This window comes from Girardinichthys multiradiatus, chromosome 7, assembly GCF_021462225.1.
Source record: "Girardinichthys multiradiatus isolate DD_20200921_A chromosome 7, DD_fGirMul_XY1, whole genome shotgun sequence".
NCBI lineage: Eukaryota > Metazoa > Chordata > Actinopteri > Cyprinodontiformes > Goodeidae > Girardinichthys > Girardinichthys multiradiatus.
Window position 1 is genome coordinate 25,331,409 of NC_061800.1, and position 110,477 is coordinate 25,441,885.

At 40.2% G+C, this 110,477-nt stretch overlaps 5 protein-coding genes across 8 annotated transcripts; 4 read left to right on the forward strand and 1 right to left on the reverse strand.

Moving 5' to 3' along the window:
* Positions 1-1,833: 1,833 nt before the first annotated feature.
* Positions 1,834-3,845, forward strand: LOC124871192 (claudin-10-like). Its single transcript, XM_047370290.1, has 5 exons — positions 1,834-2,162; positions 2,765-2,926; positions 3,003-3,084; positions 3,170-3,274; positions 3,411-3,845. The coding sequence occupies exons 1-5, from the start codon at positions 1,943-1,945 to the stop codon at positions 3,565-3,567; spliced, it is 726 nt and encodes a 241-aa protein (XP_047226246.1). The 5' UTR covers positions 1,834-1,942; the 3' UTR covers positions 3,568-3,845.
* A 17,653-nt stretch (positions 3,846-21,498) lies between these two features.
* LOC124871189 (claudin-10) lies at positions 21,499-23,915 on the forward strand. The gene is made up of 5 exons (XM_047370286.1): positions 21,499-21,799; positions 22,476-22,637; positions 22,744-22,831; positions 22,921-23,028; positions 23,102-23,915. Exons 1-5 carry the CDS (start codon positions 21,568-21,570, stop codon positions 23,286-23,288), a joined length of 777 nt encoding a protein of 258 aa, XP_047226242.1. The 5' UTR covers positions 21,499-21,567; the 3' UTR covers positions 23,289-23,915.
* A 1,194-nt stretch (positions 23,916-25,109) lies between these two features.
* On the forward strand, positions 25,110-30,314 carry LOC124871190 (claudin-10). The gene is made up of 5 exons (XM_047370287.1): positions 25,110-25,417; positions 26,968-27,129; positions 27,206-27,287; positions 27,372-27,479; positions 27,563-30,314. The coding sequence occupies exons 1-5, from the start codon at positions 25,186-25,188 to the stop codon at positions 27,735-27,737; spliced, it is 759 nt and encodes a 252-aa protein (XP_047226243.1). The 5' UTR covers positions 25,110-25,185; the 3' UTR covers positions 27,738-30,314.
* Positions 30,315-31,705: 1,391 nt separating this feature from the next.
* Positions 31,706-44,393, forward strand: dnajc3a (DnaJ (Hsp40) homolog, subfamily C, member 3a). 2 transcript variants are annotated; one of them, XM_047370273.1, is made up of 12 exons: positions 31,706-31,985; positions 33,188-33,298; positions 33,395-33,519; positions 33,652-33,726; positions 36,439-36,591; positions 36,689-36,870; positions 37,304-37,423; positions 37,762-37,867; positions 37,957-38,077; positions 42,821-42,953; positions 43,297-43,445; positions 43,868-44,393. In XM_047370273.1, the coding sequence occupies exons 1-12, from the start codon at positions 31,904-31,906 to the stop codon at positions 44,017-44,019; spliced, it is 1,509 nt and encodes a 502-aa protein (XP_047226229.1). In that variant the 5' UTR covers positions 31,706-31,903; the 3' UTR covers positions 44,020-44,393. The 2 variants fall into 2 exon arrangements, with proteins under 2 accessions (XP_047226229.1, XP_047226230.1); XM_047370274.1 differs by having other exon boundaries at positions 31,719-31,840.
* Positions 44,394-44,709: 316 nt separating this feature from the next.
* Positions 44,710-107,869, reverse strand: uggt2 (UDP-glucose glycoprotein glucosyltransferase 2). 3 transcript variants are annotated; one of them, XM_047370249.1, is made up of 42 exons: positions 107,678-107,773; positions 107,528-107,580; positions 107,147-107,291; positions 105,906-105,988; positions 105,662-105,792; positions 103,703-103,815; positions 103,397-103,574; positions 101,093-101,189; positions 100,939-101,011; positions 99,995-100,095; positions 98,331-98,430; positions 97,814-97,874; positions 96,680-96,771; positions 96,416-96,566; positions 90,822-90,941; positions 90,540-90,625; positions 90,272-90,407; positions 89,899-90,030; positions 89,642-89,806; positions 88,130-88,253; positions 87,943-88,041; positions 85,558-85,652; positions 84,905-85,111; positions 81,817-81,948; positions 79,709-79,839; positions 79,416-79,508; positions 79,227-79,329; positions 78,293-78,372; positions 74,553-74,742; positions 74,278-74,436; positions 74,081-74,166; positions 68,972-69,056; positions 68,746-68,828; positions 68,432-68,455; positions 60,698-60,799; positions 60,522-60,606; positions 59,352-59,534; positions 59,015-59,175; positions 50,424-50,538; positions 50,189-50,305; positions 46,534-46,675; positions 44,710-46,373 (listed from the first exon to the last, which is right to left on the reverse strand). In XM_047370249.1, the coding sequence occupies exons 3-42, from the start codon at positions 107,269-107,271 to the stop codon at positions 46,351-46,353; spliced, it is 4,563 nt and encodes a 1,520-aa protein (XP_047226205.1). In that variant the 5' UTR covers positions 107,272-107,291; positions 107,528-107,580; positions 107,678-107,773; the 3' UTR covers positions 44,710-46,350. The 3 variants fall into 3 exon arrangements, with proteins under 3 accessions (XP_047226205.1, XP_047226206.1, XP_047226207.1); XM_047370250.1 differs by lacking the exon at positions 107,528-107,580 and having other exon boundaries at positions 107,678-107,869; XM_047370251.1 differs by lacking the exon at positions 68,432-68,455 and having other exon boundaries at positions 107,678-107,772.
* Between the last annotated feature and the right edge of the window lie 2,608 nt (positions 107,870-110,477).

Sequence of the window (110,477 nt, forward strand, 5' to 3'; positions counted from 1 at the left end):
TAGGGAATGACATATACAAGTCCTGCACAGTGGTCAGAGGGATTTTAAGCCATTCTTCTTGCAGGATAGTGGCCAGGTCACTACGTGATACTGGTGGAGGAAAACATTTCCTGACTCGCTCCTCCAAAACACCCCAAAGTGGCTCAATAATATTTAGATCTGGTGACTGTGCAGGCCATGGGAGATGTTCAACTTCACTTTCATGTTCATCAAATCAATCTTTCACCAGTCTTGCTGTGTGTATTGGTGCATTGTCATCCTGATACATGGCGCCGTCTTCAGGATACAATGTTTGAACCATTGGATGCACATGGTCCTCAAGAATGGTTTGGTAGTCCTTGGCAGTGACGCGCCCATCTAGCACAAGTATTGGGCCAAGGGAATGCCATGATATGGCAGCCCAAACCATCACTGATCCACCCCCATGCTTCACTCTGGGCATGCAACAGTCTGGGTGGTACGCTTCTTTGGGTCTTCTCCACACCGTAACTCTCCTGGATGTGGGGAAAACAGTAAAGGTGGACTCATCAGAGAACAATACATGTTTCACATTGTCCACAGCCCAAGATTTGCGCTCCTTGCACCATTGAAACCGACGTTTGGCATTGGCATGAGTGACCAAAGGTTTGGCTATAGCAGCCCGGCCGTGTATATTGACCCTGTGGAGCTCCCGACGGACAGTTCTGGTGGAAACAGGAGAGTTGAGGTGCACATTTAATTCTGCCGTGATTTGGGCAGCCGTGGTTTTATGTTTTTTGGATACAATCCGGGTTAGCACCCGAACATCCCTTTCAGACAGCTTCCTCTTGCGTCCACAGTTAATCCTGTTGGATGTGGTTCGACTTTCTTGTTGTTATGCTGACATTACCCTGGATACCGTGGCTCTTGATACATCACAAAGACTTGCTGTCTTGGTCACAGATGCGCCAGCAAGACGTGCACCAACAATTTGTCCTCTTTTGAACTCTGGTATGTCACCCATAATGTTGTGTGCATTTCAATATTTTTAGCAAAACTGTGCTCTTACCCTGCTAATTGAACCTTTACACTCTGCTCTTACTGGTGCAATGTGCAATCAATAAAGACTGGCTACCAGGCTGGTCCAATTTAGCCATAAAACCTCCCACACTAAAATGACAGGTGTTTCAGTTTCATTGTCCAATCCCTGTATATATACAGAACTCAGTGATGAAATGTTGCTTGCAGTATCTACCCACAAGATGGCGCTCTGATTCACAACAAAGCAATATAAATCCATTGTTTGGCATTAAACAGCGTCTGTTATTTTATGTTCGGAACATTGCTGATAATCTCAACATCTCATTTCGTTGAACTGACAGTATAACTCATCTGTTTGTAATGGAAATCAGAGACAGAATGTTAATAATTCATCTAAAACCTGGTTTTTAGGTCTAAGAGGAAGCTGAAACACTTAAGTTGAGCATTAATCAAAGGTCCTTCTGCAAGGTGATAAAGGGAAGGTGACATTTATATTCTCTTGGAGAAAAAACGATAACTGAATACTGACAAAGTTCGATATAATACAAGAAGCAGTTTCACAGCTGCCCAGATGCTTTTTTTTCTCATTGATGGAAATTTGCTTCTGCTTTATAACTTTTCCATAAACGTCCTTATTAACAGCTTCACAAACTATCTATGTTCTCCAGTTTTAATCCCAATCAGTGAAGCTCTGAGTCACAATGATTGTGTGAGAGGACTGACCATTGGCTACCTGTTGATGTTTAGGTCCAAACTCCGCCCTTTAGAATATAACTGTCCACAACACATTAACTATCAAGCTTTCACCATCCATTGAACAAATTCAGGCAGAGCAAAAGTACCTTTTCCAAGTCATTTACCCAGCCAGAGAACGATTCATTATTTTTAGCCCCTGCCAGCTGAATTAACATTGCAGGCGGTGTGAAGACGTCATCCCTGCAAGATGGGCAGCATGTTTCAGGAGATCATAGCCTTTGTTTTAGCTACGTCGGGCTGGATACTGGAGTCTTCCACCGTGTCGATGGACGACTGGAAGGTCTCCTCAGACGATGGATCTGTAATTACCTCGTCTTCCTTCTTTGCCAATCTGTGGAAGCACTGTGTGACTGATTCAACAGGGATCTCCAACTGCAGAGACTTTCCATCAATGCTGGCACTGGATGGTCAGATCTTTTTTTTTAAAGATGATCTGTTATTCAATTTAACTGCTCTCATACCTCATGTTCAACAATTTTAATTTGATTTATAAGCAGCTCAAATGTTTATTCAACCTTTTGCCTAGTGCTTTACAAATGGTTAAACATCAGCTCATTTTCTTGTTCACAACTTTGTCAAAAAATTGAAGTTCAAGTTCATTGCCACCATAAAAGATATCATGACACCCAAAGAAAGTTTTCAATGAAACTCCCATTTACCCCCAAATGTGTCAATGTTTACCCTTTGTTCTTGGAGCTTGAAAGCCATAAGGGTGCCTCAGGCAGTTTTGGCCACGGATGACTACTTTAATGGGTTTACTTTAGAGGTAATCTTAGCCTCCAAAGCTGATCCTGGTGACAAATTTCATACCACCAAAGTCACCACAATGCCACAAAGTACCTGGAAACAGTAGTGGTCATCTGTAACAAATTGTTCTTCTTGCTTTATGTGTAAATACAGTTTAGAAAGTCAGTAACTTGCTGTGTTTTAACATGAAAAGGAAAAGCACCAAATGAAGACAGAAGGCTCGTTAGATTGTAAACAGGTCTGCTTTGCTTTTGTTTTGCAGGTTACATCCAGGCTTGCAGGGGATTGATGATCACAGCCATCTTCTTGGGCTTTTTCGGTTCTGTGTTTGCCCTGGTTGGGATGAAATGCACCAAAATTGGAGGAAGTGAGAAGAATAAAGCCAGGATCGCCTGCTTTGCTAGTATAGAATTTATTCTTAGTGGTAAGTGCAGATAATCATTCTCAGCAGCAGAATTTTCCTTGAAGCTGTTTAGTCACTCGTTTTTTCTTCTCCTCAGGAGTCTGCTCACTTTCTGCCTGTTCTCTCTATGCACATCGGATAACAACAGAGTTTTTTGACCCAATGTTTATGTCTCAGAAGTGAGTTTTATAATGAAGGTTTTATGTGTTCTTCAACAAAGACAACTGAGAGACATAATTTTAAATTATCTTTGTGCGTTTTCAGGTATGAGCTGGGAGCTGCTCTCTTCATCGGCTGGGCAGGTGGTATCCTCTGTATTCTGGGAGGCAGTGTCTTCTGCTTCTCAGTTGCAGATTCTTTTTCAAGAAGGTTAGTGTCTGCAACCCTTTTTCTGTTTGCATCTTGCATTAGAATATTTTTTAAAGCAACCTCTATGTGATTCATGTTTGTTAGCCCTAAAGGAGTTTGCCTTGTAAAGATGAAGCTGCGCTTTTTCTCTTTGCAGCCACAGTAAGGCAAATTATATCTACAGACAGACTGCCTCACATTCCCATATCACCGCCTACACGAGAGGGCAGGCGAAGCCTGTAAACGAAAGGCCGGCGGCAGATAACAGCAGCTCCTCCAGGATGCAACACTTTGATAAAAATGTATACGTGTAAGAGAGGTGAATCCAAATCCCTTTCACCTAAAGCATTTGGTGGAGTTTAAGTGTTTTACCCTCAGCATGTAAGATGCAGCAGCAGTGGTGGGCTCAGTCTAACAGCTGCAGAGGTTAATGATACAGATTTGTGCCTCACCAGGATTTTAGTTTTAAACTATTAGATTTTTTTAAGGCATGTTACTTTTAAGGTTTTCTGATATGGTTCGCTCAGTGATCTTTTTTATGCCTTTTATAGGTTCTGAATAAAAAAAAACAATAAAACTGGTCCAAAAAGGAGCCATTCTGATCAATTATTGTCAAAATTCTCTGTGTTGTATCTTTGTGTGATAGACCAAAAAGGCAGACAAGCATGGAGAAAAGCAGAGTGGGTTCGAAACTCCTTCTTTAATTTAAGAGAGTCCACTTACATGCAGGCAAGGTGCTGGATGACAAGATAATCCTGATTTCAAGGCAATTTCAAAACTAGAACTAAACAGGATCCGGAGCAAGAACGAAATCCAAAGAAACATCTCACGAGGACATGGAAGAGACATAACGACACCGCGTGGAACAAAGGACAAAGGCAAAATTAAATACAGACAAAGGTGGACATGAAACAATAGGGCAGGTAATCAGAGGAACAGGGAACAGGTGAGACAAGGAGGCAGGGAAGCAGAGAGAGCAGGTGAACCAGATAGGGACAAATGAGGACATGGAGGAGCTAGATGAAGAACAAAACTGTAAACACACCCAGGGACCAGAGCACGGGGGGAACATATCTATAATAAATAATAATAATAATAATAATACAAACACAGTCAACAGAAGAGAACCTAGGAAACAGAACCCAGAAACGAGGACTAACCAAACAATAACACGAAAAAAAAAACACCTGACTAAACGTAACTAATTACAGAATCAAAACCACATATAATAAACTGAACATAACCTAAAAAATAAGACACCAGAATGGGAACTTAAAGACTAATAATACTGGACAGCAACCACCTAACTAAAACGTAAACAAATACAGAACCAAGAGACACACCGTGACACATACTCTATAAAATAAAGGCCTTCATATTTTAAACAGGGACAATTGAAACATTGGTCTTAACACTACTGCTGGGACTCAGTGATGGAAATAGATCTACTTTATCCTTTCAAAATAAAATGTATTAATGTTTACAAAATAAAAGCCTCAACATTCCTTAGTTAAGGCCTACCATAGCAATAAAGGGGGGGCAGTGAATGGGCTTGCTTCACTGTCTTCAATGCCATTGCAAAGAGTCACCTATTATTATCCACATCTAAACTGGATTGTTTATATAGTATATTTATTGGGGCCTGCCATGGCAAGGAGGCATGGAATGCCATTGCAAAGTAAGGTGAAACAAGAACAGGTCTAGGTGAATATCTTTGCCTTCTACCCTCAAACCTGATGCGAGCTAAGCCTAACTCAACCAGTTTGGCTTTGGTCCGAGAAGCACGCACCAAGAGGCAGGCCCCGTTTAAATTTCTTCTGAAATTTCTAGTTATTTTTATTATTATAAAGGAATTATAAGTTGAAGAGGCCAACGTGCCATTGAATTTGTGAGACACATTTGCGTTTTACAAATAGGTTGCACATATATTGAATGAAAATGCTTTCTATTCACAGAAGCATATTCATTTACAGATGGAGCCCTTATAGCAGTATGAATCCAGTCCAAAGTTCTGTATACATTCAGAAATTGGCTCTTCGCTGCAAATGTGAGCCACAGTTTAGGGGAACTTTATATATCTTTGCAACATACGGATAAGGCCGTCCTATACAGGTCCTTCTCAAAAAATTAGCATATTGTGATAAAGTTCATTATTTTCCATAATGTCATGATGAAAATTTAACATTCATATATTTTAGATTCATTGCACACTAACTGAAATATTTCAGGTCTTTTATTGTCTTAATACAGATGATTTTGGCATACAGCTCATGAAAACCCAAAATTCCTATCTCACAAAATTAGCATATCATTAAAAGGGTCTCTAAACGAGCTATGAACCTAATCATCTGAATCAACGAGTTAACTCTAAACACCTGCAAAAGATTCCTGAGGCCTTTAAAACTCCCAGCCTGGTTCATCACTCAAAACCCCAATCATGGGTAAGACTGCCGACCTGACTGCTGTCCAGAAGGCCACTATTGACACCCTCAAGCAAGAGGGTAAGACACAGAAAGAAATTTCTGAACGAATAGGCTGTTCCCAGAGTGCTGTATCAAGGCACCTCAGTGGGAAGTCTGTGGGAAGGAAAAAGTGTGGCAGAAAACGCTGCACAACGAGAAGAGGTGACCAGACCCTGAGGAAGATTGTGGAGAAGGGCCGATTCCAGACCTTGGGGGACCTGCGGAACCAGTGGACTGAGTCTGGAGTAGAAACATCCAGAGCCACCGTGCACAGGCGTGTGCAGGAAATGGGCTACAGGTGCCACATTCCCCAGTCCTGGGCTACAGAGAAGCAGCACTGGACTGTTGCTCAGTGGTCCAAAGTACTTTTTTCGGATGAAAGCAAATTCTGCATGTCATTCGGAAATCAAGGTGCCAGAGTCTGGAGGAAGACTGGGGAGAAGGAAATGCCAAAATGCCAGAAGTCCAGTGTCCAGTACCCACAGTCAGTGATGGTCTGGGGTGCCGTGTCAGCTGCTGGTGTTGGTCCACTGTGTTTTATCAAGGGCAGGGTCAATGCAGCTAGCTATCAGGAGATTTTGGAGCACTTCTTGCTTCCATCTGCTGAAAGGCTTTAGGGAGATGAAGATTTCATTTTTCAGCACGACCTGGCACCTGCTCACAGTGCCAAAACCACTGGTAAATGGTTTACTGACCATGGTATCACTGTGCTCAATTGGCCTGCCAACTCTCCTGACCTGAACCCCATAGAGAATCTGTGGGATATTGTGAAGAGAACGTTGAGAGACTCAAGACCCAACACTCTGAATGAGCTAAAGGCCGCTATCGAAGCATCCTGGGCCTCCATAAGACCTCAGCAGTGCCACAGGCTGATTGCCTCCATGCCACGCCGCATTGAAGCAGTCATTTCTGCAAAAGGATTCCCGACCAAGTATTGAGTGCATAACTGTACATGATTATTTGAAGGTTGACGTTTTTTATATTAAAAACACTTTTCTTTTATTGGTCGGATGAAATATACTAATTTTGTGAGATAGGAATTTTGGGTTTTCATGAGCTGTATGCCAAAATCATCCATATTAAGACAATAAAAGACTTGAAATATTTTAGTCAGTGTGCAATGAATCTAAAATATATGAATGTTAAATTTTCATCATTACATTATAGAAAATAATTAACTTTATCACAATATGCTAATTTTTTGAGAAGGACCTGTATAGCTGGCATGACCGCACTGTGCGTTCCTTGAGATTTTTCTTTAATTTAAAAAGAAAAAAAATCTATTCAAATTATTTTACTTTTTATTGATTTCTTACCAAACTAAATAAAATTAGGAAATGTTCTTTTGTGTCAAAACCATCTGCTGTCATGATGCGGGTTTTAAGTAGGACCAATGTGCAAGTAAGGAGATGCCAGGAGCAAGACGACTGAAAGTAAGTTGAGATTTATTTGCTCTCACTCGGAACCTAAGCAGGGCAGCCAGGACCAAGGAAAATAGAACCAGGCCAGGATACAATGTAGCAGACAAGACCAGGCATGGCTATGACACTGTCTAGCAAGACATCTAACATGACGAACCAGAGGGAAACTAAGGCAACAAAGGAACTTAAATGCAAACAGGAAATGCAGGGAAAACACATGAACAAGACCAGGTAATCAAGGAATAAAAGAACAGGTGTGGAACAGACTGCATGGAGATAGGGGGAGTGAGACCAATTAACATAACACAGAACAGAAGGACCATACTAAGCAAATAAACAAAAACACAAGCACAAAACATAGACACGGGTTGGGCATGACACCTGCACGTACAACTGTGTGCTGTAAGGGTGAGCGCATGTGCGCCCTAAACTAAAATTTAATTGGTTAGTTTACTTTTTTACATCCGGCTGGTGGCGCCTTTTCTTCCCAAATGTAGGCTACATACAATAGTAAAAGTGCTCCTGACTATGCCAGTGTCCATTGCCTCAGCAATGGCTGTGTGTGTGTGTGTGTGTGTCTCGCGCTGCTGTGGCATGTTTGTGACCTTCAGGTGCATGGCGCGATGTTGCTATTCTTGTGTCCTACGCGCTTCGCGAAGGAGGCCTGTATTTGTGTGGGTCATGTGTAATGTTTGGTTTTGTGCGCCATGGGCAAGATGTGCGTCGGTGGTGTAGTACCGCGGTGAAGTTAGTTTGAAGTTGGATATTGGATATACAAGCTCCGCGGATTCAGCGGCGTCAGCCTCCTATTTGGGCCGGCACGGGCAGGTTGATTTCGGGCAACCGTCCTCTGCCGTCTCGCTGCTCCTACACACTGTGGTTCCCTTAGGGACCGTCAATAAATGTCGGAACCAAACACCCGGGGGAAAAACAAAATTATAACTTTCGTGCCTTGAGAACAAGTGACACAAAGTCAATCATAAATCATCCAAATAGACTGGAAGCAGGAGGCACACTCATTCTTTTCTGATTTAAATGCATTTCCTATTTTTTAATAATTTTTGTATTTTATAATTCACTATTTTTCTTCAGTAGCTTGCAGGTCATGTGACCAGTTGCCACAAAATCATTCATAAATCATCCAAATAGACTGGAAGGAGGCACACTCTTTTTTTATTCCATTTTAAGCCTTTTTATATTTTTCAAGAATTTGTTTTGTCCAGAAATTGTGATTTTTCTTCAATAGCTTCCAGGTCATGTGACGTACTGACACAAAATCTGTCTGAAATTGTTCTAATAGACTGGATAGATGAGGCACTTTCATTTTTATTCCATTTTAAATCTTTTTACATTTTTTAGGAATTGTTTTGGTCCAAAATTAGCATTTTTCATCAATAGCTTCCAGGTCATGTGACCGATGGACACAAACTGTCTGAAATTGTTCTACTAGTCTGGATAGATGAGGCACACTCAGTTTTATTCCATTTTAAATCTTTTTACATCTTTTAGGAATTGTTTTGGTCAAAATTTGTGATTTGTTTTTCAATAGCTTCTAGGTCATGTGACGTACTGACACAAAATTTATCTGAAATTGTTCTACTACACTGGATACATGAGGCTCACTAATTTTTTTTCCATTTTATGTCGTTTAGGCACACTATTTTTTTATCTGGTTTTAATGCATTTTCTATTTTTTATACATTTCTTTCATCACAAATCATGATTTTTTCAATAGCTTTTAGGTCACATGACCCAGTGATACAAAACTAATGTGAAATCATTCTACTAGACAGAATAGATGAGACACACTTCTTTTTTAATTCAATTCAGTTCAATTCAATTCAGTTTTATTTATATAGCGCCAATTCACAACACATGTTGTCTCAAGGCACTTCACAACAGTCAGGTACATACATTCCAATTAGTCCTAACAATTGAACAGTGCAGTCGGAGTTAGCTTTTTATTCAATTTGGATAAAAAGTTTTTCTATCTAAGGAAACCCAGCAGATTGCATCCAGTCAGTGACTTGCAGCATTCACTCCTCCTGGATGAGCATGTAGAGACAGTGGACAGTCACTGGTGTTGACTTTGCAGCAATCCCTCATACTGAGCATGCATGTAGCGACAGCGGAGAGGAAAAACTCCCTTTTAACAGGAAGAAACCTCCAGCAGAACCAGGCTCAGTGTGAGCTGCCATCTGCCACGACCGACTGGGGGTTTGAGAGAACAGAGCAGAGACACAAAGAGAACAAAGAAGCACTGATCCAGGAGTACTTTCTATGGGAAAGAAAAGTAAATGTTAATGGATGTAGCTCCTTTAGTTGTTTCACCTAGAAAGAAAGAACAGATAAACTCTGAGCCAGTTTTCAAGGTTAGAGTCTGAAAGAGAGCACATAGAGTTTGTTACAGTTAAGCTCAGTCAATCGCCATGTCTAGGAGAGAGAAAGGGTTAAACACTAAAAGACAGGGCTATGTGGATCATCGATAGAGGGTGAGCATTAAGTTTTTGCCAGCAGAAGCTCAGACGATTCCCCTCTCCAGAAAGGTGTCACAGGTAGACACAGAGCCAGGCCAGGTGTAGCTTCTAGGAAGAGAAAAGAAAGAACAAAGTTAAAAGCTGAAATAACAGCAAAATAATGCAAACTTGGAGAGTAGTGTGAGAATGTAGCGAAGAGGCTGAAAGTGGTCGTTATGTCCTCCAGCAGCCTAAACCTATAGCAGCATAACTACACAGATAGTTTCAGTTCAGATTATTTTGTTAAACGGCGCTTATTTACAACAATGTCGTCTCAAGGCACCTCACAAAGGGTCCCACTGATGGTCATTGTTATACTAAAAACCACAAGGATTGGGATACCTCTCTCTGTCAGACTGATCCACAACCATTGGAAAAGAGAAGGGGTCATACAAGTAGCAGAAATGGAAGGTGTGTTCGCACCTCAACTATAACTGAGCTGGTTTAGGCTAAACCTGATTCCCCCTTACTCCAACCAACAGGGAGGGAGGAAGGCTCCCTCCCTGATAACCTAAGCTACTCTAACTATAAGCTTTATCAAAAAGGAAAGTTTTCAGCCTAGCCTTAAAAGTAGACAGGGTGTCTGCCTCACGGACTAAAGCTGGGAGCTGGTTCCACAGGAGAGGAGCCTGATAACTAAAGGATCTGCCTCCCAGACTACTTCTAGAGACTCTAGGAACCACCAGTAAACCTGCAGTCTGAGAACGAAGTACTCTGTTAGGAACATATGGAACAATCAGATCTCTGATCTATCATGGAGCTAGATCATTAAGGGCTTTATATGTGAGGAGGAGAATTTTAAATTATATTCTAAATTTAACAGGGAGCCAATGAAGGGAAGCTAAAATAGGAGAAATATGATCTCTTTTTTTAATTTTCATCAGAACTCTTGCTGCAGCATTTTGAATCAGTTGAAGGCTTTTAACTGCATTTTGTAGACATCCTGATAGTAACAAATTACAATAGTCCAGCCTTGAAGTAACAAATGCATGGACTAGTTTTTCAGCGTCACTCCTGGATAGGATATTTCTAATTTTGGCAATGTTCCAGAGGTGAAAGAAGGAAATCCTAGAAACCTGTTTAATATGGGATTTAAATGACATGTCCTGGTCAAAAATAGCACCAAGGTTTTTCACTTTATTATCGGAGGTCAATTTAATGCAATCCAGGTTAAGTGATTGACTAAGCAGTTTCTTTTTTAAAGACTCCGGTCCAAAGACGACAACTTCCGTCTTGTCTGAATTTAGAAGCAAAATATTTAAAGTCATCCAAGTTTTTATATCTTCAAGACATGCTTGTAGTCTATCTAACTGGTTGGGCTCATCAGGATTTATGGATAAGTAAAACTGAGTATCATCAGCGTAACAGTGAAAATGTATCCTATGCTGCCTGATAATTTTACCTATTGGAAGCATATATATAGTAAAGAGAATTGGCCCAAGTACTGAACCCTGTGGTACTCCACAATTAACCCTGGAGTTTAAAGATGATTTATCATTTACATGAACAAACTGGAATCTGTCAGACAAATAAGATTTAAACCAGCCTAGCGCTGTTCCCCTGATCCCTACAGCATATTCCAGCCTTTCTAAGAGAATATTGTGATTGACTGTATCAAATGCAGCACTGAGATCTAACAGAACCAGAACAGACACAAGTCCATTATCTGAGGCCATAAGAATATCATTAGTGACTTTCAGCAGAGCTGTTTCAGTGCTATGATGAGCTCTGAAGACTGAATGAAACTCTTCAAACAGGTCATTGCTGTGTAAATGCTCACACATTTGATTAGCAACTATTTTCTCAAGAATTTTAGATAAGAATGGAAGATTGGATATAGGTCTGTAATTTTTCAAGTCATGTCGATCAAGTGAAGGTTTCTTAAGTAAAGGTTTAATTACAGCTACCTTAAAAGCCTGTGGTACATATCCCTTTACTAAGGATAGGTTAATCATATCTAAAATGGGGCTGGTAATCAGAGGGAACACTTCCTTAAATAATTTGGTTGGGATTGGGTCTAACATTCAACAAGTTGAAGTTTTAAGAATTTGTGTAATCACAATTGATCATTTTGATTAAACATAGGATTATAATACATACTGTAATCAGTTACAAGGTAATTCTCAAAGCTTACAAGCTACAGTCAAATGTAAAACATTCATTTTAGCAGATCACACCTGCTTTTTTGAAACTGTCCAGCTTTACTGTATAAGTCTTCAATGCATGAACCAGTTTCTTGGTATATCTGATTGAGTTAACCTTACTTTGGAAAAAGAGGGGCCCAGACGTTGTCCCTTCACAAATCAAGGGTCAAAGCAGGGAGGTATGTGCAGGAGAGGTATGTGTGTGATTGTATTTTTTAAGTTCATGTTTCATTTATTTGTCAACATTTACTTCAATATGACGCCAAAAGTTTAACAGACCAGTTTGGCCTATTCTTCTTTGCACAACATCTCAAGCTCCATCAGGTTGGATGAGAGAGGTGTGTGCACAGCTATTTTCAGATCTCTCCAGATGTTCCATCAGATTCAAGTCTGGACTCTGGCTGGGCCACTCCAGGACATTCACAGGGTGGTTCTGAAGCCACTCCTTTGAGATCTTGGCTATGGGCTTCGGGTCGTTGTCCTGCTGAAAAATGAACCGTCGCTCCAATCTGAGATCATAAATGCACTGGCGAAGGTTTTCATCCAGGATGTCTCTGTACATTGCTGCATTCATCTTCCCCTCTATCCTGACTAGTCTGCCAGTTTCTGCTTTGAAAAACATCCCCATAGAATGGTGCTGCCACCACCATGCTTTACTGTAGGGATGGTATTGGCCTGGTGATAAGCAGTGCCTGGTCTCCTCCAAACATGACAAATCTTTGTGTAATCAGACCAGAGAATTTTGTTTCTCATGATCTGAGAGTCCTTCAGGTGCCTTTTGGCAAACTCCAGACAGGCTGCCATGTGCCTTTTATTAAGGAGTAGCTTTCATCTGGCTACTCTACCATACAGGCCTGATTGGTGAGTTGATGCAGAGATGGTTGTCCTTCTGGAAGGTTCTCTTCTCTCCACAGAGGAATGCTGGACCTTTGACAGCGTGACCATGGGGTTCTTGGTCACCTCCCTGACTAAGGCTCTTCTCCTCCAATGGCTCAGTTTAGATAACCGTCCAGTTCTAGGAAGAGTCCTGATGATTTCAAACTTCTCCCATTTACTAATGATGGAGGCTGCTGATTGTGGTGACACATCCTTAAAATGTGGAAACCTCTAAGTGGTTTGAAAACATATTTTAACAATGTTTCACCACACGTTTTAGTCTAGTTGTCATTCTTAAAACACTTCTAGAAGTATTCATACCCCATAGGTTGTTCCACAAGTGATGCTGTACTACCACATATTCCAACATATTTTCTCTTTATTAAGCAACACAACGTGCACTGAAAAAAACTATTCATAGATATTACATGTTTATCTGCTTTAATGCTGTGAAACCACAAATTACAATGCATTTTAGTGGGGTTTTATGTGATGACCAAAACAAAGTTCAATGATAAAAACACTTTGTTTGCTGCTGTTAAACTAAGCAAAACCTGAAAAGTGTGGCCTGCATGCGTGTTTAGCTCCCACCCAACACTCATAGAACCATTGGGTTCTTTACAGCTCCAAATGTTTTGTCAATATGTTTCTTTCAGTTTGAGGATGTAATAATGTCTCAAACAAATCTTATGGATTGTCCACAAAAAAGACATGTCCTTTCTAAAACATGAATATGGTTTGATATAAACCCTGGATCACCAGTGACCTGAAGGACCTGCTTAACAAGAAAAAAAGAGCCTTCATAGAGGGAGACAGAGAATTATTGAGGAGTATACAGAAGCAACTTAAAATCAGGATAAGGAGGTGTACAAGAAGAAGAACAATATCAGAGATGTGTGGTCAAGGATGAAAAAGATCAGAGGCTTCAAGCAGAACTAAGATCTGTGGAGATATATTATGTGTGTGCATTTTTATTATTATGTTCATAACCAGTGTGGGAAATAAAATGTATAACCTGTGTTAGTGGCCTGCAGAATTGTATTGCACAAATTTGGCCTTGAGTGTGGTGAAGCAGAAAAATAGTGAAGAACTGTAGGGGTGGGAGAAGGATGTGAAGATTAACGGGCCAAACACTCCCTTCTTATATCAGTAGATACGAGTGCAGGTGCTGGGAGACAGGAACATGTCCTAATATGGTAGGCAGGAAAAGTTTGTATGTGACTATATGTGAGAAAAAAACTGTAAACAGGGCGCTGCCCATTTTCATGTGTGTTTTAATAAAAGCAATGAGGCCAGTGAGAAGCTCCGAAGTCGTCTCGGTGTGTGGTCAGATCACAGAGAGCTTCCCTGGTCCAGGTACTTTTGAATTCAATACAACAATGTCTGAGTGTTATTTCAATGGGTGTGAATTCTTTCAGCTTACGGTGAATAAACGAGCACGCCAAAGACATCTCGGAGGGGGTGCTTCAACAGATCGGACAGATGGATGTCTGGACAGAGCTAATAAACTGAACACATTCTTCAATAGGTTCAGTTCAGAAACAAGCTCAGCATCCTCCTCTCCTGCTCACAGCCAAACACACAACCCACCCTCCTTTGACCCACAGCTTTCTGTCACACCTTAAATGTTTTATCTTCCACCTCAGCCATGGACCCTTCTGCTTCTGCCTTCAACCATATCAGAAGATGCTGATGCTCCCTTTGCCTCCCGCTTCCACCTGTGTGTCTCAAGAAGTCAAGTGAAGATGCAACTGGAGAGACTGAACCGGAATAAGGCTGCAGGTCCAGATCAAGTCAGCCCTAGAGTCGTGAAGGGCTGTGCAGAGCAGCTGTGTGGGATTCTGCAGCACCTCTTCAACCTTAGCCTGGACCAGAAGAAGGTTCAGGTGTTGTGGAAGACCTCCTGTCTTGTTCCGGTACCAAAGAAAACTCACCCATCAGTCCTTGATGACTATAGACCTCTTGCCCTGACATCTCACATCATGAAGGTCCTAGAGAGACTCCTGTTGGCCCACCTGAGTAAGCAAACAATAAACTATCAGGACCCCCTTCAGTTTGCTTATCGCTGTGGAGTTGGAGTTGAAGATGCCATCATACACCTGCTTCAACAAACCCACTGTCATCTGGACAAAGCCAGCAGCACTGTGAGGATCATGTTCTTTGATTTCTCCAGTGCATTTAATATAATCCAACCTGATTTGCTTTGTCAGAAACTCCAGAAGACTCAGGTGGAGGCCTCAACAATCTCCTGGATTAAAAACTACCTGACAAACAGACCACAGTTTGTGAGACTGAAGGGTTGTGAGTCCAACCAGGTAGTCAGCAGCACAGGAGCACCACAGAGGACTGTACTCTCACCATTCCTTTTCACTCTGTACACCTCAGACTTCCAGTACAAGTCAGACTCCTGTCATCTGCAGAAATACTCGGATGATTCTGCAGATGTGGGGTGGATCAGAGATGGACAAGAAGCTGAGTACAGGAAGGTGTTGGACCGCTTTGTGGTATGGTGTGGAATGAAATCACCTCATCTTGAACGTGAATAAAACAAAGGGGATCATTGTAGATTTTAAGAGAAACAGTAATAGGTCAGACACTATTTCCATTATGGGAGAAGAAGTGGAGTTGGTGGAGGAGTATAAATACCTCGGTTTTCACCTGGACAACAGACTGGAGTGGACATACAACTGTGAAGCCGTCTACAAGAAGGGACAGAGCAGACTGTACTTCTTGAGGAGGCCTACGACCTTCGGTGTTTGCAGCAAGATGCTGTAGATCTTATATAAGTCTGTTGTGGAGAGCGTGATCTCTTCTGCCATCATCTGCTGGGATAGCAGCATCAGAGCCAGGGACTTAAAGAAGCTCAACAAGCTGATAAAGAAAGCTGGCTCTTCTCTGGAACCTCTGGAGATTATTGTGCAAAGAAGGACTCTTCATAAAATGAAGAACATTATGGAGAACGCTGAGCATCCTTTTCATGAGACTGTCCTACAACAACAGAGTGTCTTCAGTCAGAGGCTTCTTCAGATCTGCTGTAAGACAGACCGCTACAGGAAATCCTTCCTGCCCACAGGCATCAGCATCTACGATAAAAACAGATCCAGTGTGATGACTGATAGATGACAATGCAAAGAAAGGATGGAAATGTCCATCATGCAAGTAAGGTGCATAGTGTGAAGTTTGTCCAATAATGCTAAAAAGAAATTATGTAAATTATATGTTGGAAATAAACCTGTAGATCTGTTAGATTGCTTTAAGACTCATCTGTCATGTTTAGTAGAATGATTTAACATCAGTTTTGTGAAAGGCATGTTACCTCAAAGCTATTGACAAAAAATAGAAAATGCAGTTAAATCAGATAATTATTCAGTCTAATAGAATTATTTAACAGTAGTTCTGTACCACTGGGCCACGTGACCTAAAAACAATTGAAAAAAAGACAGGATTTTGATGAAAGAAATGTATAAACAATAGAAAATGCATTAAAATGAGATAAAAAAAAGAGTGTGCCTCATCTATCCAGTGTAGTAGAACAGTTTCAGACAGAATTTGTGTCAGTGGGTCACATGACCTGGAAGCTATTGAAGAAAAATGCTGATTTTGGACTAAAAAAACTCCTAAAAATGATAAAAAGGCTTAAATGGAATAGAAAAGGGTGTGCCTCATCTATCCAGTCTAGTAGAACCATTTCAGACAGATTTTTTTGTCAGTGGGTCACATGACCTGCAAGCTATTGAAGAAAAATTGTGAATTTTAATATAAAAAATGCATAAGAAAATAGGAAATGCATTTAAATCAGACAACAATGAGTGTGCCTCCTTCTTCCAGACTATTTGGATGATTTATGATTGATTTTGTGTCAATTGGTCACATGACCTGCAAGCTATTGAAGATAAATAGTGAATTTTAATATTAAAAAATTTATAAAAAAAATAGGAAGTGCATTTAAATCAGAAAACAATGAGTGTGCCTCCTTCTTCCAGTCTATTTGGATGATTGATGATTGGTTTTGTGTCAGTGGGTCACATGACCTGGAAGCTATTGAAGAAAAATCACAATTTTTGACCAAAAAAAAACCTAAATAATTTAAAAAGACTTAAGTGTGCCTCATTTGTGTAATCTTGTAGCATGGTTTACCATTGGTTTTGTTTCAGTTGGTCACAAGACAAGGAATTTATTTATTTTTATTTCCCAAGAGTGTTTGGTTCGGAAACTTATTGACGGTCCCTACGTGAATCAACGCGCGTCGGAAAAGGGAGGGACTTTGGCAAGCCAACTGTGCCACAAAACGCCACTTTTACCACGCGTCTGGTTAAAAGGTCACGCAAAAAACGCCGGTTTAAAAGTCAGAACGCCGTAAAATATGGCGAAAATCCCATCAAAACGCCGTTTAATGCGGCGTTTTAAGAGCACCCGCAGAACGCCGTAAAAAACGGCGTTTTTCTGGTCACTGAACGCCGCTTTTTATGCGCGACGACGTTCAATGTCCCGAGAAAACGCCGTTTTTTACGGCGTAAAAAGTGCCACAGAACGCCGGAAAAAACGGCGTTTTCTCAAACTAAGCAAGGCCCTGCCCACACTCTTCTTATACATTAAATTTAAACTCCAGCCACCCAATAAGAGAAGTAGAACTGCAGACCCAACTAATTCATAACAGATAAACTGTGCTGAAATGAGATCTGATGTTTCTTTCTGATAAATGTCATATATTCTCCAGCACTCAGTGTCAGTGTTTGCTTCTGTAATTATCTCAATATTAATTTTAATGTCTTTAAAGTCAAAAGAAGAGAAAAAATACACAATAACTGTCTGAGACAAGTGAAGATCGACATGCAATTTTGATATCCGAATTGTAGCTGTAATACTATTCTCCTCCACCAGATGGCATTCGCACGGGAGCTAGGTCTGCAGAAACGCTATTTGTGGACATTTGGTGGTTGTAATGTTATTAAATACAGAAAAATGTATCTTGTATTCCGTGTTTGCTGTTATTTTTTGAACAATTACTAGAAAGATTCTTAATCTATGACTTGGCATTAATAAGAATCCTAAAATAGAAATTCTCTATCTCATTATTTTGTTTTTTTTACAACTCAGAAAAGGTCCTAATAAAATGATCAATACAACTATCTGATGTTCAATAACACAACTATTTTTTTGTATTTTTACTAATATAATGACCAATTCCCATATCTCATTACTGGAATTATCATGTTACATATTTTCAATGAAAGCAAGGCAGCCCAAAAAGGCATGCACCTGCAGTTCCTTCTGCGTGTCACAGTCCTAAATAATTATCCAGGTGCTCTTTATCTTTACTCATACATGTCTCTCAAAGTGCAAATACAATACTACAGTACAGACATCTTTTCATCTACACATTTATTCCCTCACTTGTACATTAAGTAGGCCTATTCTGTTTTTGGTTGGTTATAATCTGGTTAAATACAGGAAAACAAATGTGTGTTGTGTTATTATTTTTATATAAAGGTTTTTGTTTTGCCTTTTTTTTATTTCCCACCGTTTATTTCTATGATTTATTCATGTATTGTGTATTTTATTCTCTTCTTTTGACTTTAAAGACATTAAAATTAATATTGAGATAATTACAGAAGCAAACACTGACACTGAGTGCTGGAGAATATATGACATTTATCAGAAAGAAACATCAGATCTCATTTCAGCACAGTTTATCTGTTATGAATTAGTTGAGTCTGCAGTTCTACTTCTCTTATTGGGTGGCTGGAGTTTAAATTTAATGTATAAGAAGAGTGTGGGCAGGGCCTTGCTTAGTTTGAGAAAACGCCGTTTTTTCCGGCGTTCTGTGACACTTTTTACGCGGTAAAAAACGGCGTTTTCTCGGGACATTGAACGCCGTCGCGCATAAAAAGCGGCGTTCAGTGACCAGAAAAACGCCGTTTTTTACGGCGTTCTGCGGGTGCTCTTAAAACGCACGTTTTGATGGGATTTTCGCCATATTTTACGGCGTTCTGACTTTTAAACCGGCGTTTTTTGCGTGACCTTTTAACCAGACGCGTGGTAAAAGTGGCGTTTTGTGGCACGGTTGGCTTGCCATAAGAGACAGAGAGCAACTAGCCGAAATCTGAGTGCCTGAATCGCATCAACCGTGAGCTAGATGCCGCTAACTCCGCGGAGCTTGAATATCCAATAAACAACTTCAAACTAACTTCACCGCGGTAGTTGAAGTTGTGTTTTTGTGGGTCAGGTGCAGCGATGGTTGTGTGCGTACCCTCCGATAAAATCCCGCAGGCGCCCCTGACGGTGAAATACCAACCTGTCAGTCAGCTCCCTCTGAAAAGCTCCGCTTGAAAGGACTGTAGCGTAACTAGAACTTTATGGCACCGGCGACGCACGGTTCCTCTAGATTTCCCTCTGTAACACTGGGGCCAGCTCTGAGGTCCAAAATATCATCAGTAATCATCATGTGCCAGCAGGTCAGTATGACCACCGAAAAAAACGCTCCCTCTACGAAGTCGGATCTGACTTCGTCCATCGGGGATCTCCATTTGTGCCAAACTCCCATCGTTTCACGATTCCGCGCAACTTTACGCAGTTATTTATGGACATGTGTTATTGTTGTTGTTTCTTGTTTACCTTGTCCACTTTAGGAATCATCAAAACTGACTTGTTAGGAATTAATCTGCTGATCCGACACCGAGTTTTTTTCCAGTGAGAATGAAAGTGCCCCTTAGATAAGTGGTTCCCAAAATGGCGGAGACACCAAGTGGGGGTTCGCAAGATGATTTCCAAAATCAATGTGATGTGACCCCTGAAGTGTATGGAGGGCCAAAAGGGACACAATTAATTAAATAAATATATTATCACCTAAATAAATATTCCATGAAATAAATAAATGTACTATTAATGTCATATTGCAGAACCACTCAGACAGGGAGACCAAAACAGTTTTTAACTTGGTTTATTTGTCCTTAAAACTCAGGTTCGGGATGTAGGACTTACGGCTGGGACTGGCACGTTCTGCAGAGGAGAGGCTCAGTTAGACGCAAGCTTATTGAGATTGGATAAAGGTGCAGAGAGGAGATGATGGTGCTTACTTTTCAGGCTGCGGTAATGTTCTGGGGAGGCGTTACGATACCGGCGTTTCTCCAGGTGGTGATCGGTTCTTTAGGATCCGTGAAGACTGCTGGTTCGTGGGAGAGCGGGCAGGCAGGGGTTCAAAGCTGCTTGGTTCTGGTGGTAGTGACTTGAGGAGGGTTTCCAAAAGCGAGGTTATCTTCAGAGAACTGCAGATTAATCCAGAAAGCGGATTGCCTCGAGAACCTGGGAGAGACAGCAACAGAAACAGGCTTAGGGCTGGTTAACTTGGAGTCTTTAGCACGGCTAGTCATCAACATTACTGGGAACTCAGAGCGCTCGAGGTTACCAACTACATGGACCATCAGGTGAGGAATGCTTGTCCATCCGCTCCTTTTAAACACTGCCACCGAGGATTGCTGACAATCTGCCCACAGCAGAGCTCCTAGTGAAATGGCAATTAAATTATGAAACTCTGTATGTATTTATTAAATAAATACATATAGAGTGTGAGAATAACATGTATTTTTTTGGGGTTGCCAGGTCACCAATAGGGGGTCGCCAGTCTCTGGAACTGTTATTTTGGGGGTCACAGGCTGAAATGTTTGGCAACCCCTGCCTTAGATGATTCACATGCATTTTATGCTCCTCAGCACACAGACCGATGTACTTTTACATCTACAGGTGACAAACACAGAGGCAGCTTTACAGTTTACATCCGACTGAGGTTGTTTCCATCAGGCTAAATGAGATTGAGTTTCATTGCTCAGGTTTAAACCATTAAACCACAAACTCATGAAAAGACATCAGGTTTGATGTTCCATGAATTAAATAAAACTGAATAGTCATATTTCAGTGTATTTGGGTGAACTCTAGTTCTCTGTAGATTATTATAGTCGATTGAAAAAGTTTGTGTGGATTTCCGTGCACTTTCATGCAACTTTAATTTTGCACATGCCGAGTTGTGTGTATAACATTGCGCCGCAAGGTTTTTGTGCGTACACATGCTTCATACATACGTGACACCCCTAGTCATTGATGTTTGCCATGTTGGTGAAAAACATGAATAAATTCCACCACGTGCATTAGCACAGGAAGAAGGCGTGCTGCTGGGTTTGCAACCTTCCCCCTTGTTGGTGGCAGAATATAGCTACAAAATTTCACTGATAAATTATAAAGGCAAGCAAAAATGAAAAATAACAGCCAAACTGAATGAAAATTGGTTTGTTTTACATAGCATGGCCTGCAATAGCACAACTACACAATTAGCTGTTACAGGAAGTGAGAAAAATTATCAATGTTAAACGTCTGTGACCAGTTTCTTCAAAATTAAGACTCAGAGGAATGTTTATGATATTTAATAATTTTTTTTCCAAGTTAGAACCAATTAAGTATACAATTTAGGACATGCAACCTTATGTTAATAACAGCTTTCATGAATAAAGTTTGCAACATGAAGGCCTATAAAACTGTCATTCACTGTCTCTTTAACACTGAGATTGATGTAGGAAAATTTATTTCCCAGAATACCAGCTTTGGATGTACCCACAGCTGTTCTTAAAAATTGTCTTTCCATGTGCACATCATCAGACGCTCCTCTCTTACACAGGGTCGCCTGAGGTGGTGTGAAACAATCAAAACTAAAAGCATTTTCCAGAAGGTTTACTATAAACATTTCATCCAATGTCAAACAGCCCTCACCCACACGAAAAGCACAAATACACTGTCATCCTCTCCACCTTCTATCGTGACACGTGAGACCCTTCAGACTCAAATGTCAGTGTGTGAGCTCCATTTTTTTATCTACACACTCCATTAGCAGATTTCTTCAGTTCAGCAATGAAAAAACGTTTTATCCAAATATTTGGCTTCTTAATCTGCTCCTTGGGATGGGTATTTGTCCTGTGCACCATGGCGATGGACTACTGGAGAGTCAGCCAGGTAGGAGGACAAGGTGGTTCCTTTATAATTAAGGTATCCTGGTACTGGTCCAATCTGTGGAAGGACTGTTCAACTGATTCCAAATCAATCACCTCCTGCAAAGACTATGCAGTCCTCTGGAATGTCAGCTGTAAGTTGTAACACTAAAGTTTGTGCACTGTAAAATATTCTGTTGTTTAACAGTGTGAGAAGTGTGAGAAAATACTGTATACATTGAACTGTGATTCATCAGCAGCAAATAGTCTATGACAGTGTAATCAGTCAGCTAAACGCTCAAATGGCTTTAACAAATAACATGAATAAATAATAACACGGTTTTATTCCGTTTCTAAATGCTCTAAATTCAAAGTTTTGCAATGTTTTTTGTGTATATTCTTATTCTTACTATTTTTAAATGACACAGACCTGCAATGTTCAACAGAAATCACTGCCAAACTAACTAACTAAATAAAAATGGGTAATCCATCAAGCTATCCATCGTGTATACCCAATTATCCAAGCAGGGTCGTGATCGGAGGTGGGGTACACCCTGAACAGGTCGCCAGTCCATTACAAGGCACCATAGAGACACACAGGACAAACGACTATGCACACACACGCATACTCACGTCTAAGGGAAATGAGGAGTGACCAATTAACCTAACAGTGGTGTTTAAGGACTGTGAGAACTCAGGTATTCTTGGAAAAAACATGCAAGCCCCATGCAGATAGACTCCAGGCCAGGATTTCAACCCAAGACCTTCTTGTTGCAAGGCAACAGTGCTACCAACAACATTTTTTATTTCATATTTTTGTGTTGCGGACAGATTATGTCCAGGCAGTGAGGGGGTTGCTCATGTGCGGCCTGACGATTGGATTCTTTGCAGTCGTGTGCTGCTTCATTGGGATGGAGTGCACATATATCGGCGGAGCAGAACCGACCAAAGACAAACTGGTCTTTTCGGGAGTTGTTTTTCATTTTGTTGGTGGTGAGTACAAGAGCTGCGGGTGGTTTTTTTTTTTTTCTGTGAAAAAATAGCAAAGATGTTTTGCCTTCATTTAATTTCTTGGTTTCGACAAAACGTTTGCACACAGGTGTGTCAACTCTTGCTGCCTACTGCTTATACATCAACAGAGTCGCCAGAGCAACTTTTGCTAGCAACTTGCCAGCGGGACAATTACGGTATAGCTTTTTATTTTAGGAAAATACTCATCAAAAAAGTTTGTATTATTCAAAATGTAAATTTTTATTTTTTTATACTTTTATTTTAGATATGAGTTAGGACCTCCCATATTTATGGGTTTGGTGGGATGCTTTTTAATCTTCTTTGGGGCTGTGTTGTATGCAGTGACGGTCATCAGTGTAATCTGCCCTGACAGGTACCTAAATCACTCATCATTTGTTTATTCCTATAAAGTAAGTTGACCATTAATTTTATGTTTTGCCTTCCAGAAAAGTGATACAGGTATACGGTGGACCAACATACATGCCCTCTGCCTATAGAGGAACAAGTATGAACACAGGATACTACGAGCGCTCCCAGCTGTATGGATCCTATGTCTCAGGACGAGCAAGCAGCAAGATCTCAAGGCTTTCTCAGGCTACACCAAGACTGTCAGAAAGAGATGCATTTGTGTAGTGCTGAAGATCATTCATGACTTGGGATGTTCTACAATGGGGTTCTAAAAAAATGTATGTCTATATTGCATTTTTTAGTGATGACATTTTTTTCTGTGTTAAAATGCACAGTAATGCAGGTTCTCACAGCTGCTTTTTGTTTTATCAATTTGTCTATAGTCTGTCACATAATTTGGTGTATTAGTGCCAAGGAAGGCCTCCTAGAAAGATTGAATGCTTGCATTTAACCACTTTTAAATAACAAAAATAAACCAAATCAGGGTCAGTTTGAGGAATGATAGTGTTTATTAGCATAAACGTTAAATAATTTTTAAATGTGAAAAATGTCAAATACTGTTTTACTTGCAAGTCTGAAGTCATGGCTTTTTAATTGAAAAAAGTAGGTATGCTCTATGTAGTCTCTGCCTCAAGGTTCAAGTATCTCGGTGTATTGCTCATGAAATGATGGTAGGATGGAGATGGTAGGATGGAGATAAACTGACCAATCAGGGCCTATTCTGCAACAATGCTGGTGATTTTCCAATCGATCATGGTGAAATAGCTAAGCCAAAAGGTGAAACTCTGTATTTTCTGACCCTCAACTTTGGCCATGAGATGGATGGATGGATGGATGAATGGATGAATGGATGGATGGATGGATGGATGGATGAATGGATGGATGGATGGATGGATGGATGGATGGATGGATGGATGGATGGATATGATGTAACTCACTGCTCAGGGACACTTCTGAAAAACAATCAGCAAACACAGTATGCAGCTGCCTCCACACATAGCAATACATGTTTTTTATGCAAATACATGCAAAAGTAAAACAAATAGAAGATATAAATCATTTGAGCTTAAGAGGAGATGGAACATCAAGCTTGTTTTAAAGCTAGAAACTGATTTAACTGCTGTGCATCAGTATAAACCTAAACAGTAGAGTTTTCACTACATGTTTATATTTTCATCCAGGTAATAGCAGACCACAACTCATCACATTCAAAAACAACCTGGCTATTTATTAAACTTTTCCTGTAGAACAAATACTCAAGATATCAAATCATCAACCAATGAAACCTTTTTGAGCTTTCAGAAATAAAAACAAGGAGCCTTTTAATGTTGAGCATCCAAAACCTTTTCTCAAACAGAAAAGGAGGGCATTTTGCTCCAAGAAAGATATCTGTCTTGTCAGTTTTGAGACATACGAGTGAGCATTAAGAAAATCTGGTGCTCTTTTTAATTGAATATGTTTTTAATCATGATATTCAACTTTCAATTACAGTTTGGACAGCTTTCATGGACAGAAATTAACTGTCCCACATATGATAAAAGTCAACAATGTTGTTTTTTGCTCGAGTTTTTTATTTGCTAGGTTACACTGTCTGTAACATGTATACTGTGCTTGTATGATTACCACTGTCCCTAGAAAACCTGTTATTGTTATGAGTTTTTTGAGTTTATGAGTTATTTCCCATATAATAAAAAGGGTTTGTTGACATTCAGTGAGCGTCAATTTGATTTGTTATTTCTTCAATGTATTTAGCAGAGCTGCATGCACATCACTATAAATCATCACTTGCTTGAGCATAACGACTCATTCCTCAGGGTGTAATCTTTGACACATTTGACTTTTATAAACTTTCTGAGGAAAAAGCTGGCAAAACTGAATCATGCTGGAGGGCTCCCGAGTATAAACATCACACATATTAGCTCAACTGATCTTTACAAAACACAGAAAGTGTATTTCAAGGAAAAACATGCGATGATGTACACAATCTGGGCTGTTTGTGTGAGTGTGTTTTTCCATCTGGGAACATAGGTGACCAGGGAGCTTTGAACAGGTCTGAAACAGAGCTGTCCCACAGTTTCAGGAGTCTGGATTGTTATTTCTCATCCGAACCTGGTAGGTCAGCATGGGTTACAGGACTGTGGTGATGTACACAGAGATAGGCTGCTTTGTGGTCTGTGTGGCCGGATGGATCCTGGTCTGTTCCACGCAGCCTACTGAGATCTGGACCTGGTCTGAAGTCAGCAGTATTGTCATAACATCAGGGAACTACTACTCCAATCTGTGGAAGGACTGTGTTTCAGACTCTACAGGAGCATCTGACTGCAAGGAAATCCCATCACTGATGGCGCTGAATTGTAAGTACAAAATTTGTCATCACAGTGACTAATTTTAATGTATCATACTGGGCATGTTTTATGTAACAAATAACCACAAAGTAGTGCATAATTGAGACATGAAAGACAAGGGACGACATGTATTCAGTCCTGTGAGTGGATGTCCTATGAGTCCTATTTGATAGAACTACAAAGTTTTCAAGTATGTTTCTACCAGTTTTACAGAGGTAGAGACTAACGTTTTGCTCTTTCATCTTTAAAAACTATCTCCAGCTGGGTCAGTCTGGACTGATGTGGTCTCTGAACAGCAATTTTAAAGCCTTGCCACACATTCCCCATTAGATTTAGTATTAGCCATTCGAATACAAGAATATGATTTGATCTAAACTAGTGTTTCTCAAGCCTTCTCCTCAGGACCCAATGTCCTGCATGTTTTAGGTGTTCCCTTCTGCTACATACATTCAATTCAATTCAATTCAGTTTATTTATATATCGCCAATTCACAACACATGTCGTCTCAAGTCCCTTCACAAAAGTCCGGTACATACATTCCAATTAATCCTAATCATTGAACAGTGCAGTTAGATTCAGGTATTTATTCATAAATCCTCTTCACTGACAAAAATGAATGAGTACTTAACAGGTTTCCACAGCATGTGATGGCATGCTGAGGATAAATGCAATTATTTGAATCAGGTATGTTTCTCTAAAACATGAAGGACTGTGGGCCCTGAGCACCAGGGTTGAGAGCCAGTGATCCAAACTTTCCCACCTCAGTTCTGGCTGTATGTTTAGGGTCATTGTCCCGCTGGAAGGTGAACCTTACAAGTCTCAATTTTTTTTCCGCCTCAAACATGTTTTCTTCCAGTATTGCCTTGTATTTAGCTCCATCCATCTTCCCATGAGCTCTGACCAGTTTCCCCTTCTTCTGCTGAAGAAAAGCATCCCCACAGCATAATGCTGCCACCACAATGTGCCACGTTAAAACAATGTGTTCAGGGTGATGTGAAGTGTTATTTTTCAGCCACACATAGCATTTAACTCATAGGCCAGGGAGTTTAACATGGCTTTCTTCATGCCATTCTTCAATAAAGGTCAGATTTATGGAATGTACAACTAAATTTATCCTGTCAGATTGTCCTACCTGAGCTATGGAATGTGCAGCTCCTCCAGAGTAACTATGGGCCTACTTCTCTGATTAATTCTCTTCTTGCCTGGGCTCTCAGGCTAGGTGGATGCCCATGTCTTGGTAAGTTTGGCAAGTAGATTATTTACAAATTAGATGGCTTCTGTAGTTTATTTGCCTAGATTGTGTTGAAGGGGATCATAGCAATGGGTGCTAAATAGAAATGCACGACTCATTTTTTAGAAAACCATGTATCCTTTTATCCTTCCACTTTTTCTATTAGGCACCACTTTGTGTTGGTCTAACAGAAAAGGTTTGTGGTTGTTACAGGACAACATGTGAACAAAATAAGGCGGTATGAATATTTTTCCAGTATGCTGTTTCATAGCAAGAAGTATCTAAGTTCAATACAAAAACATCTTGAACTTTTTCTTCTTTTCAACAGGGGACATTCACATGTGCCGAGCTCTCATCATCATCTCTATTATCTTGGCCTTCTTCGGATCCATCTTGGTCTTAGTGGGAATGAAGTGCACTAAGATTGGGGGCTCAGAGATCACCAATGCAAAAGTAACCTTTGCTGGAGGGATGAACTACCTTATAGGAGGTTAAAAACCCCGAAAGATCCCACTGATTTACACCTAATCATTAATACTTAAAGTAATCTCCCTGTATTATTTCAGGCATGTGTGCAATGGTGGCGTTCTCATATTATGCAAACAAAATCAGATCAGAGTTTCACGACCCATACTATAATCAACAGAAGTATGTACAATACATTAAATATTCAACATACGTTTGTCTGCAAATGAAAGTCAACACCTCAATAGTTCTTTTGTCTGCTTCCAGGTTTGAGATAGGTGTTGGAGTCTTCATCGGCTGGGGTGGTTCCACTTTACTTGTTTCTGGAGGCCTTATTTACAGTGTTTTAGCAGGGAGGGAAGCCTTCAACTCAAAGTAAAATGCTAATTCTGAATGTTTTTTAAACCTTTGCCCTTTTCAATGTTTTGTAAAATGCAACTGTAACTTAACCCTCACAGACCAGAGAAATACTCCACCACCCGGTACCCTGACTACACGTTTGTTCCATCGAGAAGGAGCTACGCGTCATCAGCTCGCACAGAGATCACAGGAACCAGGAAATCAAGGGGTTCAAGCAGAAGCAGCATCTCTGCCATTTCCAGCACCACCAAGCAGACGCCCAGCAATGCTTGAGTCTGACTTTTCTTTAAAGTAGGGAAATGATCTACAATGCCATGAAAAAGTATTTGCTCCACTTACAGAGTGTATCTGTTTTTGCTTTTTTGTCATATTTACATGTTTCAGATCATCCAACATATTTTAATATCAAACAAAGATAGCCTGAGTAAATACAAAACATAGTTTTCTACTGATGATTTCATTAATTAAGGTAAAATCATGAATTAACTGACTAATCTGATTTTTAACCTAAACTTTTGGTGTTGCTTCACTAGTCCCACCTAGGAACTGAAAACTGCCAGACTTACAGATAAATCACTTAAACAGAACCTGTCTGGCAACACGGAGTAGGTTAAACAATCTCAATTACATCATGCTTTGATCTAAAGAAATTAAAGGACAGATGAGAAACAAAGTCGATGATATTGAAAAGTCTGGAAGGAGTAACAAAGTTATTTCTAAAGCTTTGGGACTCCAGGGAACCACAGTGAGATTCATTATCCACACATGGAGAAAATACGGAGAAGTTGTGACACTTCCCAGGTTCAAGGTTGAAGGCATATGTATTATTCTCAAGAGGGAATATGTTGTACAGCAGTCATTAGAAAACAGAATATAACAAACAAACAAAGAATGGGCCAGCGTTCCAACATTACCCATGTGTGTCCTGTTAGATCTGGCAAAAAACAAACAGAATTAAAAAAAATAACACGATGCCTACAATCAAGCACGGTGGTGGTAGTGTGATTGTCTGGTCCTGCTTTGCTGCTTCAGGGTCTGGACGACTTACTGTAACTGATGGAGCCATGAATTCAATATTTTCATTTGGAGCTTTACCAGAAAATCCTGAAGGAGAATGTCCACCTATCAGTCCTTGACCTTAACCACATTCGGGTTATTCTGCAGAACAATCATCCAAAGCACACCAGCAAGTCCACATCTGAATGGCTCGACAATAATCAAAATTAAGCTTTTGGGGTGGCCTAGTACAAGTCTGGGCTAAGTCACATTAAACAGGCCCTTCATAATTACAAATGATGTGTTTATATTTTTATGGCTAAATTTAAACAATTTTGCGAAAAAGAGTGGACCAGAATATTCTCTACAGCTATGTAAAAGAGTTATTGTCAGGGATCACAAACACTGACAAAAGCAATTATCTGGTTTAGGGGCAAGTAATTTTCACACAGGGCCAAATCAATTGCTTTTTGTATTTATTTATTTGGGTTATCTCGGTCTGATATTAAAATTTGTTTGATGATGCGAAACATTTAGGCTTCAAGAAAAGCAAAACCAGAGAAAGTCTTTAATAGGGCAAATACTTTTTTACAGCACTCTATCTCCATGAAAAGCTATGCTTTCAAAGTAATATAATTTCATAACCTCGGTTGGATTATACGTATTGTCCTCATGAACCATAAGAATTTATAGGCCAGAAAATCTAAATGTTGCCTTTAAATACTTTAATCAACCATTGTAACTTGAAATGATTTTTAAGGATTACTTATATTCCCAAAAGCAACAAATTCCTGTTACTAATAACAAGTCGTTTTTTGAATGCCTACAATTTAAATGAGTTAGAAGCAATCAATAAGTTAGGCAAACCGATTTTTGTTTGTTTTGTTTAGAACGTTTTGCTAATGGATCAAATTTGTGAAGATAATACAATTATTTTTGTCTAATTGTTTTGTGAAAACTTTTAAAATTTGCTCTAATTTAAGACATATGTTTGTTGTTTTAGATAAACGCTGGAAAGTTTGCAGCACCCCTTACAAAGATGCCTTAAAAAGCCTCAAAATAAATTAATATTTTACTGCAATAACATAAACTGAACATTGTAAAAAAGTCCAACCTTTAGTTCATGTACATTCATCGAGAAATATTTGTTTTTTGACCAAAGATCACCAGTGCTACTTTTAAATGTGTACTCTATTTTTCTAAGTTGATCGGAACTTTGAACGGTGAACTTTTAAAGTAGTAATGAATGACTTTCTGTTTTCCTGGAGAACAACTAACACCTGAGACAGAGGCCCATTTCTCTTAGCCACTCTTCAAAATGGGAAAGACAAGACAACATGGCATTCGAGAAAGACATGTTTGCTGATCTACTGTCAGAGCAATGCTTAAAAGGTTTGCTGGAACAGCTGAAACTGTGACAAACAAGGCTCACCTACAGGTGGGAGGATTGTTAAGGAAGCTAAAAAAAGAAAACTACAAACCTCCCTGTTAGAGCTGCAGAGCTGTCAGTGAGAGATTATATTAATGCAATAAAATATTAACTCATTTAAGTCTATTTAGTTTTTACACATCTTTATCAGGGGTACTAAACTTGCAATATCTTGATTTTCAAAAGACGTGATCCATACTGATTTAAGATTTACAGTAATACATCTTAAAGCAGAGGAAAATGTGTTTGATTAACTTAACGGTTTGATAAAACACTGCAATGCTGTGCAAGAACTTTAAGATTAATAATTAATGGACAAGAAATGTTTATGGACTCAAAGCAAAGTTGTGTGTACTTTGCTGCAAGGCTTCAAACAGAGTGGAGATGGTTAACTCAAAGCAATAAATAATTTATTCAACCTGCAATCTGAAAGGTATCCCAAAGAAATCTCAAAAGTGAGCCTCTGTATTTCTTTCAGGCCCCCTCATACTCTGATACCCCTAAACAAAATCCACTGCACCCAATTGACTTCAGAATTCACCTATGTAGTAAGCAGAGTGTGAGTGTGTGTAATTTTATTTTTTGTGTAAAAAAAAAAATGTGTGTGTTCTTGTGAGAAAACATTTTTTTGTTTAATTCGAGTCACTTTATTAATATAGCACCAATTCAAAACACATGTTGTCTCAGACACTTTGCAAAAATATTAATTCATTTACAAACAGATTCCAATTCAAGTACATACATGGCAAACTACTCCTGGTTATCAAACAATGCAGTCAAGTTCAGTGTATTCTTCAAATCGGTTAAAAAGTTTTTCTATCAAAGGAAACCCAGCAGATTGCATCGAGTCAGTGACTTGCAGCATTCACTTCTCCTAGATGAGCATGTAGAGACAGTGGACAAACGCTTTCATTGACTTTGCAGCATTCTCTCATGACAGTAGAACAGACAGCTCCCTTTTAATAGGAAGATACTACCAGCACAACCAGGCTCAGTGTGAGCGGCCATTTGCCACAACAGACTGGGGGGTTGACAGGAAAGAGCCTGTACAAACAAAACCATCAAGACCAAGGAATACATCAGACAAGTCTAGAATAAGGCTATAAAAATCCACAGCTTAAGTGGAAGAATCTGTAGACAGGACAAATATGAGTGCTCTCCACAAATCTGGTCTTTATGGAAGAGAGGCAAGAAAAAAGCAAAACAAGCCATATTTGCAGTTTCTGCAAGCCACTGGCATGTGGATGAACCAAACATTTGTTGAAAAAGGTCCTCTTCTCAGATGAGACCAAAACGGAACTTTCTGGCCTACATGCGGAGCTAACACTGTGAACAAACCATCCTAATGGTGAAACATGGTGGTGGCAGAATCATGCTGCGGGGTTGCTTTACTTAAGCAGGGACACGGAAGCAAGCCAGAGCTGAGGGGATAGTGGATGGAGCTAAATACAGGCCAGTTCTGAAAGAAAAACTTTGAGGGGCCTCAAAGGACTTCAGGATGGCATGGGAATTTACTTCCCAGCAGCCTCCACATAATCTCAGTTTCATGTAAAATAAAATGGCTTAACTGACGTGTTCCTACTTCCACAACAGCTGAAGGAGTTAGAACCAACATGCATCCAATAAAACTCTTCCAGTAATTAGCAACGTTCACTTTACACTATATTGTGGAAGTTTCTTGGTCAACTAACGCGGAAAGTGGGGTAGATACTATCTAACCCGGACCACGCACACTCCCGCGCACGCGCTGGCCGTTTTGTGCTGCCGTGGCCGATCTCCGTTGAGCCAACCGACGTGGGCGGGGTTTCACGAGCAAGCCAGCCAATCAGCGGCCCCCACGACCGGACAGCGAAGCGTGCTGCTGTGCTGCGAAGGCCGGGGCGAAAAGGGAAGCTATGCACAGCAGTGGAAAGCAACACATGGGATTGCTGAGAGCTAAACCAAACATCTGGTAAATCATCGCCTGACAGCCTGGGATATACCGAGAGAAGACCCGTGAGCTTCAAATTCAGCCATGGTTTCCATCGACCATGTAACTCACAAGATACTGACTTACATCCCATATGTTCTTGTTTTGATTGACATGCGATATGAGGGTAAGAGTTGCTAGTTAGCTTTGCCTCTGTTCAGACATTTAAGGTTACTTTCTGTCTTCGTAACGGTGCCATTAACTTTAACGTGATCCATTTGTTTCGGTCCAACTGACCTGTGCTTGGATTGCTGACAGCGTTAGCTTGCTAAGCCGCTAGCTGTTTTGGCTCACCTTAAGCTAGATAATTAACAGTGGTTTAGCTTGCTTTTGTTTGGAAGTTGCTCTCTGGGTTTGAGTCTGAAAATAATAAAAACTAATATTATTCTCTGGTGACTAAGTACATGAAATATGCGGTGTTTTACCGTGGAGAAAGTCTGCTAAAGAGCTTCACAGCTGGTGGGATAAACACTCATGGCTAAAGGAGTGACAAAAAAATAGTTTTTACATAAATGTTACTGTTTCAGTTTTATGGTGGCAATTTGCACTGGTTTTCGGTAAAGAGTGATCAGAAGACAAATGTCATACAAAACTCTTATTTGCAATGTATTTTATTGTGTGCTGTTTAAATAATCTACTAACTTTAGTTGAATTACCTTATTGTTAGCTCAGAAGAAAGTGTTAATGAGGGCAGGGCACCTCACCCTTATCAAGAGTCATTTTATGAAGTCTCTAAAAATATATTGTATAAAGTATTTAGCTCACGAGGTCCTGCATCAGTTATGTCATTGCCTACAATTTGCTAGCTGGTTCTCTTCTGCTCCATTTGCGCACATAAACATAAATGCTCAACAAAGCCATTCACATTACATATTTTAGTCATCAGAAAACAGAACAAGTTTGATAAATTGAATAAGACGTATTTGCTAATTGCACACAATGCATAAAGCTGCACCTTCATTCTTCTGCTTCTGCAAATTCACACCTGGTCTCAGTCCCTGCCTGCAGCAGGTTCTGCACATTAACAACTATTGTGTTTAGATAAATGGGAGAGGCAAACAGGATCAGTAATAAGTTCCCCCTGAGACAGATATACAGTGTGTGCATAATTATTAGGCAAGTTGTATTTTTGAGGATACATTTTATGACCACAGTTCTTTCAGTCAATCCAAAATTGTAATAAACCTCAGACCTGGATATTTAAAAAAATTAAAGTCCTTGCACTCAAGCAGCAAGCTTTGGAAAAAAAAAACATTTTTGTTCATTTTAAAACCAAGCCATGACTTCATGCCTGTACATACATTGATAATTCTATTTTTGTGTTTCTAGGAGTGAAATGTGGGAAGGATGGAAGTGTCGACAATCACATGGAAATGGGGAAGAAACTGCTTGCTGCTGGACAGCTGGCTGATGCCCTCTCTCATTTCCACGCTGCTGTGGGTGAGTAATGGAAGTAAAAAACATATTATTTTGCGTTGTTACTGAATGAAATGTATTTCCAGAAACGTGTGGTTGTATTTTCTGTCATTTGCTCAGATGGAGACCCTAAGAACTATTTGGCGTACTACAGGAGGGCTACGGTGTTTCTCGCAATGGGAAAGTCAAAGTCTGCACTGCCAGACTTGAGCAGAGTCATTGAACTCAAACCAGACTTCACATCTGTGAGCTTTGTCTTCTTAAGCCAGAAATGATTTATTTCACTCATTATTTTGTGTCATTCTGCACTGTCAGCTGGTTTAGTAATTCTATATTTGCAGTAGTTCACAAACTAAGGTCTCCGTTTCTCTCTAAAGGCACGTCTTCAGAGAGGAAACCTCCTTCTGAAGCAGGGAAAGCTGGACGAAGCAGAAAGTGACTTCAAGAAAGTGGTAGGTACAGGCATTCATTTAGTTTGAACTAAACACAAGACTTCTCCAGGAGGGGTCAGTGTTGCTCTGTTAACTGTTTTGCCATCAAAGCATTAGTTAAGCAATGTACTGAGTGGATTTGCCTTGCAATGTCTGCATGACTGGCTCAATATTAGTAGTTTTACTGTAACGTTCACCAGAAGTTTTACCATGCTTGGTTTTCTGTGAGGGTGTCTCAGTCGCCTGTAAAAGGAAATAAAAAACATATTGTATAGCCTTCAGTTTAATCCGTGTTGCCCTTCAATCATCGGGTTTCCTGTCGCCTCTGTCCTTCTGCACCATTTTTTAGAGACACAAAATACTCAGATCCCATTTGTGTGGCAAAAGCATTTGGGTTCATCCAACCCTCATTTGTAGTTTGGATAAGATTACATTTATTAAACTGAGGCTGGAACAACCGAGGGGTGCTGAGGTATCTTGTGCAGATAGGCTCAGGATACTGGGGCCTGCAGTTTAGAACTGTTCACTTGTAAATAACGATGAGAACGATATCTGCTTCAAGATTAGATCTGAGTAACTGTTGTGATTCTTTTTACAGCTTTCATATCGTAAGCCTGACCTCTGTACAAATAATCTTTTGTATTTATACTTTTAAAAATGGACTGAAAGGACTGGAAAATCTGGAAAGGTTTGAAGTATTGAGATGAATCATACTGCCATTTTGTCATAAGCCTGTAAAATTGTCCCACCTCGTCTCATCTGTTGACTCATCCTGCAGTTTCAAGCGGGTTCCTTCAGTCTGGATTCGTTTCCCATTCTGTTGGATGTCAGTAGGTGCTTAGATTACATCATGTCTCATTGGCTTAGGGTACATATTTCGTTCATTTTGCTGAGTAGTTCCTTGCCTCGACATTTGACTGCAATGATGCACGTTTCTGAGTTTAGTCCTGCTTCTCTGTTTGGCACGCTGTACCGTGACTCCAGATGGCGGATCCGGAGGAGGGCAATATGCTTCAGACTGATAAATACACTTCAAAATGTGATGTTCGCATACACTTTTCATCAGCATCTATGTTGTAATAATTTATTATTCAAATGATAAAAAAACCAAAGAGATTAGAGAGGAAAATGTAGGTTAATTGCTTTCAATACAGTCAAGAAATCTTCACCAATGATGAAGATGGATCTTAATGCTAGTGAGCTTCATCCATTATAAAACCAGTGTTTATGTTTGGGATCATGGTCCTGTGTGGAACACCCAGGCGTGTCAAACTGTTAACCACTGGACCAGAACTACCCTTAAATAAAACAGAACTGGCTAACTCAGAAACCCTCATGGCTCAAGCTCACCATGACTGGGAAGCTCCTGAAATCACCAGTGTCACTGTCCACAGTGAGGTGGATGTTTTCTATAACAATATACTGAGATGTTGGTGACCACGACACATGCTTCTGCTTCAGATTTGGCACCTTTAAGCTTGACTGAAATTTGTAGCTGCCTGTATAGACGAGCCAGATGTTTTCTGGGGGAAAACGTTTTAAAGTTAGACGAGTCAAAGATGAAGCTATTTGGCCACAATAAAAGAACGTTGTTTGAAGGAGTCAATGTGAGACTTTTAAGCATCAAGCATGGTGATGGCAGCATCATGCAGTGGGTCTTTTTAGCTGCCAGTGGCACCTTTGCATGTACAAAGTGGATGTACTAGTGAAGGTGAAACTCCAAATACTTCACCTTCACCCCAGATCAATAGCTACATGGTAGAAACATGGACAGGAATGGCTGTTCAGGAAAATTATCCCAAGTGCACGACAAAATGGTTTGGAATGGATAAAACAGGCTAACAATAAGCTTAAGCAATGACCAAGACCTCAGCTTTTATAGGAAATTATTGGACTTTGTTTAAAAGCCAAGTGTGTGCCATTAAATCAAATATATTCTGATAAGGTCAAACACCAGAAGTATGCCAGAAACGTGATGGTGACAGAACGCCTGGGGTTAAAGTGCAGATTTTCTACGATACATTTATTAAAATAGAGGGGGGTGTATTGGAGCCTTAGGAAAACCCACTACAAATTCTAACTTGTCCAAAAAAGAAAATGTTTTTAAAACAGACTCGAGATGTTGTATAATCATTCCACCCTGGAAAAACAATGTCTCAATGTTAAAACTGCTCATGGCACAGAATTTCATTTTAATTTGCTGCAGTGTTTCCTTCTTACACACCAGGATGAGCTGCCGTCCATTAGGAGAGTAGATTTAAGATGGTGAAACCTTTTACTGTAATAATGTCAAGTAATCTGGCCAGAGGTGGACACTGTCCTGCTGCTTCAGCAATCCACAGCTGTGGTCTAACCTAATGCATCACATTTATGCTCCTCTCTAAGCTTAGCTAGCAGGAAACTCTTGAAAGGATAGTCGAGTCATTTTTGCAGCAGTTCAGTCATTAGCAGATATTGCTTTTGTAAATATGATGAGAAATGTTACAGCTAATGGGTTTAGGGAGCCCTGCCCAGAGAGGAGGCAGACACTGGCAGGAAAATCTCCCCTGGAGTAGAACTCCTCCTTGAATATGTTGGTGACATTAGAAATCAATTTTCATTAAGATTATTTGCCTGCAATATTTCACATGCTGATCTTCCTCCTCCAGCTTGTTTTTCTTCAGTCACCCATGTGCTGTAATTTAAACATTACTAAAAGCAATACATTTAATGCCTTCCTTTAAAATGTTCCAGCTGAAATCCAAACCCTCTCACAAAGAAGAGAAAGACGCTACGAGCCAGCTGGCGAAGTCCGATGAACTTCAGCGGCTGGTGGCCCAGGCGCGCCGCAGCTACGGCAGCAAAGACTACATGACAGCTGCTGCTCAGCTTGATGCTGTAATTGAGGTAAAAACCATTGTCCCGTTGCTGCTGTTGCTGCAGCAGCGTGTTGACAGTTCCTGTGTAGAGTTGGCAGCAAATGTTTGCATTCGGTCATTTTCAGACCTGCATTTGGGACGTGGCCTCTCGTGAGATGCGAGCAGATTGCTTTATTCAGATGGGAGAGATGGAGAAAGCCATCGGCGACCTCAAAGCTTTGTCCAAGTTGAAGAACGACAACACACAGGGTTTCTACAAGCTCAGCACCATCTACTATAACCTTGGAGACCACGAGATGTCACTGAAGTAAGGAGGGCCTTTTGTGAGTTTTCTTCTACCACAAACACACTTATTGAAATGATGGTTGGTAACATTAGCTAATAATCTTTATTCAGCCAACAGTTTTTAATGATCGAACCTTTTTTTTTACATTGCAACATTAAACCTCAGCTACAAACTGATGAATCTTACCGACAGACTGGTGACTTCTAAAGGTAGTTTAGTGAAAGGGGGCAGATTTATTTATAAAACACAATGTTCACCCCACAAAAATTAGAAGTTTGTGGTTTTAATGTGAATGTGAAAAATGCTGCTTGAATGTGCTGCTGTCTTTTCTATTAAGGCCAGAAAATCAGTCATTCCAAGCACCTGGTGCAGTGTAAATGTAGCAAGAAACAAGTGAAACATTTCTGTGATAACAACGAAAGAGTAAAGTCGGCGCGTCTCCTCTGGTCCGCAGTGAGGTGCGCGAATGCTTGAAGCTGGACCCGGATCACAAGCAGTGTTTCAGTCATTACAAACAGGTCAAGAAGCTCAACAAACAAATCCTGTCTGCAGAAGAGCTCATCCGAGAGCAGAGGTTTGTGTTTTATACCCGTCGTTTTAGAACTGTGTGCTAGCTTGTAATGGTTCTGATAAAATGCTTCAAGGGGCATGAATGTGTTGGAACAATGACATATCTCTGCTGAATACCAGGGCTTACATCAGCTGTAGACTGTCTTTAATCCTGAAGCACTCCCACTTTCTGGTTTCACAAACAGGCGAACAAATCCCATGTTAATGTGGATGGCTGTCACATCGAATTTGACTTAATGTCTGATATTCATGAGACTGCAGAGAATGATGTTGGTGTGATGTTTTTGGATGCTGCAATCCATGCAGCATTCTCCTTGCTGACGCGTCTTCCTGCTGTTGAAGGTATGAAGACGCAGTGAGTAAATATGAGGACGTAATGAAGACTGAGCCCAATGTTCTCCAGTTCTCCCTGCTAGCCAAGGAGAGAATCTGCCACGCACTGTCGCAGGTCGGAGTCCTTCCTGATGGCACACAACTCACTCTGTACATTTTATGAGAAGATGTTCTGAACCATTTTATTTTTTGTGGTCTGATTAGGCTCAGCAGGCGAGCAGGGCTGTCTCGGTGTGTAGCGAAGTCCTGCAGTCGGACCCTGAGAACGTGAACGTGCTGAAGGATAGAGCTGAGGCCTATGTTCAAGATGAACAGTATGAAAACGGTAAGCCTCTTAGCTGGACCTATTTTTATTTTTTTTACATTTTAACGGAATCAGTGACACTTTTTTTCTGCTGAGTTTATTTTTCTTTGTCAGAACTCTTTCCTTAAAACAAAATACACTTTTTTACAGTTTGTGTCGTTACAACCACAAACTTCAATGTATCTTATTGAGGTTTTATGTGACAGACCCAACACAGAAGAGTTAATCATTCTCAAGTGGAAGAAAATAAATTGTAGTGCAAACAACTGCCTTCAAAACTCACCTGTTTAGTAAATAAAGTTGGCCTTTGTGAGATTTAATTTATGATTAGTCATTCTGTAAACGCCTTGGAGGCGTATTAGAGAACATTACTGAAATAATTCATTGTTTAAAGTAAGTCCAAGAAGTCCGATTTGCAGTTTTCCTAAAGAACAGAAACATGACAGTGGCAGCATCATGCTCTGGGGATGTTTTTCTAAAGCAGGGACAGAGAAACATGTCAGAGTTGACATGAAGGTGATTGGACCTAAATGCAGGACAATCCTGGAAGAAAATCTTCTTTCCTTTCAGCAAAAGATTTAAGACCAGGGTTGAGGTTCACTTTCCAGCAGGATAACGAGGTTAAACTAACAGCCACAGCTACAATGGACAGGTTTAGATATACAGGTCCTTCTCAAAATATTAGCATATTGTGATAAAGTTCATTATTTTCCATAATTTAATGATGAAAATTTAACATTCATATATTTTAGATTCATTGCACACTAACTGAAATATTTCAGGTCTTTTATTGTCTTAATACGGATGATTTTGGCATACAGCTCATGAAAACCCAAAATTCCTATCTCACAAAATTAGCATATTTCATCCGACCAATAAAAGAAAAGTGTTTTTAAAACAAAAAACGTCAACCTTCAAATAATCATGTACAGTTATGCACTCAATACTTGGTCGGGAATCCTTTTGCAGAAATGACTGCTTCAATGCGGCGTGGCATGGAGGCAATCAGCCTGTGGCACTGCTGAGGTCTTATGGAGGCCCAGGATGCTTCGATAGCGGCCTTTAACTCATCCAGAGTGTTGGGTCTTGAGTCTCTCAACGTTCTCTTCACAATATCCCACAGATTCTCTATGGGGTTCAGGTCAGGAGAGTTGGCAGGCCAATTGAGCACAGTGATACCATGGTCAGTAAACCATTTACCAGTGGTTTTGGCACTGTGAGCAGGTGCCAGGTCGTGCTGAAAAATGAAATCTTCATCTCCATAAAGCTTTTCAGCAGATGGAAGCATGAATTGCTCCAAAATCTCCTGATAGCTAGCTGCATTGACCCTGCCCTTGATAAAACACAGTGGACCAACACCAGCAGCTGACACGGCACCCCAGACCATCACTGACTGTGGGTACTTGACACTGGACTTCTGGCATTTTGGCATTTCCTTCTCCCCAGTCTTCCTCCAGACTCTGGCACCTTGATTTTCGAATGACATGCAGAATTTGCTTTCATCCGAAAAAAGTACTTTGGACCACTGAGCAACAGTCCAGTGCTGCTTCTCTGAAGCCCAGGTCAGGCGCTTCTGCTGCTGTTTCTGGTTCAAAAGTGGCTTGACCTGGGGAATGCGGCACCTGTAGCCCATTTCCTGCACACGCCTGTGCACGGTGGCTCTGGATGTTTCTACTCCACACTCAGTCCACTGCTTCCGCAGGTCCCCCAAGGTCTGGAATCGACCCTTCTAGACAATCTTCCTCAGGGTCCGGTCACCTCTTCTTGTTGTGCAGCGTTTTCTGCCACACTTTTTCCTTCCCACAGACTTCCCACTGAGGTGCCTTGATACAGCACTCTGGGAACAGCCTATTCATTCAGAAATTTATTTCTGTGTCTTACCCTCTTGCTTGAGGGTGTCAATAGTGGCCTTCTGGACAGCAGTCAGGTCGGCAGTCTTACCCATGATTGGGGTTTTGAGTGATGAACCAGGCTGGGAGTTTTAAAGGCCTCAGGAATCTTTTGCAGGTGTTTAGAGTTAACTCGTTGATTCAGATGATTAGGTTCATAGCTCGTTTAGAGACCCTTTTAATGATATGCTAATTTTGTGAGATAGGAATTTTGGGTTTTCATGAGCTGTATGCCAAAATCATCCGTATTAAGACAATAAAAGACCTGAAATATTTCAGTTAGTGTGCAATGAATCTAAAATATATGAATGTTAAATTTTCATCATGACATTATGGAAAATAATGAACTTTATCACAATATGCTAATATTTTGAGAAGGACCTGTAGTACACTGTGTGTTAAAATGGCTTAGTCTAACTCGGACTCTGTGGCAAGATGAGAACATTTACGTTTACAGATGCGCTGCACCCAGTCTGACTGATCTGAGTTACTTTTCAAAGCAGAATGGACAAAAATGTCTGGTTCTAAATAAAAAGTTGCAGCTAGAACTGTAAAGGGGATTACTATGGAGGATTGATTGTGGGGGCCGATATGTAAACTATAAGTAAAATAAATATTATGTTTCACTTTTAAAAACTTTTTGTATCAAAATAATATACTACTTTAACTTTCCCGAGTAAAATAGTTGATTTGACATAGAAAAACTTTTTTTGTGATGCCTACCTGTCAGGCTACAGTGTGCTTTTCAGATGTTAAAACTAAGGTAAAAAGCTTATAAGAACTGCTGTTTGTTTGACTGCATGGCTCCATTCTTCTACAAAAACCTCCACTGTCGACAACAACTGTAGTAAAAGAGGGTTAACACAAGGGGTCCCTGTTACATCAAAGAGTGAATGCAGTGGACAGTTAAACTTTATTATTTCAAGATCGGGTTCTACCAGAGTTCTGCACAGATTCTTAGCTTTTCCTAGGATTGCGTGCCTCTGAACAGAGAGATCGCCACTCTTCCTCCAGATGCTGGGACCTTGATTTCCCAAATGAAATCAAAAATATTTTCATCTGAAAAGAAAACTTTGGACCACTGAAGGAACAGTCTTTTAAAAGAAAATAAGAAGCTATGTTTTAAATTCATGTGTTCAAGCCTGATTGAGGATGGAGTGAGTCAGTGGATTTTACTTTTACGCCAGCCAACAAATTATAGAGGCACTAGTTGTAAAGGTCAGTATGCACATAAAGGGAGTAATGGCTATAAGAAAACACAAGGACATGAGTTAAAGCTGTCCGCTCCTTTTTGTTTAGTTCCTTCCAGGTCCTGTCTCTCAAAACCAACCCTCAAACCTTTTCTAATTAAAAGAAAGGATAGCACAGCACCCAGTAAATAAGATTAATCTTTAAAGACCCCCACCATGTCTGCAGGAGACCCTCACTGTGCCGTCATTAACGGTACCCCAACACATCAGCCGTCAGAGCACATGGGTGTTTAATTCACCTGGGTACGCCTCGCAGGGTAAACAAGGCTCAAAGCATCCAGACATGTGCACACAAACAGCCTGAAGCCGTCTCGGCTTCTTGCTGAGTACGTTTATATCAGGAGAGAAGAAGCTGCAGATGGAAGCTATTAAATTATTGTGACACCTATAAAGGAATAGCATGTAAGCCCGTGTTTATGTTGAAGTGATGGGAGCTATGAAAGGTTAGTAATGGCAGGTATTTTGGTATTTCTCTCTTAGAAGTTGCAGTACTTCCTGAATGTGGAAACCTAGTTTGTGTTATTTAAAGGAACTTGATATTTCATGTGTAGTAATCCATCTGCTGATCCCTTAAAGACCATATACTGTTTCCTTTATAAGTTCATTTAGAATATTTCTTGGCATTTTCTCATATTTCTCAGAAAGTTGGATAACTTTCCTGACATTTGCTTAGCTTATCTCTGTTGTATTTTGGTGCACACTGCAGTTTATTGAAATAAGGTAGCACAACATGTTTATTTTTTTCTACTTTCTCTGTTTTCCCAGAAAGTATCCCTCTGAATTCATCAGTTTTCTTTCAAGCACAAGCTCTTTCTGTTGCCTTTAAACCTTTGCCTGCAGTCTACAGTAGAACGCCGTTTTAATGAATCACTTCTCAGTCAGTAGATGCATTTAAATCAGCGCAGACCATGGCTCTTTGTGTGAGCCAGACAATAATGTAATTTCATTGAGCCAGTTAACATGCATTGCAGTGATTTTTTTTCCGGAGTGAAGTGGCCAGCTGAAATTGAATTCGCATGTTTTTGCATGCTGTGCTGCTGTTCTTGAAGCAGAGCTCTTAGCGTCCTGTTGTACAATCACACACAAATCCGACTTTCAGACAGTTATTGTAGGGACCGAAATAATTGAGACGTTAACCTAAACACAGCTGCACCGTCCGTATTTCCGGTGGTAAAAGGGCGGTTTGTATTTAAAGATATTGTTGCAGGACAAATTATAATTTTTTTTTTCCCAAAGCTTTGTTATGATTGTGATGTAGGAAAATGATACACCGTTCTAATTTTTTTTGATTAATGTATACCTAAAAGCTGCATTTATATTAAGATTTATTTACTCACAGGTTGACTCCATTTACGAATTGGGTGACCTCAGAAGTCAATTAGTTACACTGGATGCCAAAGTAGAGGGGACCAAATACAAATGTATCCTAAACTTAAATTTGTTTGTGCAAAAGTTAGAAAACCATGTCATATTTTAACTCCAATTGACGTGACATAAAATCCCACTAAAATACATAGAAATCTTCAATTCTGGCTTGCCAAAATGTGAAAATGGCCATTAATGCTTTTGTACAAAGCAAAACTGATCCTGCTTTGCTTTCTTTTTATATTCGTATTTCTTTTCAGCCATGAAAGACTATGAGACTGCTGCAAAACACAGCGAGAATGACCATCAGATCAAAGAAGGCCTGGAAAGAGCTCAGCGACTTCTCAAACAGTCACAAAGGAGGGATTATTATAAGATTCTCGGAGTGAAGAGGTGTGTGTGTGCTGATCACTGGATTTGGGACATTTTGTTACATTTTCCATGATTTTAGCAGATTTAGTTTAGATATTTCGGGGGAGAAATTAGAATTTTGATGTATACACAATATAACAATTTCCCTGAAAAACCCCCTACACCCAAAGACTACACAACCTTTGTGTTTTAAAGCCACCATTGAAGCATTATATTTTCAAAACACTCAGTTTTCTACACAGGAACCAGAACACCAGCTTAAACTAAAGTATTTTTAGTTTCAGCTTATGTTGACATTGAGATGTAACGGCTGTTCTTTACAACAACAAAAAAAGCGCTGATAATGCTCTGTTCATGCTCACAGAACTGCCCAGAAAAAAGAGATTATCCGTGCCTACAGGAAACTGGCCCAACAGTGGCACCCTGACAACTTCCAGGACCCGGAGGAGAAGAAAAAGGCAGAGAAGAAGTTCATAGACATTGCTCAGGCTAAAGAGGTTCTCACTGATCCAGGTTAGGAGCGAGTTCTGCAGAGTCGGACAGCTGTTAGTGCCCATCTTGCAGTAAATGTCAGCTCGTCTTGGAGGTGCTTAACGCACCAAACTGCTATTTACATTCTCCTTTTAGGTTATTGTTATCACACTTCCACACAGTCAAGCTAGGCTGATTCAAACAGCGGAAAGCTTTTTACATCCTAAAATTTCTACACTTCTCAGTCAGAATTAATCAGAATATCAGAGGAAGCAGTTTAAAAGAACTAATTGTAGGATTTTCCTCTGGAATTTAAGGAAAATATTACATATTTGCATGTCAACATTGTCCTTTTTAAAGTTAACCACAAAATTAGACCATAAAAACCAGTTAACAAATTGCTAACTCTACAAAAATGTGTTCAGTGAAATTCACTACAAACTGGAATAAATGGTGTTTTCCAGAAATGAGAACAAAGTTCGACCACGGAGAAGACCCCATGGATCCTGAGAGCCAGCAAGGTCACCATCACCCCTTCCACGGAGGTTTCCACGGCTTCCAGGGTTTCAATCCGTTCGGCTCCGGACCCTTCAACTTTAAATTCAACTTTAACTGAGAAGTGTTATTATCCAGCACCGCTGGAGTGGATTATTGTATTTCCCTCCCTATTTAAAAGGGAGATCACTGGCAAGAAAACATGTCAGCTCCTAACTGTCACAAAAATGTGTAGCGAATGGCAACTCAAACCCATATATGTTGGTAAATAAGGCAACTTCGAATGTCGTGGGGGGGGGGTACCTATATCTGCCTTGTGTGAAGCAGCTTTTCTGGCAACAGTAAGTTCACTCTGAGAATTGGATTGTTTCTACGTGTTGCAGTCTGCGATTCACATCCACTCACCTAATTAAATTGGTTCAAAACACTATTTTTTATATGAATGGATTTTTGCTGAATTGTAAATAATAAAAAAAAGCTATTTATGTACATCAATCTGGATTCGGTGAATTATTTGAAGAAGCAGGAAAATGCACTGGTTACAGTTAGGAACACTTAAAAGGTTTAAAAGCCTTTTTATGAACATAAACATTTATAAAACTACAAACTGAATTAACAGACCTGCATACCTCAGCTAGGTACTGCACACACCCACTGATGACCATGAATTTACAGACCATAAAAAGGTTTATTCTTTTGACCCACCCTCTATTCATTTAATAAACATTGCTGTTTGGTGTGTTGCCATGGCAGCCTGCCTGCACCTGTTTTTAAACATGAAACTTTAAAATGGAAAAAATACACGGCTTGATTTGAGCAGTAAAACTCCTTTTTATTCCTGAGACAACATTACTGGATCTTTGAAGAAGTCAAACAATGGGAAATAATTCACACATAAGTTAGCATTGTACAAACGACCCAGAAAACATGAGTTTTCTTTGTTCTCTGATTGGGAAGCATAAGCTGTCCCACCATCTGTCAACCCCCTCTCTGTAAACACTTTGGTTTTCCCTCACCGGTTTCCTTATCTCCGAGCATGTACTCTGCAAACAGTACCAGTTAAACTACACGCATTAGAAGCTATAAAAATGTATATATATTTAAACTTCTACCTACTGATAATGTTTTTGTATAAACGTTATCTGGATATATGAACCTACAGAGAATTTTTGGGGAAAGAATCTGGTGGGGAAGTAGGTGAAGATAGCAGGGAGAGCCATGTGTACAAAGTGAATGACCTTGCTCATAAGTGATGAGGTTGGGGAATTTAACTTATTTAAACATTCCTTGCACTGACGGGTGATCTTGCTGAGGATGCGGAGCTGATCTTTCAGAATAACACTTCATTATGTCTGTGAGTTACCTGATAATAGTAATGTTTACAGATTGAGTTAGTTTTAGCCATTATTTAAGCCATCTCTGGTTTCTCATTAAATGTAAAGATTCCTACACCGTTTTACAAATATAGGAAGGTGTGCAATTGGATCAAAGATCTGGAAAAGGAAACAGAGGTATGGAAAACATCCTAATATATAAGACTTTTATTCCCTTTCGGACTATATAAAGGATGTCCATCCATTCATTCTGAGGTCCCAAATTTAAATCCTCACCTCTGTAATGATACCTGCTTCAGATTCACAATGAACTTCTGTAACTGCATTTATAAGATTTGCCAAAGAATTAGGTGGGAAACCTGAAAATCAATCTGGGAAAGTAGGAACTGTGGAAGTCAATTAGGACAGGAAGTGCAACTGTAAGATGAATAGATGCTTGACCCTGTGGTGAATGATTTGGATCAGGGAATGCTGGACGAGACAACAGACATGCAGGTAAGAAATGAACTACTGGTACATTTAGTGTGTTATTAGAGCTGCCGAGAGAGGAGTGATCAGTTATTATAGGCGGGTTGGGTCTAACAACTCTCGGTCTGTAATGCAATTTGTAAAATCTAATAACAGTTGATGTTGGTTTGGCACCACAGGCGAATGCAACATCGTCTTCGCTTGGTTCACACAGTCAAATTAAGAACAATACAAAAACATAGCTGTGTTCATTATTTTAAATACTAGAAATCATTTACAAAATTTGCCTTCTCCACCTGAACAGTGCAACATATGCCAAATATTTCTCCTAAAACAAACATGTAGTGCTCTGAACGTTCTGTTGCCACGAGTCTCCAATAATTGCATACCGACAGTCTGACTGTAGAGCTTTGAGCCACGGCTTCCTGGCTGCTCTTTAACAATTAAATCCTGTGCAGAGTTTGTGAGATTTTTACTGACTTCAGAAGAAAGATATGACATCTCTGAAAATATCACATCCTCCTCATCCGGCTGGGGATGTAACACTCCACAGCTATGTTTAGCTGGAACTGTCTGTCTTCAAGCTTCACAGGTGGCCTGCGTGCAAAAAGGTGCTGCCTGCTTCCTCTTCACCATGCTTCTGGCAGACACTAAAGTTCATCCCGCCGGTTCTCTGCCGCAGGAAAGAAATGCCAAAAAGGAGCACTTAATACGAGAGAAGAACAATCTAGATAAAGAAAAGGTTAAATCGTGCCAGGGAATAACAGACAAAGGTTAGATTATGATTAATACAACGGAAAGCCATTGTGGAAGGATATCTTTTTCCTCTTTACCTTTTTTATTTGGTGAGGGGGTGGGTGTCTGTTCCTGGACTTGCCTCAGCAGCTTTTTTATCTCCTTGTCGTATTCTACCCACTCAGGCACGATCCTCGCTGCAGCCATCAGCTTGGGCTCTTTGGTCTTCGGATTATTACACTGCGCCGGAAAAACAGAACAACACATCGCTCACACATCACCAGTGGCACTTTGTCCATACAAAGTCAGCTCCCCGGTCCCAGCACAGTCTGCGACAGGCATTTGCACCTAATTTGATTTCCAATTTGGTTAAAAGGACATTATGCTTTGTATCTGAGTTACCAAGTGGTGACCTGCACCGCAGTGAGACAATGCTTCCTACTTCAGTCTGCTGGAACCCGTCCAGTAAACCTCTAAATTAGTTTAGGACACTGTGGGATTGCCGGCCGGTTGCCTGCTAAATGCCAAGTGCCTCGTGAACGTCGGTGGTTGGTAATACGCTCAAACATTTAATGCTTCAGCAGATACAGTTCACCACAAGATCAAAGGTAAAATATCTTTACACAAACAAAAACATGGGTTAACCCTGATGCAAGAAAGTTGGGTTGAAGAATTCACCTGTTCATTACATGATTTTGAATGAACATCTATCGAAATATTTGTCACATTAGTACACTGAAAAAAACGGACAATTAACAACGTAAAAGTCAAATTCTAATCAAAATGCGTTTATTGAAGTTATAAATGAATTGCGTTCTTCATTCAGGTATGGACTGGCCCGGTAAGGTCTGTACGTTTGTGTGTAAAAATACACCCTGTGCCAGATTTGATACTGGGTGGTGTCTGCACAAATCTATGCAATTACCAGTTTAAACTGGGATCTATGAGCAACTGAGGCAGAAAGTGACTGGAATTTAACTTTAAAAACATGCATAGGATCTTTTAATCTGTTTCATGGAAAAGCTTAATATTATTTATTATTACTTTTCTTTTATATTTTAATTTGGGTTTTTTTGTTATGTTTTTATTTACAGTATAGATTAGATTTAGGGCAATGGGTGGCTTATTAGTGTTTTTTTTATATAACACCCAACATTTAAAAAAATTGTTGGTCAGTTACTTTAAGCGTAGTGCATTAAATGCATTGTTTTTTGTTTTTTTTTCAAACTCAACATTATTTCAATATTGACAAAAACAATCGTGACTTTTTTTCTACATTGAAGCAGTTCTGGGTAGAGGTCAGAAATACTCGTACTAGTACTCATCGTCTTCCGCTTTATCTGGGACCGGGTCGTGGGGGCAGCAGACTCAGCAGAGACACCCAGACGTCCCTCTCCCCAGACACCTCCTCCAGATCCTCTGGGGCGTTTCCAGGCCAGCCGAGAGACATAGTCCCTCCAGCGTGTCCTGGTCCGTCCCCTGGGCCTCCTCCCGGTGGGACGTGCCTAGAACACCTCCCGAGGAAGGCGTCCAGTATAGATGCCCAGCTCTCTCTTCACCACAACGAACCGGCACAGTGCCCCCATTACTGTGGCAGCCGCACCAATCCGTCTGTCGATCTCCCGCTCCATTCTTCCTTCACTCGTGAACAAGACCCCGAGATATTTAAACTCCTCCACTTGAGGCAGGAACTCCCCTCCAACCTGAAGAGGACAAGCCACCCTTTTCCGGTCGAGTACCATGGCCTCGGACTTGGAGGAGCTGATCTTCATCCCAGCCGCTTCACACTCGGCTGCGAACCGCCCCAGTGCATGCTGTAGGTCTTGGCTAGAGGGGGGCAGCAGGACCACGTCATCTGCAAAAAGAAGAGACGAAATCCTCTGGTCCCCAAACCAGACCCCCTCCGGCCCTTGGCTGCGCCTAGAAATCCTGTCCATAAAAGTTATGAACAGAACCGGTGACAAAGGGCAGCCCTGCCGGAGTCCAACATGCACCGGGAACAGGTCCGACTTAGTGCCGGCAATGCGGACCAAACTCCTGCGCCGCTCGTACAGGGACCGGATGGCCCCTAATAAAAGGGCCCCCGACTCCATACTCCTGGAGCACCCCCCACAGGGCATCATGAGGGACACAGTCGAATGCCTTCTCCGGGTCCACAAAACACATGTGGACCGGTTGGGCAAACTCCCATGTACCCTCGAGTACCCTGCAGAGGGTATAGAGCTGGTCCAGTGTCCCACAGCCAGGACGAAAACCACACTGCTCCTCTTGAAGCCGGGGTTCGACTACCGCCACGCAATGTTGAAGAGGCGTGTCAACCATGACAACCCCTCAACATCCAAAGACTTGAGGTACTCAGGGCGGATCTCATCCACCCCCGAAGCCTTGCCACCGCAGAGCTTTTTAACCACCTCGGTGACTTCAGCCTGGGTGATGAAAGAGTCCAACCCCGAGTCCCCAGCCTCTGTTTCCACCAGGGAATGCGTGATGGCAGGATTGAGGAGATCCTCGAAGTACTCCTTCCACCGCCCAATAATGTCCCCAGTTGAGGTCAGCAGCCTCCCACCCCCATTGTAAACAGTGTTGGCGAAGCACTGCTTCCCCCTCCTGAGGCACCGGACTGTTTGCCAGAATCGCTTCGAGACCAACCGGTAGTCCTTCTCCATGGCCTCACCAAACTCCTCTGAGGCCCGTGTTTTTGCCTCTGCCACCTCCCAGGCCGTGGCACGCTCGGCCTCACGGTACCCGTCAGCCGCCTCAGGAGTCCCACAAGCCAACCACAGCCGATAGGACTCCTTCTTCAGCTTGACAGCGTCTCTTACTGCTGGTGTCCACCACCGGGTTCTGGGATTGCCGCTGCGGGCAGCAGCATCGACAATAGATGCAGAGAACATGGTCCACTCGGACTCTCCAACATCCCCCGGAATCTGGTCAAAGCTCTCCCGGAGGTGGGAGTTGAATACATCCCTGGCCGAGGGCTCCGCCAGACGTTCCCAGCAGACCCTCGCTATGCGCTTGGGCCTGCCAAGTCTGTTCGGCTGTCTCCTCCTCCAGCGGATCCAACTCACCACCAGGTGGTGATCAGTGGACAGCTCAGCCCCTCTCTTCACCCGTGTCCAAAACATGCGGCCGAAGGTCTGATGATACGACAACAAAGTCGATCATTGACCTCCTGCCTAGGGTATCCTGGTGCCAAGTGCACTGATGGACACCCTTATGTTTGAACATGGTGTTCATTATGGACAATCCGTGACTAGCACAGAAGTCCAATAAAAAAACACTTGGATTCAGATCGGGGAGGCCATTCCTCTCGATCATGCCTCTCCAGGTGTCACTGTCGTTTCCCAACGTGGGCGTTGAAGTCCCCCAGCAGAATAATGGAGTCCCGGGAGGGGCACTATCCAGCACCCCCGATAGGGACACCAGGAAGGCCGGGTACTCCCCACTACCGCTCGGCCTGTAGGCCGAAACGACAGTCAGAGAACTGTCCTCAACCCGAAGGCGCAGGAATGCGACCCTCTCATCCACTGGGGTAAACCCCAACACGAGACGGCTGAACTGGGGGGCAACAAGCCAACCTACCCCAGCCCGCCGCCTCTCCCCGTGGGCCACTCCAGAGTAGAAGAGAGTCCAGCCCCTCTTGAGGAGATGGGTTCCAGAGCCCAGGTCAGAAATAAATCTATCAAAAATTATATGTTTAGCATCAGGGGATTAAAAACAAGAGGGATTAAATCTTCTAGCTGCAGGACTCACCAGGTCGATGGTCTTAGCTGTAACTTTAGAGGCATCATCACACCACGTCTCGCACCACAGCCACTCCTGAGGAAGAGACTTGATGGCCACCTGATGAATCATGTTATTAGGAAGGTCCTAAAAAATATGACAAAAAAGATTAAAGCTTTTATAAATATAAATTAATATGAATAACCAGTTACATATTATCTACACCATTTGATGCAACTATATTTCATGGGTGAGTTTTATGTACCTGGTCCAGGTTTGACAGACTGTTTGGGTCTTGGCTTAAAGCTTGGTACTGACCCCGCAATCTGTCTCCAGCTGCAATTTTACGGAACTTCTTTAAATCCACCACGTACAGAGCACTGGGTGAAACACCATAGGAGACAAATGAGACAGATTCACATCTCTGCACAGGCATTCCAATAAGGCTTGTTTGTCAGATTAAAAGTCATTTTTGAAAATAACCTTTAAGCAGGTATTATACATACTTTTCATTAAGCCCACATTTCTGTATTAAAACAGTTTTTTATTGGTGCATTTACATTACAACAACAATCTTCAATTTATTTTCAGTGTACTGGGATTTTATGTGATAAACAAATACAAAGTGTATAATTGCAGCCAAGAGGTCTATGGTAACTGTGGAGGAGCTGAAAAGATCCAAAGCTCAGGTGAGAGAAACCGGAGACGAGACAACTATTTGTGCATTCCACTAATCTGGCCTGTATGGAAGAGTGGCAAGAAGAACGCCTTTGATGAAAGGAGACACAGCAAACGTGGAAGAAGGTGCTGACACCGAAGTTGCATAAACACAGAATGTGATGGAAAACTAACATGACACAACACCTTCGAGAACATCATTCCCACAGTGAAACATGTTGGTGGCAGCATCATGCTGTGGGAATACTTTACATCAGCAGGGTCACGGAAACTAGCCAGACTTGACTTGAGACTGGCGTGGATGTTCATGTTCCAATAGGACAACGACCCTAAACATATAGCCAGAGCTACAATGGACTGGTTTAGAACAAAGCATATTCATGTGTTAGAATGGTCCAGTCAAAGCCCAGACCTAAATACAACAGAAAATCGTTTGCAAGATTTGAAAGGTGATGTTTATGGATGGCATCAGTTCAACTGAACTGACTTTAATTGAGTCTTAGCTATTTTGCACATGGGCAAAGATTTCCCTCTCTAGATGCCCAAAATTGGCAGACATACATTCACTGGCCACTTTATTAGGTACACCTTGCTAGTACCGGATTGGACCCCGTTTGCCTTCAGAACTGCCTTAATCCTTGGTGGCATTGATTCAACAAAGTACTGGAAACATTCCTCTGAGAGTTTGGTCCATATTGACATGATAGCATCACACAGATGCTGCAGATTTGTCGGCTGCACATCCATGATGCGAATCTCCCGTTCCACCACATCCCAAAGGTGCTCTATTAGATTGAGATCTGGTGACTGTGGAGGCCATTTGAGTCCAGTGAACTTATTGTCATGTTCAAGAAACCAGTCTGAGATGATTGGTGCTTTATGACATGGTGCGTTATCCTGCTGGAAGTAACCATCAGAAGATGGATACACTGTGGTCATAAAGGGATGGACATGGTCAGCAATAATACTCAGGTAGGCTGTAGCGTTGACACGATGCTCAGTTGGTACTAAGGGGCCCAAAGTATGCCAAGAAAATATGACCCCACACCATTACAGCACCACTAGCCTGAATCGTTGATACAAGACAGGATGGATCCATGTTTTCATGTTGTCGACACCAAATTCTGACCCTACCATCTGAATATTGCAGCAGAAATCAAGACTCATCAGACCAGGCAACGTTTTTCCAATCTTCTATTGTCCAATTTTGATGAGCCTGTGCGAATTGTAGCCTCAGTTTCCTGTTCTTAGCTGACAGGAGTGGCACCCGGTGTGGTCTTCTGCTGCTGTCGCCCATCTGCCTCAAGGTTCAACATGTTGTGCGTTCAGAGATGCTCTTCTGCATGCCTTGGTTTTAACGAGTGGTTATTTGAGTTACTGTTGCCTTTCTATCAGCTCGAACCAGTCTGGCCATTCTCCTCTGACCTCTGGCATCAACAAGTCATTTGCGCCCACAGAACTGCCACTCACTGGATGTTTTCTCTTTTTCGGACCATTCTCTGTAAACCCTAGAGATGGTAGTGTGTGAAAATCCCAGTAGATCAGCAGTTTCTGAAATACTCAGACCAGCTCATCTGGCACCAACAACCATGCCACGTTCAAAGTCACTTAAATAACCTTTCTTCCCCATTCTGATGCTCAGTTTGAACTGCAGCAGATTGTCTCGACCATGTCTACATGCCTAAATGCATTGAGTTGCTGTCATGTGATTGGCTGATTAGAAATTTGCATTAACGAGCAGTTGGGACAGGTGTACCTAATAAAGTGGCCAGTGAGTGAATCTCAAAATGACTTCACCTACTGTGGTCAAAGAAAATGAAACAAATACGCCCCATTTATTCAATACTGATTCACATTCTACCCAATAAATGTACACATGTATGTTGTTGTAACATCAGAATATGTGAAGAACACTTTTCAAGGAACTCTATATGTTTCTAAAAGAGCACTGCAGATTCGCAGCTGAAGAAATATGCAATACTCCAACTTAATGCTCTGTTTATCAGTAATGCAATAAATGAAGTTGTGCAGTTATGATGCTATAAACAAAATGTAGCCCTGCCTCTGGAACTAGTGTGCATTAAATCGGCGATGCAGAAAATGCATAAACATGTTTTTATATTTTTTTGATCTCCTGAGACTTCCCTTTAACACTGCTGATGCTGCAGTTTCTTTAAACAAGTATAAGAAAATAGACCATCCTAAATAATCAAAGATAATAACTAATGAAAATATTTGCAATTTTGACTGAACTGCCTAAATAGTGGCAATGTGTTATTATGTTTTAAAGAATCACGTTTCAAGTTTAAGGGCACAAATGTGCAGCTGCTAAAGGTCTCCTCCTGTCTTACTTGATGAAGGGCTGCTCTAACATGTGTCATTTTTGCATTTTGTACAGATCTCCATTTCTGCAATATCCTGTTGAGTGAGGTAGGCTGCACATGTGTACAAAATGTCTGAAAGGAAACACCAGAATCCTCTTCTTTATAGGTACAGAGGTTGTAGGCAGCAAACAGCATAAACACTGCAGGTTGATAACTGTTATCGTGGTACCGATTATCTCTAATTGGAGTTCTTGGTTATTATCAACCCGGCCAATAGAAAAAAAAAAACCTGTGTGTTCTACTCTCTCTGACGGTAATTGCTTGCAGGACACATGCAGCTCAGGAGAAAAAGGATTTCGTCAGAAAGATGCAGAGAAATGATTGGTTTTTTTCCGTTGTCATCAGCTTGTGGTGAAGAGGAGAGTTAATTTGTCTCAGTTCATCCACTGGCTGGCAGCTGATTTTCCATCAAACTGACTTGGAGACGTCAAAGCCACACACTGTCAAGAGTATCTAATAAAGATCATAATTAATGACTCCAAATATTAGTCATAAATTTCCTTCCCTGATTTTTAGTCATAAATTATGGACTGCTGATGCTGTACTTGAACAGTTCTTTTTCCAGGGTGGAATGATGATACAACAAATATATCATATAATATATTGTGGAATTTCTTTCAAAACTATACATATAGAGTCAAATATATACATATATGGTTTTGCAACAATCCAGAATGCGAGAGCATCCTCCATTAGAGGCTTATACGCTTACAAATGGCGAGCTTTTGACCAGTGGTGTGAGGACAAGGACATTGTTCCATTTCAGTGCTCAATGGTCGAAGTTTTAACATTTTTGCAGGAACTGCTGGATAAAGGTCTCTCCCTTTCCACAATTAAGGTCTACTTGGCTGCCATTTCTGCCTGCCATATTGGTTTTAATGGAGCCACACCAGGTGCTCATCCTCTGGCTGTACGCTTCTTAAAGACGGTTCGTAAACTCAGACGTGTGATTAAACCCAGTTTTCCTTCCTGGGATCTAACATTGGTACTAGAAGCTCTTTGTGACCCTCCATTTGAACCTTTTGAGTCAGTAGATATGAAGTTCCTTTCATATAAGGTTGCTCTGCTTCTTGCTCTGACAGCTGCAGAGCAGGTCGGGGACTTTCATGCTTTGTCTGTAAATTCCACTTGCCTACACTATACACCTGATGGTTCCAAGTTCACCTTGCAGCTCATCTTCCTAAGGTTATACCTTCGGACCACAGCTCCATGACATTGGAGCCTCCTTTTGCATCTGAGGAACAAAGGAGGTAAGACCTTCTGTGCCCTTTATGTGCACTGTGCAGTTACATTGACCGTGCACATGCTGTGAGGATGTGTGATAAACTGTGTGTATTGCTAACCCATCAAGGGGGAAAGCTCTGTCCAGACAGAGACTCTCTCACTAGGTTGTGGAGGCCATTTCTCTAGCTTACAGCAGCAGGGGTCTCCTGTTGCCCCATGGTGTGAGGGCTCACTCCAGCAACCTCCTGGGCCCTATTTAGAGGGGTGTCCATGAATGACATTTGTGCTGTATCCAGCTGGTCACACACATTAGTAAAGTTTTATCGTTTGGACGTGACAGCCCCTTCTGTGGCTCACTCTGTTCTTTCTGCTAGGTCTGAAGTGCTGCACTAGTAAGTTGTGCATGATCCAGGTTTGATGGCTGTTCTGCGGGGCATTTATATATGTCCCTAGGAGGCAGGATTAGAGGTGGCTTCAGCCAGGACACGCAGGGCATTATATCCCATACTCATATGTTGCACTTCGTTACTCTCCTTCAAGGAACAGAAGTTATATGCATGACATTACGTTTTCCAAATCCATGAGACGACTATGGGGGTGCTGATTAATAAAGGAGGCCCTGAACCATAAGCAATACATTGAAGCGACTAAAAGTTGCATCTGCCCAAATGGACAAACCAAAGTCCTTCTGGAGAAAAGCTTTATGTACAGAATCTGGGTCCATTCCAGGAAATCAACTGGTTTAAATGAACTACCAATTCTCAAAAGAAGGATGATCAAATATAAAGTCAGAGTTATGCCACAAGTTCATTGATGGCTTTTAAAGTAACCAAAGACATGTTGCTTTATCATTTTGCCATAAAAAAAAAAAAGAATGGCTCAAATGCATAATAAAATATGTACAGTGGGCAGAATAAGTATTTGATACACTTCCGATTTTGCAGGTTTTCCCACTCGCAAAGCATGTAGAAGTCTTTAATTTGTATCATAGGTACTCTTCAACTGTGAGTGACGGAATCTAAAACAAAAATCCAGAAAAATCACATTGTTCGTTCGTCGTCTTCCGCTTATCCAGGACCGGGTCGCGGGGGCAGCAGACTCAGCAGAGACGCCCAGACGTCCCTCTCTCCAGACACCTCCTCCAGCTCCTCCAGGGGGAGCCCAAGGCGTTCCCAGGCCAGCCGAGAGACATAGTCCCTCCAGCGTGTCCTGGGCCGTCCCCTGGGCCTCCTCCCGGTGGGACGTGCCTGGAACACCTCCCGAGGAAGGCGTCCAGGAGGCATCCAGTATAGATGCCCGAGCCACCTCAACTGGCTCCTCTCGATGTGGAGGAGCAGCGGCTCTACTCCGAGCTCCTCCCGGATGGCCGAGCTCCTCACCCTATCTCTAAGGGAGTGCCCGGCCACCCTACGGAGGAAGCTCATTTCAGCCGCTTGTATCCGTGATCTCGTTCTTTCGGTCATGACCCAAAGTTCATGGCCATAGGTGAGGGTAGGAACGTAGACCGACCAGTAAATTGAGAGCTTTGCTTTTCGGCTCAGCTCTCTCTTCACCACAATGGACCGGCAAAGCGCCCCCATTACTGTGGCAGCCGCACCGATCCGTCTGTCGATCTCCTGCTCCATTCTTCCCTCACTCGTGAACAAGACCCCGAGATACTTAAACTCCACTTGAGGCAGGAACTCCCCTCCAACCTGAAGAGGACCAGCCACCCTTTTCCGGTCGAGTACCATGGCCTCGGACTTGGAGGAGCTGATCCTCATCCCAGCCGCTTCACACTCGGCTGCGAACCGCCACAGCGCATGCTGTAGGTCTTGGCTAGAGGGGGCCAGCAGGACCACGTCATCCGCAAAAAGAAGAGACGAAATCCACTGGTCCCCAAACCAGACCCCCTCCGGCCCTTGGCTACGTCTAGAAATCCTATCCATAAAAGTTATGAACAGAACCGGTGACAAAGGGCAGCCCTGCCGGAGTCCAACATGCACCGGGAACAGGTCCGACTTAGTGCCGGCAATGCGAACCAAACTCCTGCGCCGCTCGTACAGGGACCGGATGGCTCCTAATAAAGGGCCCCTGATTCCATACTCCTGGAGCACCCCCCACAGGGCATCACGAGGGACACAGTCGAATGCCTTCTCCAGGTCCACAAAACACATGTGAACCGGTTGGGCAAACTCCCATGAACCCTCGAGCACCCTGTAGAGGGTATAGAGCTGGTCCAGTGTTCCACGGCTGGAACGAAAACCACACTGTTCCTCCTGAAGCCGAGGTTCGACTATCGGTCGGACTCTCCTCTCCAATACCCTGGCGTAGGCCTTACCAGGGAGGCTGAGGAGTGTGATCCCCCTGTAGTTGGAACACACCCTCCGGTCCCCCTTCTTATAAAGGGGGACCACCACCCCAGTCTGCCAGTCCAAAGGCACTGTCCCCGACCGCCACGCAATGTTGAAGAGGCGTGTCAACCATGACAGCACTACAACATCCAGACACTTGAGGTACTCAGGGCGGATCTCATCCACCCCCGAAGCCTTGCCACCGCGGAGCTTTTTAACCACCTCGGTGACTTCAGCCTGGGTGATGAAAGAGTCCAACCCCGAGTCCCCAGCCTCTGTTTCCACCACGGAATGCGTGATGGCAGGATTGAGGAGATCCTCGAAGTACTCCTTCCACCGCCCGATAATGTCCTCAGTCGAGGTCAGCAGTCTCCCGCCCCCACTATAAACAGTGTTGGCAAAGCACTGCTTCCCCCTCCTGAGGCGCCGGACGGTTTGCCAGAATCGCTTCGAGGCCAACCGGTAGTCCTTCTCCATGGCCTCACCGAACTCTTCCCAGGCCCGAGTTTTTGCCTCTGCCACAGTCCGGGCCGCAGCACGCTTGGCCTCACGGTACCCGTCAGCCGCCTCAGGAGTCCCACAAGCCAACCACAGCCGATAGGACTCCTTCTTCAACTTAACAGCATCCCTTACTGCCGGTGTCCACCACCGGGTTCTGGGATTGCCGCCACGACAGGCACCGCAGACCTTACGGCCGCAGCTATGGGCAGCAGCATCGACAATAGATGCAGAGAACATGGTCCACTCGGACTCTATGTCTCCAACATCCCCCGGGATCTGGTCGAAGCTCTCCCGGAGGTGGGAGTTGAATACATCCCTGGCCGAGGGCTCCGCCAGGCGTTCCCAGCAGACCCTCACTATGCGCTTGGGCCTGCCAAGTCTGTCTGGCTTTCTCCTCCTCCAGCGGATCCAACTCACCACCAGGTGATGATCAGTGGACAGCTCAGCCCCTCTCTTCACCCGAGTGTCCAAAACATGCGGCCGAAGGTCTGATGATACGACAACAAAGTCGATCATCGACCTCCTGCCTAGGGTGTCCTGGTGCCAAGTGCACTGATGGACACCCTTATGTTTGAACATGGTGTTCGTTATGGACAATCCGTGACTAGCACAGAAGTCCAATAACAAAACACCACTCGGATTCAGATCGGGGAGGCCATTCCTCCCGATCACGCCTCTCCAGGTGTCACTGTCGTTCCCCACGTGGGCGTTGAAGTCCCCCAGCAGAATAATGGAGTCCCCGGGAGGGGCACTATCCAGCACCCCCGACAGGGACGCCAAGAAGGCAGGGTACTCTGCACTACCACTCGGCCCATTGGCTGAAATGATAGTCAGAGACCTCTCCCCAACCCGAAGGCGCAGGGATACAACCCTCTCATCCACTGGGGTAAACCCCAACACGAGACGGCTGACCTGGGGGGCAACAAGCAAACCCACACCAGCCCGCCGCCTCTCCCCGTGGGCCACTCCAGAGTAGAAGAGAGTCCAACCCCTCTCAAGGAGATGGGTTCCAGAGCCCACGCTGTGCGTGGAGGCGAGCCCGACTATTTCTAGTCGATATCTCTCGACCTCCCGCACAAGCTCAGGCTCCTTCCCCCCCAGCGAGGTGACATTCCACGTCCCTAGAGCCAGCCTAAGCATCCGGGGATTGGGCCGCTGAGGTCTCCACCTTCGTCCGCCACCCAATCCTCTTTGCACCGGTCCCTCACGGTTCCCCCTGCAGGTGGTGGACCCACTGGGGGATGGCCTCGCGTCTCTCGTTCGGGCTTGGCCCGGCCGGGTCCCGCGAGGAGCAACCCGGCCACCAGGCGCTCTCCGACGAGTCCCGACCCCAGGCCTGGCTCCAGGGTGGGACCCCGGCTCCGCCGTACCGGGCGACGTCACGTGCCTCGATATTGTTCATCATGAGGGGTTCTTGAACCATTCTTTGTCTGACCCATCACCTAGAGCCTGTTTGCCATGGGAGACCCTACCAGGGGCATTTAGGCCCCAGACAACATAGCCTCTAGGATCATTTGAGCACTCAAACCCCTCCACCACGTTAAGGTGACGGTTCAAGAAAAATCACATTGTGTGAATTTTATATAATAAATTAGCATTTTATTGGATGACATAAGTATTTGATACATCAGTACTCGTTCTCCCCACTGTAATTAGAACATTCATGGTCAAGAATGCATGTACACTGTCAGATGTCCAGTGGTGCTCCTACAGTCCATTTAACAGGTTTCAGTTACCTGATGTGATATTTCCTCTGTCCAAGATGCGAGGCCCAATATCCGCTCTTCCAAAAGCGATACCCATCCATTTCTTTGCGGCTGTCACAAAACGGTGTGTAGCCATAGGGAGCTCCCTCCAAGTCCAAGTCCCTCAACTCTTTCAAATCAGCCCGAACTATCTGTGCACGTTGGAGAGAGAGAAAGTGAGAAAACACTCTGGTAGGACTGGTGACACTTGAGTTTCAAAAATCTAATAAAATCTTCACACCAGCAGTGAGACTTGTACGGAACAAGTCGGACTATAAATCACACAGTGCCGTGAAACTCTTTTAAAGGTCATCAGTTTTATTCGTACCTGGTCGGCATCCACAAAAATGATCTTGTCCACAGCTAACGGGAACAGAACATCCAGGAAGAGGATCTTGTATCCCCAGATAATCCGCTGTTTTTCTGTCTGCTGGTGGAGCCAGCGGGGCCACTTGTACTGCACTAACTCGTACTGAAAGCCATACGACTTGGCCATGTGAGAGATGGTCTCCTAAAAAAGACCACAAGGAAATAGGAGAGGTTAAAAGATTTGTGTAAATGGTGTATTTTCTAATCAAAACATGTCAGGGTTCCTGAACATTTACCTGTTATTAGAATTTCATAGTTTTTCAGGTTTAAATCTCTCAAGTGGAAAACATTAACTAGTTGGGTTTTATCCTTTGCATTTTCCACAAAACATACAAGAGAACAATGCTGAAGCTGAAGTTAGTGGTAAAGGGCCATTTCCCTGTGTTATTTGTAATTTTCATTGTTTTAAATTATTATCAAATAAACAAATGTATAAAAAAATAAAACTTGTCAGGCTAGGACTGAATTATTCTACAATAACTACAGCTTATTTAATTCCTTTGATACCATGAGAAATGCACCAATCAGGCTTTTCCTGACTGTTTTGTTCGCAGGCTGACAAACCCATTCAGAGTTTAAGTAGTTTTGAATCCAACATAAATAAGAGAATTGCAAGGTTATCCCTATTTATGAATTAAAGCCTCTGTCTATGGCTTTTATCTGATTTATATTGCTAAAATATACATCAAAGTCTATGTTTTTAGACAGCTAGACTAAAATATTCCTAGTTTTGATGCATTTGATGGATAGGAAAAATGGTCAGTTTTTCAGTATTTGACCAGCTGATCATCGATCAGAGCTGATCAAGGGAAAACTGGGCAGGTATTAACTGACCGATTGATTTGTTCATCCTTCATATGTTTATGAATATTCCAGCTGAGATGTGGTAAATCAAAGATACAAGATGCAATTTAAAAAGAACTTGATGTAAAAAGATTGTATTGTTTCCCATCTAGAGAATAAAAGAAGAAATAAAGTCTGGAAACTCAAGCAGTTTTTCACACTCCATTTTCTTTTTTCATATTTCATATTTCTTTCCAGACCTGAGGAAAAACAACCATTCTTTTTCAGCCTTTTCTCCAGATTAGACTTCGTAGTAACCCTTACATCTATAGAACAAAACCAATACCTTAAAAGAAGGTGAGAGGTAGTTTTTAAGGAACCAGAACTTGACAGGTGTGTTTGTATGACGAAGAACAGACAGCATCATTATTCTGAAAGAGAGATGGGATAAGACAAGATCACCTTTTCAAGATCAGACTAAATGTAATTCACTGTGTGAAGCCTGAAAGGAAAGAAACTGACCTCAGAAATCGCTCGTACAGATGACCGGAGGCCACAGAAAATATGTTAAGAATATCTTCCTTTTTCTTCTCTCCATCCCTCTTTGAGCCACCACCTGTGATGCTGTAAATGAAACCAGAATACATGAGGCGTCTGTGTTCTGATTCATGACAACTTTTCATATAGCGGCAACAAATCAAAACTTTTGCTGTAGCAACCATGCTTTCATAAAGCCAGGGGAAATTATAGTTATGAAAGGCAGAAGAAACAATCTTCAAACAAATCATGCAGCACTGAGGAGCTGATGTGTTTTCTTAAAATAAAATAAAAATAATGAGGGTGGAAATGATGTGGAAGTCAACAAATCTGACATGATTTGAGGCATTTCAGCTCCTGCTGATATTCATCTAGCACGCTGAAATTAGGTGTTAGAACAGTTTATGAGAAATCTAATATATTCCTATGTTTACATCTTCTTAGATGATGCAAGCAGAAGATGCATAAGGTCTACAAAAAAATGATTGGTATGGGGGGTTTAAATAGAGCCACATCTGTAAAACACGTCTTTGTGCTATTAGAGCTTCAACTTGTCTCTGCCACACCAAGAAAAAAAAATAGGATGCGATTCACAAACTGCATTATCTTCCATTTTAGTTAATTGGATTAGGGGCTGGTCAAATCTACACCCAGCCATCAGCGCCTTTCAAAACTTTTACAAGCAGTTCTCTCTTCACTATAGTGCACCAACATTATAGTCATGATGTAGACATTCAGGAGTGCTTTCTACTGAGGAGAGACTGATCCTTTGTGACATGCAGAGTTGTGAGTAAATTTAGACCAGCCTTTTTTATTTACTGAATTCAATGTTCAAAGTCTTGGAGTCTATATTGAAAAAAATCCAGAACTGATCATAAATAACTTGAAGTAATTGGTTAACACCTTACTTTGTAAACTGGGACCGGTTTGTTTCACTTGATGATCATAAATGTAAGGGTACAAAGATCACATGTGGGGTTCCTCAAGGCTCCATTCCCGGGTCACTATCGATATCTACGTGCTTCCTCTAGCTCAGATTAAAGGGTGCTACAAGATCCCTTTCTACATGTATGCTGATGACACACAACTTTATTGATATGACCACAGTCTGTCACTGTCACCAAGTCAGTCTGTCCAGAATACCAATGAATCCCCCCCCCATTGCACAAGTCTTGGTCAAAACTAAGGAAATGGAAAATATCACACCAGTCATTAAATTACTAATCCAGCTCCTCAGCTTTGAACCAAAACCTGAGATCTTCAAAAACTGATGGCTCCTTTAAATCAGGAGTGAAAACTATACTATTTCTCATAAAGATCAAATACTATTTCATCAGTTCATTTTATCATGTTTTAGCTATTTGCTTGTTGGAAATAAGAATTCTATAGTTTCTTTTTATGTGATGCTCATTGTTTGTCTAATATTCAATAATGTGTTTCTTGTTTTTAAATATAATTTTCCTTGCCTTTGTTCCGTTATTGTCCTGTAATGATGTTACACAAATAGACTTGCTTTGCCTAGTCAATTTCTCACATCACTGCGGAGGAATTTTGGTTCACTGCTCTTTACCACATTTCTTCAGTTAATTAAGGTTGTAGGACATTCCTTCATGTGCAGCTCTCTTAAGGCTCCACCACAGTATTTCAATCAGAGTAAGGTCAAAACTTTGACTAGACCAATGCAAGACCTTGATTTTCTTCCCTTTCAGCAATCCTGTTGCAGATATGTTGCTGTGCATAGGACTATGTCCTGATGATGACTTAATTTTGACCAAGTCTCTAGAGAGATGACTTCTCATTTCCCTCAAGGATACTTTGGTATGCAGAAGAGTTGATGGTCTATTCAATGGCTGCAAGGTGCCCAGCTCTCGTGGCTGGGAAACCAAATCAAGTCATCACCCCTCCACCATCATGCTGGATATTTCTTATATGCTTTTTTTTACTGATATGTTGTGTTTGTTTTAGAAGTTATGTGGGATTGCAAACCTAAGTTGTTCTGACATTTTTTAAGAGAAGTAACTGTTTTAAACATGCTCTACCAATAGAGTAGTGATTTTCTTATTTGTACTTCAAAATTCAAGATGGAGCTCTTGGGTTTATTTTAGATTTCCTTTAGTATTGCATGGGCTGACCTTAGGGTGAATTTATCAGAACATCTACTCCTGGGAAGATTAGTTAGGGTCTGAAATGATTTACATAGGTAAATAATCTGTCTTACATTGCTGTAATGACTTATAACTCCAATTCAAAACAATTGCTTCTCTAACACAATATCTGTTCTTTCCTTGGCATTGAGCACACACCAAAAGGTCAAACTGCTGAAACTCTGTTTTTTCAGAGGTGGTTACACTTGCTAATGATTAGTTAGTGAATCACCTTCATTCGCAGTGTATGGCTGCTTCTTAACCTTGAATCCTAAAGAAGTCACAAGATGTACTTCGTTTCAAGAACTGTCAACACAGTCCTGGAAACTTCTCTCTGTGTCTGTATTTTTCACACAAGCTACAGCTAATTACAAAAAATGTGCTACAAGTAAATACAAACTGAAGTGTAATGTGGTATTTTTTCCTTCATATACTTAGAAGTAAATATTTTATATTACAGGCCAATGTAAAACAATTTTTACCAAGATATCTAACAAGTCAATGCCTCTTTAAATCCATTAAAAAAGTCCAGACTGCTCAAAGAAATTATCTCAATTAAATGTGATACAGTGCCTTTGGGACAATTTTATTAAATCATTTTGGCTGAATTAGACTGATAGATAGCCAGATGTTGCTGAGGATTGAGAAGAACAGATAATGAAGCGACTAGAAAAGAAAGGCGTTTTAAATTGCACGGATCTCTTTAAAGAAACGACGGAAGTGTGCACAAGTCCAGCACTGTGACGAGCAGTCAGTTAATTGCATAGCTGATGTATCAGCAAATTTGATAATGGGCTGTTTAAGTCATTTATCAAGCAAAAATTAGCTGCTTGCAGTTTTTCAAATGTGAAGATAGACCGGAACAGAAATATGTCATAGAGTAATATTGATGTGCACTCAATAGTTAAATGCATAAAAACAAAAGAGGAAAAGGGGTGCCTGGGAGCATTATCCTATACTGGTGTGCATAGAATGACCAACCTTTCATTTCCAACAGAAAACAGGAAAAAAACACTTTCAGCATCTTGCAGATGATGGAAGCCACACGGTGAGTCAATTGATTACTATCAAGCTGGAAAAATAGACTAAAATGTGTTATGTGAGATAACAGCAGACTGAAGTAAAATCTAAAGGACACTTTCAAACTCGTGAACACATTAACATGTCCTTAAAGAGCAACGGCTCATGATTCAAGGCACATTTAGTGGACAGAAATCAGGACTTGTGCTGGAGGCTAGATGTGTCTGCAGTGAGGCCGAATGTCCTTGTCTGTAACAGACTGCTGATGAGGGAAGGGGTGTCTCTCCCACACTCAATCACAACCACGGCTTCAGCCCGGGGCTCCAAGAAGACACCAGGGAAAGCGAAGGTAGGGGAGGGAGAACAGTGTCCTCTAAAACCAGCTCCCTGACAATAACATTCAGCAAGTTACCTCAACAGAAACTTTGCGATAGTGTAGAAAAACAAAGTTTTTAAACTTTTGAAAACGTTGTAAGCATTTTTCTTCCATTGTTCTTCAAAGTATGCTTCTCTGTAGAGACAACCTTTGTGTCTCTTCATCTGAAATGTTGGCTAAGCCACAACACATCAGTGGGGTCTCAGGATGTCAATGGCCTAAGATGAGTAAGCCCGCCATTATGGAGGGACTTCAGCCCAACAATGGGATCCCACAGATAAACAGATTTAGAGGGTCAGGTGAGAGCCTGCTTGGCTGAATTACCCGAGATAATCTAGACCACAGAGCTCTCAACAAATCCACAACTGTAGACAACACCAGCTGGAATCAACACAATCAACCCATAATATGCATTCATCCATTTCAAGCTTACCCTGAAACTAGAAACAAATCACTGACAAGATTCTCTGCAATACCATGCAGTTCATCATTTAAATCCCCTACAATTTTTCTGAATTTTAAAAAATGCAATAAACACATTTGAAAGATTTTGATTATAATTACCATGGATTAGCATAATGCTTAAATAATACTTACAGTGCATTGCAAAAGTATTCATAGCCATAGAGTTTTTTCAGATTTTGCATAATTAAAACCACAAACATCTATGTATTTCATGTGTTTTAGCCAAAGAGACCAAAATGTAAGTTTTTGGCCAACATCCAAAGAACTATGTGTGGTGGGAATCATGGAGGTGGTGGCATCATGCTGTGGAGATGCTTTTCTTCAGCAGGAATAGAGTAGCTGGTAGGGCTGAGTTGATGTTCACATTTGGCCCTCTTTGTATAGAAGAGTTGGCAAATATCAGTATTTACATCTATAAATCTTAGAGATATATGTCTCAACAAAGTATTCAATTCAATTCAATTCAAAAATACTTTATTAATCCCAAAGGGAAATTAAATGTTGTTGTAGCTCATATTATGAAGGTTTCCTCAAAGAGCCGTTGTAGATGCTGATGGCTGTGGGCAGGAAAGATCTCCTGTAGCGCTCCGTCTTACAGCAGATCTGAAGAAGCCTCTGACTGAAGACACTCTGTTCTTGTAGGACAGTCTCATGAAGAGGATACTCAGAGTTCTCCATAATGTTCTTCATTTTATGAAGAATCCGTCTTTCCACAATGATCTCCAGAGGTTCCAGAGGAGTCCCCAGAACAGAACCAGCCTTTTTTATCAGCTTGTTGAGTTTTTTTAAGTCCCTGGCTCTGATGCTGCTTCCCCAGCAGATGATGGTAGAAGAGATCACACTCTCCACAACAGACTTATAGAAGATATGTAGCATCTTGCTGCAAACACCAAAGGACCTAAGCTTCCTCAAGAAGTAGTCTGCTCTGTCCCTTCTTGTTATTGACTCAGGGGGGACAAATACACACTCACAACACAGGTTTATGAGTTATATTAGTATAAAACTGAAAGCAACGTATCCTTTTCCTTGAATTTCAAAATTCTCAGCTACTTTGTGTAGGTCTATCCAATAAAATCCTTAAAAAGTTTAAGATGTATGGCTACTTTCGCAAAGCATTGTATCTCAGACCTTACAGACAGCTGGGCTCACTTTTAACTTAGCAGTGAAGATCTTAGAAGAAAAGATGCTGCCCCGCAGGTCCTGTTGTTGCTTTTATAAATGTTTATTTACCAGAACCTTTCATGTTTCCCCAGGTACCAGAGCTGCTCACGATCTCTCACCTTCTGTGTGGTGTTCCCAAACTTTGGGATTTACAGCAAAAACACTAAAACCAATGGAGTTTCTCTGAATCCAAAAGGAAAGAAGAGGAAAGGATTTATTTTAATTTAAACCAAACAGAAAAAAACATTCAGAAAAAAACAATATTGCTCTTGTCCTTCATATTAGATTATTTAAAGAAAAATTAAGTAATGTATGTATAATTATGATTATTTTAAAGCAACAATATTTTGAAGTCTTTAGTGCATACTAAAATATTTTGACCCTTTTGCTAAAGTAAACCTAATGTATTTTCTTACAATCCAATACGTTAATATATTTTAAAATATAAAGCTAGTAAAGCCCAGCAATTCATACTCAGTAACGTAATTTAATATAATATCGATCCAGCCTCTCTCTATCTACTGATGGAAACTTGGATGGAAGTCTTGTTAGCACTATTTGAGACCATTTAGGCAACAAAGCACCTTTAAAAAACAACCTCTGCACTGACTGCAGCTGTCCGGTAGCTTATAGGAACGTGAATGTGGGTAAAACACAAGATATTCTATCCTTGGATTATAATTATATAGAAAGAAAGTCATGAAAATTTAATCCACCACAAAAAGATGTTTCAGTGTTGACATTATCACATTTTATCAACAAAAAGTGTGATCAATTAAAAAAAACTTATGCTGTCATATTTAGGCATGGGCCAGTTACTGCTATTAAGATCCAAAAATATTCTTAGTACTGTTTCTACTTAATGACCAATGGTGAATGAAGCTGTATGGAGCATACAGTAACATAGTGCTGCCCCTCCCCGACCTGTTGCTGCACTTCAGCAGATCACTTTCAGGTTTACTGGCTCTGTACAGTGATTGGCCGGACTGAAACTCAAAAATCCAATCTTGTTCTGATCAGTGAATGCACCATACCCAAGTGTCAACAGGTTGAGCTAAACACGTTTTAGTGTGGAAGTTGCTACTGACTGAAGAAGACTTGCATTAAGCCATTTAACTGTTAGGGAGATGTTTAAAATTTTAGAGGAAGCAGAAAAGGTGTTAGAAGCTGTTTGAAAAATAACAGTTTTTCTTACTATGGAGCCACGTCTCCCATTCTACTTTCACAGGGAGTGAGACTTCAGCAGATCACAGGAAGGCGAAATGTATTACAGCAAAGTTACTCTGTTTTATCCTTAGCTTACAGCTTCTGCCTGTCGTGGAGCATGCTTCATTTGGAAACACTGACAACCTTTCAGAAATCTCAAGAGTTAAGGTAGAGGTCAACATTATCTGGGGAACACATACAGAACAAAGAAAAAGGTCGTCACCATAATCATTTCACTAAAAGTAATATTAAACCCTGCTTTACAGCAGCAGCTTTTTCTCACACATGGTGTAAAATCGCCTCTGCTTCTAATTAAAATGAATAACTATCTACAGCAAGAAGGCTAGAAAATAATATCTGCAATGTTCTTGATCGTAGCTCTTGAAGAGAATAAAAAATGGTATCGACAGTGCCAGCGTGCCAGAACTCAGGTTGGGAAATCAGCTGCAAAACCCAAACAGTTCATTATTGATCTGTTATCTCAGTTTGTTCTGAATCTCCATTTAGTTTAGACTAATTAACGAAAACAACCCGCTGGTTTACCAGATAAACCATTTTTGGTAAGGCCTCCTTGGATCTAAACTATATAATGGAATTTACTCATAATATCCTGAGCTTTGATCAGTTTCAAGCAAAGACGACAGTACTGCTAAACTGTTGGGAAAAGCATGGATGTAAACCACTGACAAATGCTCCTCTTTTATTCTCAAGGAAACTTCTTATGTAACCGAGTTCTTCTCATCATAAAAAGTTATATTAGATCTAACTAAGATCGCAATTTTCTGCCTAAATCATTTTGGTAGAAAGTGTAGATGTTGGGTATCATACCATGAAAAATGTGTGCCCCCTTACACATTTCTTCAGCTGTTTTTCACGTTTAAATCTTTGAAATCATCAAACAGATTTCAATATCAGAGAAAGATAAACTGAGTAAATAATAAAATGGTGTGATTTTGTTATTCTTCAGTGTTTATTTGCAAGGGGACAAGAGTTAAGTATAAACTAAAACTGAACACCACAACGTTTATAGCTGTTGCTAATTTGCAAAGCACATCCACAGATGTATTTATGAAGAAAAACAGCTAACTAAACCATCCTGTTCCATGTGAAAACATGCATGCTTATCTGTGTATCACAACACCTGAATAAATGTTCACGTTATAGAGGCCAAAACTATTACCCGAGCTTTTAATACTCTGAAGAAGTCACAGGAATTACCAAATTAATGTAACTAATCACAATGTTTAGTAGAGTGGCACACAAAAATTAGAGCAGCAAATAAACATGACGTGTTAATGAATTTAACAAAGGTTTATGTGTTAAAGGGGTTCCAGCAGGACTGCCTACCTCATCTCAAAAGTGCTCCAAACACTTCACACAGCAAGCATTAAATGAGACAGGATCACACAGTTAGGAGGTGCTGGGGAAACGCGCAAATGCACACACATACCTACAGAAGCACATATTTTTTGCAAGACTAGATCTTACAGCATAATATTGCAGTCTTGATCCAGGGGAAGGGTAAGATCTCCTGAAACCGTGTTGTATAATTGATAAACGAAGGCTACATGAGCAAAACTATCAATCAAAGAGCAGTTTTTCCTGCTTGCCAGCTAGACAGAGTGTTTAAAACCAACTAGAGTTCATGAGATTGAACATACCTTACTATGGAGTCCCATATGCCTTTGCTCTCACTAGTTTCACTCAAAAGGTCTTCATTAATCTTCTCTGCTTTTTTTTGCACCTGTAAGTAAACACATAACAATCAGACTTCCACAGGTTTTACTAAGCACTGGCTAAAAGGGTTCAAACACTCACAATTCGTGAGCAGCAGGAACATCAAAGAAAGCAGCAGCGCATGGAAACTAAATATAGAAACGTTCTCACCCTAACTTTGATGATCTTATTGTGGAAACTGTTTAGCACAACTATAACCTCCTCAGCATCAGGCGGGGAATCAGTCCCATCATGCCTGGAAAGAAAAAAAACCAAAAACAAATCATTGGAAATTGAGAATTTATTTACTATCTAAGCTAAAATATATTAAATGTATTAGATATAAATACAGCATCTGCAGCCTGCAAGTGCAACACAGGTAAACCAGTACCAGCATTTAAACTTAAGTCATTTGGTCAAAATGACAAATTACCAACTTAAAAAAAGAAATAATAATCTGGAGTTATCATAGTTTATCGATGATGACTTCGATTAATAGTATGATAAACAGTTTTAATGTTTAAAACAGTTTATGCTAAGAATAATGGGAGTAGGGCGCAGCAGTAGTACCACCCCATTTCTTGTCCGTCAACTTACAAAATAATGGCCACTATTGCCACAACATTTAGAAAAAAATAAATAAATGAGAAGAGACACTGAATTGGCATAGTATTTATACCAGTTGAACTTTTTCACATTCAGTTACTGTGCAAACATGAACACCAGTTTGTTTATGATTTTATATGGTAGACCAACACAAGTAGTAGCATTGTGAAGTAGCATTGTGAAGTGGAAGCAAAATTATGCATGATTTTTATATTCATTCATTCATTATCCTTCTATCCAACTTATTCCATAAAGGGTCACGGGGGAGCTGGTGCCTATCTCCAGCAGACTAGGGCAAGAGGCAGGGAATACCCTGGACAGGTCGCCAATCCATCGCAGGGCAACACAGAGACATACAGGACAAACAACAGTGCACACACTCATTCGAACCTAAGGGCAAATTTAGAGAGACCTTACAGTCATGTTTTTGGACTACGGGAGGAAGCCGGAGTACCCGATGAGAACCCATGCATGCACGGCGAGAACATGCAAACTCCATGCAGAAAGCAGTCGAACCCAGGACCTTCTTGCTGCAAGGCAACAGTGCTACCAACTGCGCCACCGTGCAGCCCACGGTGGCGCAGTTGGTCGCAAAAATAAAAAAAATTAAATTATTTTTACAATAAAATCTGGAGTGTGGCACACATTTGTTTTCAGCCTCCTGTGTTAATAATACTTTATAGAAAAACCTTTTGGAAAAAGTCTTTTGGGCAAGGCTCCACCAGCTTTGAACATTAAGAGACTTCCCATTTTACGTTGCAAAACAAATCAAGCTTGGTTAGACTGAATGGATGGCATCTGTGAACATCAATTTTAAGTTTTGCCATCTTTCACTTTTGGATTTAGGTTTGGACTTTAACTGGGCCATTTTAATATATGAATATGCTTTGGTCTAAACAACTCCACAGTAGCTCTGGCTGTACGTATAGGGTTGTTGTCCTGCTAGAAGGCGACCTCCACTCTGGTCTCAAATTTTTTGCAGCCTTTAACAGGTGTTTTTCCACCAGGCTTGTCCTGTATTAAGCTCCATTTATGTTTACCTGACTCTAGAGGTCCTAGGTAAGCATTGGCCTCTTGGCTGCTTCTCTGATTAATGCTATCTTTGCCTAGCCTTATATTTTAGGGCTGAATGACCCTCCTGCTGAAAAAATGTAATTTTTTAACCCATTCAATGATGCACTCTGTGCTTTTTGGTCCATAGTTATTACCATAGGCAATTCCTTAGAACTTGGCTTCTGTCCCATTTCAAAACTTTGCTTTTATCTCCTGACAGACCGCTGACAGAACTTTACTTCTATCCCCTTACGCATCTGGGTGATGGGGTATTCCTTTAAAATCTTCAGACGTCTCCACAGGAGTTTAGAAATTTCTGGCACTTCAATTGCCTTCCTCCTAGAAAACGCATCTTCTCAGGAAAGCCTCACTGAACCACCGAGGGGAGGGGTCTTTGTCAGTGAACTACTGTTCACCGCACACAGTGGCGTCCACACCACTCCGTTTCTAGGGCAGAAAATCTGAAGGCAATTAGTCTCACCAGATGTTATTTAGTAGTATCAGAATAAGTGTGTGAGGAATTGCGAAATACAAATGTACAGCACACTTTTCAGAGTTTTATTTGTAAAAACCTTTGAAAACCACATTTTATTTTCCTTTTACTTCACAAGTGTTCATTACTTGTGTTGGTCTTTCAAATAAAATCCCCCCGAAAGTTTTTTGTGTGTGGTTGTAAAATAACAATTTGGCAAGGCACTGTATATTGTGATCAGAACGTCATTGGTGTTTTACTTCCAGTCATTATTTTAGTCAAATAAAACAAGCATTTTCCAAACTGAGATATGATGTGGCCTACAAATGTAAAGGTTGTACATCATGCCAATATCCATGCTTTACTCATAGCAACACAGAAAGAAAAAAAGCACACTATAGGCTCTTACAATAAAGGAAACTACAGCCGTTAATGGACAGAGTCCAAACAGACAGTGAGAGCGTGCACTTAAAAGCGGATACTGGGACAGCTGCCAGGGTCAAAAACCAGACCATATTCATTACCCTCCATCATCTTCACCTCACCATTATTTTGCCCATCACTACTTCCCAGCTGTGCTGTATATACTGGTAGATTTAATGAGAAAGTCTGTACAATATTGATTGTGTTACACAGCCTTTCACTGTAATTGTTTTAGGACTGATTTGCCAAGTAGGCAATGTATTTTGGCAGACCGAATCAGCAAGGTTTAATGGTGAAACATCGTAGAACAAGCCTGAAGGTAAGATGAGCAATTGACTATGATGCACCGCAAGCCATTACAACTCCAAATGCTTACTAAAGGCAAAAAATCTAACCTTATCACTATGATAAATGCCCCCTCCACAGTAGACCTAAGGAAAATCCCCCTCCCACATGCTCCCACATGCTCAAGTGCTGCTTGTGTTTTCCCTCTTCTGTTGTCACCAGTGCAAATCAGCCTTCAGGGCTACTGTTGGAAAGCACCAGAGATCAATCTGTATCCCTGCAATGAGAGGGGGAGAGTTGGTCATCTCATTCATCGCTGTCAAGGCGAGGCGAGGTAGCAACACAGGCTGGAGGAGGAAAATGCACACTCTGGGACTCGGGAAAACAGACGCTCCCAATAGGCCCTGATCGGCCACCTAACCAGAGCAGAGTGCCGCTAACCACAAGAATAATGACCCTGCCAAGGTGAAAAATGACATCACCTCTTAGCTTCACCTGGAGGATTGGGGGATAAATCTTGGTTGTCCGATATGATTCCAGAGGAACCGAGGGCTGTATATGCCCTAAATCTTAGGTGAAGTTAGCCAAAGAGGACGATCAGTGATTGTAAAGACAAACAGCCAGTGCCCACTCACACAGAGCACATGTTAGAAGTTTACATACACTCTAATGGACATCAACATCATATCCATGTTGAGCTTTTACTGATGTATTTAAACTATCCTTTCTTAAGGATGGTATAAATATACTACTAACAACTTATTAGTTACAAATGACCGCCATTATCACGATACTTTTTTATCATTATATAATGTCCCACCCACTCTCCATAAGGTTTAGCGTCTCAGCCACTAAGGACATACACCAGGTGTGTCCCTTAAAGGTAATCAGAGTTCATGCGACTGCCTAAACATGTTATACATGCAATCCATGAATGCACAATACAATATTACATCCACACAGTCCTTTTGCAGTAGGGATATTAAACACAAATATTGCGATGACGATTGTGATTCAATAAATTGTGCATCTCTAACTTGAATGGTTTTAAAAATGTGTATTTCGTCTGACCCAAACATTGTCAAAATTATACATTTGTTTGGGATTGTTGCCCTGTTGGAACACACAGTGCATCTGAGTTTCAACCATATAGATGTTGATTTAAAGCTGAAGAATTATTCCAGACACTTTGCACAATTCACCACAGTACCATCTGCCGCAAAACAGCCTCAGAGCATGATGCTGCCACCACCATGCTTGACACCATGCTTAAGGATTCAAGGATTTTTATTGTCATATCAGCTCACATTTACATGTTAAGGTATGAAATTCGGACTTAGGTCCCAGTAAAGAAACCTAATACTTAAGTTGACACCATGTTTGACAGTTTTTATGTCTGAAAGCCTTAACTTGACTCCCTCAAACATTATTCTTATCACTGAGGTAAAATAGCTTAGAATTTGCCTCATCTGACCATAAAACGTTTCTCCAGAAGCCTTTTGAGTTCTCCCTATGGGTACCTTATAATTTCATCTTCCGACATTATGATCAGCTTCAGCCTTGGAAGTTCCTTGGTTTTTACACATTCTGATAACTTTTCATCATTTGGGTGAAAGTCTGAGTCAGATGAATGTAACTTTGATATACTTGGATTTTCCAAAAGGAAAAAACACATAAAAGCGGTTTGTTTCATACTTAAAGCAGGCTAAAACTTAGCCTCCGAAATTATCTTGACCTTTAACCCTACTGAAAATGTATGGACTATACTTAGAAGCTTGGTCCATTGCCGGAAAGCAAACAATCTAAATGAGTTTTACCTTGTCATATGTTAAATGTCAAGCTTAAAAAAAATTAAATTGAATGCCTTATGTATAATTTGAATTAAAATCTGCATTAAATCTGATTTTTGTTTAATCAATAAGGCCTGGAAAAAGATTAGTTCAAATGCATTATCAAATGCCCAATAATAAGATGACATTAATGCAAAATTATGTGAGAAACAAATCACCCTTTGAGTTATTCCTTCGTTATATTTAAGGCAAATGGTTCAGTTTTATTAAATGAAGTAAAGAACAGAACTAATTCTGTTATTCTGTGTTGGAAACTTGCTCACTTGCAGCCTCACAAAAACAGATTCTAGAGGCTGGGGAGGAAGGCACGAAGGTGACCATCTGCATCATCTCTCCAGTCTGTCTTCTCTTTAATAGCAGCCCTTTCCACCTACCTGTCTCTCCCTGCCTCTATACCGAACAGCACTCCCTGCACTCGTCAAAACCTTGCGTAGCTACAGTGTCAGCAGCTCACCATGTTTCCATAGAGATGGGTTTTTGTAGGAAAGAAGAGGCAACTGAAAAACAGCCATGAATCTGAGACATGAAAACATCTGATGTACAGTTGTTATTGCCTAATTTTTTTGTTTGAAAACAGATTGGGATCCTCACGTGATAATCTGATAGATGTCCTCTGATCTCCCTTTACGTAATCTTAGGATCCAGGCTCCTGGATTGGCCTTCAGCTGGAAATATCCCTGCAACATTTTCTCCACATTAACCCAAAAACTTTCAGTCTAAAACTTTCAGATAGAATCATCTGCTCTGTTTTTACAACACAGTGCAAGAAAACTGAGAAGGATACTGACCAGATTAGCCATGACAATGGTGTCATACATGAGCGGGTCCTGACTCATGCCCAGGGTAAACTGTAGTCCGCGAGGTGGCTGACCAGTTGACAGGTCAAAGCAGTGGCCCTCCAGTAAGAGGTGCTCCAGTTCAAATTCTGCTGCCACAACCCCGTTAACCTGCAAAGCATCATAAATTACAAAGCAACAAAACCCTCTGGATGACAATAAAAGCACTCTAGCTCTCCCCACACCTGCAAAGATTATTGGGTAGCCATGACTAAGCACCTCTATACCTCCTGCAAGTGGATGTTGTCCAGGTCGTGAAGGCTGTGCTCTGCCTGTACCATCCAGCTCTCCGGTGTGATCATGTTAAGGGTAAGGAGGGGAGATTCTGGGAGCTCCATGAAGCGGGCAACTGGACCTGGAGATGCCGTATCGTTGGCTAAGAAAGCCACGTCGGGCTCCAAAACAAATCTGTAAAAACTGTGAAGAAAGTCAAACACATTGTGATGAATTATGTACGTGACAAGTAACAACTAAAAGGGATAGCAAAACAAATGAGAAAATAATGGAAAGCTTTAAACTACTGAATAATACTTTTTCTTTCAACACTGAAAAAAATCCAAAACTTTATTCTGTAACAAGACGAAATGATAACATCTGCTATGGTCTTCAGTCTAGGACAGCAGGAATAGGTGCACCTGTGGCAGCTCTGTCTAAGACATTTCTTTAAAGTTGAGGAATCGAATGCTTTAACTGTCAGTGCTCATGTTCAGCCAGTAACAAATATTCACAAGAAAAGTTCAGTGCAGAAGCAGCTCGAGGCTTACCTTTATGACTGATGCTTTTTTTTATTTTCCAACACAGAAAAGTTGTGAAGAAGTCTTGCAAATGTATTCATACTTCTTGAACTTTTCACTTTTATAACCACAAAGTCCAATGTATTTTATAGGGGTTTCATGAGATAGACCAACATAAAGTAGAAGATAATTGGGAAATGGGGGGAAAATAAAAAAATTTTCTTAAATAAAAAGACTGAAAAGTGTGGCACAGATTTGTGTTCATCCCCCTTTTTATCTGACACCAAATTAAAAACTATCTAGTCAGGGTCAGGGACCCATGTGCAAAAACATTTGGTTAGGTTATAAAACCAGATACCAACGTTTTGAACATCTCTCGGAGCACTGTTCAATGCATCATCCATAAATGCAAAGAGTATGGCACAAATGCAAACCCACCAACACATGGCCATCCCACTAAACTTGCAGGCCAAGCAAGAAGAACAAAGAATGAGGCAGGCGTAACTCTGGAGGAGCTAAAGAGAGTCCCAACTCAGATGGGGTATATGTTGACAGAAAAAGGTGCATCTCAAATCTTGACTTGAGTGGTAAGAAAAAAGCTATTGTTGAAAGAAAACTGTCCATCATCAGTAGACATTTAGCATAGGCCATGTAGGGGACTCGGCACACATGTGGAAGAAGGTGCCCTGGTCAGATAAGACCAAATACCAACCTTTTGGCTAACAGTTGAAAAACTAACAGTGCACATCACCGTGAAGACACCATCCCTACTGTAAAACTCAGTGTTGGCAGCATCAAGCTGTGGAGATGCTTTTCTTTACTAGGGACAGGGAAGCTGTAAAGTTGATTTGACGATGGATGGAGCACAGGGTAATCTTCAGAGAAAACTGTTGGAAGCTGTAAAAGACCTGAGACTGGGATGGTACACCCAGTCTAACACATTCATGGGTTAGATAAGCCCAGTCAAACCCCAGAACTAAATGTAACATAGAATCTAACGCAAGACCTTAAAATTGATGTTCACAAGAGACTACATATCCAATCCGACTGGGCTTGAAGTGTTTTGTAAACAATATGGGTGTAAAAAAACACAAAAATCATGGTTAGTTATGTACTTGGGTTTTAAAGTCACGGTTCCGTAAGCTTTAATCAAGAAGAATTATGAAGTATAAATTATACGATTTTCTGAAAATAATTTGATATTATGTTCTAAAAATTAAAAAAAATGGAAAGTACAGAACTGACTGGAGATTTGGTTTGATTTTTTTAAATAAATAAAGTTCCATAAGCAGACATAGCCAGTACATGATAAATTATACAACAATATAACCACTCAAAAAATGTCAATGTTGACATTTAGAAATGTTTAAATAGGACTGTGCCCATATTTGAGAGGCTGTTGTTTTGATATTTCGACAACCTAGTGTCTCAGCTGTACCTGGATGAAACATGCAGCTGTTGGATTCCTCATATTTGCATTTTGTATGAAGAGTTTTGGTTGATTGCTACAGGTACCCATTTGGACATCAGCTTATTTTTCTCCAGTATCTGTGATGTTTACAATCTGCTTTGCATTGTTTCACGTGAATAATTCAGTAAAGTGCAGAGCGTGCTACATACCTTCAATTATAAAACAAAGCTGTGTATATTCGGTACATGTGTGTACCAAACCAGCAGGGCTGTGCCAGATATTCTCAGGACGAAAACAAGTGCCGTTACACACCTAGTAAACAACAATGGCCAAGCATTTCAATATCTACTGTATGTGTAGAGCTGGAGGAGTTAACCCAAACCATTCATAGCTGTAACTACATCAAAAGGTATTTCTATAAATTATTGACTCAGAAAGGCTTAAAACAAATGCAATCTACACTTTTAATTTTTTATTTGAAAAAAGTCTGAATAAGCATGCATCATGTTCCTTTCACCTCCCTATTATGAAGTTCTTAGTGCTGGTCTTTCACTTAAAACCCCAATAAAATACATTGAATTGTGTGGTTAAATGGGTATTAAATACATTTGCAAGGCAATGTAGATAATAAAATATCAATATTAATTGGTTTAATGTGGCTAACAGGATCAGAAAACATGTTTAGTATTCAAATGGTTGATTTCCATTACAATAGTAGACTACAATTGTTGACTTTTCTAAAGTGTTCTAGAGATGAGTGTTTTCCACTGTAGCACCAAAGTGTGGTGAGGGAACAGTTATAGTTTAAAGAGCCTAAACCCAGCTCATCACAGGAAACATTAAGTTTTAATTTTATTGGTTGGGATTTGTGACCAGATAGGAACAAGACTGCACTTTTACTGTTAAGAGGTACAGCAGGGAAGATAATTAAACAACTGCTGCAGAAAGAAAATTCATGCACTCTTACTGGCAGCAGAATCTCCACAGGTGAACTTTAATACCATGAAGCTTGTGGCTATAAAAGCTAAATGAAGCAGTAATAACTTCCTCATTAAATGCAAATAAATGGGAGAAAAAAAAAGCCCCAATGACCATAAAAGGACACAAAAAACTGTGTTGTGGGGCACTGATCAACATCAACAAATCAGTCCAAACAGTTTTAACAGCTACAAGTGCACAAAGCAACTTGACAGCAAGGCAGAAACTAACAGCTAGTTTCAAAGAATTTAAAAACGGTGCAATGTGGGAGAAATGCAGCGATTACACAGCAGCTCAACTGGAGACATCCAGCTTATTTATCCAACACAAATGTATCATGTTGCAGTCTGTGTCAATTACAGCCAATTCTTGCTCAGGGGCACAGGACGTTGATGGAGGAGGGATGGTGGAGACATGAATGATTTGGGGTCGAAGACTTGTTTCCATCAATAAAACTTCAGCTAGGGAATTCAGTTATATGCCTTGAGATTTCTCTGAACTAACTCAACAAAAATAAATAAATCATATAATAGCCACATTCACCCATGGGCCTGAACACTGATGCACAGAAAAACAATCAATGTATCATTTTCTATTTTCATTTTATTATTATTTTAACTGTCTCCCCTGCATGTCTGAACTGCAACAATGAATGTTAGAAATTTGCTCAGAGATGCATGTGGGGGCCCAAAGCAATAAGGTGGTGTTATTACACAGATTGCATCTGTGTAGCACACTCTTACAAAGGGATCAGGTGCTGCTGAGATTCTAAGACTGCAGCAACAAGAGGATACACAAACAAGCTAAATAGGAAAATTTAATTACTGCTGGAGCTGGGGCTTACCTCTTGAGGGGCAACTCGGACAACTTGGCCCTGCAATTCATAAACACCTGCAGTTTCACATTGACCACTTGACTAAGCACCTGCAGCATTCAAACAGAAACAGAAGCCAAGTCAGAAATAAGGAGAAATGAAATTCTGTATGCAACAGAGAGATCAAAAAGAGAACCATGAAACTGGACCTTATATATGGTTCCAGGAAGCTTAACAATGAAAAAATATATATATAAAAATGTACTTTATTGAAAAAGACTGACTGAACTAAATATTTCAATATAAGCCAACATGTTTGGATAAATTAGCATGTTTGTCTAAACATGCTTGTGATGTGGGATGTTCAACTTAAACAGCCAACATCGGCCTTTGAGTTTAACAACTATTTTCTTGCTTAAAGGGCATACGTCATCATTTTCACAACTTTTCTGTTCAGATTGTTTTCAGGGTTCGTAGCTTATGACACTTATATTCATAGTCATGGCCAAAATATGTAAATCAGTTTGAAAACAAACAGAGAAAGAAGCCAGACGTCGCAGAAAAGTTAAGTGCCAAAATAAAGCTCTGGCACCTGCAACAGAAGATTATGGGGAGAAGAAAGAGCATGCAGGCGGTGCAGGTGGCTCAGTTGGTAGAACATGTGCACCATGTGCAGAGGCTATGTCATAAAAAAGAAAGCGAGAAGGAAATTATCAAATGTCCAACTGTGGGAGTCTACTCTTGTTCAGATGCTGAATAAAACCTACAACTCTTCATTTTTATTTGAGGCAGAGCATAACACAAACAATAAAACAACTTTAGGCTTTAGAAACTTGGTGTGATCAGCCTGTGGTGATGGATGGCATGTGAGGTCAGGGTGCTGCGTTACTCAGCCCACTTGTTTTCTATGTGAGAGCGGGCATAGGCACTAAATGAAAAGGAACAAAACTGGAGTACGTCTTACAATCAGGAGCGACGAAATCTTCTGCGCTTTTCTAGTGAGGGGATCAACAATGGCCACAACATCATAGAATACCTCATTTTCAAGTGGTGAGAGGTGGAGCACACTGAGGAGGAAATTTCAATTTTCTGATTTTAACTGTGGGATGATCTCACAATAGAATGGTAAATAGTAAAAAATAGAAATACATACCTCTGCGTATCTTTGAAACTGATATCTCTTCTGACCTCTCCATTAGGGACTGCAGAGAGCAGGGCATCAACTTTCATGATCAAGTCACTAGCTCTAAAGGAGAAGAGGTCCATTATTTATAAAGCATATGAGTTGGGAGAGGGAGATCTGAGAATAAAAAAGACCATAAACAATGAAAGAGGTAGCTGTAAAAAAGTTAAAATGGTGTGCAAATTTTTATTGAAAACACTAATAACAGAAAGGCAAAGTTATATTTTGTTTTAGATGGTTAGCTAAAATGAATACAAACATACTGCTTTGATTTTATCCCCATCTGTTTTACTTTGGCTTTGACTTTCTCTGCTGAACCACTCAGTGTAATCCTCTCAAGCAATTGAAAATCCTCCACAGTGAATTCCTCCTGCTCTTCAAATGGGCCGAGGATCTAACACAGAGAAAATAATCCAGTCAGAACACGACTTTTACAATTCTTATCTCGGTATGTATCACTTAAAACTTGCCCTGGGGGATCTCAGGTGTAATGTGGCCATGACATAGTATTTTATTGACTTAAAGTCATTTTATTCAATGATGCTGTCTGCTTTAACTGTTCTTGGATCTGGGAGAACAGCCCTACCACTGCTGTGGAGAAATGTTAATTATTAGTGCCACCTAAGAGGCTGGCCTCATCATCTCTGGATGTCAACGTTGCTACCGCTGAGACATCAGTCATCGGCTTTGTACACAAACACACGGAATACAATAGGCCACATGTGACCTTTAAAGAGAAAACACACGCCCTGCCGATTTGACAGTGCCGAAGGAAGATACTGAAAACAATAGCACCGTTCATTGGGACTAAAATCAACAACTAGTTTCTTTTCTGCATTAAGCTATCAGACATTCTTTCACTGATATAACAGATATGATTATTTAGGGCCTGTAAGAGACCGCATGTATTTAGTGCTAGACAGAGGTAAAGTTGGGAGTAATCAGCGTAGGCATGGTAACCAATGTTTAGGAGCTCTTCAATCTGAAGTCGGGGGAGCGTGTAGATATTAAACAAAAGTAATCCAAGACAGGAGCCTTGAAGAGCCCACATGTGGTGCTCAGCTTTATATTTAACAAAAAACACAAAGTAGTCCCAGTTTGCTCAGTAGAATCAGAACCAAATTTGGACAGCACTAGAATGTCCCACCAAGAGATGTTTTTAATGCATCACTGTTAGGGTGTATGATAAGTATTATTTAGTCAACTCAGACGTAAGGAAACGACACATATACTTGCGGCAAGGGTAGCTCACACTTTGCAGTGCAAAACTACAAAGTATTAACACTCCTCCCTCTTTATTTATACATGCTTGGTCACACACAGTTCAAACAACATTCGAGGTGTGTGTGTGTGTGTGTGGGGGGGGGTCAGAAAGGTTAGGGTTCATGTGTCTTGATTTCAGAGAAAGGAGTGGGGATTGGTACCAGTCCCTAGATGTTGCTGATAATAGCATAACTCACCCTTCTCTCCTATCTCTTTGTCTATGACATGTGGGGGAAGAAAGCACTTAGAGCAGACACAAGTGATAAACAATATAAAAAGTCATAAAACCCTAACAGTGTATGTCATTTATGACATCTTTAAGTCTAGTCTTAGTACTGTGGTGGGGTCAAAACCTTGCCTAGAAGAACTTTTTTTGTATTTTTTTGTATTAAAATGAGCAAATTAGCTTATAAATAAGCTTTTTATTTATCTTTGCCCAAAATGTTAGGTTTAATATGGCCATAGGCATCCAGATTAGGATTCTTTAGAAGAGGTTTGATTGCTGACGTTTTCATAATGTTAACTGTTTAACAAAGGACAGAGTTTGTACATTTCAACATACTAACAGGGGTGGTCAGAAATGTTTAGGCCAGGATTATATGAAATATGATGCTAATTATCACAATAAACAATTTCTAGTTAACATTCACTGATTTTAATCAATACAAACATTCTTATACTGAAAAAATACAAAGGAAATTTATCTTACGGTTTCCTCTTTTTTAAAATGGAAATCAGTAAATTGGCTGCAAATCCTATGAGTCAATCAATAAACTGTCACTGATGAATAGTAGGAGGGTTTCCTGCAATTTAGTAAGATTAGTCAATTTATCTCAAACCAAAACAATGAAATTCATCTCGAATGTTTTAATGCAGAATTTTTCCTGCTCCTTTTGGAACATTTTGGTTGTTGGTCTAATCGTCCCCATTGACAGTTATTTTGTTAAAAAGATGTAACAATATTTCAGCTAAGGAACCTCAACAAAAATTAGTTTACCTCTTTTTTAAACAGGTTATAAAGTAATGAGATTTATGACTGACGTCTGCCCGAGTCCAAACCGGCGAACAATGTTCACATTTCCAACCTAACAACATGGAGTCTACTCACTCTGCCATTGCTGATCACTGCCCGCTCTCCAGGACGAAGCTTCAGAACATCTTGACAGAACATCTGCTGACTGCGCATAAATTCAACTTCTAGTGTGTTGAACTTTTTCTCAAAGGCATCTAGGTCCATTCCCTGGAGCAGAACAACAGAACTTTGTTTAGGATCTCAGGTACAGTTCATAGTTTCTGAATATCTGAAGGGTTTGTGAGGTAAAGCGAGATGTGAGATGCAACTGAACTATCCAACAGAGTAGCTTTAGGACATTTCTCCTTCATTTCAGCTTGACATCAAAATACCATTCTGAGTGATGCATTGGTATAAAGAAATGATGTATGTGAGGCAAAAAATAATTATTATTTCATCCATCATTGATGACTTGCATCTGCAGTTACTGGGTTTCCAAACAGGTCTGTCAAAAAAAGGAAACATTTTAAACACAGCTGTCAGAAATTAAAGAAAGAAAATAGATAAATCAATTTGTAATTAATATAAAAAAATCTTAATTACAGTCATATTTGTTCATAATGCACTTGGTGTGGGAGTGTGTGTTTGTGGAGGGAGTGGAGTCAGGTTATTAGTTTCTCCAACATTTCTGTCCTCCGGAGATCAGGTGAAATACCAATAATGTCAGCGCAATTTAGTCAGCAAGTCTGTCTGCCAGCCAGCCAGTAATACACTTGTATCCCTTGGCTTTGGGTCTCAAGTCACAAAGCTGCTTCCTACCCATCTTTCTACTGCTATTTTCAGTCCATACTCTCCTTATTGTTTAAGGCTTGTGTAATTGAAAGAGAGTTTGCTACAGTAGTCCCAGCTGAAGCATGTGCGGTATGATTTCCTCCTGACGGGATAGAGGGGAGCTCCTGTGTCAACGAACTTGTTGATTGGACTTGCCTCTGTGTACTGCCGTGTGGGTGGATCCTGCACACTGCAGCATTTGGTTGTAGGCTGCTTATAGCAGCAGAGTGATGGTCAGGCCTGGCTGAACATATGTAGCTCACACAAGGGTGAGCAGGAGCTCAGCTATTCATCAGCCCCAGGACACCAGGTATACACCAGCACTTTTTAGTTAAAGATGCACTGTGTGGAGCTTGCCATTTGATGGCCCTGTGACACTTCAAGTGGAACTGACAGCAAGCAGACCGCTTGTCTAGGTATCTACAGGGTGTGGAGATTCACGCATGCCTTAAAGGTATTCTGTTAGCTGATGTGAGGTGAGAGGATTGGCTCATCAATCACGGTTTTCTCAAACTGTGAACTTGACTCAAGGAAAAAAAAAGACAAATCTCAGCACGTGGGTTTATCCAACCATTGTTTTTCCTAGTTTTTACCTTTGAACACCTGCATGATTGATGATAAAATACACGTCTAACTGGAATCAAATGCAACTTATGCCCTAATAATTCAAAGGCACAACAAGGGGGCAACCTGTAATCAAATCCCCTTAAAAATTATTTAATTATTGTAGTTGTAAATGTCTTTAAAAGTTGAATTACATTAGATTTTCTTTTTTAAACCAGGAACACAGACCTTCATCAATTAATAAAGTTTGAGATACCACTTTGTTGTCAGAAAAATCTATAGCCATTGTCACCTAAATATTTAATACTGTTTGGCTGTTTGAAGCACATATCTGATTCCCAGCACTGTTAGATCTGGCCAGACAGCATACCAGATAATAATAATAATAATAATACATTTAATATAAAAATGCATTTTAAGGACACTTTAAAAAAATGACAATCAAGGACATTTTACAGCTAAAAACTAACAAACAATAAAATCAAACATTAAGATTAAAATAGATGATACAAATGAGTACCTTAAGAAGGATTGGCTTATCCAAAGACATTAAAATCACAGGTACCATGATAGAAAAAATAAATATACAAAAGAAATTTGTACTGTAAACAACTGGGGTCACTTAGAAAAAACCCTGGAAACTTGATTTGGTAGACTAGATAAGTTTACTCTGAGCATATCTTGATGTTTACCTCTTCCTTTATTCCTAATTTGTGGACCGTAGTGCTTAATTTGATAGGTGAAAGTCTTTTGGCCACTTTGAGTCAGTCTTTTGAAAAGCAAGGACAAAACAGATTTTCTCCTCTCAGCTTAACTGTGTGATAAAACAACCAATAATAGGTTTTAAATCAGCATCAACCACCAGAACAAAAATGTTGATTGCTTGTGTTGACAACCGTCAGCATTTCGAAAACCTATAATCTTAAAATATTCCCCTTAGCGGACATTCATGAAAACGCTTGTTTACTGTGTCAGGCGGCAGATCAAATATGATGGAAAATCAATATCCTGCAAAAGACACAAAAACGTTTCAACTAAAGGGAGTTCCTGAAAAAAGGGTTTTTTGAATGATCAATATCAGACTCCCTGAGTAAAACTCCCAATACCTGTTGTTGTGCCTGTGACTTTAGGTCAACTGCATCGTGTTCCCCATCAACCTGTGTGGCCACATTCTGCATAGCCAATTTTGAAAAATCGTGGGCTATTTTCATGTGAACACCTTGTAAATCTATATCAGTGTTTTTCCACCCTCTACAATGACATTCACAGTGAAAGACAGCTGTGGCAGCTCTCTCTCTCCGTCATGTCACCTGCTGTGCTCAGATATGCACAGCATGACGAAGAGCTGCGAATAGAGCAGCCGAAACACTACTCATTAAAGACAACATTCATAACAAAGTTCAACACCTAATTATCAACAAGTTGTATAAAAACAACACGCTATCATTAGCCTAGCACTTTAACAAACTGCTCTGCATGAACACCTTATCAGCACTAGCAAGATGTGAGCATACTGAAAACTGCCAGGTTAGATGCGGTTAAGACCAAAATGATTCATACTCTAGGCAGTAGATATACATTTATTTTCATAAAATTAAGAAGGTTGTATATCATAGAAAATGAGTCAGGCATATTGAAAAATGGGTCAATAAACTATAGATATGATTTTAGAAAAAAACACTACACATGCAAACAGAAAATGGATGCTGTTTGCTTGTCTCTATGTCCAGATTGCTGCAGGAAGGTCAAGGAGGGGTTCAAATGTAAAATGAGTGAAAATCAAAATTACCTCTATCCCCAAGTCCTTGATCTTAGTCCCCTGCTGGAGGAGCTGGCTGCTCTCCTCTTTTAGGAGTTTCTGTGCAAACTCTGCTGCAGCCTTATTCTTCTGAGTTAGGAGAGAGGCCCAGACAGCTCGGTACAGCACAGTGTTATCTTCGCTGAGCTTTCCACTGGGGTTATCTATCACCCCTAAACGCAAGCCTGGACTGGACTTCTGCACGCACACATACACAGTGATATAATTCACACTAATTTCACAGATTCTCATCTATCCAGACACAAGAAACGTCTTTGACAAAGCACCAGGCAAAACAGTGAGATTGTTTTGTGCTATCTTTCTTATTTTGTGAGAATTATCAACTATAAATATGTCATTTCATATACATTTGTTTTTTATCATTTTTGTAAGAACACAAAGCACATTTTACTTAATGTGTCGACTTAAATCCGAATTCCAACTGACACACCCTTTCTTTGGTTTGTATGCAAGGCACTGATTTTATATGATCAGGATTTGCAGCTATAGTCACATCTACTGTAAATTTACTTCAAAGGTTACCCAAGATGAAAATATTAGTAGAGTAGTATGATAGTAAAAATCATATGATAGTAAAAATCGTATGATAAAAAACAAATAAATAATGTGTGAACTATACTTACCACATGTTTCAAAGCATTGAGCAACAGTTTTCGCCCTGAAACCTTCTCAAAATCTGCAGCTACCCACATGGTCACTGCAGTTATCCCATCCGCATCTAAATGAAAAAAATCAAATAACAAATTTATTCTAAAGAAATTTAGCTCTATATGGATCTTAACACATCATGTTGTAATGTGTAATGTGTGTAACCTTTAACCTCTTAGCAGATGATTTGGTGGTTTTTGCTAATTCCTATAAATGACACAGAAGCATTCTATGATACACTTGATAACATCTTTATTTCTACTTTAAGCAACCATGCTTTCTATTTATTCCTTTCTTTGCATAAAATATCAAGACCAAATCCTTACAATACCCTTTAAAGATACAGGTCCAAGCTACATTAATAAAATTGCAACCTTTTCTTCCATCAGAGTCCAGATTCTGATGTTTATTGTATTAGTGGAGCCAACCTGTAATTAGTAAACTCAGTATAAAATGATGCTCAGCTCTGTTTAACTAAACTGCTGGAGCTCCTCTGGTATCTGCAAACTGTCAACTTCTAAATGCCAGGACATTTTGCTTGCATGGCAGATAATTACTGAATGATTCTTGTTTATATACTTTTTTTGTCATCAGCAGTTTCTGTAAACTCTGGGGACAGCAGACCAATAGGAAATACTCATGGTTGTTTTGAAAGCTTCTCCTTCTGCTCGTCAACTTTAATGAAAATTATGTGCGCTTATGTTTTGTAAAGATTTGTATTATTATATGCAGACCAGCAAAAATGTTTAAACAATGTCAAAAACACAGACAATATAAGTTTTTTTTACAATATCAAAGTTCCACTGACATAACTGTATTGTCATGACCAACAGAACAAAAGCAGCTCCTGCAAAAACTGCTTAAAAATGCTCAAAGCACACATTAAACCTTGTAAAGCTTCACCATTTGGCATCCGATCTACCAATTATAAACCCAGTGGATTTCTATTTAGTTCAAATTTACACACAGAACACACCCCACAACCATTGCAGACCAAAGTACGTATGCTAACACCATTAGATGCCAATACCGACCTAAAGAGGTAATTTCTCCACACCTTGACATGGTTATATGGTTGGTACTATAATAGCATGAGGATGGCCAGACTATTCTTTTAGGGCTAATTAATGGGCTTCTCTCACCATTATGAAACTCTTTCAATATTTTGTGTATTTATGACCAACAAAGATTTTGACACTAGCTAAACAGTTTGTCATCTGGTTTAAAAGAAAACTGAACAAATATATGAAAGGGAAACGGATATAGCCGAAAACTCGCCTAAGGTTACAAGCGGCGGGCGGCGTATAACGAGGCATAATGGATTTCTGCTAATAAGTCAACAATCAACAACTACAGCCAGAATAATGAATTTTTTGGCAGACAGATCAGGAGCAATTAAGAGAATGATGATGCTGTTGTTTGGACCCATGAGCCACAAAACCATGAAGACTGAGCTGACTGAGCAGCCAACTCCTGGTGAAACAGATTGGTATATTTTGGCCTTTGTATTAATTTTGGTGTCTTGCAGGTGTTTGGCAAAGAGAAGCGTTTTCTGTGGTGTCTTTCTATTTATGGACTTCACTGTTATTTTAAAAGCTAAATGTAAATAAATGAGAAACTAAAAAGTTTCCAAATAGCAGATTTTAGTGATATTTCAAAGTTTTCTCTGCTTTGTTTTTACTTTTTCGAAGTTGTGCAGTGGGGAATGTAGAATTGGGCACTCAGGTCATCACATAAAGTGTTTTGCGTGTCTACTTAGCATTGGTTTAGTACACGTGTGTACCTTGTACCATCATACCACCAGTAAGTTATTAGGACTGTAAAATCCATGAATTTAAGTTCCAGTGTTGAGTTGCAAAGTCTAAACTTGCCCATGTTTACAAGAAAGTGAGTTACAGTCATGGTGAGTGTGAATTACACTAAAAATATTAAACTAAGTAATCGGGTTGATTTTCAGCAAAACGGATATTCAGACACTGGGCAGAGCTGAGCAATTTATATGAGCCCCCTGTCAGACCCCAGCCAAACAGAAAGTAGGTTTTTTGGCTCATCAGCCAGTCCACAGAAGAAGAAAGGCAATCAGCTTCCACATCCCCACTGAAGCGACACTTTAAGCCAGTGCAGCAAAAGCACCTCAGAGAACCATTTAGCAAGCTGACCGAATGCCATTTAAAAGAGCCAGCAGTGACTTTGCAGCAGGATCAACCTGTCTGTTTCAACAAAGATCCGTTACGGTTTGTTATACACCCTTAAAGCAGTGTACTCCAGCTCTACTTTATGTACCGTAGTTTAAGGAGAAACAAAAGAAATGGTATGAATTGATCAAAGTGATGGCAAAGAAAAATAATCCTACTACTTACCCCTATTTGTGAAATACTTCATTCTTTTAGCGATCACAGCAGTTTTGTCCTTAGAGTCCAAGTATGAAAACATATTTGTGTCCTCCCAATCATCTGCAACTGCAAGCAACAGAAACAAACTTTAACATGACAGGAACCTAGACAGTGAACCAATACTAGACAATGTAAGTTGAACAGCACAATTCACCTGGCTTCCCGGTCAAGTCGAGGTATTTTCGGTCAGTGCCTAAAATGAGTTGATTCATCCTGGGAACCACATTAGCCTGCTCCATTAGATAGTCCACCACATCTGAACCTTCTGTTAATTGACCCTGTGAAGATAAAGTAGAAAGAAAAGAAATTTGTGTAATTTAGTGATTTAGTAAAGTGAAGTGTTTCATAACTGTAACACAAACATAAAGTGAAGTTTATACAACAATGTGGGAAGCTCAAGAGATTTGTCTTCAAATCGCCAGGATTTTTTATTTAAGTCTTAAAAACAAAGGAAGCTTTTCAGTGGTAATTAAGTAAAGACATTTCTGTTGACTAATAGATTTTATCTTTTTTTTGCATAATCCCTAATCAAAGTCAAAGCTTACAACAACTACACACAGGATGCACTAATATTTACTCAAGGGTCAAAAACGGAGACCTACAGTGCTGTCCCTTTTAAGGCCATTCTTAATCAGTTTGTAAATGTTTTGACTGTTTTTACTTTTATGGGTGTTTTTCTTTCTGTTATTTTTTCTTTATTTATGATGTATTTAAATTCTGCTTTGATGTCTGTGGATTTATAATTGGTAATGTGTTGCTGCCATTCTTGGCCGGGTCTCTCTTGAAAAAGAGATTTTTAATCTTACCGAGATCTACCTGGTTAAATTAGTTATAATAATAATAATGATGTCCCCACCAAGCGTATGACCACTAAAAAAGACGTACATCAAGGATTTGCATCAAAAGCCGTAGAAGTCTTTCCAACAGTCCAAAATTATTACTGACATGCAGAAATTGAATGGCACTAAAACAAACCTACCAAACATTGAATCCAAGCTGTCCACACTGATATGGCAATAATGATTACGATTGAATATATTGTGCAGCTCTGAAGTAACTGTTTTTTATTTTCAATCTACTTTACTAATTAAAATAAAAAAATCTGAAAGAAACGTCATAAATTATATCAGACTGTTTTAACTAAATTTCAATGCAGTATTGTTCAGCTGCCCCTAAATGTAATGAAAAAAGCTAATTAGGCAGAAAAGCCAGTACGCTCAATGTCTGCTTAATACAGTATCACCCAGAAACATTACTACAAAGGGAAGTATGCATTTTGTAATTTCAGGGACATAATATTTTGTTTTCTTTTGTTAGGTTCTCCAAGCAACTCTTAGAAATACCTCAAATTAAATCTGAAATGCTATTTTAAAATTTCAATTTTAGCTTCTCTTTGTTGTTGCAGGTATATGTTAATCCTGAAGCTACAGTAACGTTTCTTCTTTTTGATGACTTTGTCCTTTGGAGGTCCCAGACCAAGAATCTGACCAAGTGAGACAGTGAGAGATTAATCTTTTATAACCAATTTGGAATGAATCATGTAGTTTACGAGCAGTACTTCGATGCACTGCTCTCTTATGTCTATTTGTGTTTACTAATTACTCTAAAAGATGTACTTCATGATATAAAAAGGTTTTATATACTGAATTTCAAGAGTGAGTCATACCATAAAGGCGGCTCTCTGAAAGCCAGCAGTGGTGTCCACTATGCGCTGCAGGATTATGGTCTCCAGATCTTCTGGGTCCATTTCATCTGGGTTTAGAGGAACTCCATTAAATAATGCCAGAGGCAAGGAACCCAGACCACTTTTCCTGTAGAAGAGAGCACCATCCTGGGGACAAAGAAAATGTTGACTGAATTTCTGACTTCACTAATTATAGATTGAAATGTAACTGTTTTATCAATTCAAATTTGCTATTCTACCTTTCTTTTATAATCATATTCAGAATCTGCTCCCAAAATCCTTTCTTGATTGGTTTTTGGATATTTTCTCTTCAGGTAAGCAGATATGGTTTCAGCAGACAGTGTTTCTCCCACATCTACTTTGCTGTACAGCTGCAAGAGGTGGTAAAACAGTTCAGACCTCACCATCAGTGTCCTTGGATGTCTGCCACTCTCAATGATTTCTAACACTGTCTAAAAATGCTGATAGCCAAATCTAATCTAATCTAGAATGCTTCGAAACTATAGGATAAAACAAAGCACAGTAAAGCACTAAACCTCAGAGGAACAGGAAGACATGAGCTGGCAGGAAACGCTTGCTAAAACCAGAGATTTATATGTTTGATATACTTACTGAGACTATAGACATCACAGCCTGGGATAAATCATACTCGTCCGCGATGTAATTCAATAGCCGGTAAAATCCAACTCCTGTGTCTGAGAAGCCATCAATCTCATCTTTGGTGTTGACAACAAACACAAATCCAATTCTTTGGAAGCAGGGGACAAAACAAGTATTCAATTTGCAGGTGAGACAAGAATCACTACCTGGTACAGATTATAAAATGCTGAGAGCAGACCACATAAACATGTGGATAAGTGTGAGAAATGACAGTACTAACCTCAGGGGGATTTTATGCTTGTAGAAAAGCTCTGCTAGTTTCACCAGCTCAACTGTTTCTTCCTGCAGTGGGTCTAAAAACAGAACCTAACAACAAAAGCATAAATTTTTACAAAGAGAAAAAATAAACTGAAAATGGATCACTTTGAGGCAATTTAGTATCAGTTTTTAGTTTTGTTGTATTTCATTGCATTGTGTCCAACTGTGTTAACTGTAATATTGTACAAATACAAAATCCTAAAAACCCAATTAGCCAGTTCTCAGCTGTAATCTTCGTCCTTACCAGGTTAAAGAAATTACGTCTGATCTGTCTGATGACACCAGGAAAGGTGGCTCTGAGAAGCTCCTGCACACTTGCTGGCCAGCTGTGGTACATCTGGTCATTTTCAATGTCATTCATCCACTGGAAGATACATAACAAATACAAAGCTTGTTGAAAAATATCCAGTGTTTAAGTGGGCTTCAGGTCAATTCAACCTTACACCAAAAATACCCCATTTCATACCCATTTCGTCCCATTTCTATTTTCTACCCGCAAACAAACCATCTCACACTCACAAACTAAATTATTTACGCTTAAGTTTGGTAATTAGGCAGATTAAACTAATTGGAACTGTATACTATTTTCTAAAAACTTCATACTGCACCTTAATTTCATTTGTTGTGGTACTGATCCAATTTTGGGCCGATGGAATTTATAAGGGTGTATTCACACAAGGAAAGTTCTTTGGTCCGCTTGTTTTTGGTCCGGACCCAAAGTGGACTTTATTTTTTTCATTTGGAGTGGTTTGCTTTCACATTGTACTTTTCGCAAATGAACTATTACTTGTAAAGGCACGCAGGTGACAACCATTGCTCCCATTGGACAGAAATGACGGGGGTGGGACAGAGCACAGACCCAACAGGCCGGTAGCAGCGTTGCTACTCCACATACAGCTGATCAGGTATGATTTCAGTACAATGTAGGGTGGGGTATGTGGGTACATGTACTTGATACACTGCCAATTTTTGCAGGATTCCCCACTTGCAAAGCATGTAGAAGTCCTTATTTTTTCTATTATAGGTACTCTTCAACTGTGAGTGACGGGATCTAAAACAAAAATCCAGAAAATCACATTGTGTGATTTTTAAGTAATTCATTTGCATTTTATTGCATGACATAAGTATTTAATACACCAGAAAAACAAAGCTTAATATTTGGTGTAGAAACCTTTGTTCGCAATTAGAGATATCAGACGTTTCCTATAGCTCTTGACAAGGTTTGTACACACTGCAGCAGGGATTTTGGACCACTCCTCCATGCCGATCTTCTCCAGATCCTTCAGGTTTCAGGGCTGTCGCTGGGCAACACAGACTTTCAGCTCTATCCAAAGATTTTCCATTTGTTTCAGGTCTGGAGACTGGCTACCTCATTCCAGAACCTTGAGATGCTTCTTATGGAGCCACTCCTTAGTTGACCCTAGTTCGGGTCGTTGTCATGCTGGAAGACCGAGCCACGACTTATCTTCATTGCCCTTACTAAGAGAAGGAGGTTGTTGGCTAGGAACTCCAGATACACAACCCCGTCCATCCTGTCCTCAATACGATACAGTCGTCCTTCTGTCCCCTTTGCAGAAAAGCATCCCCAAAGAAGGATGTTTCCACCTCCATGCTTCACGGTAGAGATGGTGTTCTTGGGGTTGTCCTCGTCCTCCTTCTTCCTCTAAACATGGCGAGTGGAGTTTAGACCAAAAAGCTTTATTTTTGTCCCATCAGACCACATGACCTTCTCCCATTCCTCCTCTGGATCATCCAGATGGTCGTTGGCAAACTTCAGACGGGTCTGGACATGTGGTGGCTTGAGCAGGGGCACCTTGCATGCGCTGCAAGATTTTAATCTATGGCTGCGTAATGTGTTACTAATGGTCTTCTTTGAGACTGTGGTCCCAGTTCTCTTCAAGTCATTGACTAGGTCCTGCTGTGTAGTTCTGGGCTGATCCCTCACCTTCCTCATGATCATTGATGCCTTATGAGGTGAGATCTTGCATGGGGCCCCAGACTGAGGGAGATTGACCGTCATCTTGAACTTCTTCCATTTTCTTTTAATTGCAACAACAGTTGTTGCATTCTCGCCAAGCTGCTTGGCTATTTTCCTGTAGCCCATCCCAGCCTTGTGTAGGTCTACTATTTTATTCCTGATATCCTCACACAGCTCTCTGGTCTTGGCCATTGTGGAGAGGTTGGAGTTTGTTTGATTGAATGTGTGGACAGGTGTCTTTTATACAGATAACAAGTTCAGGTGCAGTTAATACAGCTAATGAGTGGAGAACAGGAGGATTTCTTAAAGAATAACAGGCCTGTGAGAGCCAGGATTCTTACTGGTTGTTAGGTGATCAAATACATAGGTCATGCAATAAAATGCAAATTAATTAAATAAAAATCACAAACTGTGATGTTTTGGATTTTTGTTTTAGATTCTGTCACTCACAGTTGAAGAGTACCTATAATAAAAAGTAAAGACTAAGGTAGAAAACCTGCAAAATCAGCATTGTATCCAATACTTGTGCTCCCCACTGTACATCTTTGCTACCGGCTACGGTGGCTTGTTAAGTCCAAAGAGACATGTGTTTTCTGTAGTTGGGTCGGATTGGGGCCATTTCATATTCACACCACAAGCGAACCGCACCAGAGTCCGTTTGTAAGCGGGTCGAGACCAGCTCAAAAAGTGGATCTCGGCCCCGTTGTTCGGTCCGGACCAGGATTCGCTTGAGTGTATTTACACCTGCACAAAAGGTCCAGACCAAGAGGAAAAACGAACTCTGGTCCATTTAAATCAAACCAAAAGTGGCAGTTGTGAAAGGACCCATAGTTTCAATACTGCAACAGCAGACCAGGTTCTTATTAATTCTCCCTATCCTTCCTAGTGGTCTGAATGGATGTAAATTTGAGCAAAATCATTCATTTCCTTGCCTTGTGAATATGCATGTTCACTATAGATGTTTATTTAATCTTAACTGAAGTATTTACTATGGTGTGAAAAAGTATATGCCCCCTTAAAGTTTTTTTTTGTTTTTGCTTTTTTGCCAATAGTAAACCTTCCGAGGAGTGGCTAGCCAACCTAAATTACTCCAAGTGCGCATTGAGAACTCATCCAGGAGAAGCAATGCAGGCCTCACTTGCCTCAGTCAAAGCCAGTTCATGATACAACAGGAAAGAGACCAAAAAAAGAGATCAAAAATGCCAACTTTGGAAGAGTTGCAGGAGGAAAACTACTGCTGACCAAACAGAACACAAAGGCATGTTTATCGAAAAACATCTTGATGATCCCCAAGATGTTTGGGAGTAATATTTTGTGAAATGGCAAATGGTACGGCTTACATAAACTAACTGGTTATGTGATGGTATTGGGCTGCTTTGCTGCTTCAGGACTTGGACCGCTTGCCGTAATTGGTGGAACCATGAATTCTGCCGTCTAGAACAAAATCCTGGAGGAAAATGTCTGGTCCACCTTAAGCTCAAGTGCACTTGGGTTGCGCAGCAGGACAATAACCCAAAGCTGACATGTAAATGGGTTAAAAATGAAGGTTTTTTGAGTGGCTAAGTCAAAGTCCACACCTAAATCCAGTTGGGATGCTGTGGCATGACCTTTAACAGGCCATTCATGTTTAAAAGTCTTCCAGATTGGCTCTATTTTGAACAAAAACAGGACAGTGAACAAAAATTCCTCCACAGCGACATAAATGGATCATCGTCAGTTATTGCAAATACAGGTCCTTCTCAAAATATTAGCATATTGTGATAAAGTTCATTATTTTCCATAATGTCATGATGAAAATTTAACATTCATATATTTTAGATTCATTGCACACTAACTGAAATATTTCAGGTCTTTTATTGTCTTAATACGGATGATTGTGGCATACAGCTCATGAAAACCCAAAATTCCTATCTCACAAAATTAGCATATTTCATCCGACCAATAAAAGAAAAGTGTTTTTAATACAAAAAACGTCAACCTTCAAATAATCATGTACAGTTATGCACTCAATACTTGGTCGGTAAACCTTTTGCAGAAATGACTGCTTCAATGCGACGTGGCATGGAGGCAATCAGCCTGTGGCACTGCTGAGGTCTTATGGAGGCCCAGGATGCTTCGATAGCGGCCTTTAGCTCATCCAGAGTGTTGGGTCTTGAGTCTCTCAACGTTCTCTTCACAATATCCCACAGATTCTCTATGGGGTTCAGGTCAGGAGAGTTGGCAGGCCAGTTGAGCACAGTGATACCATGGTCAGTAAACCATTTACCAGTGGTTTTGGCACTGTGAGCAGGTGCCAGGTCATGCTGAAAAATGAAATCTTCATCTCCATAAAGCTTTTCAGCAGATGGAAGCATGAAGTGCTCCAAAATCTCCTGATAGCTAGCTGCATTGACCCTGCCCTTGATAAAACACAGTGGACCAACACCAGCAGCTGACACGGCACCCCAGACCATCACTGACTGTGGGTACTTGACACTGGACTTCTGGCATTTTGGCATTTCCTTCTCCCCAGTCTTCCTCCAGACTCTGGCACCTTGATTTCTGAATGACATGCAGAATTTGCTTTCATCCGAAAAAAGTACTTTGGACCACTGAGCAACAGTCCAGTGCTGCTTCTCTGAAGCCCAGGTCAGGCGCTTCTGCTGCTGTTTCTGGTTCAAAAGTGGCTTGACCTGGGGAATGCGGCACCTGTAGCCCATTTCCTGCACACGCCTGTGCACGGTGGCTCTGGATGTTTCTACTCCAGACTCAGTCCACTGCTTCCGCAGGTCCCCCAAGGTCTGGAATCGGCCCTTCTCCACAATCTTCCTCAGGGTCCGGTCACCTCTTCTCGTTGTGCAGCGTTTTCTGCCACACTTTTTCCTTCCCACAGACTTCCCACTGAGGTGCCTTGATACAGCACTCTGGGTACAGCCTATTCGTTCAGAACTTTCTTTCTGTGTCTTACCCTCTTGCTTGAGGGTGTCAATAGTGGCCTTCTGGACAGCAGTCAGGTCGGCAGTCTTACCCATGATTGGGGTTTTGAGTGATGAACCAGGCTGGGAGTTTTAAAGGCCTCAGGAATCTTTTGCAGGTGTTTAGAGTTAACTCGTTGATTCAGATGATTTGGTTCATAGCTCGTTTAGAGACCCTTTTAATGATATGCTAATTTTGTGAGATAGGAATTTTGGGTTTTCATGAGCTGTATGCCAAAATCATCCGTATTGAGATAATAAAAGACCTGAAATATTTCAGTTAGTGTGCAATGAATCTAAAATATATGAATGTTAAATTTTCATCATGACATTATGGAAAATAATGAACTTTATCACAATATGCTAATATTTTGAGAAGGACCTGTACATAATGACAGTTGTGGACAAAAATATATTGATTGACAGGTTTTGCAAAACATTTAACATAGAAAAATAAGCAATGCGGGCATTTTAAACTATTATGAGAAAAAATAATTACTTAAAAACTTTTAAAACCAAAGATGAAATTCTTACCTGTAAAATGTAAAACTTTTGAAGATATGTATCTATCCAGGTTTTCAGGGACAGAACAATACAAGCTCAAGCACCAACAAAAAGGTTGATTAAATGTAGACAAGCTTTATCTTACTTTCAAACAATGTAATAGTTACCAGGGTATAAACCAGCCAAAGGAAGCAAATTAAAAATGCAATGTATTTTTTGGGAGGCCTGTCTTGGTTTCCTTTTTGGTTAAAAAATAAAGTTTCAGGCTTTGAGCAGAAGTATTCTCATGACAAATCTCATTCACACCCCTGTCTAAGACCACGAAAAAAGAGAGTACCCTCAGAGTTGATTTGACAAGACCGCTGATGGGCCAGAAAAGTTATTAAACTGGACAGGACTCACCATTATAGCTGGATGTCGGATATCCAAGGCATAGCTGTCATCCACGGTGTTCACAGGTAACCTAAGCAGCTTGACTTGATGTTCTCCCTTAATGCCTAAGTTATGTAGCCCCTCTAAGACCTTGGCCTCTTCTTTAAGGATGTCTAAAATGCTGAGAGTATTAAAAGAAAATGGTGGTTAGTTGTTTTTTTTACTTTACTACAATGGATTTGTATAGAGCTTGAAGCTTGTTGTAGAGTTAGACTGTGTCCAAAACGTTTCTACCTAAAAGGATTGTGAATGTCTAGATCAATGTGTAGTCCGTTTATAAAGAGCTCCCCGTCTCCCGGCTGAATGCCCATCGTCTCACCGAGATGCTGTAAAACAAAGTTAATGCATCAGTTAAATGTCAAAACTCTTTAATAAGTCTCCCTTCACAGTGGATTAAAAAGGCTCCAGTTCCCAGGACTTCTAAGACTGCTCTAACATAGCCGTATTAAAGTTAATCTGGAAAACCAAATCCCAGTGTGAACGAACTCAAAGCTCTACTGCATTCGTAGTACTAGCAGTAAAAAAAACGAATGTTTTTCACTCCTGCTTTTTTGGCTATCCTTCTACAATGTACACCGTGCAGAAGTTCCCATTTGGGAATTTCACTAAAACATGAGTTTCTGTGCCTACATCATCAGTTTCAACTATGCCATAGAGAATAAAAACACCATCAGGACAAGATATGGGATGGTTATCAGCCTCAAGGTATTCAAACATTTGAGAAAATAAGTTTTAAAACCACTAAAATTTTTCATCAGGACATCCCTACGGTTTTAAAGTTTGTTTCATCAGCTCGGGTCCTTTTGGTTGCAGACAGAGCAGTGCTGGGTCACGGTGTGCATAGCAGCTGCACCGACAGCATACTATAATTCTAGGGGAGCTGCCAGCCCAATGTTGGTGTGATGAGAATGCAGCATTGGTATAATGGCAGTGTGACCACTCCTCCTTCAAACTTGAAGATGAACGATCAAGAAAGGTGCGTGCAGGCCACCTGCCATGCTACCTGGTTCCCTGCAGATGTGTGACAGTGATCTCAGCAGAGGAAATTAGTGCATCCAGAATACCTTTCCAAGACTCTGCAAAGACCATCCACTTACTGATGGATTTTTACTGCTGTGTTGCGTTCTTAGTCCAGTGTGAGGGCCATCACACTAACATCATTGACTGATCTTTTAACTAGAAAATATGAAGATATTTGAATACTTAAAGTAGACAGAAAAAAGTGTAAACAAGGACTTTAAAGACAATAACAGTAAGAAGTTAAATTACACATTAGAAGCTGGTTCACTAAAACAAAACCTGTGCAACAGATGTTTTCAAAGCTACCACCTGCACTCTCATGCAGAAACAATGCTTATGATTTCACACCTTTTGGTTCTTCTCAATTTCTTTTCTCATTTCCTGTTTTACGGCCACTCTTGTCAGTGATCTGTGGGAACAGTAAAACATGTACAGTCACCATCAGCTTTTAACACATCCCCAGCCAGCTGTAAAATGCCAGTTTTAATCTCCAAAAACCTGTGGGCCCCTGTAGTTGGTGCCTTTGCAGCCCACTGCCTGTAAACACTCAACTCTTACTCAGCACTTTCTGTTGTTTTTACAAGCTGCTTGAGCCAAAACACGCATACATCAAGAAAAGCTGATTAGATCTCTGTATAAGAGAACAATGTATATTTATAGGTCCCAAGAAGGAGACAGAAAGTAATGATAACCAAATAAAAAGGGTTTATATTTGAAAATATTTCATGTGCACTTTAACAAGCATTGATAGTGCTTAGATTTGCAATCTGTAACAGAGAGCGAGGATGTGATATGGATTTTGGAATGGGACCAATGCCCCGGCCAGTCAACCAGACTAAGAAGGAAACAAAACAAATTTTCTTACCTTGCTCTGCTTGGAAAGTTTTGACTGAGGTCTCGCATGACCTTTAGAGCCTCGAATTTAGGCACAGACATGATTCTAGCAGCAGCCTGAAAACTTAAATCTGGAGAAAAAAAACAATATGTAGAACTCACAATTGCACCATAAATGCCTTATTACAACTGTGATAATTAATATCATATATTTTATTAATTTTTTTTTTTATTATTATTTTACCAACAGCAGGAATAATAATTGATTTTCTGATTTGATCATGTTAAATGCTTTTGCTTTAAGATTTAGTGCAAAACTGAACTCCAAAAAAATAAAAATTTGTGATTTTCACCTATGGACCAAAATGTCTCTAACATGGAGTTATTTAAACAATGTATACCATAGCAGGATATATATTTTTAATGAGCTCCACTAAATTGTCTCATTTAATAAGTTTACTAATTCAGACATCTCGTGACAGGATTGCTTTATTTTCTTGCTTGAAAATGTTTTGAATGTTAATCATACAGAGCTCTAGCAGTTTTTCTCTTTTGCACATATACTGACCCTGTTGTCACCAAGAACTGACTAGATATTCTCATTATGTGAACATCAACAATCCCTCAAATAAAAGTTAGATTTATGGAAATCTTTATATAATACCTTCTGAATATATTTCAAATTCTGAATATGACCTAATGTATCAGTTCTTCTTTATTTCACTCACTAAACAGACTGTGACTAAAAGTCAGTTGCCGTACCAACAATGTCTAGAGTCAGCTGAATTTAGAGGATGACCGTGTTGGAATTGTATGCTAAACAGCCCCAAACACAAAGAGTGCAAAAAAGGTAGGTGCACAAAGTAAATTTTACACTTTTGGCAGATAATACAAACAAAAGATTTTCACTGGTTAGCAAAATAAATTCAGAGCAATTAATTTACCCAAGTAGTTTTCCCAAGTACTGTGGTGTAGTGTTTGTCCCCTTCCTGATTTCTTATTTTTATTTTTTTGCATGTTTGTCAAACTTAGGTTTTTCAGATCCTCAAAGAAATTAAAACATTAGTCAAAGACAAAACAATTAAACACAAAATTACCACAATTCTGCAAAGATGAGTGTGCCAAAATTTCCCCACAGCACTGTAAAAGACTCGTTGCAAGTTATCACAAACGCTTGATTGCTGTTGTTGCTGCAACCTTCATTTAAAAACTGCATTTTGTGTTTACTTGTGTTGTCTTTGACTAATATTTAAATTAGTTAAGATGATCTGAAACACAGGTGTGACAAACGTGCAAAATAAATAAGAAATCAGGAAGTGGGCAAACACTTTTTCACACCAATGAATGAATAATGTGTTGAAAATCAGTGATCACAAAGATCAACGCGTCATACAGCTACATGCTTTAGATAGCATGAGGAAAGAATATGTGAATTATGCACTTAACACTTTCTTGGTTTTTATATAGAAACTGTCTAATTAGCAAAACAAAAAACATCTTGTATTGTGAAAAATAAAAGAGGAATCACTCCACTTTAACCCAGACTATCATTAACATTTTTATTTTTTGCATTAACAGTATTAAAAAATATCTAACACAATGTAAATCTTACTTTCAGTACCAGTGTAGAAGAAATGCTAACAAAAATACTAACTGTTACTAGTGTACGATAACAGATAGATTTCAGTCTATCACCTTGCATTTCCCACACTTTGAGAGGGGCCAGGTCATTGGTACTTTCCAGGAGATGTTTCTGAAGTTCCCCAAGTTGCTCCTGGAGCTCAGGGTGAGTTTTCCTAAAGACAAGCAGAGGAACGTGAAGCAAATCTTACTTTTTTCATTTAAACTACAGCTGGAATCACACATATTCAAACCTTATTTCAAATTACATTGCAGTGATGTTAATGAAAGATAAGGACAATAAATTAAAAAAAAACATTAAACAGATATTTTGACATCAGAAGGTGACTTAATATTTTTTTTAAACGAGTTAGCACATAAGCATATGCAGAATTGTTCAAATAGCAGTCAATGCATTGTGGAACATCGTTTAGCTTTCAAAACTTCAAACATTTTCATAAGTGCCAACACGCTTCTTAGGTTTTTCAACTGAGTCTTTGCCTTTGTAATGTTTACAGCTTCGGTGCCGCAAGTAGAGTCCTTTAAACCTACCAAAGACTTTCAACCAATTTTAAATCTAGTCATGAAGACCACCATTCTGGGACATTTCATGATTTTCTCAACCATGCTTCTGCTTAATTGTGTTTGGGATCACTGCCCCTCTGGAAAGTCATATCTAAGGCAAATAAGGGATCATTATAGAGTTCCCAAGAATTAACTGTTTTAACTCCACTTTAGGCCATAAACACTGTCAGACAGACAACTTACAATTACTTAACTACACAATTGTTCAACTTCAATAATATATTCCAGCTAAATAATTATGAAAAGACTATCTTCATAAAAAATACTGGTATGCAGAAATATCATTTATTCAAAGTATAAAAGAACTCAATATTAGAATCCCACTCCTTTCATGATTAAAATAACTGAAGAGTTTTCTGAACCAGAAGCCAGAAATACCAGAAACTAAAGCAGATTAAACATTTAGGACTCTTAATATGATACAAGAGACTTACTTTAATGTTCCAAAAAAGAAACCTTGCACTTCATCATTGTTGTCTTCTGCGGCATTTATGACCGTCTTTGAATCTACAAAATGACAGGCATGTCCCAAATTAGCATAAACACGGCAGGATCTAGTAAACACTGTCCGATAAGCAACCAACTCACCTTTAACTTCAGTGTCATCCACAGCTTTATATTCTGTGCTTTTGATGGCCAACTCAACACCATACCCTGATAAAAACACCCTTTGAGGCTTTGGTTTCTGCAGCAATGAAAGCAAAAGGACGCATATTGGTTTGTATGTATATTATCTGTGATTATACTAGTCAACACTGAAGATTTCTTGCACAAAAGGCCGCTTTATAGACCTGCCAAGATACACAAAACACCAAAATTATAGTTTAGTACTTCATATAGAAGGTTCAGTTTCCTGAGATAAACTCGTTGTCATTATGCAGACTGATATTCAATTTATATCTGCTCCTTTAAAAGTAGCATGGATCAAGCTAAAAAATTTTAACATGTAAAGGTAACGAGACACAATCTTTTCAATTATGACCTGATCTACAATGTCTCTGGTTTCTATGGCAAATAGCTGCAATCTATGTGTTTTCTTTCTTTCTTTTGTGGAAGTTTTTCAGTTTTCAAAGTTCTAAAATTTAAACTAAATTTTTCATCTCACAACCAAACCGGATTCAGAACATGTATATTTTACATATGCATGTATGTTTTCATAGGGTCATAAAGGTTTTATATGATCAAGACTATTTTTGTAGAAGCAAGAGCAAAGATTTCTCTTTTGACTGAGAAAGTTGCTAAACCCAGATGTTCTACTTGTAAAAGGCCCAAGCAAATTACATATCATTTTTAAGAGATTAACAGAACAAAGCAGAAGTCAGATGAACCTTCCTTGTCTAAAGTGACAAAGTGGAACTGGATCACTAGCCAGTGAAGGTGTTATTCTCTTACATTTAGCTCATTTTTCACTTCAATCTTAAAACGGACCCTCTTAGCTGTTTCAATAAATGATATCTTGTCAAATGAACACTGTAGAAATGGTAGCAACATGCTGCACTTTTACTGACACTGTCGATGACATGTGGCCCAAAGATAAATATATTTAATGCTTTATTGGCTGTGTGAATGAAAAACCGCTGTACATTATATTAAAATTATAAAATTATTGCAATACTAGTGTTTGGAATAGTAATACTACACTATTTCAAATAAAGGATTTGTTATTTGTTATTACGTCATAAGTGTCAGAATTTATTGCACTGCATGGCAATAAATATCTAGGCTGTTGAAAGATGCCCTCACTGGACACAAATGATAGTGCTGAAGATGTTATAGATCAGAAAGGGTGGGTATATCGCAATGCAGATTGTCATCACAATATCTATTAATTATATGGATATCCTGATATTTTCGTTTTGTTTAGAAAAACTGATTGTAAAATAAAAATAACTTCCCTGCACCAATAAAACATTTTCTGTCCATTAGATCAACATTTCATTTCATTACATTTTATTACACGTAACAGCAGATAATAACAGCAATATTTACTAGTATAGAATATTCTCAAGCTCAAAGGAGTGAGCAGAAGTACAGTACTGTGCAAAGGTTTTAGGTAGGTGTGAAAACATTCTGGAAACAAAGAATGCTTTCAAAAAAGGAAGTGTTAATCATTTATTTTCATCAATCAATCAGAAACCTAAATCAAATCAATATTTGGTGTGATCACCCTTTGCCTTCAAAACAGCATCAATTCTTCTAGGTACACTTGCACACAGTTTTTGAAGGAACTCGGCTGGTAGGTTGTTCTAAACAACTAACCACAGATCTTCTGTGGATGGAGGCTTTCTCACATCCTTCTGTCTCTTCATGTCATCCCAAACACACTCCATGATGTTGAGATCAGGGCTCTGGGGGGGGGCCACACCACCACTTCCAGTGAGTTTTGTTCTTCTTTACGCTGAAGATAGTTTGTAATGGCTTTGGCTGCATGTTTGGGTTCGCTCACTTAGCATTTTGTAAATTGATAAAAGTAAACATTCATAATTTATATTTCTGAAAGCATTCTTTGTTTACAGCATTTTTTTACACCTGCCTAAAACTTCTGCACAGTACTGTATAAACTTTTATTAACCCACCCCTTCTCCTGCGACATTATCCCCATCACTTCTTATTCAGTAAGAAAAACAAACTTAATTTTAGTTAAAATTTAGAATTAAAAACAACAAAAAGAGAAAAATAATAACAACAATCATAAAATAATAAAGTGCATTCTGTAAACCCCCTGGCAGTTAGGTTTTTTTTGGCTTCATACATTATTAGAGCTGTCTGTAGTTTAACCATGTAAAAGTAAGTTTTAATAATTTTCATTGTATAAAATGCGGGTTTAATATAAAGATAGTTTGTAAAAATCATGTTGCAAACAGCAAAGACAATTATCATCCAACTACTCACCGCTACAAAATGCCGCAGAACATACACAAGCGCGCCCTCTTCAGCCTTCTCCGACAGCACCTTATGAAATGAGTTGAACTTCTTGGTTCCGATTTCAGCATAGAGGATCACAACAGGCACGTCCGTTTTATTGACTCCTGGATATGTGTGATCATTATTGTACAAGTATGGTTTTGGCCTGCAAACATTTCGGAAAGTTGATAAAAAGATTTCTGAGTCAGTGAATCCCTCGGGAAACGGAAATGTTACTTTTCTGTTCTCTCCTTGATTCTATTTATCATCAAAAACAGCTACATTGCACATTACCGGCCCGCTGCTGCCTTAAGGAGCTTCTTGATGTCCTTGGTGCTGCAGCTATGTTGACCGTGGACAGAAACAAAGGCAGGACAAGCCTGAGGCAGAGGATCATCACTGGCTATCTGTTCAAAGCACAACAAAAATTAGCCGTCTTAGCCCTATTAAAAAAAAGACAAGTCATTATCCAAATGTATATGATCTTCAAAAGAAAATTATAACAAGTTGTTAAATAAGACCTTCTTTCCACAAATCATTAACAAACATCTTGATAAAAAACCTTCATTGTACTCCACATTTTTTCCTATGAAACCACTCTCTGAATAACCACAGTATCAATGCAACCATAATGAATATACCTAAGATTGTTCTGAATTATCAGAGCCACACTAAAGAATATCTAAAAGCTAAAACAACCTTTTTCTGGAAGCTCTCTTTATTTTTCACACAGATTTCACGTATTTACCCTGAGAGTGAAGCCAGATCTCAACTTTGTTCTAAAGATACATAAACTTTGAAAATAAAACACACTCATTATATTGGTTTTCTCCTACTTCTGTGAAATCCAAAACGAAAGTTTTTCAGCTGAAATAACTTTTTGCAGAACTTTACCAGCTTCTGACATTGGCCTGAGGCAACTTTGACCCATTCTTCACTTTCAGCTGTAAGATGTTTGAGGAGCTTCTTGGATGTCTGTTTCAAGTCAACCCACAGCATCTCATTCAAATCAAGATCTGGGCTTTGACTCAGCGAGTCCTTGAAGGTTTTAAAGGTATATTTGAGGTGCAAAGATTTCCTCCTTACATGAAAGTTAAATTTGTGCAATGTCTTTCTGATTGTACAGGGATGCACCTTCAAATAAACAGTAGCAAGGTCCTACTGTAGGTCCTGTGATGACGTTTCAATGTTTTGAAGACTTCTTTTAACGTACAGTGGAGATGCTCATTTCACATTATTTTGTGGCCACTACAATCGTTCTTCTAAAGGCCTCAGACAGTTTTTTTTTTAAACTCAGCATAGTATTCAATCTCACTTCAACAGTCAGGAGCATTAAAGCTAAAATGTCTGAGATTTATACAAACTGAACCTCCTAAAAACATTCACACCTAAAGTGCACCTAAAAGGATATCTTACGATTAGAGCTAAAGGAGCTAAAGCCAATATTTAAGAAATTCAATAGAATTTGACTGAAGCCAAAAAAGCCTTGATTGTTACTGTATTTGCAGTTGAACAACTGAAGTAGTACCAGTAAATGGTAATGCTTAAAATTAAAAACACCACATAATAAAAAAATTTTTCTTTAAATGAATAGCTATAACAGTTTACAGGGGTTGGACAATGAAACTGAAACACCTGTCATTTTAGTGTGGGAGGTTTCATGGCTAAATTGGACCAGCCTGGTAGCCAGTCTTCATTGATTGCACCAGTAAGAGCAGAGTGTGAAGGTTCAATTAGCAGGGTAAGAGCACAGTTTTGCTAAAAATATTGAAATGCACACAACATTATGGGTGACATACCAGAGTTCAAAAGAGGACAAATTGTTGGTGCACGTCTTGCTGGCGCATCTGTGACCAAGACAGCAAGTCTTTGTGATGTATCAAGAGCCACGGTATCCATGGTAATGTCAGCATACCACCAAGAAGGATGAACCAGTGAAGTTGAACATCTCCCATGGCCTGCACAGTCACCAGATCTAAATATTATTGAGCCACTTTGGGGTGTTTTGGAGGAGCGAGTCAGGAAACGTTTACCTCCACCAGTATCACGTAGTGACCTGGCCACTATCCTGCAAGAATGGCTTAAAATCCCTCTGACCACTGTGCAGGACTTGTATATGTCATTCCCAAGATGAATTGACGCTGTATTGGCCGCAAAAGGAGGCCCTACACCATACTAATAAATTATTGTGGTCTAAAACCAGGTGTTTCAGTTTCATTGTCCAACCCCTGTATATTCCACAACAATTCATACCTGCTGAGATGCATGGACAGCTGGTGAGTAGGACCTCAAGGCCAGAGCAAATCTGAGGAGATTCACTTGAAGATTTGTGAGGAACTGAGCTGCTTTTTTGATGATCAAGTTGTAATATGAGCGCACAGATTCTGAAAGATCAACATTGGTAATAATGAAGCCTTTTAGAAGTCCAGATAAATGGCTGAATAGCGTCTAGAATAATAATTCAAGGCCCTTAATGAAGAACTTTAAAAACACAAACCTCCTTGCTTGTAAACAGTAAGTTCCTTAACAGTGTCAACAAAGTGCCAGAATTTTTCATCCCCATCTTCTCCAATAAACTCACTGCATAAAAATAAATAAATTACGCATAACTTAGTAACTGCAACATTTTCTGATAACTTAAAAGGCACAATTTATTAAAACATGTTTGGGGGGGGGTTTACCGATGCTGACATTAATTTTATTTGCTTTATGTCCTAATTTTCCATGGTTTTATGTACATTTTGTAAAAGCAACTGACTAAGTTGCTGTCTGTTTTGGCATGTACAACTCACATCAAACTAAATGAATATAAAAACAAGAAAACACGTTTTGGTATTAAAATATTAGAAATATTTTTGCCGGTCCTATCCAGGATTGGCATGGGCCAGTTTGAGATTCCCACTGTGTGAAAACTCAGAGTAAGAACACTGTGGTTTCACAGCGTTTTAGTATTTACCAAATATTTTGAACAAAAACAATAAATTTTGCTTTTACTTTTAACACAAAAAAAGAATTATCCCTGCTGCCATTAAAAAATTATAACATAATCACACAGTTTATTTTATCATTATCTATAACATTTATTTATTGCTCATTTGATTCAACACGTAGTTAAAAGAAGAATTAAAACTCATAGTTTGGGCAGAATATCTTTTTCCCATTATGCTCTTTCGCAGAGTAACACTGGCAGTAATCTAATAATGACATTTTGTCAATGTTGGAACCAAGGGAAATGCAGTAGCTGTACTTCAGCAAGCTGGCTAGCAGTGTGCAGCAAAATACAAAGGAGGGACAGTGGTGTGTTACTCTGTGATCCATAAAGGCAATATCATCGCTGTAACAATAAACCTTGATAGCAGTATTTGGTCCATCCCTCAATTTAAAGCTTTAACTTAGCTGGACCTGCTTGTAAAGTGTTTTGAGACAATCTGTTGTGATTTGCGGATATATAAATAAACTGAACTGAATTGAGACAAGCAACTATTAACACATAGAGTCAGTTCATAAATTATAATGTCCTTAAACTGTGAGAAGAATCTAGTGAGTTGTAAGAGGAGATTCTTTTTTTATCTTCTAGGTCTATTGCTAAACTAACAATTATTATAAAGAAGACACTATGGAATAATAAATTATGATCAAAAAGTATGGCTTACAGTTAAGACTTCAACGTGGATTTGGTGTTATTTATTACAAATTTATGGAGATTTCATGGTGTTTTGCCAGTGAATACTAATGTACCTTGTCTCCAGGAGGAAGGGGGTCATGCTCCACTTGGCTTTAAGGCTCGCCGTGACGCCTTTGGGAGCTGCTATAACCTGATTTATGCCCAGCAGCAACAGGGACAGCAGTAAAACCTTCTTCATTATCACGGAGGGACATGAACCTAACGGGTGCAAACACACCGCCGTGAGCTCAGTTCGTCTGTCTTTGAAAAAGTGCCTGTCAGTGCCACGTAGTTACTGTAAAACGTTTAGCGGACAAAGAAAACAAAACACGACTAAAATACAGGCGTTCAAACTCTTTCTTATTCGGACAGTGGTAGGTGTTAGCAACACTTGAGTTGTTTTGTTACATGTATTAAGTTATACGTGTAATAATAAAACAACAGCTACTACATACAGGGAACAGACTGAAGTTAGCTCAGCTTCAGACTGGAAACGAGCATCGTTACTCTGAAATAAAAATGTAAGAAAAAAATAACTGCCATTAACTACAGTGTACATTACCTCTGTTACTGCTATTATTCACCATAGAAATACAAAGTCTAACCTCGCTGTTGATGCTCACCGCTTCCATACAAAGCAAGGGGGCTTCACGTTGGTATTTTGAGAAGCTAGCCGCAAATAGCTAGTGTGCAACTGGGGGTTTAGGTGGTACGTCACTCGCACAAACCGTTATTCGTGTTTGGACCAAAATAAAAATAAATACATATCGCATAGTTATTTTCAAGCACGTATAACACATGAGTTTAAATTATTAGAAGAAGCGATAGTAAGTTCATGATGAAATAAAAGCCGGTGAAAATTAGAATTTTTTTCTGGCAGAGCAGCAGACAGCTAAATAGACTGAAAATTATTCCCATACATTTTTTTCCCAAAACACCAGGGGATGTTGTGGCCGAGCTCATGCGAGCTGAACGATGTGTACATGTAAAATGGTGCACTGAGACGCTAATATACACAATGCCACAGTTCTTTGCTAACGTAAAAACTAAAAAATACAAAAAAATTAAAATAGTAAGATTAAATTAACTTAAACTGAGATTAATCTATTTTAAATAGCAGAATCTAGTTCACAGTTTCTTCACTGGGTAATTAGTATTGGCAAAATACCATTGTCTTTTGGAATGTTATCACAAAACAGAATGTGGTTGAAATTAAGAGCAATATTGCCTATTTGTAAACTCTTCCATCTTGTAAGCTCAGCATTCTTCCAAAACTGTTGCACTGAGTTGCTACATTTATAAATTAAACAAGTGTATGGTGCCTTTTTTTTTTTTTACCACAAATACCTTTACTTATACTACCAATAATAATAATAATAATATCAAGAATTGAATAAATACAACTGAGGAAGTCTCCAGTTCATGTGCTATAAATATAGGTCTAGACCTAATAATTACAGAAGTTACCTAAGAAGATAATGTGTTCATGTGACATGTCTGAGATTTGGTACTTAATATATAATGGTCTTAATACAGGTGCAGCTGGTAGCACTGTTGCCTTGCAGCAAGAAGGTCCTGGGTTCAACTCCCAGGCCTGGGGTTTTTCTGCATGGAGTTTGCATGTTCTCCCCGTGCATGCGTGGGCTTTCCATCTTTCTCCCACAGTCCAAAAACATGACTGTTAGGTCTATTGTCTTCTTAAATCACCCTTAGGTGTGTATGGTTGTTTGTCCCGTGTGTCTCTGTGTTGCCCTGTCCGGGGTGTGCCCTGCCTCTCGCCCATAGACTGCTGGAGGTAAGCAGCAGCTCCCCCATGATCTTGTAGCGGATATAGAAAATGGATGGATGGTCTTAATACACCTTCTCCACCCTAAAGCTGAAATTAATGATGTGTCAGTTACCAGTTTAAACAGTCAAACGCAACTCTAACAAATGGGTTTATAACCTTGATTTTAAAGGATCTCTTGGTTTCAGCATTTTTTGCAGTTTTCTGGAAGTTTATTTCAGATTAGTGGACCATGGGGACTAAATGCTGCTTCTCTATGATTGGTTCTGGTTCTGGGGATGCGGAGTAGACTTGAACCGGAGGACCTGAGTGGTCTGGAAGGTTGATATAATACCAACAAATCTTGTATTTGGTCTACTTTCTTAGTTTTAGTGAGGACTTGGGCAGCAACGTTCTGGATGAGCTGCAGTTGTGTGACTGACTTTTTAGACATACTTTTGCAGTAATCAATTCGACTAAAATAAAAACATGGTATTTTTTTTCAAGATGCTGCTTTGACAGTAGTCATATTTTTGAGTGCCAAGAAAAAGCCCAACAGATTTACTTTCACATGTGGAGTATTACGTCTTTTTAATTCTCTGCTTAGACAGAAACGAAAGGGGAAAAAAGAAGAAAGGGAGAGGGGCGGGGGTGGGGCTAAAAGTTAAAAGGGAGAAGAGATAAGAATAGAGGAAAGAAAAAAGGATGAAGAGAATACAAGATAACACCCTAGGAGTATGCTTCTGCACCTGCAAACAGAGAGAGAGAAAGAAGAAAATCAAATACAGGGACAAACAACAAACGCATATACAACAACATTTCTAAAAAGTACAGTTTATAAATTAATACAGGATGTAATTAGTGGCGACCGCAGCTCAACTTAGAGTATATCTGTATATCTGTGTATCTGTAAACACCTGAATTCAAACACCTGTAGGTGTTCCTGTGGGCGCATTTGTGTATATGTTTCTCCATAAGAATATTCAATAGCCCCTGGAGGACCCTTGCCGGGATCATTGCACCTCCCCCAAAGAAGCACAGAGGAGAGCCCTGGGGGTACCACCCAGCGGCCACAGTACAGAAGCCCCAGGGAGCTGCAGCAATGAGACCACAAGCCCTGCCGGCTGTGCCAGAGCAGATCCAGCCATGGATCCAGAAACCCAAGACCCAAAAGCACACCACCCCCCAGCAGAGGCCCAACAGAGCCGGGGGCCCCAGGTCCCACTCAGCAGCCACTGGGAGTGAGCTGGCACACACCCAAGCACCCAGCCTCGGATACCGAGAACTACCAATGCACCGGTGGGCAGAGACACCAGCCACCGGCAGGGAGTGTGATGGGGGAACAGGTCTCACATATGATCCAGGAGAGGAGGCAGCCCAAGACCCAACCTGAGAGAAAAAACAGTCACACAAAGTCACAATCACACATTCCCATCCTTACGCTTACACATACAAACACTCACACCCACACGCCCAGCGTAAAGGTAAAGACATACCGGAATGGATGCCGTACACTCACTCGCACTCCCCATATACACTTTATACTCCCAGGTCCAGGTACCAATACCCCAGAGGGGCAACCAGCTGGTGGAGATAGGCAGACCACTGTCAGAGTTAGAGTCACTGATAAACTCAGAGAA

Bases quoted from the DNA above. Each gene is read 5' to 3' on its own strand.
- LOC124871192 (XM_047370290.1), top strand. From the start codon at position 1,943: ATGGGCAGCATGTTTCAGGAGATCATAGCCTTTGTTTTAGCTACGTCG. The intron at 2,927-3,002 runs GTAAGTGCAGAT...TCTTCTCCTCAG, and splicing joins TATAGAATTTATTCTTAGTG to GAGTCTGCTCACTTTCTGCC. The intron at 3,275-3,410 runs GTTAGTGTCTGC...TTCTCTTTGCAG, and splicing joins GCAGATTCTTTTTCAAGAAG to CCACAGTAAGGCAAATTATA.
- LOC124871189 (XM_047370286.1), top strand. From the start codon at position 21,568: ATGAAAAAACGTTTTATCCAAATATTTGGCTTCTTAATCTGCTCCTTG. The intron at 22,638-22,743 runs GTGAGTACAAGA...GTTTGCACACAG, and splicing joins TGTTTTTCATTTTGTTGGTG to GTGTGTCAACTCTTGCTGCC. The intron at 22,832-22,920 runs GTATAGCTTTTT...CTTTTATTTTAG, and splicing joins TTGCCAGCGGGACAATTACG to ATATGAGTTAGGACCTCCCA.
- LOC124871190 (XM_047370287.1), top strand. From the start codon at position 25,186: ATGGGTTACAGGACTGTGGTGATGTACACAGAGATAGGCTGCTTTGTG. The intron at 25,418-26,967 runs GTAAGTACAAAA...TCTTTTCAACAG, and splicing joins ATCACTGATGGCGCTGAATT to GGGACATTCACATGTGCCGA. The intron at 27,130-27,205 runs GTTAAAAACCCC...GTATTATTTCAG, and splicing joins GATGAACTACCTTATAGGAG to GCATGTGTGCAATGGTGGCG.
- dnajc3a (XM_047370273.1), top strand. From the start codon at position 31,904: ATGGTTTCCATCGACCATGTAACTCACAAGATACTGACTTACATCCCA. The intron at 37,868-37,956 runs GTCGGAGTCCTT...TGGTCTGATTAG, and splicing joins TCTGCCACGCACTGTCGCAG to GCTCAGCAGGCGAGCAGGGC. The intron at 42,954-43,296 runs GTGTGTGTGTGC...TCATGCTCACAG, and splicing joins AAGATTCTCGGAGTGAAGAG to AACTGCCCAGAAAAAAGAGA.
- uggt2 (XM_047370250.1), bottom strand. From the start codon at position 107,271: ATGAAGAAGGTTTTACTGCTGTCCCTGTTGCTGCTGGGCATAAATCAG. The intron at 81,949-84,904 runs GTAATTTTGATT...GTTCTGCTCCAG, and splicing joins TCAAGGACTTGGGGATAGAG to GGAATGGACCTAGATGCCTT. The intron at 79,509-79,708 runs GTATGTTTGTAT...CTTCTCCTTTAG, and splicing joins ATGGGGATAAAATCAAAGCA to AGCTAGTGACTTGATCATGA.